Here is a 129,708-nt window from a genome sequence, read left to right as displayed (position 1 = left end):
CCGGAACATCGGCTGCCAAATGCCGTTCTCAAAACGCAATTTGTGTCAATAAATGTGGGGACCGTGTGAGCCAAGTGAGTGTGGGGTTTACATACAGCCAAGGTCGGAATAATAATACTCCTTATGGGGAAAATTAAATAAGAGAATTATTTACATTTTAATAAAAAAAAAAAATTAATTAATTATTAATATGTAAATTATGAAGTGTTATAACTTGTATAATAATAAATATTTTGTCTTAACTCATATAATTATTATAATTTGTCTTAGGTTACTATGAAATCAGATAAATGATGATAAACATTAAAATGACAGTTTCTAAAAATTTATTTTATCATTCCTCGGAGGAAGAAAACCCTTAGCATCGCTCCACTAATGCTGCACTTACTTTGCACTATAATTCTCAACTAAGATTTCTGCAAACTTTTGGTAATGCTTACATTGACTTAACTTAAAGATTAGTCAGTATGTCAAAGTGATGAAAAGGTGGTGACCTCATTCTTAAAAAAAAGTTATATTTTAAATAACAAGTTAATAGGTAAAGTTTATAATTTATCAAACATTTTTACTAATAATTTTGTTTTAATCGTGCAGAAGATTAGGAAAAATTAGATTAGTTCTTAATTTAATATTTATTATTCCAGCTCCTTTAATACTTTCAATTTTTGAATATTGTTTAAATAATCATTAAATAATAAAATAAAATTATATTTTTACTGCAAAAATATTTTATTACTTCAATTAAGTTTAAATGTTTATGAAAAATAGCAATCTTAAAAGCCTAAAAATTATGATAAAGCTTAAAAATGTAATAAAAAATTGGTTAAACAAATTAAATAAATTATTTGGCAGGAAAAATATATGAATTTTTGTTATCACTAAAACATATTTCTAATAGTGACGAAAAACACAATTCTTAAAATCAAAAAACTAGTAAATAAATAAATAAATACCTTTAATATATACAAGTTACAAATATTTATTTGCATTAAGTTACCCAAATGTACTTATAATAATGCTGAAAAGCACAATTCCTAAAAAAATCTCTAATACCCAAGTTAGGTTTCCCAGCAATCATTATTAGAAAATAGAAATAAAACAAGTGCGTAGAGCTTGTTAGAAAAATGTAGGAAACTGAAAGAATATACTATTGTACAATATGCCCGCAGCTGTAAGTGATGGCTGCTCATGTTTCTGTTCACATATAGCATCCCAGTATCCCAGCATCCCAGCATCCGAGCTCGTAGCATAATCGTCATAATCATTTTATGTGCATGTCGCATAGCATACTTCTGTGCGCATAAATTTTTATTCACGTCTTTGTCAACACACACAATGCTCCGAAAACGATTGAGTGGGTTATACCACGCCCCCTCGCCCACGCCCACGCCCACACCCAGCCACACATACAAACATACACTTCATATGCAAAATTAAAGTGCGATTTGAAATGCTGCTTGCCGCACAGAGCCAAATTGGCGGTTTTCGTGGCACCAAATGAGCTGCGGTGGTGCTCGCCTGTTTGTTATAAAATAAATTTCCTCTGCGGTCTCCGGCATGCCCCGGGATTGATGTCGATATGATGAACAATAAACGGCAGACGGCGAGAGCGAGACCCAAAATAGAATTATTGCATTTTCCAAAATCTTACCGTGGGGCGAAAAACAAAACGAGTTTAGGGATTGTCATTAACGAAGTGTAACGAATTGGAAAACCAAATAATTCGCATTGATTTCGATGGTTTTTTTGGGGACCGCAGGATGCATTGATTTGGCCATGGCCAACGGGCACCAACATGGCCAATTGATTGGCCAAAGCCAATCTTCAATGAATAAATGAACGGATGTGGACGAGGTGGTGGTCGGTCAGGTGCATTGTCGAATGCATTTAATTGTGGCCCAGCAGCAGGGTACGCATCTCTACGACAAAAGGATTTTCCTAGGGACGAAACGCAAAACCCTGGTAGCTGGAAAAACTTCTCAAAGAGAGAGGGAAACCGAGACAGAGTGAGAGAGGAAAATGATTTAGCCAAAATGGTTGGCAGTTTTTGTGCCAGCGCCTCCCCTTTTTCTCCATTTTTGCATCTCGTTGTGCTTCTCTCGGCCAGTTTCGATTTGGTTTGGCCATCGGTTTTTGTGGTTAATTGAAATTTTTCATTTGTCCCGTTTTTGGCGCGCCGCCTCGACGGCTTTAAATGCATTTTGAATTGTTAGTTCTAAGCCCCCGGGCAATTCCCGGGCGAGTTCACAGCCTGCGCCAAACAAATATGCAATAAATTTCAAAAAGCACAACGGCGAACGGCAACAAAACTCTTTTCTGTCACTGGATTATGTAATTGCCATATATATATATCTATATATACTCTTGCATATATTTAAATTCATATAGATAACACTGGACTCGGGCAGCTGGCAGCGGAATCGATTTGGAAAAACAATTATCAATATTTAATTCGTTGGCGGTTTTTGTGGTCGCCAAATGCTAATGAAATATGGAAATCTGTTTAGGCTTAAAGTAAATAAAACCACTCTCGTCCAAGTCCTCTCTTGGCCAAGCCAAGGCATTAGGGATGCAGTTTTGGTTGCCAAATTAAATTCGTTTAATTAAAGTTATAATTTTCACACAACAAAATGGGCACAAATAAACGCAAACGAAAATCCCATTTAGAACGTAAAAGAAACTTGCATTCGCCGAAACATTTCCTCAGCCTGTTTCCTTCGTTTCACCTTGTTTCACCTGGCAGGATGTGCCTCCTAGCCTTATCGTCCTGGCCCACCGGGTCCGACATTGGTAATTTAGAGAAAATTCTGGTTGCCAACAATACGGAGGGGCAGAGGTACAAGTATTTTGTACTCGTTACTTGTATTGCCTTTTCGATTTGCACTTTACACGCTTTCATTACACTTCGTTTCCGTTGCCGGGAAAACGGAGGCGGTGGAAAATAGAGAGGACGAGAAGGAGAAATGGAAATACTTGACCCGAAACCGTTGCATTGTTAGCATTTAAACTGTTTCTTTGCCGTTGCGCTTCACTTGAACTGCACACTCGAGAGATACGGATACAGCAGAGCGTCCTTGAGATGCATTATTTGCATTTGGAATAGAAAAAGCAAACGATTTGCTGAAATCCCTAAAGATTTATGCTAAACAATGTTTCTACGAAAGGAAATAAATCGATAACAAACTATGAAATTGATTAAATTTGATTTATATTATTCCCTTCATTTCTTAAATCTTGAAAATTTTGGAAAATCTCATAAAAAATATAGTTAAAAGCCGCAACCAATGTAACGATGTATCGCCTATTTATCGATTTATATATCGACCTTAGCGATATATCTAGATAAATTAACTTAACTACTTGAAAACCCAAGCATATAAAATATAAAAAATAACAATAAAAATTAAAAGTACGATTTATAAGCCAAAATCCCTATTTATAAATTATATTTTTTTATGTGGTAGGTTGGGGTCCAAGACATAGAAGTTCTACTGTAGTTGCCATTGGCAAGTGGCAAGTGAATGGGCGGTATTATCTAAATACCCAAGAGCTACATTTTGCAGCTGCAGCCTCATAATCATCGACAGTCGAATCATCGCAACGAGCACTCATCTTAACGCCAGTGGAAATGATTGCTACCCCAGGAAATGCCACCATCCCTACAGCCCCACCTCCCTTTTCCTCCTTCCTATAGCGCGCTGCAGCTTTTCTGGCAGCAAACCGACATGCTGCCTTGACACTTTAAGCAGCAATTTCGTTAAAATATTTCCAATCGATTTCGTTGGTTTATCGCCAAGTTTATTTCCACTTGCTTGTTGTTTGCCAGTCGCTGTGCACTCCTTACATCCATGCTTCCTACTCTCCTTTCGAGCAGTTTCCTTTTCCACTCTGCCAGATCTTACGGAAATGAAATGTGTTTCTATTTTAGTTTCACAAACTTGCATTTTTTTTTGTTTATGCGTGTGTGTGTGTGTGTGTGCATTTACGCGCTCTAGTGTTTGCCTCGGAACTCCAAGGAATGGTTCACGTAAGTACAGGAAAAAAAAAATCATGAAAGAAAACACGGGGCAGGAAAGCAGTCTCTTCAGTTTATTTACAAATCAGGGAAAAATTGCAATTTTCAATGCCCCCGAAAATGGGCAAACACAAATATGAGGAAAGCATGCATAACAGGGGACGGTGTGTGGCCTCGTCGACCAAATGGCAAATATTTGCACAAACTTTCGAGAGTCCCCGCCACTCGACTCGTCGTCGCATTTCTGCAGTAGTGGCAATCTGCATAATTGTGCCAGGCAACCAAATGTTGTTTCCACCTAGCCCAGGACCCACAAATGAGCACAATTTCAAGGACAACGACTAATACAGTTGTTGTTGCAAGGACTGTCCTTGCTAATTACCATGCAAATATTTACACATTTCCATGCATTGACAGAGGAATCTTGCTGAGCTTGTCAGAGATACCGTCAGATGTCACAAAGTGTTATCAAGCATACGCAATGTGTGCCGGGCAGTTGATGAGCTGTGCATAATTGTTTCTGACTCTTCCATTGACAGACAATCCTCCTACGCCTACGCCTCCTGCTCCTCGGCAGGTGACAGTTTGTGATTGTGATTGTATTACTTTCCAAGGGAATAATTTGGAATTAATCAAAGATGCTAAGGAATCAAATTAAATAAATTTATTCGTTACATTTAATATGCAAGTGTGTCTAAACAGTGTTTGAATACAGCTACATTGTTTATAAGTACTAAATAATTTATTTAAAAATTAAGAAAATTCACTTAAAGTTAGATAAATTATATTTCAAATGATAATATTGGTTTATTTTTGAGTTCTCAAAAGATAATTAACTTTACGAACCGAATTTACACAAAATAGTATTCGTTTTCTTGTATTTTTAAGTCAGATAAGCACAAAAGTAATATATTTAGGCCAAGAAAAAACAATAAATTGCATTATCTTGAGAATTTATCAAGTAATATTAAGTATACGCAATGTTGGCTTAAAACTAAATGAAAAAAGAGAAAGTAATGTGCATAAATGGCTAAATCTTAATCTTAAAGATAAATACATTATTGTTTGTACAATTTTGATTTAAATATTTTTATTTTTATTATATGCATAAAAACAAAATAAAAATGTTTCTTGTATGTCTTTTGTTTTTCTACAAATAAACCCACAATACTTTAATTGTAAAAAAACATCGACCAAATAAACAAGCTTTTATCCATTTTATCTTAACAATTTTTCAAAAATTAAAAATGTGGGAAAATTATGTGAGTGAATGTTTAATTTTTCAATTAATATTAAGTATACGCAACGTTAACTTTTAATTAAAAGAGAAGTGAAAAAGTTAATTTGCATAAATGCCTAAATCTTACTTCCTTTATATTTAAGTACACTTTTGATTGCCTAATTTTGTTGCAAAATTTTTGCCACTTTATTGATTTTAAGCTTTAGCCACTTAATGAATTTGTAGACATAAGCTTTAGCTTTGCTTTGGCCTATTAAATTCCCTTTAATTTGTTTCTGATTCAGCAGCAAATATTGATCACGACAATAACAACAATAAGTGCCATTGCCATCGCATTGTTAGGCATTTCTCGCAGAAAATGAAACAAGTGAAAGTCGTGAAAAGGGAAAACTCATTTGCATGGCTTATTCCCTTCACTGCTGCCACCGACGTCCCCAGCTGCCATCAGCCATAATGAAGTGGCACGATTTACGCCGAAGCCTTCGTGTTTCCATTGTTTAGTTGGCTGCCAAGGACTTCAAGGACATTGCTGCATACTGCGGGCACAGCGGAAAAAAATTGTTGATTTTCTTCGATTTAAAATCAATTTTGTTAGCAAAGAATATCGATATTTTTTACATTGTTTAAAACTTTTTGTGATTTATGAATTTTTCAGCTTTTGTTAGATTTTCTTTAAAAATCAAATTCTTAAAAAATATTTACGTTTTCTTAATTTACAAATTGATTTATAATCGATTTTTGTTTATTGTAAAAATTAATTAAATTAATTAATTCAACAAAAATCTTTAATATTTCTTTGTTTTTTTAATTTTATATATGTTATTTTTTTTAGAATTTATTATTATTAATTACATACATATATAAATAATTTATAAATCAAATTATTATCTATTTTTGCTTATTTAATTATTTATTTATATAATGCTAAACAATTCATTACATTACATTTAATTTATTTTTTAATTTTCCGTCCTTAATTTGTACATTTATTTGAATAAATCAAACAGAGGCCAAAAAAATTCATATACTTTTAAAAACGCATATATTTTTTCTATATTTACCATTTACTTTTCCAGTGTTATATATTTTTGCTATTCATTAATGCAGCTCCCAGCCTTGATTGCTCGCTGGTGTTATTATTATTATTTATATGTAAATGGATGGGCAAATATTTATGTTTGTGTGTGTTGGCTTTACAGACATATAATTTGGCTTTAACTTCGGAGGCAATTTAAAGTTCTTGCCGAGTTCTTTTATTTTCCGTCAGGGGAAACACTTTTCATTAGCATGCAAGTGCAATTCGGTCTAGGCAAATTGCCCGCCAGCAGGCACCAGATGAAAGCATAACACAAAACTCTAAGCCGCAGCCGGCAAAAAGGAAAAGAATTTCAAAAAAGAATTCAAAAAACAAAAAAACTTTAGCTAAAAATGCTCTACGCACTCACTCACACTCACACGGACTCGCACACGACCGTAAAGCTTCTCAGTTTTTGGCCATATGTTGCCACTGCCACTTGTGCCTGCTTGTGGGCCACATTGCGGTCGGTTTGCTGGTCAGTTTGCCTGCGGTTCTTGCCTCCCCACTCCCCGCAGGGTGTGCGTGGCATGGCGTGGCGTGTGTGAGGTGTGTAAATTCCATTTCTGTGGACAGACACGCAGGCAGACAAACACGTAATCGCACAAATCTGCATCAGAGCCCCTGATTAGTGTTGCTTACTTCAAGGCGCTGTGACATTGAAAATTCCATTTGCATTTGTTATTCTTTTACGCATAATTTTTTATAGTTTTTATTTACTGTAAAATTCTTAATTAAATACTTTAAAAATAAGCAGAAAATTAAGGGATTTGAATTTATGATGTATTCGTAGTAATATTTATTAAGCCAGAAAAAGTAGTCAAAAATTGAAACCTAGCGATTTACCTGTACAAGCACAAACCAAACCTCCGTTTTTTAGTTTCTTTAACAGTTTAAAAAAGTATCTAACATTTAAAGGAAAAACCATGACCATCGTTTTTATGGCTTTTGTGTAATATTAACCGAAAGTCAACCAATTTACCAATTTGTATTGTGTGATAGAAAAAGAACGACACAAAGTTCACTTTGAATACTCATATTTTCTAAATAGCCCCTACTCTAGGGTCTTTTGAAAAAAAGGAGAAATTATCAACCCCTCCCTCACAGAATCGTTATGCAACTTTTATGGAAGAAGAAGCTGTTAAAAACATGGGACCCTGAGGTGGTGGATGACTTCCAAATACCAAATTGTAGAGGAGGAGACTCCTCCCTAACAAGCCATCTTCACAAAAATACCCAAACCCAGGCCTATCACAGTACCTAACGTTAATAACGTGGGGAATATGGAATCCATGGTATTAAGTGAGATCCTAGAAGAAGGATTCGAATTTCGCACTTCCTTTTCTGGCGATTTACGAATCTATGCGAATGATTCAGACACTCATAGGGCCATTACGCAAAATTTGGGCAAACGGTGACTAACCTCTACAACTCAGGCTGAAAGTCCAGAGATCAGAAGGCAAAATATTTGTTTTATCGACTTGAAACAAGCCCTTAATAATGTGGAGGTGGTTGCCATGAAAAAATGGCAGACAAAGGATTTCTATTGAAATGAAGAGAGATATCAACAAAGTGAAGCAGGGCTACAGGTGCTTCGAAATTAATCATATAAAGAACTACGTGTGGAAGATGTAGAGATTCATATTGGCCAGAAACTACTAGAGATCTGATCTGCGCCAATTGTGGAGATAACCACGCTGCGTATGATAAAATACGTCGTATCTATGCCAAAAAAATAAAAAATTCGGCTCCTTAGATACCGCTAAACTCGGAAGGAAGGCGACAAAGCGACAATGGTAATTCCTTCGGCTGTGATGCACCACGGTGTTTCAAAGAGGTATTCATAGACCTCTAGCAGAGGAGGTTGGATTATGGAAAATTCAAATAAATTCAAAAAAATGCGGAAAGTTGCTGGCGCAGGCCCGGGAGAAAGTAGCTCTCAGCTCGACGTAATCCGAGGGGATTTATCAGCCTTCCTTGTCAGTTTGGCAACAGATATGTTAGCATTGCCACCAAGACTTCTTCTCCTTCAACTGAGATGACTATTAACTGCTTATCTGAATCGTATTTTGAAAAGAAAATGAGAGAAGCTTTAAACTGCCCAGTGATCAAATTTAACGTCCTCTATGTCTCGTCTCATTCTGAGCTAGAAACCCACGACTGATTCTCTAGCTGAGAAACCAACTACTAAAGTCAAATCCCATACCAATTAACAAATGCCGGATATCTATCTATTATATAAAACTAAGTCGGGTTTTCCATCGGGATCCTACTACTCCAGAACGCACGAACCGATTACCACGGTTTTGCATTCGTTGGAAAGGTCTCGGAATTTGTGATATTAGCAGTAAAGAAAACTCAGGAGAAATTGCAACAGAAAAGCGGGAAAGTCATTTTTGCATAAAGCGCCATCACTGATACATAGCATGCCATATTTACATCGAGGAGGCCCCTGTACCGCAAAGGAATGAAGCCAAGTATCTTGGAGTGATCTTAGATAGGAGGCTAACCTTTACGAAACATGTCTCAGCGATCAGAACCCGCATTCGTGCAGCAGTTTCGAAGCACTACTGGCTACTCTGTTCGCGTAGCAAATTGTCACTCGCCAACAAACTGACAATTTATAAGCAGATTAAGATTATAGCGCCAATCTGGAGATATGGTTGCCAGATCTGGGGGCTGACATGCGATAGCCAGATCCGGAGAATCCAGACTGCTCAGAACAGAGTAGCCAGAATCATCACTGGCTGCGAGTGGTACGTCCGCAACTCCACCTTGCGCAAGGACTTGAAGCTTCCCCTGGTGATGGAGGAAATCAGCATGCACTCAAGTCGCTACCATGACAGACTGGCGCGGCATCGAAACTGGCTGGCCAATAGGCTGACAAGAGGGATAAACCCCAGAAGGCTGAGGAGGAGGAACCCTGGAGACCTCATTTTTCGGTCGCCTGGGGCCAGAAGTAGACGACCTACAATGGCCAGAATGTGAAGGAAGACACTTAATGTAATCGTACTGTGATGTTACTGCTATTTTTGTAATTGTGAAAATGCTAACCGATAAGGTTAGCCGCCGCGCCCGATTTAGGGCAGAATGATTAGATATTAAGGTCACAAAGGGGTAAATAGCACTCCGTATGCCTTATTAAATATAGTGCAAAAGAAAAAAAAAAGTTTATTTTATGAGACAAACCGAAATTGTGTTCAATTTTGTGAAATTGTAAATAAAAGAGTCCAAAAATAAGTTATTCGTTTCCTAACATTTCAATTGGAAACCAGCATTTGTCTTTAAGGTGGTAAGTTAAATTATGTGGACTTGATGTGAAATTAACCACTCTGCCCATAGTCCTTGATCAAGACCAATCCAGAATTCCCCGGATAGTTCACCAACGCTTTGATCCAAGTATTTCTGAAGTAAGTCGACACTACCATCGAATCGCTGCAGAAGTACTATCCAATCGGGACCAGCAGTGGGAATATTCTCAGCTATTGCCGGCATGTCTTCGTTCCCGATTTTAATTAATTTAATATTGGCCACTTTCGAATGGTTTAGTAAAACAAATGGTGCATCCGAGCCTTGGGAATTTGTAACATTGACTTGACCTCATATATTTCAGCGGTTTTTTCAAGAATAATTGCAACAGAAAAGGTGGTAAGTTGAACTGTGTAAGTTATGCGGATTTGAGGTTAAATTAACCACTCTGCCTATAGATCCTGATCATATACATAACTCCAGAATGCACGAACCGATTTCCACGGTTTTGCAAAGAAAAAATAAAAATAAAAACTAAAAACCAATAAGTAAAATAAAATAAACAATAAATAAAATAAAAATAAAACACCTTTCAGGTAAAGAGCGTGGAATTGAATGAGCAATCCAAGGCAAGGGAGCTGCTTTTTATACGAAAGCTGACTGAAGAAAAGTGACAGAAATGCCAAGGCAAGCTGACCGAAAACAGCTTATACTAGGGATGGCAAAAAATATAAATTTATGTATATCGATACTGTATTGATATAATATTTAAATTATGATCATTATAATAATTACAATAAATTAAATCAATAATTCATGAATTCCAAAGCGTATTAGAGAAGTTAAAACTGATAGATATAAATATATGTAAGTATACCGTATAATAACCAAATCTAAAAAATTTTCTATTTTCATAACTTGACTTAGCTTCAATACACCCAGTAAAACTTTAATAACTTTGTCGAAACGATATAGCCTTGTTCAGTTTATGGCCAACCCGCAAAAGCATTTGAGAAGATAAATATCGTTTCATGGATTTTTAATGCCATTGACTTTCGAGTAACTCCGACAGAGGGAACCAACACCGCTAGAGTGTTTAATTGCCCTTTAGTGCCGAGCCATAGTTACCCATGTGTGTGTTCCTTTTTTTTTTTGTTTTGCTCCCCTCGTTTTGGGGAGTTCCCAGCAGGTTGTCGGAGCAATAAAATCGCCGCCTGCTGTGCACTGAAATGACCAGGACCCACAGCCTCCTCGTCCTCCATTGTGGGATGCCGTGCCTGTGTCTCCAGCTGGTTCTGCTTTGGCTCGCCAGGAGCAAATCCTTTAATCTGTCTTTCAATTTCAAATAACCCAATGGTTAAGCACTTGCAACACTCACACATTCACTCCGACGACAGCCTGGCTGGGTCTGGGCTGTCTCGCCTGTCCGCTTGTGTTCTCACATCGGCAGCGGCAACGGCGACAGCGATGTCCTGCGTCCTGCATCCTGCGTCCTTAACCCCTCTTACAGCCGCCGGAATCTGCTGGCAGACCAATTGAATTGTTTCAATTGACACTTGGCCCGGTCCCTGGCTTCATTTCTGTCGACTATCTCTGGACCTTTAGCTCCTCTCTTTTTGGGGGCTTTGTTCGCATTCATAATGAAAGTCAGTCGTTTGGCGGCATTGCCATTGTTGCCGCTAATTTGTGGTAACACTAATTGGCCCAGAGCCAGCGGTTAAGCCAGATCACTGGGCGAAAAATCAGAGTCTGCTGGAATTGGGATTAATTCTTAAGATACTAAAAGGTTTCAGTTGCTGTAGAATAAATAATACATAAGTTTTATTATATTTCTTGAGTATTATTTAGCAGCAATTAATCAGAATATCTCTAAATTTTACAGGCTTGATCCAGCCACTTTCTTCTCAATTCTCAGGGACTAAAACCACCCTGAGATTCTCTAAGAGACTTTAACTATATGACTGACTCGACGACAGAGGCTTTCCGCTTGACTTGACTAAACTTGGCCGTAGTAGTAGCAGCCTTTGTTACCGTTTTGTTTGTTTACCGAATTATGCAAATATCGTAATGGGCTGTGTGCGTTTCATTAGACTAATGTCTCTGGGCAAACAATGCGCATTTCCCAGTTCCAGGACGAACAGAGGTTTTCAATTACACTTCGAGTTAAAATCAATTTGCCAGCCAATCGAAGCAGAGTCATTAAATGTCTGTCCTATAAAAGCTATGCAATCCTTGGAAAATGAAGTCAAAAGGATATTGAGATGTTGCTGCAAACACTGGTGATGCCCTTAAGCCAATTACTTGAGCTTATAGGTAAGAAAATTCGGCCTTAAACTTTTTAGCCAAAACCAAACACTATTTCCCTTAGTTGGTCAACACTTTGCTGCATTTTCAACCATACTGATTGTGTACAATAATACCGGAACTACAACTTCATTGCAACTGGATTATTTGAGGGCTTTGGAACTAGCTCTTTGGGATTTGCCACAGCCAGTGGGGGTCCAATGGATAAATGTGGCAAAATTGAATGCTCTAGGCGAGCTGGAGGGGCAAGTTATGGCTGCCGTTAATAGTAGTGTCACAGAGGTGAGAACTATAAAATAAATATAAATTCTTGAATTTTAAACCTTTACTTTTTCCAGGGTTTTATCACCATCTTATCGGAAACGCATCAGTTTCTGCATGCTCGCTATTATGCCACTCGCAATGCCAATGTTAGGCTCAAGGATAAGCTCTATTTGTTCCTCTGCGAGGACGAAAGCCCTGAGGAATTGCTGGGTTTGGATATACTGCAGTGTGAGTAGCGGGGGGAATGAGGCTGTGCCTTAATGAAGACATTACGGATGGGCCATTTCAATTGAGTGTTCCATCCTGTCTAGTTCTATTGAGCTTCAACCGCCCCCATCAGCATCAATTTATTAGCTTAAGCGGTGACTTCTCGCCACTTCCCCGGGGTGTGTGTGTGCCTGTGTGTTAGTGTGGCAAAAACAAGTCAAACTCGAAAAGTTTGCCACACGAGAGGCGACTCACGCGTAAACATGGCAAGCCGGAAAAGCCGGGAAACTGGGAAACCGCCGCAGGACACTCGCGGCCAGTTGATCAAACTTTAGCACTTGCCAATAATTTCAACGCTCGACAGCGTCTTGTTCAATTGTAAACTTTTGGATTTTTTCTGGCCTCGGCTTTTTCTTGCCTCTGTCTTTTATTTTTCCTTGTATTTGTTTGTTTTTTTTGGGTTTTTGTTTGTAACTCGCTTTTGCTTTTGGGAGTTGAGCTTGGATACCCTGGGTTTTTGACTGAATAAGATGGCTTAGATTTTGAAATCTTTTGAAATGGTATCTAAAATTATGTTACACAATGTTGTTTTTATTATATTTTTAGCTGCCAGCTTATATTATTTTTATGATTTGTTTTATTCATTAAACAACAGTTCTGTTTTTTTTTTAAATTTAATATTTAGATTAAAACATTTTATTGCCTACTTTTGGGCTGTCTTTAAATTGATTTTAAATCTTTAAGGTTTTTATAAAGCTTTCTTCTTATTTAAGTTTTTTTTTTATGTATATAAAGTGATTTTGTAACCAAAACTCAGTGAGAAACCTGCATGTATCATGCAACACTTAATTTTTCGAGGGAAATATTCAAAATTATGTCTTCTTCCTATTAAATCCGAATTAGAACCTTTAAATGGGGTAATTTTTTAGTCCATATCTCTTCATTTTTAAGCCCAAACTTTATGCTTTGTTTTTTTGTTTGTTTTTTAATGTCCCCTGTTCTCTTGTTGTTTCTGCTTGTCCAACATCGGGAAATCGCTGTAATGCGCTTTAGTCTACCCCCACCATCTGATGGTGCGACCTGGAACCGAGACAGAAGCTGAAACAGGAGCAGAACCAAAAACAGGACCCCCACCAGACCTCTGGCGTACGGGAGGCGCATCGGTAAACACGAGAAACAAGGACCATGAGGGACTAGGACTGGGTCTGAGAGAAGGAGGAGCAGGGGCTAGGGCCACTTCATCCCGCCGCGACATCAATTTCGAGCTGTGGACACAAAAGTTTGTCGGTGCCTTTGGTAATTTGGATGCCGTGCGCCTGGACGCATTCTTGCCGAACGAAACTTTTCCCCAGCAGCGGGTCGAACTTTATCCCAACAAGCTGCTCAATCTGCAGGGCCGCAGCCTGCTCGTTGGCTCCATTACTTATGTCCCATATACGATTACTAATTATGTGGTAAGTAATTGCCGGTTAAGTTTATATTTATCGTTTGTTGTTGTTGGCACACTGGCCAAAAGTCCTAATCTCGTCTTTATGGTGACTATGAAACACGGAAATTTATATTATTATTATATTTTCAAAAACTTACAGGAATTGTGAGCTTAATTTTAAAATAAAATTAAATTAAAGAAGATATTATAGAATGTTCAGAAAATTACTACGGTTTTAAACCTTTCAAAAATGCGTCGAAAAGTATGCAAAAAAATTTTGAGGTACCGAATTCCGTGTCGGTTTTTTTTTTAAATAGAAAATTTGTTGCCCAATTGTTGCCTCTGTTTTTACGGGTGATTTTGTTAGTTACCTCAATATTATATTATGTTATTCCCCAAATAATTTTTTGAATTCAAATATTTTCAAACTACAAATTAAATAAACCAAGCTAAAAATAAGGATTTTTCTCAGTGATTTCTTTACTGGCCAGCCAGCTTTACCCCAAATGCCAGAGATTTGCACGCCAACATTAAGCAAAGCCAATTGGTCGTCCTTGTCCCCGTCCCCCGTCCCCCGTCCCTCATTCTCCTCCCCTCAAAATGCCGAGGACTCCTCATCTTCATCAGGCTCATTCACATCGTTGTCTTTGCATTAGTCGGGCTCAGTGTGCGAACTCATCATGAATAAATGTCCAGTGGTTGCTTCTTTGTGTGGTGTATTGTTTGGGTTTGTTGTGAGTGTGTTGTGGCTGTGTGTGGGTGCTTAGTTATGTTGGCTTTGCTGTCGTTGTGGGCAACGATTTTGGCAACTAAAATGTAAGCACATGTTGTGCCACTACTGCGGTGTCCAGTCCCAGTAAGGGAAGGCAGAACTTGTCTGAATGATTTGTCCAAAGTACAACGAGGCACCATGGTTGGGGAATCTTTTACGAAGTATTTAATGAATATTTGGGTATATTTTAATACGTGACTATAGATATTTTAAAAAAATATAAAATATATTTTTCTAATTAAAAAACTGCTTAATTGGGGTGCTACAAATAAAGTAGGGGTTTTTAAAAATTAATAAAAAATTGACCAAAATTATTATACAAAATTTTACGAAAAATTTGTTTTCTTTTAGACAAATATTTAAGGTTTTTAAAACTCCTAGTAATTTATTTACTTTAGAATATTATATTATATATTTAACTTTAGCATTGTTAGTCTGTTTCCACATATTTTTAGATACTTCTTATCCCTCTGATCCCATTGTAACACCCCCCAACACCACCAAGATAGGTCGCAAAAAAAAAAAAACGCCTTTGTTGTCATTTGGCAAAACTTTTGTTCGCACTCAATTGTTTGCCTTAAGGACATTTGCACATTTGTAAACACACACGCACACACCCAGCCACTCTGGCACCAACACACCGCATCGCACGGGCTTACACAGATAGGCAAACAGCCACAAGCATGTGCGTGTGGTTTTGTTTGGGGCTTGGCTTTGGCCCCAACACACACACACACACACACACACACATCTAGAACAGCCAACACCAACATTGATTTAAATTACGTGTTTCCATTTAATTGCCGCCCGACGAGCCAAGTGTCGATGTCCATTTGAATGTTACTTTGTGCCGGAGAGTGTGCTTGGTGTGGGCGTGGTTACAACTGAGTCATTAACGAAATTAGCCCAGACACTTGATTGGCCAAACCCGAGCTTAGTTAGCCATTAACATTAAACATCTTTATAGGCTGCAGGCGAGGGCGATGTGGATCCCATTCATCCGCAAAAGGCCGGCCGTTCGATTACCTTCGATGGTGCCGAAGCGAATGTGATGAAGACCTTCTGCCAGGTTCACAATTGCCATCTCAGAGTGCAGGCCTGTAAGTTAATAGTATGTATAATTATTTAGATTATATCCAAGTTACCTGTAGATGGCGCAGACAATTGGGGCGGCATCTATGAGAATGAGACTAGTGACGGAATGCTGGGCGATATCTACGAGCAGCGTGTGGAGTTGGCCATTGGCTGCATCTACAATTGGTACGATGGCATTACGGAGACCTCGGTAACCATAGCTCGTTCCTCGGTGACCATTTTGGGGCCTGCACCAGCGTAGGTTCTAACAATACCTTCATAGTTAAATAATTAATACTACTTTTTATTCAGACCCTTGCCCAGCTGGCGCACTAATATCTTGCCTTTTAATGATCAAACTTGGCTGATGTTGATCTTCACCATGATACTTTGTGGCACATTCCTGTACCTGATGCAGTTATTCAGCTATCGCTTGGGTCTAAGCACTAAGTCGGCTGCATTCAGGCATGGCAAGAAGCTAGAGAAGTCTATGCTGGATATATTTGCTCTTTTTATACAGCAGCCGTCGGCTTCCTTGGGGTAGCTTTAGAAAAAAAAATACAAGAATCTATTTCCAATTTATTTTTACCCTATAGTTTTGATCCCTTTGCACCTCGTTTCTTTCTGGCCACCCTGTTGTGTGCCACCATCACCCTGGAGAATATATACAGTGGCCAGTTAAAGTCCTTGCTGACCATACCCTTCTACAGTGCTCCTGTGGACACCATGGGAAAGTGGGCTCAGGCAGAGTGGAAGTGGGCAGCTCCCTCCATCATTTGGGTGCACACGGTGCAAAGCTCTGACTTGGTAACAGAGCAGATCCTGGCAAGGAACTTCGAGGTCCGTGACTACAGCTATTTGTCCAATGCTAGCTTCATGCCCAACTATGGACTTGGCATTGAGCGGCTGTCCTCGGGATCACTTTCCGTTGGTGACTATGTATCCACCGAGGCACTGGAAAATCGAATTGTAAGAGTTCTTTAATAGATACATATGTATATAATGCAAATTTTATATAATATTTACTTTTAGGTTCTTCACGACGATTTGTATTTTGATTATACGAGAGCAGTGTCTATAAGGGGTTGGCCTTTAATGCGGGAGTTAAACAAGCACATTCGAACTTGCCAGGAAACGGGTCTTTATGTCCACTGGGAGCTGCAGGTACAAAGGTTTCCCTGCCCATAAATAAGTACTAATAATTATATATTAATTCTCAAGTTCATTGTCAAATATATGGACAAAAAGAAACAGGAAGTTCTAATGGACCTGGCCAATGGACACAAGGTCAAGGGAGCTCCCCAGGTCCTCGATGTGCACAACATAGCCGGTGCCCTGTTCGTGCTGGCCTTTGGCTTCACATTTGCCGGCTTGGCTCTGGTGATGGAGTTGCTGATCCATAGTGTGGAAATAGGCAAATAATTTGGCCATTAAAATGATGCCCGTTTTATGCACAGAGCACAGAGTGACACTCGCAGGAGTGACCCACTTCATCTTTGGCGACCGTGTGCACGTGTCGCAGCAAACATCAAAATCGCATGCTGCACGACACACGCAAAAGCCACAAAAACGCCGTCTGACAGGGGGTCTACTACAGTAAGGGATGCACTGAGAGATAAATAACATAGAAAAATATGGTTTTAATTGAGTTTGCATATTAATAAACTTACCATGACTTTGATTCAACTAGTTTAGACGCAAGAAAATAAATATGTCTACCATACAGGACTTTTAAAACTACTAAAATTAGTTATTTAACCCAGTTTTCTTTCAGTGTGGTTGGACGTTACCCATCGCAAAAATATGACGGCAGTTTGCCAGCCTGAAATCGACCGCTGGCATTGTTGGCCTCTGGTTTGGGATGGATGAGCGACATGGCCGAGTGGCCAACTGAAGCGTGCCGAAAGAGAGAGTGGGACATAGTGGACCCCGGCGGGGACCAACCCACCCATCTTCTCGCTTTGCGGCACTATCTGCTCCTGCTGCACTTGCCACGGAAATGCGGGAGGAGGTTTTGAGGGTAGGATTGTGGATATGCAAGCGGAAAATGACTTCTGCCCTGTGTGCTGTGCGGTAATTGGAAAAGCGTTTAGTGCTAGACGAACGCAATTTCGTCGTAGTCGTCGTCGTCGTCATTCCGTTGCCGGCAAACGTTTTTAATGATGCCCTTAATTATAGGTATGGGAAATTATTCATTATCACTAATTTGCCGTAGCTTACATGAGCCGTCGCCTGCCCACTCGAAGTTTGCAGGCGGAGAGTCTCTCTAAACGGTTTCTCACGGTCTTCTTAGCCCTCATCCACGTTACCGTACCCCATATCTCACCTGCATCTGCAAATATAGCTTGTTCTGCTCGTTAACAGCTCGTTTCAAAACGACAAACAAACAAGCCAACCAAGAAACCAACAGTAACAACAGCAACTCCGATTGCACAGTCGGACAGACAGTGGTGGTAACAACAAGTTGGCCAACATGGCGGCTGTGTCATTTCCGTTGTCGTTACCCTTGTTCCTCTGTTTTTTACTACCCTTTCGAGGGGCTACTTTTCTAGTTAGCTTGAATGTTTTGAAATAGAATTTTTCTAGGTTTAAAAGAGTTTTTAAATAATTTAATTAAGGTGTAGAGAATATTTTTTTATTTGATAAAGTGTGGTCTGACCCATGTTGCGTATAAGTGATATTTTGGAACTACCAAGTACATTTTAATAAGAAAAACTATAGGTATATTTACAGAATATTAAATTACTTTTCGTGCAAATCATTGACTACTAAGAGGCCCATGTGGCGTATGAGTTATTTTTTGGAAACATAAGGTACAATTTTAATGAGAAAATTCTTAATTAAAGAGTAGTTTTTTTATTATCTAATTAAAAACATAAGAAAATGAGTATAAATAATTTTTAGCTTATATTCAATTTGGTTTTGTTTGATTTTATTGCCGAATGTGTGGCCCATGTGGCGTATGAGTGATTTTTTGGTATTCATAAATATGCATTTAGTGGAGTATTTTGATTATATTTTAATTAATAAATTAATATTTTTTTTGGTATATAATTAAGTTTATATAAAATGATTTCTTCTTGAATGAAATGCAGACAATAAAACAGAAAAATTTTATATTTTAGCCTGCCTATCGCTTAAGGAAGAGTACTTTACGCCTCGGCCACTGTTCTCGGTCCTTTAAGCCCTCTCTTTTTTTTTTTTTGTTTATTTGTAGTCCAAGCTTTTGCATATTTCCGCTTTTGTGTTTGGAATTTTTAAGTGAGTGCGCTCAACTTTGTTTGTTGATGTTGCCATAGCCGTTGCTGTGATTGCTGCTGATTTGTGGCTGCTAATGCAGCTGTTTGTTTCCGTTTGTTAGCACTCACAAGTTTTTCCTACGTACATATAGAGCCCCATGTCAGCCAGACGACAATTTCGTGCTGCCAAAAAGTTTTTGGAAAGGAATAATTTCGACTCAAAGGGTTCAATATGCGGAATTCAATAGATAACCAAGTTCCTATCCGCCAGTTCATAACTTTTGCATTTGCACTTAATTAAAAGAGCCGCGGAAAAGGGGAATATTTTTCACATGCAATCAGTGCAAGCTGCACCTGCAGCCGCTGCGCGTCTCGTCTCAGATTTTAAGTTAATTTATGGCCGGCTGCCAACAGGCGATAATTGAAATTATATGAAAGGGGAAGTCAGCCGGTAAACTCCTTTGGCCACGACGCTGTAAATAAAATAAATCTGTGCGAGGCAATGTCGCCGTACAGTGTTGAAATTTACGCGCTCCGATAAAAGTGCTATCCGGACGGATAGGATTGGGGGTATGGCGTCGGGTTGGGGCGCCAAGGAGTCCCCGAACTCGGCACTCCGGAGTAGATTGGCACGTGCAACTGCAGCCAGACGACAGCACCGATAAAATATGAGCTCGATCCGGCGGAGGCCAGAGGTTGGAGACGAGGCCGAGGCCTTTAAATTGAATTAGCCAAGGCGCAAAGCGAGATTCTTATGAATTTTTAATGGCCCGCCATTTGAATCGATCCAATTAGAAATTCGGCAAATTTTTTATTTTTGTTTTTTACCCAGCATAATTGCCTGTGTTTTCCGCCACTCCTTGGCATTTCGAAGAAGTTGCCTTAACAACGGTCCCCTATCTCATCACGGTTCATTATCGAGGCAGACGGTATCTCACCATCTCAGAGATGCTGCAGAAAAGTAGCTATAAATTTGATTAAAACTTTTAACTATACATTTTTGATGATGATTATTAAGTCTTCTAAACCATAAAATTGTCATAGTTAAGACTTTAATAGATATTGTAAAAAACCCAAGATTAGAATAAGTGTTTTTAAGCTTATTTTATTTGGGATAAAATTAAACACAAATTTATTTTTAATTTTTGTTTACATTCTGCGATCTTCTAAAACCAGAAAAAAACCCTTGGGTTAATATGGTTTATGCAGTCCAAAAATACATTTGAACCCAACAGGATTCTGATTCATTTAATTAATTTAAAAATTTTCATAATATTTAGCACTTAAAAGGCCATAAAGACACCACTGCACTCCATCTCCTCAATTTTAGCGACAATTTTTCCAAGACGCCGGCAAATTTATCGCTCATAATTATTTCATTTTACAGTCTGCTGAAGTTCCCAGGCAAACGACCTCGCCTCTTTGAGTCTTTGACGTGCTTTTAAATTCTGCGAGCCGCTTGTTTGTTTTCCATCCTTGCCGGCGTCCTTTTAATATTTTACGAGGTGTTTGCTATTGGCTTCCCATCAAACTTTTGGCTTAGTCTAAACCTGCGTAGAAGGCATTACACAAATGCACTCACTCGCTGGCACAGTTTCCAGTTGCTACGAGCCGGCATTGTTCTCCCTGAAACCTACAGCCCATCCCCTAAGCTGGCAAAGAGTAAGTGTGTGTGTGTGTGTGTACTAGGGGATGTGTGTTGGGGGTGTTTGGCGCCAATCAACACACAGGACTACGCGGCAGTTGGCTAGGAGTTACCTCTGTGCCGGCTGCATTAGCATAATAAAACAACTGGGGGGGAAAGTTGAAGCCAAATCTTAACTATACAATTGAAACTGAAGGTCACCCTGTAAAAATGTTAAAAAATATATTCCATACTTTTTATTTGTTTTATAAGGAATTCTAACTTATCTTAATAATTTTTAAAATTTTGCACTTATTAATATAACTTTTAAGTCCTTAAAAAACTTAAAAATGTATAAAAGAGATATCTTTTAGTTAAATGCTGGGATCTAACAGTTTTATCTTTGCCTTCTGGTAAATCGATATTTTGCGAACTGAGATCTTCTAAATTTCAATTAAAATTAAAACTCAACAGTATTTCTCAAATATATTTCTCAAATAAACACTTGTAATCGCCTTTGTTTCCCAACACACCCAATGCCAATTACAGGGTATTACAAGCACAAACAGCCAGATCCCGCAAAAGTGCATAGCTGCTTTGGCAGGCTTTTCAAGCATAACAACAACCATAATAGTTGCAACAAAAAAAGCGGCAACAACAACAAAAGAGTGGCAAAATAGTCGGGGGAACAATTATGCAAACATGTATGTACATTTGTGCACATGCTGTTGGGGTTAGTGCGTGAGTGTGTGTGTAGGTTTGTAGGTGCGTTTGCATGTTGTGGGAATTTAGGTAAATTGTTTTGCACTTAGCTAAAAAGTTGGCGTGCCAAATAAATACAGGGCACGAAATCGGCTTAAGCTGTTATCTCCCGCGCTGTTTCACTTAGCTGCGTTTTTGGTACAGATCCTGGGCTTCAGTTGGGGATCGAGAGCCATTAATCACGAACGAGAGGCTTATAGCGGAAGTAGAGGGAGAGTGCACTGGTGGCGTTAGCAGAGGGGGTGCCTTGTGAGATCAATAGTGATTGGGAGCCCCCTTTGGAATATCTTCGGTATACGCCACTGCACTAGTATAATTGAGGAATAAGGCCGCGCGCACACTACGAGCTGAAAGCGGAGCTGACGGCTGAGAGCTTATCCGCGGAAAGCTTATCAGCGATCGGAGCTTTTTGCAGCCGCGCACACTGCGAGCTGAAGCTGATGTTGATTTGTAATTGTTTTTCAAGCAATACGTTTAAAAAAAAACATATTTTAATTCTTTAATATTTTTAAAATATCGTTGTTAATGCGATGACATATTTATTTAGATCATCATGACATTTAAATTTTCGAAATCGGACCACCCAGTTCTCCAGAATATGGTTGACAAAGTACGTTTTTTTAGTGTACTTTGGCACCCTGTATCTCGGAAAGTTGACAATATTTTTATTTTAATAAATATTAAAAAAATTCTTCATACTTTTCTATATAACTGGACAGAAAATTAAATTTCTGTTACTTAAGCGCTAATTAGGGCAATTTTTTAAAGAATAGTCTAAAAAATCAGCTCGCGTCAGCTGCTAACAAAATCAAACATGTTTGGTTGATCAAACAGAGCGGAGCGGAGCTGACCTTATCAGCTTTCAGCTCCGCTCTCAGTGTGCGCGCTCTCATACAAGTAGTGTGTTTGTTTCAGAGAGCTGATAAGCCGTCAGCCGTCAGCCGTCAGCTCCGCTTTCAGCTCGTAGTGTGCGCGCGGCCTTACAATTTGAATGGCAGGTTCTCTCACTCTCGGCTTATAACGGTATCTTTCCCTATCCTCTCTGCTCTCTCCCCTCACTACTCTTCTGTTCTTCCTTCTAGTTGGAATGACGAGTGACAACAGCAAAGTCAAAGCAGGCAAGGCACCAACAACAGCAACAACAACAATGAGCCTGGAATAACAGAAATGTAAGTGGGCTCAAATCCATTGACTATCCTATCGGAATCTGGCTGAAACAAGACAAATTGCACTCTAGCCGGGATCTATGGCTACCGAATGAAACAGAGTCACCTCACAAAGTCTGGACCGTTTTTTTATGCCGTTTCTTTTCCGTAAAGAGTTTGCAATGGAAGAAGAAGATAAAGAAAGGGAAGAGTGAGTCAATGAGAAAGAGAGCGATTCCAGAGATAGGGGCATAAAGGCAAGCCGTGTCGAAATGCTGCTGACGTTTCACATTCAAATGCTGCAGAAATAGAAAAAAGAAATGATGGAGGATATTAACAACGAAGTTTAAGTGCTCTTACAAACAAAATATTGCCACGAAATATATTATCATATCAATGTTCTACAATGAACCGTAGTAATCCCATTGACATTACAGTTAAACTTTCAATTTCTTGTCTACGTCATATCGGAAAGAAGAAAATGCGCGTCAGATTGTGTAAGTGAAGTAATTGCCTGGTGCTTAATGTGTTTCTCAGTGTCTTACAGAAATATATAGTATTTTCCAGAAGCACTCGTCAAATTTGGGTAACAAATATGCATACCCCTTGGGAAGAGGCACTTCAACTGAATATGGATTGTAAGGACAAGCCCGGGATTGCAGAGTAGCTAGTCACACTGGGATGGCATATAAATTTTGCGGTCGGCGGCAATAAATCAGCGTTTGGCTGTCACCCATTTTGCCATTTTGCCAGTGTAAATCGCAGGCCTTTGCTTTCTGCTCCTCCTCCTCATTCTCCTTCTGCGTTCTGTACAGCTCTTTGGGCCCCCGTCTTCGGGTGCTCCGAAGGCTGCTCTCTTTAACTGGTCATTAATTACAAATTATATGCCACTCCTGGCGGCAGGAGCAAAATCCTTCTGGGCTGTCAGCTGTCTTGCGAGTGTCGCCCGGCACACAAATTAATGTTGACACCGTCGCAGGTCCTGCACACTGACAGAAAAACAAATCAAGAACAATTTCTATCAATGCAGAATATAAAAATTAATGGTTTACCAATATGATATTTACGTTTTTCTTTTCTTTTATTGGGTGATCTCATAAATGAATTTATATTTGTGTATTTGGAAGGGAAAACCACTAAGGGTTAGTAACTTAAAGTCTCATGTAAATTTCTAAATTCAATGCTACCCAGCTAGGACTTTATTCCCTGTGCAGGTCTTCAGATTCCGCAGCTGAGTGGCGGCTTCGTTAGCGATGATGAAGCCGCCGCTGCACTTCAAAGACGCATTAATAATTAATAAGATTGTAGCCAAGGCAAAAAAAAAAAAAAAAATGCCGGCCGGGCGAATTACTTGGCTCAGGTTGCTACTTGGCCACTTGGCAGGTGCCAAAGGTCCTCTTTTAAGCAGCCTTAGCTTCTCCTACCCGCCCCCCCCCCGCTTCAAGTGTTTGCGTATGCAAATATTTGGCCCCAACTCTTCGTTCCGCCCCACCCGCTGCCGCAACGCACTTACAAATTCCGTTTCAAATTCAGAAAAGTCATTAAATAATTTTCCACACTTGCACTTAACGCCTGCCTAGGCGGGCGGAAAAGAGGCGGCAGGACGAGGGTAAGCGGCGTCGCCGGTGGAGGAGATACTTGTCCTGGTCTCATGCATGTGGATAATGACTGCCAAGGCAATTTGATGTATAAACAAAATTCTACCGCTCCATTCTGCATTTCCCTCTGCATTCCTCTGATTCCAGGATTCGTACACCGCAGACGGCAACTAAAATATGAATTGTGTCTGTCTGAATGCATGAGTTTATTTGTAGTGCAATCCACTCAGCTGGATAAGTGGTCCAAAAAGGCGTGCCTTTTGGGTAATTTACATTGAGAAATTTAAATTAATGACACTAACTTTGAGGAATTGAAATCATTGAGACTATTTAAAAATTAGCCAGAGTTTGAGAAATAAATTCATAAAACAATGTACAAAACTAGTGAGTTTTATAATTTAAAATATTGTATTTGTATTTGTGTTATGTGAGGCTGTTCATTGCAGCTTTTAAAATACTTAAAAACATTTGCCATACATTATTTAATGACTTAATGCTTTTAAAATACTTAAAAATGTTTATAAAATAATGCCATACATTATTTAATGATTTAATGCAGTGTAATTTATTTACGATATAAAATAAATACTTGATTTATAATCGTAACAAAAATTTACAATATAAAAGACAGCTTAGACACCTTAAAATTGTTTTAAAACCCTTAGTAATTTCTGCAGCACCCCAGTTTATAACAAGTTTTATTATAATTAATAATTATAGAATGGAATCTGCAGAGGAATTGAAAATTTGGTTTCTGCAATGCAATATCCCTTCTGTAATTTTTATATACATATTTTTTTTTTAAAGGATTAAGAGATAAAAAATATGTGAACATGACGAACATGCCTCACTTATATTTGTATTTTTTTTGCGCATTTTAATCTAATTATTTATTATTTATAAATGTTTAATTTTGCATATATGTATGTGCTTTTATCAGTTCGAAGTCATTTTAATTGAATGGCATGTGAAGTGATGTGTTTGCCATTTGGTAATTTGCTGTCAATAAAGTCACAGCCATTTCGATGTCAAAGCCACTTGAACAAAAGGGCGTGAATAAGCTTTGAATGAAGTTAATGTAAAGTCGCACAACAGCCAAACAAGAAGTGGCAGGATCGATTCAAGGGGCGGCATCGGGGAAGAGCACGCAGGGCACAAGGACACGTCCTGCCGGCAAGGACTCAACTCAGCATTTCCGGCTCGATTGCGGCTTATTTGATTTTCATTAGGCATAACTCAATTTGAAGCAAATAAAATGCGCTCAGCCGCAGATGAGCTGCTTATATAATAACAGCAAAAGCAGCCGGATCCGGAGACTGAGAAATGGACCCCCGGACAAACCAGAAGAATAAAGCGAACGGAAACGGAGATGAGAGATGGCAGGCGGCAGACGGCAGACAGCAGACAAGTGGGCCCAGAGGGAAGAATCAGCCTGCTCAAGTCCCAGCCCGAAGTCCAAGTCAAAATCGGAGGCTGGCTAAGCAACTTCCCGACCACAACCAAGTGGAGATGATGATAAAGTTAAACTACAAGCCCCACGAACAATGGGGTTCGAGCAGCCTCTGAATTGGGAAAATCAACTAAGAGCCAACCTTTTGATTTCACTTCCTGTTAATATTGTCCGGGGGAAATGGCAGTGATGGCCAAAAGTGCTTTGGTAACCCATCTGTACATATTTCTTATTTTATTCTTAAAATTATTATTTTTAAATTAAATCCATAACCTATAAAAATGCTTCATTTTGTAGATATATAGCGGTTTGTAACTATATTATTTTTACTCTATGCTTAAAGTTCATATAATGTATATTTTATATGAGCTTGTACCTAACTCACATTAAACCTTTAAGGAGTACCTCTCCCAGCACTGCTTGGGAGTGGCCTTTGGGACCTCGGAGTGGGAAAAGCCGGGGCACAATCCACAGGCATAAGTAACTTTGGCAGCCGATTAAGGTGAGATGCCGAGCAATGCAGGTTGAATCTCAATTCAGGACCTAATCAGCTTTGTCTGCCCCACCCGTGTGTATAGAGAGTGTGTGTGTGCAGAGCTTGACACCCTGGGGAGATCATTATATCGTCGGTTTGGCCCTAGTGCAAAGTTTTCTTACCTTTCGACTTCTTAGTCCTGGGCGGCTGATAAAGTATTTATGAGCCGGCCACATGTTGGCGGTAAAGTCCCTCCAAGTTACAGGCGTCCAAAATAAACTAATTCAGATTCTTAAATTCAGAAACTAAAGTTTGAACTAGAAACTACTTCAGATTATCATACTGCTTGTCTAAAAATTAAGTTAACAATTTTGAAAGTGAAAAATAGCACATAAGAAGACTTTAATATAAGTTAATATAAAAGTAATTGAATAAAATTAAATTGAAATTATTAATAACAAACTGATAAATCTGTCTCTTTGTATTTTTTCATAAATTAAAACAAACATCACATTTATGTAAATATTTCAATACCTTACACTGTTAATTACTTTTAAAATTGAAATTTTTAGATGCTTTTTGTTAACAGATTATAAAAGAGCCTTTGGATCAGCAGCAAATAGTAGTTTTCGAGTGGCTTCCATAGAATAAACTACGCACATATCCCCATCAGTTTTAGTTATGCTGAAAAGTGCTTATAAACTCTGCACTCTAGTCTCTTCAAATCCTATGATTTTCCCAGCTATTTTCCTGGCACGCAGTTTCCCATTCGCCTCGCCCCTCCCCCTGACAGGACGTCCAATCCCAAGACCAGACCACTTTGGCCCCGACTTTTATTTGAGGTTCTACCGGTACCTTTGCAAGTTTCACGTTTTGGCGTAAGCTCAGTTTTCAATTTCATTATTTTTGCCCTCATGCTGGTCCCGATTGTTCTTATTGTTTTTGGCTCTGCTTCCCTTTTGTTTGAGGTAAACATTTATGTATTATTTTGTGATATCATCAGTAAATATTTTCTCATTTTATTAAACTCAAGCGTTGGCAGGGGGAGGGAAGTCAAATGCCAAAAGTGGTTGGCAAAGTTTTGGCCGACTTTTGTTGATGAAAGTAATAGAGTTTTGCATAAGCTTTAACTTGTTTGCCACAGCTTTGTTCTGTCGGTATGTCGGCGTATGTTGTGCACTAATTAAATATGGAAAAAAGAGAGCAAAGGCATCTCGAAGATAAATCTGTTAAGTGGTGGCAATTAAATCAAAACTAAATGCGGCCTTTCAGCATGCCAAAGCAATTTATAAAAACGAGCAGACAAAGGAGAGCTACCCCATCCGGGCCGAGCCACCCACGCAGTTGGGAAACCGCGGAAGAGCTCACTCCGCACCACTTGCACCCACAAAACCATAAAACAAAAGCCCGAACAAAAGCTAATTAAGTTTATGTCACCGGAAATTTGTTTCACCTCAAAAACCTCGAATTGTGCGGAGGAGGAGCCAGCGGCAGATAAAATGTACGTGGCCCCGTTTTAGGTTGTCACACGGAGCGCAACGGCGACGCAATGGAGCACAGAGCACGACGGAACGGGGTCCGGATGAAGGCTGAGGAGAGTTCTGAAAAACTTTCATCTCGAACTTGTACACACTCATTGGCAATTAATCTGCTCGCCAGCTAAGACAAATGTAATGTGGAGTGAACATTTGTTCCCCCAAAAAGTGTCTGCCAAAGGGAATTGCACCTCGTGCACTTGGAGCTGGATATTAGTTGGTTCTGGCAGGATGGGGATACTCTGTGAGTAGCCGAAATAGCAGTTGGAAAAATTAACTGATGAAATGTGTATTTAATTGGTGTTTTTTTTTTAGTGGATTTGTGGTATTCAGGTCTAAGGATACCAGTATGTGTTACATGAAAAGCAAAAAAAGGCAAATCCTTAATAGTTAATTGTTAAAACTAGGTTAAAAACAGATAATATATGTTATATATCGATGTATCGATACACAAATATAAACATATTCATAAATCTATATTCTGTTTAATATATGGGGCCGATATAAGACAGTCACTTAATAAAATCGTGCAGAATTTTTCGATAATATCGATTAAACCCGATATTTTCTAAATAATAAAATATCTAAACAATCGATATATCAAAGTATATGATATTTTCAGATAATATTGAGCGCTATATATATTTTTTAAGCTACTAACTAGGAGTTTAAATGTATTTAATTTCTGAATTTATTATTTAACTATTATTTTTTTTGTATTATATTGATTAGGCCAATATTCTCTATTTAATATATGCCGAATGGCTTTTCTCAGTGCAGTGGGCTGCAGGACTGGCCACGCTAATGAATTGATTATCTTAATCTTAATGGGGCGGGGGGTGATGGCAGCACGCCCAGTAGTCATTGTGCATAACTGGGAGATGTTGTTGGGTGTCAACAAGAATTATTAGGTTGTCTGGACTGTCGGCCCGGCGGCGTGTTAAGTTGATTTACGAGCCGTTTGTGGCCACCGAGCTTGAAGACCGACGATGCTCGAAGGAAGCCTGACGCTTTATGGCCGATTTTTATGGCCTTTGCAACTTTGCAAGTGCAGCGCGCCTGAAACTTATGCGCCATATAACCGAAAAACGAACGATTGCACTTTGAACTTTGCCCTGTTCTGCCTTTCTACATTCTACTGCTCTCGTAGTTTTCGCATTTTTCCGGGCTTCCTTCGGTGGCAACTTCTTGCACCTTGTGCACATTGTCATTTGGCCAATTACATGGCGGATTCTCGTTTCCTACACCATGAGAAAAATTTTGCAATATTTTTTGGCTACTTTTAAGTTATATTTGTAAAGGAATATTTAAAAAGAACCCATATGTATTTACTTGGCCGAAGGGATTGGTGTATTGCATATTGGGGTTCTGGGATTGTCAATGATTGTCGATTGTCTGACTGGCTTAAAACCCTGACTGGCAAACTGTCATGGCCTAGTTTGCCGTGCGTTAGCTGTCAAATTGGGATACTAGAATTTTGTAAAAATAGCAGCTCCCTTGCCGTGGATACATCATTCGTTAGTGAACTTTCAATTTGATTTTTAATAACTTTTTTTTTATAATTCTTTATTAACTAGTTAATCTGGGTTTTCTAACTAAACTTTTTTTTGTTTTCGAGATGGTATTTAGCTAGATATTTTCTTCGATAAACGGAATTTTTCTTTCTAAGATTTTTTTTTAAATTTATTTTTATTTGTTTTAATTATTGATTCTTTAATTAATTAATTTTGATTCTTTTTCCCCTTTTGATTTATTCAGTCTCTTCATTCCATCAACGGACTCGATTAATCGCATCGTCATCGATTAATAATCGATGTTTATAAAAAAGGAAATTTTTTTTCTGCCTAATTTTATTCGATATAATTCAGGAATTGTGTTGGCTGCTCATCGCTGAAGTGTTTGGACAAATAAATACTCAAAAAGCTTGAGCAATTGCTGCCTGATCGGCATTCCGGCTCGACAAAAACCCACTTTTTTGAACCTCGGATCTAGTATGCCACCAACTCTCCTTATTCTGCGGCCAACACAATCAATTAGAATCTAAAATGGAAGGAAATTCATACAAATACTTTTTTTTTAATTTATTTATTTTTGTATTTATTGGTTTTATAAACTTTGCTGCTTTAAGCTTAATGTCTACTATTCTATCATTGGTTCAATAACATGTAGCAGAGGAAACAATTGTTAATATAAAACACTTTTTAAAATAGAATTTTCCAATTCTGCCTTCTTGCTTGGTTTTACTTCCTATTATAAATCGATTTTGGAAGAACCTAAATATTTATTTTTGTAAATAGATGGGATCTATTTTTTCGAGTGTTTGGTTTCCGCCCTTGCCTTCCCTTTGGTGGCTGAGCTTTAAATGGGCGTGGACAAGCGCACACTTGACGCTCTATTGACGATGTAGCCGAGCTCCCCCTCAAGTGTGTACTTATGATGCCTCCCCACCGCCTTCGTCACGCCCCCAAATTCGTTTTTTATTTGAGTTTTTTTTTTTTATTAGAAATTTTCAGTTTGCGTTACTTTGGCAAGTTTTCTGGTGTCGCTTTTTGCACCTCGATGACTGTTGGCGGCTGTCGATGCCGATGCCGTTGTCGTTGTCGACGTTGTTGGCTGTCAACAACTCAAAATGCTTCCGTGCAATCGCTTTTTACAGCTTCCGAACAATTTGATTTGATTCCATTAAAAAAGTTTCTCTAGTGATTTCCGTCGGGGTCTCACCTCTCATCGTGCAGCATGTGAAGTTTGCAGCAGTTGCAACGGATACGGGTTACACTTCACTTAAAAAAAAAACAAGTTGCTTCCAGCTTTTATCATAAAAATAAACCTTCATATAAACAAAATGTTAGTTGTCGATTTATTTTAGAAATTTCTGAAATAAATCAAATTTCTAATAATTATTACTTATGATAATACTGTTTAGCTCTAATAAGTTATATTGTTGTTTAAGAATCGAAAGTTGAAGGCTTTATATGTATATTATCGAATGGTTGAGTAACAGTTACTAAAATTATCGATGAAATTTACGATATGTTATCGCTTCCAAATACGTACTTAAGCTGACTTAATTTCTTATTGTTATTATAATTATAATATTATTAATTTCATTCCGTTTATTCTTCTTATTATTTTACCTTTCTTTTTTTTCTTCCTCTCCTTAAAGTTTTGTAATAATTTCCTAATTGTACAAGTTTTTTATTTCGAGTGCAATATCCGCATCTCTCTCCCCTGGATTTACCCATCGAAGTGTGTTTCATAAGCCGTGCCATAAGGCTGAGGAGCTGAGGGTTAGTGGGGGGTTTGTCTAAATAATTGTGACATTGCACTATGGGGAATTTTGCCATTTCCGTGGTATTTAGTCATTTTATCAAACTTTAAATATTTGAGTTTTTTTTATGTAAACATATTAAAAATATATGGCTCTATAAAATGTAGTACCAGAAATGTTAATTAACAGTGCACTGTTAAGCCTATCCACTGTTAAAGTCGGCTGTTGAAGCCAAAATGCACGTGATGGAAAATAGCTATTTTTTATTCGGTTACTTTGAAATTGAAAAACTAAAAAGTAGAACCAATTTTTGATTAAAGTTTTGATGGAGACCAATAGTATTGGTAATTATTATGTGTTGTGTGTACTAATACATTGATCTGTGCGTGTCTTACTGATATATTGCGATTTTTCTAAGTGTTCCTCTAAAGAAATTTTTTTGAGAAAATATTTAACTTTAAAGAGACCTATAAAAAATATATGTCTTTGTATTGCTGTACGTCCGATATATGTTGTAGAGGCATTCATTCTAAATAAAAGACAATTTGTCTCAATGTGCACAAATCCGCACAATCTGCGTAATTTAATTTTTTTTTCAGGTCTTTTCGAGCAAATTTTACCAAGAAAAAACCATTTTTCAAGTTAATTACATATAAATATTAATGTGTCAAATCATTTTACCTGTTTAAAAGGCAAAAGCTAATTTTTTTGCATTAATGTAAGTGCCAAATGGAAGTTATTAGCGAATTTGGAGGCCTGGACCTCTTTTATGAAGAAATTGAATATGAAAATTACGTTTTTTATTTTATATCTGACGAAGAGCTTGAAAATTAAGACAATGTATTTTTTTTTTATTATGTTTATAAAATATATTATTAAAAAAAAAAAAAAATCCCCTTATACACTTAAAAAAATAAATATAAAAATAAAAAAATCGTCAAGCGAGGGCGGAACCACGCCCATTTTTCCAAAAATCATTTCTTATGGAGTCCATAATTATAATAAAAAAAACCGTTTCGAAATATATTACTTAGTTTAAAAGTTATTAATTAATACCATAAAAATGGCCAAATTCCCCATAGTGCATTGGCACGTCAGCATCCTGCAGTGCGCGTCAAGTGTTGCATACTTTTAAGCACCCCCTACCAAGCACCCCGAAAACCCCTCACAGTCCCCCCGCAAATTGTACACCAGCAGTTCAGCTCCTTCAAGGACTCGTCGCCGGCGTCGATGCATGTCATTTGCTGGCAGATTGACAAACTTTGGTGCGTTTATCGTTGAGTGTGTGTGTTTGTGTGCTGTGTGTGATGAATATGGGGAGCGGCAGGCAACTTGCACTGATGCCAAGCAATTTCAATTGACGACACGAACGACGGCAATTGCCGGCTTTAAAGGGATAAGGCGACATAATGATGGCACATAAGGGCAGCGGGAGCGGTCATAAAAACGCTTTACCAACGCGTCAGTCGTAAAATTTCCAACCCCAAGCGTAGATAGTTATAATTGCAGACTGAGAGTTGTTAAACTTGGGAGTCGATAAAAAATTACAGACCACAAAAGCTTACAAAAAAAAAAAAAAATAAATAAAAAATTTGTAAAAAATGCAGCAAGTGCTGTCAGAACAATGTTTGAAAATCGGAGGAAATTAAATCAAGGGAATCTTAATTTTTAATTTGTGAATGCATTTTTTTTTATACTAAGAAAGAAGAAAAGAAGAACACCAAATAATATTATATTATGTGTCAAATACAACTTATTTTAGATTAAAAAAAAAATTATAAATAAGAAGAGATGATGTTAAATATATATTAAGTACTCAAATACTGAAGATCCTCCTTTATTTTCATTATCTCGTATAAATATGAGGAAATAATTGAGTACATTTTGGATTTAATTAGGATTATTAGACATTGAAAAATTAACATTAAAATATTTCTATTAACAATGAATCCTTTATCTGGACATTTCCATAGCTTAAACTAGACTTATTCAAATAAAATTATTCTTACTTTTTCTACACTTATTAAATTGATTTTTAAACCTAACATCAATTTATTTGTTTAAAATACCAAAACGTGTCATCACTGCTTAGATGGGTTCTTCAACCTCCAACTGACATTTATGCAAATCGAAATTCGGTTTAACAAGGCCAACAGCCAAAAGGGTTGGTGTGTAATGTTAAATACAAAATTGACTATGCCAGATGCTGCCGATTGTCGTCGTCAGTCGGTCGCTTATGGAATTTAAACTCTGCAAATATGCATTTAACACACTTCGGCGTGTCGAGATGCTGCAACAGTCTGTCCATTCCGGCGTATGTATGTATGTATAAATAAAAATCGCCAGCAGCTGTTGGTGGGTTGGATCTGGACGGAATGGGTTGCGATGGATGGCTGCTGGGGACATGGGACGCGGGACGCGGGACTTTGGCAGTGCGGCATTTTGAAGAGCATATGAAAAGTTTGGCTCCCATGTTGTCGCATGGAATTTATGATGAATTTTCCAACTCGACGCATATTGCAGAACATTTTTGGGTCCGTTCGGCCTAGGCCTGATGCCATCCTTTCCACCATGAACTGCAACCACAGCAGCAGCCGCAACGCAGGCAGATCCAGAACCATAACCAGAACCAGAGAGCCGGGGAAGCATTTGGTCCATGGCTTGTTTCTGGCTTTTCATTTTTTTTTGTTCTCACTTCCCAACCCAATCCCAGTTCCAATCCCAGCCCGAATCCCCACTCGGCTAGCAGCTTTTCATGTTGCCCCTTTGCTCGGTTGTTCGGCCACATGACGTAGTCGCTGCTGTGGCAAAGTCCCGTCCCGGTTCCGAGTCCTGGAGCTGCCCCAGGGTGCTCTTCGTACTCCGAAATTGTTTTAGTGCTGTTAGAAATTTTCAAAATGCGATTTGACATGTATAAAGCACACTGAGTGCGGAAAAGGGCCAAGGGCGTGACTGGCGCTAACAAATTCTGATAGAATCAAATCGAGAAGCCATTGCTCACCAGAATTATGCAATTGAGTAAGTTTATTCAGTGAACTCTGGCACACAAGAACGGAAACTATTAACTAATTTTGGTTTTAATTTAGTTGCTTGAAAGTCAAGACAAGTTTAAGTTAACTTACATTAGCTGCTGGGCATTTATTTATTATTATAAATAGATTTTGTTTGTTAAACATGGATATCTGTTGATCGAAGCTCTTTGTTTAAAATGCGTATTTTTCCTTTCAAAACCATTTCTGTTTTTGGACTCATTTCTTACTGCAATCATACTCCTCTTTTGCCTTAATCCAAGCCTTCTTGGCTACTCCCTTCGTTTATCCCCTCGTTCAGGATTTCGACCTCAGCCCAACATGATTTTAATCTCCCCCCTTTTTTGTGGGGATTATGCTAATTGGTATCCTTTGACTGGCTGAGTATTCTCAGAGAGAAATGGCTTTAGACCACATGGATTGACTCTGGAGAGGGCTAACAACTATGGGGAAAAAAACCTAAACATAGTTGAAGATAAAATCCTACTGATGGTCGATGAATTTTCCATTTGAAAGACTCCAAATAAATCAGGCAAGAAAGAAAAACAAAATAATTCTGCATTGCCTGTAACATTTTTGTGTATTTCTTTTAAAGCTTGGAAATATTAAGAGAATTTCCAAAAAGAAACACCAGAACTAGTTTTACAATTGACACATAATTAAATGGCATACAAATGCTTTCATTCTCATCAACTTAATCCCTTTATTATCCACATTTTCATCATATTGCCGGCATAATCTGGCTGATTATTCCGCCGGCCCATATTATTATGCCATTGAACAGGCCATAATCATAATCATAGCATTTATCTAATATGCCAGCGAAAATATTTGCTCATTTAATAATAAGGGAACGGAGCGCGGCGTGGCCTGTGGCAAGCATTGATGGAGACCGAAATCCGGAATCCTCTTCCATACCCACACCCACACCGAAAACCCGAAAGCCAGAGCCAGACTCTGGGCAAAAATGAAGCGGCGAAATGCGAACGATGATGCTGGGCGCAAACAAGTCGCAAATTGAATTGATTGGCTGGTAAACAAGCGCCGACCCGGATGCCACGCCCCCACCAAAGGCCGGATAAACAGATCCAGAAGCTTTGGCCATAGCCAGAATCTCTAACCAGAATCGCGGCAGCAGCAGGCAGCCACAGGCCCTAATTGAGCGTGAACATAGAGAGCATAATGCGCCACCAAAAAAAAGCGGACTTCAATTTTGATAAGAAGGCTCCAAGCTGGGCCAGGAAAATTTGCAATTAGCCCCTCGAAATAAAATGGCCAGCCAAAAATTGTCAAAGAGCCGGTGAAATTGTTTACAAACCAATTACAAAACTACCAAAGCAGAGCCAGAGACAATGGCAACTGATTTGGCCCACCAGCTTGCTGACCTTTGAACCCCATACTTGCCTTCAGGCGCAGCTGCTCGAAAGTAAAATCCAACGGAGCGCCAAAAATTGCGTTATCTTAATGAGTTTAAACGTTAATCAGGCAAGGCAAGGCAAAGTCACCGAAAAGGGAGCCGCGCAGGATGCGGAAATGGTGGCCATTTTGCTGGCCAACCAACAACACTGGGCCAGTGGGCAAAAAAAACACCAAATTTCTGGCTGCGGCAAACGGAAGTCGAAGAGTCAAGAGGCCAAGTCCAGAGAGTCCAAGGCAGCACGGATGCATATTAAATTAATAATTTGACCTCATCCTGTGACTGCTGCTCGGAGAGTGGTCTAATTTTTGCATCCGCCCGCCGCCGAGATTTTTGCTAGCTGATTGCGACAAGGACAACATCGGTGCGGCGGGGGCCATGTGGCGCTAATGTTTCACCCGACACCCGAGACCCAAAACCCGGGGCCCAGAACTCAGACCCAGACCGAGACCAAGAGATAAACAATTAAAAACTTTTGCAATTTGCGGTAATTCCACTCTTAACCCCTTGGACGACGCCAAGTGCGCATAACAAGTAGCTAGTAACGCAAGTATTTTTTTTGTTTGCAACTCTTGACTTGGCGTTTAAGTACGATTGGGTTCGGAGCACAGGAAATAATTGGAATGGCATTCAAAATTACATTGCTTATTTGAGTTAAGTTTGATTAGGCGTTTATGCGGGAGACTTTCTTTCTTTTTTAATTCAAGGGCGAATTGTACTTGTTATACTGGTAACTTTTCATAAAAAACAGGACTAATTCGCCCCAAAATGTGTGCGCATATAATTCCCAACCGGTTTTAACATCCCTGGAATTACATATTTATTTTATTCTACTATATTTGTAATATTATGTAATATTCCATGAATATTAAAAGTATTATTTTTTTTCAAATCCTTAAATATTTTCCTAATGAAATAAAAGTTTTTAAACTAATAATTATCAATAAGTTAAACCTTAATTAACAAAATGTTTGTTGTTGTTTGCAAATTCAAGCATTTTCTATTTTTTATGTATTTTTTTAAATAATTATTTTCGCAGTGTAACTGATTAGTAGGTCTTTACTGCTATCTTATCATTTATTCTCAGATTGTCACACTGACTGATAAAAATATAAAGGCAGGTCTTAGCTCGATTTGTGCTGGGTGCACTCATGTAATTATTGTTGATTTTGCGCACGTTTTTTCTTCTTATCAATCAAAACAGAACGCAAAAGTGTTCACCCGGCACTGCTTTGGAGGTAAAACCTATAAATACCCAAGAAACGAAGACCACTGACCATTCACACATTACAAAGTATTTAGTCAGAGTTACAATTTAAAGAAATACAATACAATAAACCTTCAAGATGGTTTGCAAAGGATGCGGAACTAGTAAGTTAACGAATATTATTTAGAAAATATAACAAAACCAATCTGGGTCATAAAATGCTTAGTTTTATTGATTATTAACTTGTTATATTTATTTTCTAGACTGTAAGTGCACGGACACCAAGTGTGGCGATAATTGTGCCTGCAGCCAGGACTGCAAGTGTGTCTGCAAAAATGGACCCAAGGATCAGTGCTGCAAAACCAAGTAGATATAGATTTGCCGATCAAAGGACACCGAATAAATGAAACCAGTGGCCAAACCTCAAGCCAAACCCACACATTTCCCTAGAAATGTCTGTCAAAAATGATATTTCGCTTAATTACAGTTTTCGCGGGCGACAGACACACTACTAAAAATGCATAAACACACAAAAATGTCGAGGACAAATATATTTAGTCTGATGGCAGCATGACCATGATGTTAGTTTTTGTTTTTGTTATTTGTGTCTGTGGCCCAGAGGCTAAGTCCTCTTCTGGCCAAGTGTCACACACGCACATTTTTGGCCAGGGTCGTCGTCGTCGTCGCATTGCAAAATGCGCAATTATTGCATTTGTGGCGCGTGGCAGGATGTGGCATCCGTATGGCAGGCAGGATGTGGCAGGATGGCTGCAAAATTTATGCGGTCTCATTTGGAGGACACAACTCGAAATTGTGACACTTGTAAGTGAGCGTGAAATAATTTCGCGCATTAAGTATACGCAACGGGGGCCCGCTGCCATTCGGAGTGCAATTGTTTAAGCAATTAATTAGCACAGTTCCGCGACAATGAAGTGCCGAACAAAAATACCCAGAAAACAAAAAGGAAATATAAAGCTGAAGCGACGGCGGCCACTTAAGGACTTTTGCTTCTTCGCCTACAGTGCAACCTCCTCCACTCGGATTGCCTTCATAATAACCACGCCAAAAGTGGGAGGGGTGTGGAAAACTCGTGTTTCACTCCAACAATGAACTCGGTGGTGGGCGCTGCGGGGCTGGGAAAAATTCTAACCGCAAATTGCGGAAATGCCTGTCTGGGCCGTCTGCTCGTCTGCCTTTCTGCTCTAATTGTCTGTACATAATTTAGGCAAACATTTTTAATTAAGTGCAATGCCCGGCTCACACACAAGTACATGGCTTGGTTTTTAATTCCGTCATTAATCTTTCAGAGAGCCATTGCGAGGTGTACTCGAGCAGTTGATCGTAGCAATTAGTGCCGAGTTTTAGACTTTGGTGTCTGTTTGTTTGTTGTTTCGCCTGAAACACAACAATCAGCAAACAGTTGCCAACACTTTTTGTTTGCTGTTGCTGCAACTTTATTTACTCAGCTGCGGTGTGTCTGGATTTGCCCTTTTTGTTAATGGTTATATTAGCTAAGTCCTGAATTTTGAGTTTAAAATATTAACTGGTGCCTAAAAATGATCCTTAATTAAACAACTTAATAGTAATAACCTTTCTTGAATATAAACCTCTTAACTTGTTCCCAAGAAAAACTCTTACACAAATTGGGTTAATTATAAAATTAGCCATATCTGAAAATAAAACTTGTTGAGCTACTTTTACCAAGAGAATGAAATCTTGTACACTTTTGTCGACCATCCTGGCTTTCTTATCGCCACGTTTTTGGTGTTTTTCTTGTCTGTGGCACTCGTAACTTTGCCGCAAAATTGCTTGTTTCCGCTTCCGGCCCCTTAACCCTCAACAGCCCTCGGCCGTCGCCCACTGATAGATGCCATTATGACCTACACTTGGCCATAAGTTTTCCCTCTGGGCCGACAAACACAACCACCACGATGACTACGACGACGACGACGATGAAGACTACGTTGTTGAGGCTGAAGCTGCTGGCGGCAATTAAAGCCAATTATTCTGAAATAATTGTTTTAAGCTGATTTCTTGGGTCGGGCCTCCTTCTTGAGTTTATTTTGGTTGTTATTTTATATATATTGTTTGTTTTTCTTTTTTTGTCGCCGCTTTGTGGTGTTTTTTATTATGGATTGTGACCCATGATGTGGGGTTTTAAGAGCTTGTGGGCTTTACGCGGCTTTGGGCTTGACATTACGCTTTTTGTGTGTCTTTAAAGCGATTCTCATTTTCAATTTGCAATCCGAAAAGCTCGTTAAAATAATTTGTCACAGTATTCTGTTTAATTAAAAAGTTTCAAATGAATGTGCAATGCCATTAAATGATTCTTTCCAGCTTCTCTCACTCCCTTCTGTGTGTGTTTCGGGGATGCCTAAAAAACAATTAACCCAACTGCAATGCAATGCCAAGCATTGTCTGTGTGCATGTGTCTGAATTTGTATAGGCAACTCGAGTTTTCCATAGTGGGAAAAACTTGACAAAAAGTGGCATATTACGTGGGGAAAAAAAAAAGGAATGAAATTTATTTTAATATATCATATACCCTGATAAGCCTATTAGCCGCAAAATTAAAAGTATTTAAGATATTTGCTCAATTTGGCTTAATTTGTTTACATATTAAAATCATTAAATAGCCCTAATTATGCTTGAAATGTGCAAGCTACTTTTTTCTTTATTGGATTGGAAATAAATATTTTACTGATTTTGCAACACAGATGTTAATTTTTATGTTTCAAAGACATATGTACATTACACTATCTGATATTTAAGCTTATTAACACTGAATAAAAATGGATTGAAATCGTTTAATTTGATTTGATTAATGTTCATATTTTATTCATTAGTAAATGCCTGCAGATTTTGAGATATGTACATTCTCATACAGTGTCATAAATCTGTCTTTTGGCATAGTGTGCCCGTATCTACATATTTTTAAACTCTATTTTGTATGGTTAAGCAACCAAATATAACATTTTTTAATCATATTTCATTTATATATTGTTCATTAGTGATAAGTATTGATATTTATAGCTTAAATTCCTAATATTTTTGGTTTTACTTTTTAATTTTAGATAAAGTGTCATAAAGCTTTAGGTGCTTGGCATAGTATCTAAGGGTAAGTATTATAATTACAGCTTATTCACATTTTGTTCATAACTAAGTGCCTTATAAATTAGTGATAAATAGTCCCATTTAACGCTTTAATTCTAAATATCCAGGGTTTATTTCTTAGTTTTAAATTAAGTGTCATAAAGCTTGAACTCTTCGTCTTTTATAGATTTTTCTTTAAAGAAGAATAAATTTTCTTTTAAATACTTATCCCAACTGCCATACATTTATTTCAGTGGTCTTAAAAATACTAAACCTTCTTGTTCTATTTACCTTAATCAACAGTTACATAATACAGCGTTCTTTCCTCTCTGGACTGGTTACGAATAACGATTCAATGTGTATATCCTAATGTTTCCGAGTGCCTTTTTTTGCATGTGCAATTCTACAATTTCATTTGCTGGCCCAGAAATAAAAGAACTGGAACAAAAAATATTCTATACAAAATTCGCAACGGAAATGAATGTTGAATGGGTCTATGTGTGGGTGAGTGTGTAGGGGGGGAAACTCGCACAATAAAATTTATTGTTGGAGTAACAATTGTTGTAAGCCCTTGCTGCTGTGTGCGTTTGTCACCCACAATGTCCGTCAGGGGCTTCATTGTTTCGCCACATAATTAATTGTCGTAGTTTTCGGGTGTTAAATAATTAGAAAACAAGTTTTTCAGCTATTAATCAACGTGTGAGTGAGCAGGAGGAGTGAGCGGGTATTCTTCGGGTTTTATACTGCGAATGTGGTTCAATTTAATGGCCACAAAGTCTTTACACCCACATAATGCCACGAATTAACCTCAACACCTTATCAATGCATAAGGGGAAATGGCCTCTAATGTGCTCCTTAAGCCCCAATCGTAACCCATTCTAAATCACAACATAATCCCATAATTTACATAAAATGGAGCCAAATCGCTGGGACACGAATACAAAGGAGGTTGTGACCCACAAATACAGCACCCACAAGCCAGAGAGAAAAAAAACGAAATAAAGAAAAAAGCCAAGAAAAAAAAAACACCCTTAGGTTCCCCCAAGCACACAAACATTGGGCTAACGCAATTTGCCCCACTCAAATATCATTATGTCATAAATTGATGTTGAATCCTTGTTCATTTATGAAATTTCCCCATTCCGCTCTGTGTGTGTGCGCTTATAAAGTTCACAAGTTCGATTTGCCCCCAAGCAAGGACCCCCGAGTGTGTGGGTGTGTGCCACGAATTTAAGTTTTTATGAGTGCCATCAGCATCACCGGCATCATTGCCATCATCATCATTGTTCGATTGACCTTTCTAATTGCCAAGGTATCTAGTTTAAAGTGCGTTCGATGAGGGCGCTAGAGCTGGAAATTTGCATGTCCCTTAAGAGAGATGATGCTAATGAAACGTCAATTATGTGCGACCGTTTACAAGGACTCTTGGCAGAATAATACTTAAAAGCAGACCAAGATGTCTTTGCTCGACTATGAAATACCTGGTATGAAGTGAGGTAGGGAGTGTTATTTATAAAGGAAAAAGTGCAGTTGATTTTCCACATTTTATTTAAACTTACAACTAAATCCAAATATGAAATTATAGAAAATAATCTTGATAAACTTCAGATTGAAAATGTAAATTCTTTATATAAATATTTTTTTTTTAGGATTTTTACAACTAACATAATATAATTTTATAATGTAATTTTATATCTTTCCCGAATGCTTTGCTATATACCTTATTCCGTCTCCGAATACCGTGTATAAAAATGAGCACGTGACCAACTTTGTCAACGCCTGTGGCATATCCAATTTAACCCTCAAATGGCTGCCATTATGACAGCATCATGGAGCATCAGGAGCAGCAGAGGAGCCACATCAGTAGACCCGCTGAGTTATTAGCGAATCGTGATTGGCATAAATCAATGCAACAACGACTCGGCCGGCGGTGGTTGCAGAAGGTAGAATGCACCTGCCGTAGACACACTCTTACTTGGCCAACTAACTGCTACTGGACAGGTCAGAAGGACTCTTTGGCCCTAATGGCCTGCCCGGGCCCATTGAGGAATTTATGACTGTCATTCGTCTGGCACTCAAAAGGGACGACATCCTTGACGATGACATTGTCCCCCCGCCGATGCGCTGGGCTGCTCTGCCGTAATCCCACTTACAACATCAAGATGGATGCCATCGCTGATGCGCCATTTATGCTGAAACCGAAATCGAAAGCATATCGATCACATTAACGTGGCATAAAGACTAAAGCGGATTCGTGGCGCATTGCAGATTTGATTTGCATTGAGTGCGCGCGGCATTGTTACAAAATGCAAATGTCGGTCGTGGAATAACTCTGCTAAATAGTTGCCCCAACGATCTGTTTATGCACTCGACATCCGCTTCCGCATTCGGACTCCTTTCCGTCCTTTGTATGACAAAATGCTGGACAAAGGATTTAATTAGTTTTTCTTTCATTTGCGATGCTAGCTGGTAGCCGGTGTAATTGCTTTCGAACAGATATCACGACACGCGAGAACATTTCGCGCACGAAGCTCGGGCAAAAGCCAAATTGAAAATTAGAGAAAACGCTGCTGAGCTGGGCTCCCGTTAGCAGGACGAGAGCAGGGTGACGACAGGATGCAAGGGAGAGGGTGAGGGCCAGCGGGAGATAGCACCGGACTGCAGGGCCATCAGGATGCCGTTTCTCTAATGAAATACTTGTGTCGTGCGCCTGTCGACATTATTAACAGCTTCCGAACTTTTGAATTTACGAAGCGTGGGTCAAAAAAAAAAAAAAAGAGAGACCGAAAATGGATTAAAAACTGCAATCGCCAGAGCGCCAGACACTCAAAGGGAAAATGTGAAAAGTGTGCTAATTTCCATTGAGAGCTGCACTGGTGCAGCAGCAGCAGCAACATCAGTAGCAGCAACATCAGTAGCAGTAGCAGTAGCAGTAAAAGCAGTATAACAAAGGCCAGCGCACATGAAGAGTGTTTAATTCAAATGGTGCACGGAGCAAAAAAAGAGGAATCCTGCAGCCAATTTGGTTTCCTTTAATGCCGTTTTTCATTAGGTTTTCGTAATAATACATTCCACCAGCAAATTATTATATTATATTAAGAATTAAGTTTTTTGATTTTTTAAAATTATCTTTAATATATGAATAAACAATGTTTAAATTAACAATGTAGCTTTAATACCATAGTACCTTATGACACTATGGTATCGATTTAAAATATTTTGGTTAATAGGAACACGGTCACGGTTTTCTATTATTTTACGTGATTTTTTTTGTTTAAATTTTATAAATTAATGAGTAATACATTTTGATATGAGTATTGTTTAATTTTATGCTCGTTTAAAGTATTTTTTCCCCTTAATCGTCTGCTATAAATTAAACCAATTAATGACACCAAAATAAGTAATAAACAAAACAAATAAGTCTTGCTTATACCTTGATCTAATTTTCTTCTTAAATATATTGTTCTGTTTTTTCAAAGTGCTCTTTATTCTGACCATGGCCGGAAAAGTAGCTGCTGTTTGGCTCTTTCCCGTTTGGCTGAGTCAAGTGCAGCGCAGCAGACGCAATCGCAGTCGGCGGAGCGGGTTTATTTATTCCCGCAGCCAGTGGGTTTCCGCATGTTGCAAGGGAGATGGGCTGTAGATCGGGATCGGGAATCCGGGACTCCCATCGAATAAAGTCGCTGCTGCCTTGGCAACAGAAAGCCAATTTATGTGCTTTGTGTGTGCATGCATTTTTGTTTGAGTTTGCTATATTTTTTATTGGCAGCAGAATTTATTCACAAATATGGCTACTGTTGCGCCACTCCAAACCTTTTGCGGAACGAGTGTAGGTGATGTTTATTATATAAAGGATATATGGGAGCACTAGAGTCACAAAGAAGAGGATTTTTTATGTATATATTTATACCAGACAGCCGCCGAAACCGACCCAGACTCCGTCTAGTTTGGTTTTAGAGATTTATTTGATTTTATTTTAAAACAAATTTGAAATAGGAAACACTTGTAGATATAAGTCTTAAGTCCATAAATATTTATAAAAATTATTAATAAAATAAATACAAATAAATAATAATAAGTTTATGGAATTGAAAGTGAAACATTTAATTTAAATTGGCTTAAAAATAAGACATTTACTTTATTTTTATACCCTTGCAGGGTATTATAATTTCAGTCAGAAGTTTGCAACGCAGTGAAGGAGACGTTTCCGACCTTATAAAGTATATATATTCTTGATCAGCATCAACAGCCGAGTCGATCTAGCCATGTCCGTCTGTCCGTCTGCCCGTCTGTCTGTCTGTCCGTCTGTCTGTTTCTACGCAAACTAGTCCCTCAGTTTTAAAGCTATCTGAATGAAACTTTGCATATAGTCTTCTATATACTCTCACTGCTATATATGTCGGAACGGGCCGGATCGGGCGACTATATCATATAGCTGCCATACAAATGTTCGATAAATTTTTAGAAAAAAAATTATTACTTGGCTGTTTTTCAACATATTTGCACTATTTTTTACATATGACCATCTTATATTATTTCTGAACTTTGGTACAAATTTTATGAAAATCGGACGACTATATGATATAGCTGCCATAGGAACGATCGGGAAATTAATAGGAATAAAATTATAGCTTCGTTGTTTTTCAACGTATTTTTATCTACTTTGAGATATAAGCTTTTTTTATTATTCTAGAATTTTGGTATAAATTTCATAAGAATCGGACAACTATATCTTATAGCTGCCATAGAAGCGATCGGTAAATTTATAAAATATATAAAGCTGGGAATGTAAAACTGTAATTGTCAAACTGTAAACATAATAAGTATAGGTAAAATGTAATGAAACTCTGTTTTGTGTCTGTTTTCGGCATTATAATTTATAATATAAATCTAAAAACCAATCTGCAAGGGTATACAAACTTCGGCGTGCCGAAGTTAGCTTCCTTTCTTGTTAAATATATATTTCTTTGCTATAGTTGACACTACTTCCTGTGAGACCTGCCATTTTATCTACTTCATATATCCTGTTGACGTCTCAGGGGAAGTCTTTGGCCTGGCAACGGAGAAAACGATCAGTTGCTCATTTTTCCTTCTACTATTTGGCTTTTTTGGTTCACTCTGCGTATGAGCAATTTCCGATTGAGCGACAAAAGGCCGTGAAGCCGCCGCATAAATCCACCATATCGTATTAAAGGGACCAACGACGTCGTGGCTGCCACAGTGCTGACATTCCGATACCATGGAGGAGTACCTTTGGCATTTTCCGAAGTCAACATACAATATTTGTCGTTGCTGCTGGTCCTTTTGCCATTGTTGTGTGCTGCGAAGCTTTTAAAAGTTAATAAATCCTTTTAACTTATTCCATATTTCAATACGGCTGCTGCCGGAGTTGTTCTTTTTTTTTTTTTTGCGTTTTTTCCGTCCGTGTGTGGCATTCGTTTAAATCGAGAAAAATGCCATCGCCATAGCCATGGCGAACAATGTGAGTTGAGTTTTCTAGGTGGAATGATGATGAAATCAATGGGGATGCCAATGCTGAATGAAGGCAATTCTGTTTATTGAACAACATTATTCAAATGGAGAGGAGTTGTTGCCAGGATTATGAAGCCGCATTTGTTCATTTCAACATCATTCATATTGGTTTATTTGCAATGATGCAGAGGAGACTCGTCACTAAACTTTCTATCTGTTTCAATTTCTATTTCTATTTTCATTTCAATTTCAATCTGCCGAGGCCTATGGATACTTGGGGGTAGGGGAACAGAGTTAGAGTGGCTCATCATATATCATGGGCCATTGTCAAGCATTGTCTTCCATTTCCGACTTACATTTCTTGAATATTGCGTTATTTTTCCGTTTCTGGCCTTACGGTATTCTTCTTTTCCATTTTTTTTTTGATTTGTTGTGGCAACGAACATTTATATTCCTTTTCGGCCTTTTAACGATTCATTTTTTATAAGAGAGAGCGCGCGCTCCGACTTACAGTAAGCTCGGATTCCTTTCAGGACTCTCGGCAGTATCCGCCCCCGCTGCGGCCTCCTCTATCGCCATGTATTTTTATTATTTATTATCCGTTTTAAATCCCGGCTAAAGATCATTATACACATCAGTGCGTCTGATTGTGAGAATCGCAGCTACTTCTGATTTTCTGATTTCTTGTTTTCGACGTTTTGCCAGCCTCCTTAGCAGGATTCAATGCCCACTTCATCCTCCATCCTCCTCCTGCTCCCACGCAGTTCGCAAGTTTTCACCAGGATATTCGGTGGGCCGAAAAAGGGGGAAGGACGCACAAGCGCAAGAGCGAGGCTGGCAAGGAAAACGATTTAACTGAAAATTGAGGTTGAACTTAATCATAAATCAATGCTAATGATGCCAAAATGCTAGAAAATTTCCTACTCAGCCGGGGAGCGCCATTTGGAGTGGATATCACTGTTCGTTTGCAGGACGGCGGACAGGGATTTGCAGAGCTGGCATTTGCCAGGACACGACTTCTCCTACCCCTGCCTTGGCCACTTGGCAGATGTCTGACTGTCATTTATTACAATTGCTTTGACTTTTGTTAGTTTGTTGTCGTTGGCAGTTTTTATTATGCATCTCATTGCCGGGATATCCAGTATCTCTGGGGTGTGGCTGCCTAGGAAAGTGGGCCCTGTGGGATCTGTAATCAGTTTTGCGATACCATAGCCCCATTTATTCTAGAATAGGCAATATTAATAGGAAGATCCCAAGCATAATCAAGAGGAGGGATTGGAAATTAAAGCTATCAAGAGGGAAATTGATCAGAAACTGTGTCAAGGACAGTTTCTGCAGAATGTGGACATTCTGAGAATGTAAGGACCTAAGGCGCTAAGCCAAAGGGGATCCTTTCAGCAAGATCTTTAAGAAGCTGCTTTGGAGATCTTTCGTAGAGTGTTTTGGTATCAGGCCGTGGTCTTTAAAATGATCTATAACATTGAAGGTTAAACAGGAAGGGTAAATGTACCTTTCCATCAATATTTTTAGGGAATTACATTTGATATTCTGTCACTGAACTTTAAGATTCTAAAACAAGAAAGTCTTTTTTTTAATAATATAGTTGTAAGATTTCTTAATACATTTTTAAGATTTTAAAAAATCTCAGCAAGTTTTTTGAACAAAGAAAATTGTAAGAAATAAATTTGTAATATATTATTACTTAATTATTGTTCACAAAATTCCTCTGAGTTTTTGCATAAAGATTTAAAAACTTTTACCTGGAGTTATTCACCTTTCAAGTCATTCTTTCAACTACTTGGGCAGAGCTCCCTTTCCAAAAGTCTAGCCAATATCCGTCGACCAATATCCATATCCTTTTTAATACACCTCTGGCCAAACAAAGCTCGGGACTGATAGCTCGTTAAAGTGACGCCATAAAAGCAGCACGTAATGTGACGCCCGAGAATTGCAAAATTCATGAAGGCAATGCGAAGGAAATTCAGCTTGAGGAATGGCCCAACTTAAAACCACGAATAATAGTTACACTACAAGCTTAGTTTACTAACTTATATTAAAATGACCCACACACCTTATAATTTTTTCTGAATTTAATATTATGATTTTATTTGAGAAAACTTATATTTTCAACTTTGTTTCTCTGAATTGAAATTTTTAGCTTTCACGTATATTTTTCAGTTAGCTCACATATATGCCTCTAAGTAGGGCATTTACTACATGCATGCTTATATATTCAAAGCACTTTAAGTCATTTATATTTCGATAAAAGTGTTTATGCAAATCTTGTAAAAACGTAATCGTAAAGCGGACGCAGAACCGCCAACGATACGAAAGCCAATGTCGATGCCTTAAAGCGCATTACGAGGCGCCGCTCTCCGGGAAAGCGGGGGCGGAAAACGCGTGGGAGTAAGGGGGGTGGTGCGAGAGGAATGGCATCCGAGTTGTAAAAATTGAAATAAATGTATGCTGGGACCCACACCGACATATTGTATGCAAAACGCGCCCGTGTGCGTGTGTATCTGCGGCATAAGTTATGCCTCGCTGGTGGCCAAATGGACAGGGCTCGGCACCTGACTGCCTGCCTTCCACATCCAGTTTCCCATCCAACGCCCAGGGCGCCACCCTCTTCTGACCTCAGGCCCAACCAACAATGGAACCAGAAATTTTTGCAAATAGAAAATTGAGTTAGCGGCCGCTCTCGTCCTCCAACAAAAAAAAAAAAAACAAATAATAAAAAAACAAATGCGTAAGGTGGCTGAGGTGCGTTGAATTTGTGGAAATTGCCTTTTTACGAGCGTATTAGCATGCGCATGTGAGTCGCGGTTACACTGAAAGTGTTTTTGTTTTTATTTGAAATTAATTTTGCTATTTGTTGTTTAAGTTTTTATATATTTAAACATATTTTTTGAGGGGCCAGCTTCTTATTTAGCCCAGGTCTAGGTCGCTGATTTGATCGGCTTAAATGATAACACTTACATTAGGCCAAATTCTGTATTTTGACAAAAAATTCGGACCAATTTGAGGCTTTACAATGAACATATCTTTCAATTTCCAGCCAATAGGAACCTCTTCAGTTTTATTTTTTGCGTCTTTTCCAACACTCACTCGGTGTGGTTTTTAAACAGTTTGTCTCTGAATTCTGAGTTGGGAATTTTAGTGGAAATGTCTGCTTAAAATTACTGATTCTTGCAGAAAAAATCAATCAAAAACTTGACTTTAGACCAAAATCAAAAAATCTTGTTTTGGTTAAGCAAAAATGTTAAAATATAAAAAGTTGTTAGTACCAGTTTGTCTCTAAACTTGGACTTGGTAATTTTAGGCTGATTTGTTAAAAAAAAATTATTTAAAGTTTAATTTATACCAAATCCCAGAGAAATTTTTTTGTTTATAAAAAAATGTAAAGTGATTTAATTTTAAAATTAAAAAAATTTAAAGTTATTTAATTTTAAAACTAAAATAAAAAAATTTTAAAAATTCTTTTCTTAAAACTAGGGCTTCTATTTCTTGCTGTGTAGCTATTTGCATTCCTGTGCGAGTGTGTGAGACTCACGGCTAATGTGTCCCCAGTGAATGAAGGTGGACCCTTCAGGGCACTGGCCTCCCTCTTCTTCCCTCCCCTCGCCTCCCCCCGCAGGAAGACTCCTTTCGCCGCAGATAAATCAATTTACTCTCATTTTATTTGTGTGCATAAATTTGGGTAAAACCAGGAAATTTAGAATGATTTTATAAATCTTCGCCTTTGGCCCCTTATTTTTTATCCACCTTCTGTCCAATTCCATTTGAATTGAAATTTTAAATTAAAGCCACCCTCAAGCTAATATTTTACATTGCCTTGAATATATATATTTGTAGATAATTATTCAATTTGTGTAAAAACACACTCGTTCGTTCAATTTAATTTCGCCAATTGGGCTACGTTTTTGTGCTCACCTGGCGCTGTTTTTTTTTTTTTTTTTTGCGAGTGTTGATGGAAAAGCTAACAAAACATTTTCCAATTCATTGAGTTTTACAGTTGCCATCCATTGGCGTCATCAGTGATTTAGAATCCTTCTGCCAGTTTGCGAGATATCAATGGGGAAACAGGATTGTGCTCTTTGTCACGTTCCCATTTTGTTCTCCCTTTTGGCTGGAATGTATGTGAGAGATGTCAACAAATGTCAACATGCGATTTGTCAAATTGTTGAGAAATCTATATGTACATATATATATATATAGAAAGTGCGAGGTAGCAGCGGCTTTCTAGGGATCTGGTCGAGCGTAAAAATGAAATTAGATTGACATTTGATACATTTCCTTCTTTTTGAGTGGGGTTTTTTTTTTTGGAGAGATTTGCCTACAGCCCCAGCCCAGCCCAGCCCAGCCCAGATCACTGTCACTTTAAATCCCCGGCAGTCTGTCAGCGAGAGAGCCACCTGGGGGAATATACATACTTATACTCGCGCAGAAGGCTCCGCCGACACACATGCCTCAATATACGGCAAGTGCTTGACATGTTTTCGATTTCTCCGGATAAACAAAGAGCACAACAAATCACTAAAGTGAAAATGTTAAAAAAAAAGACGATAACATGGAAAACAATTTACAATTGACATGTAAATAAGCGTCGGGCCTTGGGTGGGTTTTTAAAGGAAGATGAGGGGACACGGTCTCCCGGCAACGCATCAGCGTAGTTCCTTAGGTTTCTTACTCCCAACTAATTGGACGTTGAAAAGTTTCTTCAAGTGCAGCTTATCTAACTCACCATTTGAAATAAGACAAACAAATAAATTGTTATTCCCAAGATACTTTAATTCGGTTTTAAAATTCAGGAAAGTCTATTGAATTCGCTCAACAAACTTCTTTTCAGGTTTAGTCTATTTAAAACATATATTAAATATTTGTAAAGTAATAAAAATAAAGGCTTTGTCATCAACTAAGTGAAGTAAAAACCATAAATCTTGAACAATAAAACCAGTAAAGTTACAAGCATTTGTTTAAGGCTTTGGATGTGAACGATATTTGTTGCCCTTCTGAATTTTCCAAATAAATATAAAATAAAATAAAATTCAATTTACCATATGTATGATAAATGTGTGCCAGATTTTATTGAATTTTTATTGTATTTTATTATCTTACAGATGCATAAACAATAGAATTCACCTGAAGCTCTTGTCACTTGACACTTTGTATACTTGATAGAATCTCGGCTTCTATAGTTAGTTGGCTAATGAGACCCTCTGGGAGACCGAAACACGTCTTGGCACTCAAATATTTATGCGCATCTTTGGAGACATAAAATATTTAAACACATCATCACCATGCACTCTGTGTCAACACTTTCGCCGCGCATAAATTTTGACCTTTGCACGCTTTTGGTTTTTGGCCTCGACTTTCCCTTTGGCGGCGGCATCAATCGGGGGAGGAGCTGTGGCAAAGAGGCAAATCCATCAGCAAAGTGCACACATTCACCGCCGCCACTCTTGCTCCTCCACCTCCTTAGCCGCATCAGGATCCTCATCCACTAGATATCCTGCTGGCAGTTTGACAGTTTCTTGCCTAAAACCTGCTGCAACACGGCGAGCTTCATTTTTCTTCATTTAGTGCTAGTGGCTGGCACAACAGCTTGAGTGCAGGCGCCTCTGATTTATCTGCCAGTCAGCTTATAAATATTTCAAGTGCTTGCATTTTAGTGCACGTGTGCCGCATTATCATCATTGCCTCCCAAAGACTTGGCCAAAAGACTCTGGCCGCGTCGAGCATGCTTTTAATATGCAACGCAATTTCACAGAGCCCGATGAAGGCGATGAGGAGAGCTGGTCTCAGATTTTTCGCCCTCTAAGACACATGCCAGCCATTAAAGAATGCTGCCGGGGGGGAGGGTTGGTTAAGAGCTGCATTTTATACAGTTTTCAGTTGGGATACACGGAGAGAATCTTATGGGTTATTGAAAAATAATATTAAAAATATTAAGCTACGGAAAGGTAAAGCTGGATTGTTACTTTAATTCTTAGAATTTCTTTATTTTTCTTTACATAATTTAATTTATGAATTCTAAACTTTAATATATATTCAAATTATTTTCCTTCGTACCCAAGAAACCCTTTTAAATTAGCAGTAGTTGCATTTAAAAGTTAAATATATACATTTTCCTCTGTGCAAATGGCTAAATTTTGACCTGAATCCTTGCCCAACTTTGATTGTTTTGTGATTGCTTCATTATTTGCAGTTATATCGGTGTGTGTTTGTCTTTATTGCCATTGCCTAGGTGATTTAAACTAATTAAAATATGCTACAAAGGCAGCATCATCTTTAAAATGCCATCAACAACATATTGCCAGTGTGTTTGTGCTGCTGCTTGGAGCAAGTTTACTTTATGGTTGAGGTAATTTAAAGGCCCACAGACACAGGCACACGCGTAACGTACAACGTGGCCAATATTAACTAACGCACACACGTGCGGACTAAATGAAATTCATGGCATATGTGCGTGCGTTCCATACGTGTGTGTGTGTGGAGTATCTGTGTGTGTGTGTGTGTGCTCTGGTGGTGGTGTGAAGCGACATGCATGGCATGGTGATAGTATCTCTGGCCAGCTTCCTCTTCTAACAGCCAACAGCTACTTTTGCCCGGCAGTAACCAAGTCAGCGTGCCAGAAAGTGGTCTCTCTCCTTCCCTCTTTTGCCTCGTTTTAGTTGAACATTTTTTACGAATTCCTCTGCCGCTGCGGGCCAAATGAGATTTAAAGATGGGATAGGAGAGGGGCAGACACACACCACACAGTTATGGCACTTCCTGCAGTAAGTTGCGGCCACACACACACTTGGCCCGGTTTTTGGGCTTTTTTCTACGTCATTTTTTTTTTCTACTAGTCCGACTCTTTAGCATATTTCTTTTAGCATATTTTTATTTGTAGCATTTATAAGTGAATAAATGCGCGCATTTAAATGCCACTTCCCGGCCAGGCCCAGTCCAGCTTGGGCCTGGGAATCATCGTATCCGCTCGGAGGCTCATTACGTATGCAGTGGAAATGTTTTTTTTTCCTTGTACGGCTCCTCCCGTTGCTGCTCAGCATTTTATGCACGTCTTGCCAATTTATAAATCATTTTTGTTTGTCTGTTTGCATTTAGCCTGTTTGCTGGCGTGTGTAGAGCTCGCTTGGACGTGGCCGGCTACGTGGCGTATACGTAATGCCGGCACTTGCATATGTTCGTTTAGTTTTATTCCCGGCCTCTTTACGCTCCTCAGTCTCTCTCTCGTAGAAATTTCAGCCTATACATTATGATTTATTTTAATCGTGATGCTAAATGATTTTTTTTGGAGGCTCATCTTTCACATTTATGACCTCTGACAAAATTATTTCTGTGTATATTCCCCAGGTTTTTTGGGTAATATCAATAAAACTCACGCACTAATAAATCAAATGTGGAGCTTCCTCATTACCATGGCAAACTTTTGTGGAGGAAACAAAGCAAAGGTGAATCTTGTAGAGACTCACTCAAATTCACAGATACAACACGAATTGCAGAGGTACAGAGGTACTTAATGGAAGGGGGCTGAACGTTGCCCGGTTTGTATTTTGACGAATTTTCGTCCAGACTAAAAGCATTTCCGTGTCTCAGTATTAGATTTTCGTGTTATTTTATTGAATTGTTTCGTTTCTTTTTGAACACAACAAAACGATACAGCGACAAAACGGAGAAGCGCAGAGAGCAGAACATCCTTCAAATATGATTCTGCCTCATCTTGGTTCATTCGCCCGGCAAATGACCCGCATATGTCTCACCGGAGTCCGCAACGCTGGACTTTTGGGATAACGTCCGTCTTGAAGGACATCGCACAACACGCAACACTTGAGCGGACACATCCGACTGGATTTCCATCTTCTTGTAGGACGAGCAGAATCCCGAACAGCTGTCGGCGAGGGGCAGGCAATGGGGGTTGGGTTGGGTCAGTGGTGGTGTTTCAATGGTCTTTCAATGGTGTACCAGTGGTGTTTCGATGGTGATGGTGCCACAAGTGCGCTTGTTGTCCGCTTGTTGCGCACTGAATTATTTATTAGGCATGTGTTCTTCTGTTTTTGCACTAAGTGTCATTTTGTTGGCCGACAAAATTTGCCTTGTTCCGTTCGGGTCCTGTGTTGTGTGTGTATCCTGCCCGTGGAAATCTGCTCTCCGCCAGACAAAGTGTGTCAAAGTGTTTGAATATTTTATGGAGCACAAATAAAATAAGGAAAGGCACAGAGCAGCACAGCAAAAAGAATTGATTTAAAATTGAGCTGTGCTCTGTGCTGTCCGTAATTAAACTCGAGATTTGCATAATTTGATTGGCGCCGAAGCAGCATATCCAGCACATCTAGCATATCCTGTAAAGAATGTAATACTATTGCATCCACTGGCTTAGGTATTTGACTTTTGTTTTGCCAATTCTGTTTCTCCTTCGATTCTTTTGCAAGCCAAAAATCAAGCCAAGAATACATTCCCACAGCTGCTCTGAAAAAATGTGCGAAATTTGCACTCCTCCAAAGATTTCATATTTGAGCTCAAGCCCAAAACCCAACTGGAGCGCAGGCACAGGAATGCAATCAATTTGCAAATTTTCACTACTTTGCCGCGTTTGCAAATGTTCAAGTATTTGGCTCCTTAGCAGTTTTTCCAACGTAAGAAGAATGCATACATATATATTTCTATTTTTTTTTTGTTCCCATTCCGCTCCTATTATTTTCCCCATAGCATCGCCATCTATTTTGTGTTATTTCTGCACTTGGCTGCTTGTCTGGCGCGCATCGAACGCTGAGCCTCAGACTGTCTATCTGTCTTTGATAATGCACTGGAAGGAATGGTAGGAGCCGAAATGGTTCAAAATAAAATCGGGTTCTTTAAAAGAAGTCAAATGAAGACGTCCTTTTATTAGATAGTTATTTTAGTTTGGTCCTTCGAGCCGGATGGACAATGTGTAATAAGGCCTGAGTAAATACTATTAATTTTATTATATGTATAAATTTATATTTTTTTAAATTTTGAACAATGAAAATGGTTAGTTCGTTCTTCAGTTCAGTCCTTTGGGACAGATTTGTAATGTTTAATAAGGCCCGAGTAAATAACCCAAACCTTGCCGAAGTAAATTCAATATTTTCTTTACGATTTATCGATTTATATTAGTTGTATTAATACTATTATTATTTTGTTTAGTGCATCAGCTTTCCCCATTTCCAGCAGCCCTGCTTTTTGTTCCTTGGGGAAGCGAGTTATGCAAATGCAGCTCCTCGGAGTCCTGGCCATGTTTTGTTGCATTCGCTAGAGCCAAAGGTGCTGGTTCTCCGGCTTTTTGGCAAATGGCGCAAAAATAGTTCACAGTCCGCCGGAGCAATCGAAGCCATCAAAAAGGGCTCTCTGATCATTGGGCCAGGTCCTGGGAGTGGGTGAAAATGTACTAATGAAAACTAGAACTGGGATTTCGCACTTCCCTCGAATACCTCTATACATGCATGGCTTTCTTTTTATTCGTTTTTTGAGCAGGTCGTACATTTTTTCCTTACATTTGCCATGTGCCATGTGTAAAATCGACAAATAATGGATGCCTCTCTGTGTGAGAGCGCCGGCAAAGCGCATTTGAATATCAATTCAATTGAATTCTTTGTGGTGTGGCTTCTGCTGATTCTGAAGTTGAGGCGGAGCCCCGGCGTCTCCAGCTGAGGATGCATATCTCCTTGTGGCCATGGCTTCTTCCTTCGGCATCCTGGCAATATACATTCCCCACAGCGTTATGCAAAGGAATTCGCAATGTGTAAATGGCAGGGTGTGTGTATGTGGGTGTGAGAGTGTGTGTTCGCCACCTTTTGCGCAATAAATTGCAGCGAAAAATGTTGCATACTTTCAGGCTACAACGAGAGGAATTTCTTTTCAACTTTAAGTAGGTTTTTTTTGTCTCGTCCTTGGACATCATTGTCAGGCAATTAACAAAATTGTTTTTTCTTGATTTCAATTAAAGTTCACTTCAAGAAAAAATCGTTAAATGGACTGCAATTTTATTTATTTACAGCGTAGTTCACATTCCCGAATGAATAAATATTTTCTGTGCCACGATAATCTTTTACCCTGAGAGGATAATTTGGTAAATGGTTTTACATACTAAAGCCTATACAGAAAATTGTCATTAATTAGCGCCATTTCAAATGAACCAACACCGTGTACTTACTATTAGCCTTTATATTAGCCTGGCATTCTATATGCCTTCCATATGTGTGTATATATATTTGAAATAAATTATTCTGCTCACTCATCAGCATTTTGCGCTGTTATAAACACGTTTTTAATTAAAATTGCAAAAACAGGCAAAACATAGATGCGGCGGCAATAAAAGCAAACCCAGCCGACATGTGTGTGTGAGGTTGGCAGTGTGGGTGAAAAAAAAAAATGTATGATAGCAGCAACTTCAATTAGCACAAAATAAAAGGCAATTCCAAGTAGAACAAAGCCAGCAGCGGCAACAAAGTCACAAACAGACAGAGACCCACTTACCCCAGGCAGAAGGGGGGCAGGAAGGTGATGGGAGACGGGGAACAGGGGCAAAGGAGGGCTGACTACTGGAGCAGACAAAGAGGCGCAACAGTTTTAGCAATAAAATGGCAAACACGTAATCATTGCCGCCTGATAAATGTGCGTGCAACAAGGGCCAGGCCCAGTTCTGTACAGAGGAAAAAATAATTAGGAATTACTCCATAATATGTATATATAACCGATAGAAATGTATGGAAAATTTATATTTACAAATATTTAGAAATGTTCAGAATTAAATAATATTCATAATCAAACGCATATATGTACATATCTCCAAATAAAATCAGTTTCCTACAACAATTTAACCAAGGAAGACGTCCTTTCATTTGAATCCTTCTTGCATTTTGGTCCTTCGAGCCGGACATTTCAAGCCATTTCTCTACCTTACTGAATGTATTTTAAATATTAAATCTTTTTATACCCTTGCAGGGTATTATAATTTCAGTCAGAAGTTTGCAACGCAGTGAAGGAGACGTTTCCGACCCTATAAAGTATATATATTCTTGATCAGCATCAACAGCCGAGTCGATCTAGCCATGTCCGTCTGTCCGTCTGTCCGTCTGTCCGTCCGTCTGTCCGTCTGTCCGTCCGTCCGTCTGTCCGTTTCTACGCGAACTAGTCCCTCAGTTTTAAAGCTATCTGAATGAAACTTTGCATATAGTCTTCTATATACTCTCACTGCTATATATGTCGGAACGGGCCGGATCGGACGACTATATCATTTAGCTCCCAAACAAATGTTCGATAAATTTTTAGAAAAAAATTATAACTTTGCTGTTTTTCAATATTTTTGCATCATTTTTGAGATATAGCCATTCTATATTATTTCAGAATTTTGGTAAAAATTTTATGAAAATCGGACGACTATATCTTATAGCTGCCATAGGAACAATCGGCAAATGAATAGGAAAAAAATTATAACTTCGTTGTTTTCCAACATATTCTTATCTACTTTTAGATATAAGCTTTTTTTATTATTTCAGAATTTTGGTAAAAATTTTATGAAAATCGAACAACTATATCATATAGCTGCCATATAAACGATCGGTAAATGTAGAGAAAATGTAAAGCTGGGAATGTAAAACTGTAACTGTCAAACTGTAAACATAATAAGTATAGGTAAAATGTAATGAAACTCTGTTTTGTGTGTGTTTTCAGCATTTATATCTATAATATAAACATCAAAACCAATCTGCAAGGGTATACAAACTTCGGCGTGCCGAAGTTAGCTTCCTTTCTTGTTATACCCTTGCAGGGTATTATAATTTCAGTCAGAAGTTTGCAACGCAGTGAAGGAGACGTTTCCGACCCTATAAAGTATATATATTCTTGATCAGCATCAACAGCCGAGTCGATCTAGCCATGTCCGTCTGTCCGTCTGTCCATCTGTCCGTCTGTCCGTCTGTCCGTCTGTCTGTTTCTACGCAAACTAGTCCCTCAGTTTTAAAGCTATCTGAATGAAACTTTGCATATAGTCTTCTATATACTCTCACTGCTATATATGTCGGAACGGGCCGGATCGGACGACTATATCATATAGCTGTCATACAAATGTTCGATAAATTTTTAGAAAAAAAATTATAACTTGGCTGTTTTTCAATATTTTTGCATCATTTTTGAGATATAGCCATTTTATATTATTACAGAATTTTGGTAAAAATTTTATGAAAATCGGACAACTATATCATATAGCTGTCATATAAACGATCTGTAAATGTGGAGAAAATGTAAAGCTGGGAATGTAAAACCTTAACTGTCAAACTGTAAACATAATAAGTAAAAGTAAAATGTAATGAAACTCTGTTTTGTGAGTGTTTTCAGCATTTAAATTTATAATATAAACATCAAAACCAATCTGCAAGGGTATACAAACTTCGGTGTGCCGAAGTTAGCTTCCCTTCTTGTTTTATTATACCATATAGCATATATTTTTCTTTCTGTACCTAAATGTGTACACAGTGTACATGTACATGCCTCATATCATCGACCTTCAGCATATTTGCACCATATTAATGAACTGGCAAAGCCCGCATCGCGTATCCGCCCCATTTGCCCCCGCATTCATTATGATTCACTCTCGGTTTTGCTATTCAGGCATCGTTTCTCTCCTGAATGCGATATAAAATGCGAAATAAATACATATTCCCTACACAAGCGTCTCGTATAAAAGCATTGCCACTTAGCGGCAGCAGGTTATACAAATTGAATCAAAAAGAAATTGTTTACAATTTATGCCTGCTTTCAAATCACGGGCAGCACGGAGAGAATGAAATACAAATTCTATTCAAATGGATGTCATGTGTATGTGGGTGTGTGACCCAGTGTGTGATTGTGTGGAAATTCGCAACATTTTAACCCCTCACGTGCCAGGAATGAATTCACACACAGTATGTGTAGTATGTGTTTGTGCGACCAAGGCATCGGAATTGTCCTCACGTCTAGACATAATTTCTTCAATCATTTATTACCTAATTAAGTGGAAGTATAAATGCCGAACTCAGCATGCCACTGGGCGTGGCAGGTCAAAGGGGAGGCAGGCAGGCAGCAGGCAGAACGGAGCTCGTGTTATTTTCATTCTCTTCTGGGCCACCGCCTTTTGTATGCGAATTAACTGGCAAAATTCCAATGATTGACCTTAGTCTTTGTTGTTCGAGCCGGGGTGTGCTTCTGCTGCCGGTGGCTGTGGGTGTGTGGCTGGGTGGAGTGCATTCGAGTGGTTCCCAGGGAACTTGAGTTTAAGCCATGAAACGGCGTTGCCTTGAGCAAGTGTCTTTGTCTTCGGCTCATCTTTTGTTCCATGTGCCTCCCCCTCTGCCACATATAAAGGCATTGTGTGGTTGGCTTTTCTTTTCAGCCAGTTCATTTTGCTTTTCTGCTGCCGCCTTTTTGCCCTTGTTTGTTGTTTTGTGTGTGTGTGTGTTTGTTTGCTTGCCGCTCAAGAAGGACTTCTCCTTATGGCACTGTCTTTGTAGTTTGCGCCCCTATAGTATCAACCAGGACACTCCCTGGCATTGTATTGTATTGTATCCGCGGCTTTGTTCCCTTCGATAGTGTCACATACTTAGTTGCCGATCGCTCGAAGGCGTTTTGGGGGTCAATAATAAAGTGCGCATCGCGAGTCATGTGACCCAGAAAGAATCGAACTGAACAGTTGAAGAAAAAGGTAAAATTATAGGATATTTCATTCATTTCAAAAGTAAAATAAAGGGACATCAAATGGTAATGTAAATCACTTGGGTTTTGAAATCTCCTAAAAGAGTGTATAAAAGTATGCAATGCAATTTTAAAAATACAAAAGCAAAAGTTTTTTTTACCTTTTAGTATTATAAAGTCAAAGATAATTAAAAGAACAAGTAAGACTAATTAACTAAAATCCCAAAGATTTGGAAATATCCTAAAACGATAAATCAGTTTGCTTAATCACTTTAAAATATACAACTTTTAGGCTTAATTTAAATCATTCTGTCTGTGAAATTACTTAGTTTTAAGTTCTTATAAGACCTCAGACTCAGTAGAGATTTAAAAACTTTTTCTCTATTTATTTAAAATTTTTACTTACCCATTTAATATTACCAACTTCCCAAATGAAGAATCACAATCTTTACTGTCTTTGTTGTTATTTCGTTTTTCTTTATTTTTAGCTGTTTTTCTTTTTGTTTGTTTCACTTACATTGTTCTTGTTTGTTGTTTTCATTACAAATATGCCATTCGCTTTAATTCATAGTGTTTTTTTATATTTAATTTTAACGTTATCCATGTACCTCAATTCGGTTGTTTTTGTATACGCTAACATAAAGCCCACATACTTACATACACACCCTCGTATGCACCCTAACATATCGTATATTTATTTATATATATTTACCGTTTACTGCTTAGGTTCCAACTTACAGCTTTAAACTTGAAGTGCGGCGCCTCTCTTGAATTCCCCATGCATAATTTTCATAGTTTTCCCCTCCGCCTTATGTTTATTTGCTATTATGCCTTTGTGATTTTGCTATCCTGGAATTTATACGTATCCTTGCTACAGATTGCTATTTGAGTATGCTGGTTTTCCTTTTTGCCCTTTTTGCCTGCTTTTTACATTAATGCGACGACTATTTTGTAATTTTCTTTCATTTCCCTTTCGGTTTTCATCATTCTTTAACGGTACTTTACATTGTAGCTACGCTTTGTCCGCACCCAGTGCGTGCGAGTGATGGATGGAGAGGGGATGTGGGTCGGGATAAGGATGGGATGAAACAATACACTCGCCTTGTCCTGTCACTGATATGGTCCGAAACTATATAACGACTTAGTTGCTGCTTCAGTTGGCCATAAAACGATGCGGATTGGATAGCAAATGAACTGAATTTCAATAGCCCGAACAATTTCCACTAATTTCCCCTACATTCTAAGGACACACGAGCTGCTCGATAGGTTAGTTTTGCCTTAAATTCGTCTAATATTTAGCTAGATGATTTATTCTCAAGCAGGTTTTCCCAATAGAAATAGACTTTACATACTTTCTGCTCTTGTTGTTTAGGTTTAAGTTAAAGCGTTGCTTTCTCTAGACACTATTAAAGTAGTTTTCAATGCTCTCTAACGTTTATAACTTTATGCATACGTATATTTAATAATTAATATATATTTCTATTTATTTTGGGTATATTTTTTTGACTTAGATATGCTGCGGTTAGTTCGTAATTCGTGTCAACAGTGTTATAATTTGCAAGGATATTCGATAGAGTGATATTAGGTTTAGTCCTCGGTGTGTATATTACATAACCTTTTTGTCTAACAGAAGCGCAGGCTTGGGGTTTTGCCAGATATCGTATAGGTATAGGTAATTCGTATATATATATATTCTTTTTTTTTTTCTGTGTGTATAAACATAATACATATCGCCGAGTATATGCATTAAGGAAGACATTTTTTCATGATTGTGACCATTCTCAATACGTGCACATTTTACACTGCTACAAAGTTCCTTTTTCTTTTGTTCAAAATGGTCAAGCTTAGGCTTAATGTGTGTGTGTGTGTGTGTGTGTGTGTGTGTCTGTATGCATCAAACACTCTATCAATATTCATAGATATTCCATTCACTCAGGTGTTGTTTTTTCCTTCTCCTACTATTTACAATAGTTTCTAGTTTACTCCTTTGCTTTTTACATATTTTCTTTAAGGCTCAACTGAAGTCTCGTTCCATATACATTTAAACTTAGCTTTTTTGTTACTAACTTGAATTGAGATCTCGTACCATATTCCATAGGGTTGTTGTTGTATATCGTTGTAAATATTATGTATAGTCATTGTTTTTTTAATTGGTATAAAGAATTATGTACAAAAGATTCGAGAAGAAACTTCGTGTAAAACTCGTTTAGGTGTTCATATTGATATGTACTGTTAGTATTTAATTACGTCAATTGAGGAGTCCAAAGTGGTAGTTGGTAGGAGTATGTACAGCGAACTGAACAGATAGTATATAGTATATAGCAATGAAACCTGTTGAAACGAGGCGAGGTGGCTGCCCGGCGAACAATCGAAATGCTGAACGCATAATTGATAATGAAACCGTAATTGTTTTCGCGCCTTCGAAACGAAAAACTATGAAATAATTTAACAATAACGATTTGCATAAGAGTGTTAAGCGAGTGACTGACCCGGCATAAGGCCAGGCCGTATTAAAATGTAATTAAAAATCAAGAGAGAAAGCCGGGATGCACGTTAAGGCATTTATTATTTTCCTTTATTAATGCAGGCAGCCAAGGACTCGATAGAGCTCAAACAGCAAACAATAAGTGGGTCTTAATTCTTGTGTGTCAAGGGTGTGTGTGTGTACAATGTATTGTTTTTTGTATAAAACTCTAGCTACGGATAGTACTTAATGCTGATACCTGCTCTATATACATACACCTCAAATCCAACTATCGAGTTTGCCTTCCGCTATTTGCTAACAGTATTATTATGTAGACAGCAGTTTCCGTTTTCACATTAAATGATAGATTAATGTAGTTGAGTTCTATATATGCATATGTCCTATATAAGTTTCTGTATATCCCATACGTTCGTATCAAAAGGGACAGCAACATCATCGTCAAGGGTCAACAACAAAGCTTTACAATAATCGCAGCTAAAGCACAGAACTAGCTCCTAAATGTATACAACACAGTATTACGATTATGCGCCTAAGTAAGAGTATCCACCATATCATTATAGTTTATAGTTATAGCTATCGTTCTCCATCCGCTTCCGATGATGAGTATGAGTATGAGTATGTTTTTCCCCCCACGAGTATCTACTACGTACAGTTATGCAATTGTCCTGGCCCTTAATCCTTCAGCTATGCGGCTGTCATGTCCAAGCCACATCGCTCACACACAGCGCTGTCCAGCTGGAGAAGTAAGCGGCCACCGCCAGCATCATCACATAGAGCAGCCGGTGGCAGCCACCGACGGTACCGTGTCCACTACGGGCCGCCGCACTCGTGCTCTCCGGCCAAATGACCTCGACTTCGGACATTTTGAAAATGCTCAGCAGTCGGTGGGATTGGAGCTCGCTGTGCTCGCTATTGATTTGATGACTGATGGTCTTCAGTATCGCGGTGCACTCGTCCTGCAAGCAGACAGATAAGCAGCCATAGTCGTCGATTGGATTATTTGGGGAAATTGATTTTAGTAAATCGGTGTATGCACAGAGAGAAAATCAGGCAAAGCTAAATTTGGAAAGCTTTCCAAGCTAATTTAATTTTAAATGTAAACTGGTTCTAAAAAGACAACCAATTAGTTTAGTTTTTTGAATATTAATGCTTCTTTAATAAGTTTACTGATTAATTATTTGATTCTTTGTAATGAAATTTCTCTCTCTGCATTTGTATAAGGTGCCTTGAGGCATCTCAACGAACCTTCTCCTTGCGCAGCAGCTCAATATCCTTCAGTTTGCCATCATGCGGCAGACGCGCAGCAATGATTATGTTCTCCTCGGTCATATTGAACAGCGTGAGGGTGCACTGCGTCTGGATGGATAGAGAGTAAGAGAGAGAGAGGTGATGGAATGCAATTAATATATATTGCCCGGACATACTTTACTATGCGTTCGCTCGACCGTAGCGAACCGGCGGCAATGGCGGCTTACCTGATTATCGATGTATGTGGTTACGTACTGCTGCAAGGCACGCACGGCATCCTGCACCCCGAGGTTCGTGTGAGGACGCAGCAGCGCCTCGTCGGCGGCACTGTAGCCCAAAAGCAGGAACACCCCACCTGCAAACAGAGAGAGAGAAAGAGAGGACGAAAAATGTAGCGAATGCCACATCAATTGCAGCAAACGTAATTTACTGCGGAATCCGCGCACAAAAACGCACGCAAGTGCCAGTGCCATGTGGTGGCAAGTGGCAAGTGGACAAGAGCCACGCAACCTTGCTGCTGCCACAATGGTTCCTTTTTCTGTGTCAAATATGCTCTCTCTCAAGTGGCTCCTCAGTGCCCGAGGAGGTGTCCTGACAAAAGGCCTTAAAGCCACAGCCACGAGATGTCCTTGCAGTATTTTCTATTTTAAATTTTTGCAGTTTAAGGAGAACACGGGGTTTTAAATCCTTTTAAAATGTGTCTAATAGTATGCAATAGATATTTTTGTTATTTTTCAATAGATGTATAATTTTGAAGCATACTTTTTGACACAATTTTAAGAGTTTTGAAACCCCTTAATTATTTTATTTGTATTTTTTTATAATTATTAAAAAATACAAAGTAAAATCTAACTTTACTTCCATCTCACATAATATTTTCTCAACCTAAAAACTTGGCTTAAATTCTTCAAGTGCGAATTCTCTTCGGGCTTCCTTAACTTGCGCCACACACACAAAAATGCAGCTGCATTCCACCTGACAACCCCGCCTCGTCATTGCCTGTCGCCGGCGATAATCGCTAAGTGCTTAACGCACAGCGAACCCGACACGCCAACGTAATACCGCAGGAGGGCAGCCAAGTAAGAGGCAGGAGGATGGACAGCAAGGATGGCAAGGATATGTAGCCCAACTTACCTGGCAGAATGTACTCCCCAAGCGGCGGCTTCATGCAGATGAAGCGGCCCGAGTAGCAGAGGCAGCGACCGCGGAACGCCTGGTAGGCGGGCGAGGCGTGGCTGTAGAAGGCGAGGGCGGTGCGGCAGGGGGCGAAGGGCACGCAGAGGGCGTGGCAGGTGAGGGTGAGGGAGTCGCCGCAGCTGCACAGCTCGCTGCACTCCACATCGTCCAAGGAGTAGATCTGAAAAGGCAGAAAAAAGTAAGAATAGAGAAAGGCATTAAATTGCATTGTGCGGCTACATTACGTATACGCCCGGTGTGGCCATAATTAAATGATGGCACAAACAAAAACCTTTAACTTTTCCACATATATATGTATGTGTGTATTTTATGATTTCCCTTTTTTCCCCAGCACGTGCCGACACGTGCAGGCTGCCGTATATATTTTCGTATTTTTCACTTTTAGCCAAGTAGCCATTTTTCTCCGGCTAAACTTTTAGTTATGTAAATGCGCTAAAAAGCACTTTCTGAACAAATCCCGGCCGAAATATGAATGAAATATTAATTTGCACTTAAATTTGGACTTCATCTAAGTTTTTCTGATAAGTAAAAACCATTTTCGGCAGCTTATATTAAAATTATCTCGACTTGAGGCTTTTGATTTGGTCTAATATTTACTCACCCGCTTGCTGCTGCCCTCACGAATTAGTTGATCCGATTGGCGAGGTCGTTGCACCACACAGTTTCCTGCAAATAAAATTGTTTTCAATTTCCAGAGCCACTTCATAATTGATGGAAAAATTCATTAAACCAATTTGTCGACACTGAAAGTTCTGCCGTAAACCAGTTTAACACCTTTGATTAAACTTAATTTCCAACCGACGCGTCGGACAATGTTGACTATTCCACTCATGTTTTTGTGGCTTTAAGTGCTTTGCCGCCTATGTGGAGACGGACACAAACACAAACCCTTTCACCCAACCCTACCCACTCGTGCCCCAAAATAACGGATGTCCGCCACTCATGTGGGGCATTCATCATGTCATCAACGCCATTACGACTTTTTCCTGGGCCCCTGAAAAGTTTCTCCCGGGCTTTGCGCGTGTGTTTATGTAGCACAAATTTGCACACTCGAGACCGTGACCTGACTTTTGCACTTAATTACCAGCAATGGGAACTTTAAGCTGCCAAGATGTGACTTAACTGGCACCTGGGGCCTGTCCCCCTAATCAAAATCCCTATTTTAGCGAAAACTTTACCAATAAAGCGGCTATAAAATGCATATGAATAATTGAAGCCTACACACGGGCAGAACGGCAGGTTACAATAGTTAAATATAGTTTTAAAATATCCACCTCCCTCTGGCAGAAGCAAAATCAATTATAGATGAGACACAAACAGGTTCATCTGCGGGCCAGCAACATTTCATGCAAAATTCAGAGCCAAATGTCCCAAGTGTCTAAATAATTACACCGGACGAGCTGACCACACGGGATGGCAGCCGGACTGACTGCCTGGCTGACTAACAAGCTGACAAACTGACGGACTGGACAAACAAACAAACTCATTTACATTTTTAATGATGTTTGTAAACACAAGCCTCGTGCCCCGGAGCCCCTTGTGATAAATGAATGGACAATAAACGATGTCCTCGGCAGGAGCTTTTAAACAACGGAAGTATTATCACAATGCAGTCGAGTGATATGTTATGTGTGCGCTTGGCATTCAAAGCATAATCGGATTTGCCATGTCCTAGGATCCCAAGAATCTACGGCATTTCAGCGGACTTTACATGGCGAGCATACAAATTTCTCCCGTATAATTGCCACATCAGCCGAAAACAAACTCATTTCCGGTTGTGTCCCACAGTGTGTGTGTGTGTGCGTGTGAGTTTGGGCGTGGGATGACCAATGCGGATACTGAATTTTAAATGATTTGCGCACAAAATATTAAAATAATAATCACGGTCGGCGCTGAGTTATGCTTTCAATTAGCCAAACAACCGCAGTCACCGCATCAATTATGTTGAAAACTTCAAAACGGAAACGATACCCAAATGTATAAAAATGTGGGGAGTAATGAGTGTGTGTGTGCACAGTGAAAAAATGTGGAATTATTAATGAAGAAATTTTGATTATATCTGTCTTTACTTGAGAGAGTTAAGGGTATTTTTTAATTAAAAATTTCAATTTAATATTGATAATCAATAAATTATACGGTTATGACACTGGTTCATTAAGTAGGCTACATGAGAAGCTTGACACCTTCCCTAGGGTTTTACTAAAGTGCGAGAAAGATGACTATAAAGCACTTCTTATGAAAATGGTAAGGCATTACGTCAGAAAATCGAAAGAATTAAAATAAAAATACTAGAAAAAATTAAGTGCTCTGAAAAAATTACACTAATGGATTAAAGAATATCTAAAATAAAACAATTTAATTAATTTATTATTAGTGTTTGACACATGGTCTCTCAATATGTATTGCTTTTTGCTACCGTCTTGCCACTATTTGCTAAAACTAAACTTAAACAAGAGCTTGTAAATATTTGTCCTTTGTAAATAGGTGTGACCGTAGTCGGTTACAAATAAAATATCCTAGCAACATAAAGCTCTAATAAATCTTTTAATTATTGAAGCAGTGTCATAACCACAAAAGCAGTTGCACATAAGATATTGATTAAGATACAAAGAATTTATTTTCAATGATACTATTTTTAATATGATCTGGTTTTGTATTTAATTCTTAGTTTTAAAATTTCCTTTTCAGTTTAAAGTAATTAAAATTACTTTCTCGAATTTCTCCTCACTTGATTTTTTGTCAAGTGTAACTACCTGCTAATTGTTATTAAGCTGACGGCAACTTTAGATGAGGCACCAGAGACCTTGCCACACATCATTGCCCTCAAGCTCTCATAATCGAGAGAGTCAGACGAATATATAGTACAATTTTTCGGACAGATCCAACCGCAATTGGACGTGCAGCGATTCCAACTCAGTGGAAGGACCAATTTGTTACCCACTTGCATTTACTTACTTGGCGGCTGTGTTGTTGTCGTGGTCGCCATTGTTGTGGTTGTTGTGGTTACCGGCTCCGTGATGCTGATGCCCACAAATTCCGTTGTTTCCCTTGGGTCGACGAAAATTACTGGATCATCGAAATCTATACTGCTGCCGCCGCCACGTCCCTTTCCGTTATTTTTACGTCTGCCGTTGTTGCCGTTACCGTTACCGTTGCCATTTCCATTTCCATTTCCGTGTCCATTGCCGTTGCCGCTGTGATAATCGTCATTTCCGCCGCTCTCGACATTTACGCTGGGCAGCGGGATTGAATCGGGCAGATCGAGATAATTGTGTTCCACCGATGCTGGCTCTGATTTCTCTTTTGGCTGCCGTTTCACCCAACATTTTCACATGCCATGGTTTTATTTTTGTATATTTTTTTTTTATGGTTTGGTTTTGCGTTTCGTGGTTTTTCAATTTTGTTGCAGGTTTTTTTATATATATTTTTTGTTTCATATTTGTTTTTCCACATTTTTATTTATTTATTTGCATTTTTTGTGGTTTTTGCGGTTCATTGTTGCAATTGTTCGTCGTTATTATTGTTGTTGTTTTCCGTTGTCGGGAGAAAGAGAAAAGGATGTTAAAGAGTTTGAAAACGAATACAGATATATGTATGTATATTTTTTTATGGGGAGGGGGTGGCTTAATCTTTTTGCTGCCGCCGCTGCAAAAGGCAATAGCAGCAGCAGCAGTAGCAGTAGCAGTAGCTGCTGCAGGTCACAGAAATTGATTGCTTTGTCGGTTTGCCCAACCCGAGGAACTGGGCCACAAGCAGAAACAGAATTTTACCAGGATGCGGATCCTGATCCACACTCGAAAAAGGTTTTTACATTTTTAAACAATAAATATATTTAATAAGATAAGAAGGAAATCTGGCTTTAAATTTATTTCTTAATTTCATTTAATTTCATTTTATTTTAAATGTGTATTTTGGCAATTGAATAACTATTTTAACAACTAAAATATAAATAATAGTATATTACTTTTTAATTTTTTAATTATCAACTAATCCTTGTAGCAACTAGTGGATAAATATTTTCCTTTTTAACTCCCTTGTATTTAATATTTGTGTTTATATCTTGATAAACATTTTTTAAAATAATTATAATTAAATAAAAATACAACGAATTTCAAATTGAATTTTTGTTAATGTTTTTTAAACTCTTTCCTCTTTTAAATGCTTAATAAATGTATTAAAATATAGATTTTTTAACATCTCAATTAAGTTCAGTATTTTTTTTTTCGAGTGACACATCCTTTGACCAGGACCAGAACAGAATCCGGGATGTGGACTTTGGTTTGACCTGGCATGTTGTGTGGCATATTGTCCGCTTTGCCGTTTCTCCGCCCAGAACCGCCACGCCTCCTTGCCGCCCCCTTTTTGAGCCACTGATTGAGTGCTGATTGGGAAACACAGAAAGCGAACCGACGGACAGAAGACCGGACCAAGGATTAATAAAGAGAACGTTGCAATGGGAGAATTTCCCACAGGTAACTGTTGTTGATGCTTGTTAAAGGTGGACACAACGCCAAATGGTAAGGATCGGATCAAATCGGCCACTAGTTGACCGCATTGGGCAATTAGGACTCGAATGGGGAGTAACCAAAGACGCCTAAGCCTAAGGCATACTCACCGCATACACGTCCTTGAAGATGTGCGTTGCCGGCTTCCTTGGCGTTTGCTTGGGCTGGAAACTGGTCGTCGTTGTCGTCGGCGTTGTGGTGGGCGGCGGTGGAGGCGGAGGCGGTGGCGCCCGCGTTGTCGTCGTCGTTGTTGTGGTCGTCGTGGTGGTCGTTGTCGTTGTTGTGGTGGTAAGGAAACCGAGCTCAGCCAATCGCTTCATATGGAAATCCTTTTGAGCCTCAACTGTGGGGGGTAAAGAAATTAATTGGAAATTAAATTTGAGAATTAAAGTGTTACTTGCTTAATATTTAAAGTCTAAAATATTAAATTATATGTATATATATATAATAATATATTTTTCTGACTTACCCACACACGGATTCATCCACAGCAGGCGCCGCCATCCCACACACTGGTACAAGTGCTGGGGATCTGTTCCTTGGCAGGCACAGGTCGTCCTCAGCATGGTGCCCAGTATGCCAATCATTGCTGTTCGACAGCCGCTCGGTCTGCCGGCGCACTTTTTGGTCACGCTATCCACCGCACAGGCCTGCTCGTAATACTCCAACTTGAGTCTGAAAATAGATATGGTTTTCAGTTGAAATACACTCAAAAATAAAAGAATTTACATTTACAAATTGAAATTTTCATTTAATAATAGTTTTTCTTTAGCTAATCAAGGCCTTGTATTACCCTTAAGTGCTTCTCTAATTGTTTTTAAGTTATTTTTAATATATTACTAATTTCTCTGAAATATTTAATTCAAATCCATGGCATTTTACAGTGTACTGATAAGCAGACTCGTAAAACCCAAGTAAGCTTCTCTGAGAAGCTGCCATCTCCAAAACCCATTTCCATTTCCATGACACAGGCTGAAGTCTTCGTGTCCGTCATGCGCCAGTTAGCTGCAGATGCAGATGCATATGCAGCTCCTCTGCTCCTCGAGGTCCTCCGGTGATGGTGATAAGTGTTCCGTTGCCGACACTGCACTGCAGCAGCTTCTCCCTCACCTGAGATTGATGTCGGCCAATTTGTGCTGGCATTACTCTTCTCCCCTCTGTCTCGGCATTCTACTGCATTTCATCGTCTTGGGGCGGCGGTAAAGGTCGGTTTTGCGTTGTCGCATCATCAGAGCAAGTCAAATTTATGGAGCCCAGGTCCTGAGGCTTGCGAGATTCAAGTGGGGATTTTTGGTCAAAAGCCATGCGACGTATGCGTAATATTTCAATAGCTGATTATCGGCACAAGGCGATGACTTGGGCATTTCAAGGCGATATTGCATGCTTGCTAACTTGCTTGGCGAGAGGTAAACTCTCATTGTGTGGTAATTTATGAATGATATCTTTGGAATTTGGCAAGTAATATCTTTAAGCAAACATGTTCTAGTATGGATATTAGGTTTTTATTTCAACAAAAATTGTTGTGAGCTTTTAGAGCTTACAACAAATTTTTAAAGAATTTTTTGCAGGAATCTTTTGGGTTGGCTGCAATTCATCTTAATCGACGTAATCATTAAGCTTTTCTTGCGCTTTATGGGTTGCATAAAGCCTGCAAATGGTTTGCTGTAACTGAAAATTGCGGCACGCGGCCAACAAAGTGCAGTTTAAGACGTCAGAGTGTTGCACCTTCGATGGCAGCCAAACAAATGAGCATTCACCCCTATACAGGCTCAGGCTCAGGCTCTGCCACAGGCACAGGCACGTGTTGGCGCACAACGCGTCGTATACGTAATAAGTCAACATAAGCACTCCACACGTTGCCCCGGCAAAGGGCCTGACTTTGCACCCTCCTCGCAGGCAGCAGGCAGGAGGCAGCTGCTGCAGCATACAAAATGAGCGTCATTAGTCCAATTTAGTTGTTTACCAAAGCAAGTGCGATTCACTTAAAAGGCAATTAATTTCCACAGCCACAGCAACGACCACGTACTTTGCGGTCGTTCAGCCGTAACATGACAACAAACAAACAAACAAACACGCCGAAACAGCCCAAACTCCCTCACCTCAGCCCGTTTCAAGCATGTGCATCCGAGACGGCAGCTCAAGGGTGTGGAGGTGAGGGTGCTGCATCGTATTTATAACTTAACTTTGTGTTTGACACATTCACGCGGTCTGGCCTGCAAGTTTTAGCTGCTGCTGCTGCTGCTGTCTGGCTTAATGAAGAGCTGCTCCGGCCACGGCCGGAGATTGAGCAGGGTATATGGAGAGATGAAGTTGCCTTTGGCAAAGTGGTAATTTTATGCCCCGCTTGCTGGCAACTACAAAATTCCGGAGCACCAAGCTCGTGTCAATTTAACGAGTTCGGCTGAGTGCCATCAAAGTTGCGGCTTTCGCAGACTTTGCCGTGGCTAAACGTCTCTAATTCAATATCAACGCGAGCGTGAGACTAAGTCTGGCAAATCCAATTTCGTCTAATTGAATTGGTGGCAAGTTGAAAAATAATACGGTGCAGTACGAGTATGTGGCAATTACGGTGATTGGGAATAGTTTTCATAAGATTACCGTTAAAGATAAAAACATAATACTTAATTGTGTTTAAAGTTATTAAATAGATATTAGAAATCAAGAAACTTAAACTCTAGAGCTTTGTAGGGTTTTAAAAACTCTTTAAAATATGTCTTAAAGTAAGCGAGACAATTCTATAGGTTCTAAAATTCCATTGTGCTTAAAGTTATTAAATTAATATTACAAATCAGTAAACTAGGGAGCTAAAGATCTCACTATAGTTTCAAAACCCTTTTAAATATAGCAACAAAATTCAGTGTTTATTTTTTTTTGTTAAAATTTTGAAGCATAAGTTTAGAAAATATTTAAAAGCTTTTTTTATTTCTAAAGAACTAAAGAATATATATTTTTTAAAATGTCTAAAAGCATTTTTCTTTCATATTTTCATATTCATATTTCATATTTTAATTTTTATATTTAAAATTTATGTTTTTGTTTTTATATTTTTATTCTTATATGTGTTTTTAATATATGTTATCCTTTAAGTAAAATTACCAGCTTATTCAATCTACTTTTAGAATATCCATTTTTACATTTTCCATAAAAGCGTCCACTCATGGGCCGGAAAGTATACATTGCATTGCGTACATTTCCGGTTCCGCTGAACGCTCCCTTTTACGCTCAATTTTTGAATTATGACCCACCTGCACTCGCGATCCTCCTTGCAGCTGTCGGCGACCACGTGACAGGCGGGCGGCGGATGGTAGTAAATGCCATTGGAGCTGGCCGGATTACTGTTATCGGGCGGCCGCTGTGCGCACACTGGATGCAGTTTTTCCTGTGCAATCATGCACATGTCGTGCCGATTGGCGTTCTGCTGGCTGCTGCCTGTTTTCCTGCGGCGGAACAATGGAGTTTCGGTTCGATTTTGGGTTGGTTCAGTTTGGTTTGGTTTGTTTGCTGCTGGCTGCTGGCCAGCCACTTACTTGCATAGACAAAAGGCAATGTCCAGATTGAGGTCCTCGTGGGGACCCTTGTAGAAGGCCTGCAGCGAGGACATGCACGCATTGCGATTGCACCGGTGCATCTCGCAATGCATCAGCATCGGTTGCAGGGACGAGGAGCAGGACGGATCCTCCCGGCAAGTGTCCAATGCCGTGTGACAGGTACTCTAAGGGGGATACAAGCAGAGAGAGAAAAGAATCGTAACAATTGCTTATGAAATAATTTTGTATAATATAAAAAGAAGACACTAGGGATTGGAAGCTGCTTTAAAAAATATGTCTAAGGGTAGGTAAACTTGTTGTTTTTTTATATTTCAATTTAACATTTTGTATTGTGAATTCTAAAAATATTTTTATTATAATTTAGAGTCACTGCATTTTTTCTCAGTGCCCTAATAAACACTACAAATTGTGTGAGCTGCTTTTTGCATTGTCCATGTCTCGTTTCGGGGACTTTTCTTTGCACTCACCTGAAAGTGTTGCTTGATTATTTCCGTTGAGAGGTCAACTTCGACATCCTGACCACCTGCAGCCGGCCAAAAACGTGCCCAAGTGTGCCAGTCGCATTTGCATTTGCATTTTGCATCGAGCAAATGTTGCCCGGGGGAGTTGATGTTGGTTGATTGGGGATTTAATGTTGGATGGTGACCGCAGCGGAGGTGCGTAGAGAAAATGTTTGAAATAGTTCATTAGTTTTCAATTTGCGCAACCCTTTCTCTATGCTATAGCATATTCGATTCGCACACAAAAAAATAAAATATATACTATATATATCGGTGGTGTCGCCTGTCCCCAACCTAACTGGCGGATTGCATTAGCTGTTTTAACCCAATTTGGGTATGGTTAGAGCTCTCAATCACCCAGATGCTCGTCGAAATGGATTGTAAAATCATTGATTACACCTATCGAGAGTGGATGGCATTTAGAACTAATTAAAATGTTAAATTTATGGACGGCCAGTGGATGGTCTTAATTAATTTCATTTATTTATACAGGTTTTTAGTCGTTTATTTGCTTATTCACTCTCAATTGGCGGGGATTCACAGGCAGAATATACCCGCGGAGCTGTATTTAACGTTTAACTGAAGGCCTAATCACAACTCAATTACTTTTTATGCTCGTGAATATATAGAGAGAGGGTTGTGAGTATCACTCTGAATATCAATCACGGCCGCCGGTTGGTTCGGGTGACAGCCCCCGCTATCGATTGCATTTTAATTAACCAACTTTCAGTTCGCTCTTCAGTTTCAATTGGTAATCACAAAGCGTTGCCTCAAAAATCCCAACACTTCCCCGCAGATAGTCCCTCCTCGTAACGATTGAAATTATTAAATCAAAATAACAAAAATGCACATAAATAACGTAAATTAAATGCAAATATTCCACAAATTTGTTTATTGCCTATTACTAGAATCCGGGGTAGAGAGGCGCAAAGAGAGAGATTTGAGAGTGAGAGTCAATTATGGGAATTGGGGGGGTAATACTTTCAACATTTTCGGGGCGTGGTCACGGGGTCGCAGGGCTGGCAAAACACAACTAGGTCTATATATATAAATATATGCATATGAAAGGTATAGATTTATTTGTTATTTTATTTATTGGTTTCGACTTTAAAAACTACCAAACCTACTGATAAAAATATATTCTGTTTTTAGGGGGGGATCGGCAACGATACTATAGCTCCTGTGTGGCTGTGTGTGTGTATTTATATGTGAGTTGGAGGTATCTTTCGGATGTATCTTTCGGGTTTTCTGAAGTCCCAACATGGGGGACTCATGGCTCCATGACTCATGATATAGTATAGCTCTCTGACGACTGTGAGAAAATGTGTATTTTTACTGGGTTTTCTGTACTATGCTGTGTGTGTGTGGTCTTTGGGGGGGAGTTAAACTGAATTTATGCTTCAAATAAGGCTAGGTAACGAATGTAGGTAAGGCAAATAATTCGATTTTCAAACGGAACACGGAATAAGCCAAACAGAAAAGTCGGGCAGCGAACAAAAAGTGTCTTGACAAAATCAATTTGTTTTCTCTTTGAGGGGAGTTGGTTTTTTTTTCTTGGCTTTTCAAGCTATATGTATTATATATTCAATAAAAAGTCCAGCTTTTATGCGCCGTCTCTCACGGAAGAAGTTTTTAATGTTTATTCGGTGGCTTTGTTGTATGAAACAATGAACTCGATGGCTGGTGAGTAATGTATAATTTGTATGACACAAATGTTGTTTGCACTTGAAAAGGGGAATGACTTGGAGGATCTCAAAAAACTTGATTTGAAAACGCTTTTGACGTTGGGTTAGTTGTTGTTATGTTTTTGGGGTTGTTTGGATTCAAAAAACGGGGTGCGTTGGAAAAAATTTGAAAAAGTGTGCTTGAATTGAATGTAACAAAATTTGATTGGTTTTTCTTTTTGGTTTAACTTTATGTATATTTTTAAGGAAAGAAATTAAATGAATTTTGTTTAGTTTTTGGTTTTGTTTAGGGTTTTCATTTTGCTCACATAACGTAGGAAAAAGTTAGTATCGAAAATATTCACAACTTGTACACAATTCTATATTCTTTTTGTAATCTCTAGAGTTTTCTGTTAGATAAACAAAATGACAAACAAAATTCATAGTAAGGAATTAATTGTTTTAAACGCATTGGAAGCAAATTGTTTGTTTAGATTTTTTTGTTTGGTTTTTCTTTGGTTTTTTTTTTGTAAGAAAATTTCAAAAAACTCTCAAAACAAATGGCAAGCTACGTAAAAGGAATTGAATTGAAACACAAAAGCATTTAAAATAGTTAGAGATATATGTAAATATTTATATATGTATAGAAATTGTAATGTATAAATTGTTTGTAGTTGTAACTATACTTAGATTTCGTTTGTTTTTCGTTTTTTTTTTATATAAAGGTTGAAAGAGCGATTGCCAAAAATTATGCACAAAGCCAAGAGGCGCACGGATTGCGCCAAGTTGTTTGTATTTATATTATATATATGTATATATTCACCTTTAACACAAAAGCAAAAATTTGAATGAATTTGATTTTGTATTTTGAAAAATAATTTACCTGCAACACGGTGTGTTTTTTTCGGTTACAGGGGGACGACACAAAACGGAAATCATAAATAAATCCACAAAAATCTATCTAAACGGTGAACGAACGAACGAAATGAACAAACGAACTTTTTTTGCCTGTTAATTAGTTCTAGGAGCTTGAACACACACAAATCTGGATTTTCAGATATTTTTTCCTGCATGTAATTGCTGCATTTTAAAATTGATTTATTTTGCAATTTTTTTGTTTTTTTTGCTTGGTTGGTTTGGACTCGTGGACTTGTTTTATTTATGGATTTACGTTCATGCTAATACGTGTACACATACTTTGGTAGTAAACACCGGTATTTCCGTTTCCGCCATAGCCGAAGCCCGTATCAATGATATCGAATGGTTCATTATCGGCAGCCGCCGCTGCCATGTGCCGCTGATGGAAGCCGCTTATATTGAACGGATAGCTGGGCACGCCGTGCATCGAGCCCGGATAGTTAAAGCTGCCGGATAAGCCTAGGCCCATGCCGGATCCGAGGCCGGAACCGGAACCGGAAGTGGTGACCGTGCCGGACCCTGAGCCGGTGCCCATGGCTATTAGGGGCGTATCAATTAGGGCCAAATTATCATTGAAGATTCTCTGATGCAGTTTCTCGTCCATGCCCAATATTCTTACTGCAATTTGAGGTTAGCAAGAAGAGAGAGGGGGTAGAGTATGGTTGTAGTTGTTGTAGGTTGTTGGTTGTTGTGATTGGTTGTAGTTGTTATTTGTTGTAGTTCTTGTTCAGTGCCATCTATATAGTTGTTGTTATTGGATTGTTATTATTGTTAATTGTTGTGACTGTTGCAGCTACGCAGCATTTGAGTTTATCCAATCACATTCGCATAAATTTCAGTATATATCTGGTTGTAGCATTTGGCTTTCTTACAATCAATTTTATAGCTATTAATATACTTTTATATTAGGTATGTTTAAAAAAAGAAGTAAAACATAAAAAATGATATACTTATATTGTTTAAATGCCAAAGAGTGGATTGGCATTAAACGAAAGACCTTTCCATTCGGAAGGAACAAACGAACATATAGATAGTGTCAACGAAAGAAGAGTAAAAATCGAACAAACATACAGAGGAGAATGTGAAAGAGACGGTGCCAACAATTATCGTTTAAAATTAGTGCAGGGCAGAGGGAGGAGCCAAATGCTTTGCATTGAAACAAAAACGGAATCGAAATTGTTTTCTTTTTCGATTTTCACAGCAGCTACTGGTCCCAGCCACGCTTCGAATCCCATTTGCTATCAATGGCAAAACATAAACAGAAGGCAAGCAGAGGCATCTGTCTGTCTGACAGTCGGTCGTCGTCGTCGTCGTCGTCAAATGTCATGCACTGATAGAGCGGGCAAATAGCAAGCGGCGAGGTCTCAAAACGCTTTGCAACCGCAGCAGCAGCATCAATATCAGCAATGACACACAGAGAAAAAAGTATAGAGACTAGAAGAGAGTGAAATTTAGTTGTACTAAATTTACATTTATAATAGAAAGTCGTTAAGAATTAAAGTTATATTAAATTAATGAAGCTAAATTGCTAAAAACTTTCACTTGACAAATTGTACATTGGAAAACTAAGTACAAAGCGTTTGAAGGGCTTTATTAATTATTTAAAAGTTTAAATTCGAATTAAATTGTTTTTTTTTTTGAATTAGTTTTAAAAATGTTTTAAAAATTAATTAATTTATTTTAATAACTTTAGACAAATCTTTGAAGAAAAAACGAAATTGTCTTAGAGGCTTGCCTTATTAGATATTTATTACAGCTAATTTACTTTTAAAAATATTTCCAACTCTCTAGGGCTTTTGAGGACATCCCAACATATGTTATAATATTTTAAAGAAATTATTACAAGCTTGCAATAAATTTTTCTCAGTGTGCTTATTGCTTATCTCGCAGAAAGCACGCCAAAGTGCGCTTCATTTGCGGCGTCTGGTAAAGCTCAAAAGGATGCCAATCCCAGTGCCATTTCCACCCGCTATGTGAGGAGGATTCACAAGAGACTGCTGCTGGATGGTGGAGGGTCAACTGCTGGCGCTAAATGGCCAAGGATTTGCCAGGAGACGTGCGATGTATTTATGTTTGTCGCTCGCATTGCCATCGCAAATATTTGCGCAACAAACAGAAGCGACGCGCCGCGGCACGATGCTAACTGTCCTCGTGTGCGGGTGTCCTGAAGTCCCGTAGACCCTTAGTCTCTTAGTCCCGAAGTCTTGGGAGGGTGGCTTGAATGGGATTAGCTCTGTTCTGTTAACTGTTATCGCGCTTGTAAGCTCCTGTCGTTGAGTGGATCTGTGTCATCTAATTGTTGCGCATACGCAGCGTTGCCGCCGCAGTATCCACTAAATTGCTTCAATACAAAACGTTTTCAGCTGCACTCGGGTCATTGCATGCCATTTAACATTTAACCGAAAAGCGAAGGGTTCATATTGGGTTGAATGTGCAGAGAGAGGGACACACACAGGCGCACTCACATATAAACATGAGTGTAAACATGGCGATATGCGGCTGCAGATACGGTGCGCGAAATTTAAACAAACTCATAAACAACGGAAATAAATTCTGAGAATGTGCAATAATTTCAAAATTACATTCTGGCCAGTGCGTGTGATGGCAGCGAGTGTGGAATGTGTGTGTGTCAGCTGGGTGTTTTGTGTTGTGCGGGGGGTCTTGCCATATCAAATATAGCCAAAACAGGGCCCATCCGTGGTTTTCATGCCCTAATTGGGAGCCTGACTGTGAGCAGCTGCATCGCCTAGATACACACACTCACTCACTCAGTCTGCAGGCATTGGTCCTCACGGATATACAGATACTCGTACATAGATACAGATGCACAGCGGTGTTTGGCGGTGCTTGGGTATGGCGACGGGGTTGTGGCATCAACATATCGCCCTCTGCTACTTCTAAGTGGATTGTGCGATATTATGAAAATATTTATTACACGCAAACATGGTGCGGATGTGTCCTATATATACACTATATACATATATCTATATATATGTCTGTGGATATAAATATATCTATGTGACTGTGCAGGGTGCTTAGGAGCTGGGTTTGTGTGTGTGTGCTTAAGGGTGCTGGGACAAGCGTGTTTCACTTCGTTTTGTTGTTGGCGCAACGCTGACAAATCGCTTTATTTGCTTTTTAGTTGTGCTTAATTAAATTTTCAAATTGAACGCTCAGCTTAATTTTTATACACGAGATACCTATTAGTTGGTCGAGCATGTGAGAGTTATGTCAGGCTTTAAAAAAACATTCATCTAGTGATTTAAATTTTAAAGGAATTTAAAGTAATTCTGTTAATTAAATAGCTCTTTGAAATGTAGTATTCTAAATATATAGTGATTAGTTTTTGTTTGTTATTTAAGCTTAGTAACTAAAAACTTCTTGTATATTCTTATTTTTGGTCCTACGAGCCGGATATGAACTACTTGCTTGTATATTAGGTACAGTCAAAGACGACATTCGAAAATTGACAACAAACTATGTTTATTTATTTTTATTGAATATTCTTGTTTTGAATAGTGATATTGTTAATGGTCTGACTGGAAAATTCGTAGCCCTTCGGGTTATTGAAAATGTTTATGCTTTGCATTCCAGAATCCAATCAGCAACAATAACAATTCAATTTAAATTTTCCAGTTAAAACACAAAACGAAAAAATATAGTGGCTTCTGCTTGAATATTTATGCACATCTCTTGCCTGAAATGTGCCCTCGAAAATCAGATAACCCTCCAATATCGGGGGGTTATTGTTGTGGCTGCTGCTTGTGCTGTTAATTTACTGGTCGCCATAAACGTAAATAAGGCGACTGTCGGTGAAAATCGGCAAAGTCTGCTGTGTGCTAGTCCCAGTGTGTGTGTGTGTGCGCTTGACGTGCATAAATAGTTTGCTAATATTTACAGCAATCCCATAGCTCGGCAGCTGCAACAATAGACAAAGCTGTGTGCAGAAATGCATAATGCACAATGCACAATGCAGGCTGGAAATTTATAACTTTGTCGAACAGATTGCCGAGTGCAGCAGCGGGTTCAGGAGCAAAAACAAAACGCCAGCCGTCGATGATGGACGGCCGGTGTCAAATGGCAAGTGAAATTCGTGGCCATAAATAAAAAATAGAGGGGACAGCCAAAGAAGCAAAGGGGGAGAATGGATGCATTGATTAGGCCATTAACAATTGCAGGCTCTGTCGTCTGCTGAAAATAGCGCGTCTGTAAATAAGCAGCATTTTGTGAGCGGAAAACAACAATACATTTTTAGGAAAAATTATTTTTAGTTACTGGTTGTTTCATCCTTGATTTAAAATTAAAAAAAATTTAAGTTTCTATATGCCTATACATTTGTAGAGAGCTTAATGTACTAAGAAAATGATGTATTTATATCTTTGTCTCAAGAGTTTTAGCTAAATTAGAGGAACTTTCCCTTAACTAATATTGTTTAAAAAGTTTCTTTATAAAATATTTATATAAAATTATTAGCACACGACATATTGATTGGCATTTCCTTGTGCTTAACAGAAGATTTTCGTCTAAGAAGTGGTATAAAACTAAAAATATTTTGAAAGACAATTTTAATAGGTAATAAATGTATAATAAAAGTACTACATTTAGGTTTCGATATACACTAACCATTATGTTTAAATACCTATTATTATTTCTATAAAAGAGCACATATTAACTTCAACTTCATCACTTGTTTAATGCAGTTTTAATAATAAAATTAAATAGTTTGATTATTATATAAATTTCTAAACAGTTCAAGCACATTTTGATTTTGTTTTAAATTTTTAAATTGTTTTAAATTATTTTCTCAGTGTATATTGTATTAATTAGAATAATGTAAAGCCACAGTGGAGTGCCGGGTTGCAGTTCTTGGACATTGCTTTTTGATGACGCGTTAAGGGTTCGAAATCCTTATGTATGACACCAGTGTGCATTGAATCAGGCTGTATATATTCACATATATACTTATATATATATATATGAATCTGTGCTGCATTCATGTAACTGCAAGTGATTGCCCCTGCAGATAGCTAAAGCCATTGGAGCTAATGGCAAACAACAAAGGACCGAGCCTGGCCACCTTTGTTCTAATAAGCATTTACAGGGAGTCTTTATTGAGTGAGTGAGAGAGCTGGGGAAAGTGGTGCAAGAGTGAGTTAGATAGAGAGAAAGGAGTGCTTCTTGGTGCTCTTGGGGGAATACTTACTTACAGGCCAATTGTCTAATTTACGGCCAGACCCCTTGCTTCAGTTCCCATTCGAAGTACATAAATATTTAATTCAAATTAAATACCACCCAATGAGAGAAGTCATCCGAACTTTGTGCTAAGTCCAAACAATAATTAACTTTTTGCCCCATGCGTGCAGCTATGATTACTAGACAAAATTTAAAAAAGAAAAAAGCTTTTACAGGAAATTAAAAATTCAAAAAGTAAACAATGAGAAACAATATTCTCAAGAAGTACACAGATAGCCTTTTAACTGGCCTAATTAAAAACCAGAAGCCTATGTATTTTAAATTAATGGATATTTACATTAAAAACCCATCCTTTAACCACAGTTAAGAATATATAAATACCAAATTAAAAATGTATTTGCCTCACTTAAATATTATCCCCCCCTGTCACTTGTAACCCACTTAATATGAGAGTCCCCAAACCATAATTAAGCCTGGAATCGTTTCCATATTTATTCGATGTGAAAACAGACAACTGTGATGCCTCCGGGGCCGAGCAGATAAAAGTACAGTGCAACCAGGCTAAGTGCAATTAGGGGCAGGGGGACTCAGACTCACCTCGTTCTTCCATCGTGGGGCCAGTGTAGGTGCGGTGGGTTATATCGCTGCCGGCAACTAAATCGCCGAGTGGTGGTGCTGTTTTGTGCATTTTGGTGCCGGTGCTGAATAAATTGCAGAGTTGTACAGATAATTAAGTGCAAATTGCAAAACAGAGTGCGAGATACAAGGGGGATTGTGTGTGTAAGTAGCAGATACATTAAATGAAGCAAATATAAGCAAACAAACAGAGTGGCGGTGCATAAGTAGATTTAGCAAATTACATAAATCTCGTTGGTTTGGGCTAAGAAAATGACTCGATTTGGACATTAATCGGCTTTTGGCACTGCAACTATAACTGGCCAATTAAATCATCATCATCATCACCCCCAAAGGCTAGGGCCTTTATCCGATGGAGCAGCTTAAGTCTGGCGGTCTGAATTATAAAACACAGCCCCACTCATTTGAATATTTATTACAATGAAATGCATTAAAATCAGATTACATAAATGCCGGACAAGTGCCCCGGGAGCCGAGATCAAGGATTGCTTGCCCTGCCGCCAGCCGGACTTATTCATTAGTTGGCTTTTTAACCGGAAATTGTGGCATACCCAAGTGAGTCAATTATTTTAAAAGCTTTTTGCATAAAGTTTGCAGCTCCTCGGTGGCTTAGAAAGGAGAGTTAATGAAAGGCTATCCAAAGCAATCACACACATTCAGGCATGTGTGTATGGTGGACTCTAAACTTTGTGGAAAAGTTGCAGTTGCTGCCGCCGCCGTTAGCCAAAGATGCCAAACCAAGTCGGGGTACAAGGGGATAACCAAGAAGCTCGCCGCGTAGCGTACTTAGGTGGGCTGGGTATCGTGGGTGACGGCAGTCCTGGTAGTCCAGATCCCGTGGTCGAGTTCTGATCGCCGTGCGTGTAGTACGTGTGCGAGTGCGGATGGCCATGGGAGTGGGGGCCGGGACCCGCATCCACCACCACCACGACGTCATGCTCTAGCGCAATGGCAGCATTCTTGTGTTGTTGCTGCGTTGTTGTCGGTGGCGCCGGTGGTTTCTTGTGGGCCACCACTTCTACCACCACATCGTCGTCGTCGTCCAAAGTATGGGGACTGTGCGAGGCCAGGACCAAGGGATTGTTAATGCCCCACGACGGCGGATGGAGGTAGTGCGGGTAATTGGAATAAATCTCGGCTCGTATGCGGTCATCATAATCATCGTCCTCCTCCTCCTCGTCATCGTCGTCGTTGCCGTTTCCCTCCGAATCCTCCTCCTCCTCATCCTCCGCCCCTGCCGGATCGTTTAAGCCATTGGGCTCGTCGTGGTACTCGATATTGTTGGACATCAGCTCGGTGCCATTGCGGCCGTGCGGCCTCTGTCTCGGCCTGGACTTGGGTCTCGCCTTCTGCTTCGATCTGGACTTGGTCTTGGGGCGCGGCTGCTTCGATTTGGGCAGACCGTTGGGGAAGAATATTAGTCTATCTGGAAGGTGGAGCAGGTGCATATCGGGTGCCATGCGTGCGGGAAGAAGAGAAAATCATTTAGTGCCGAGGAGGTGCAAAGTGCGCGAGAGTGTGTGTAGAATAATTAGTGCAATTAGTGTGTACTGTATAGTATAATAAAATTCAGCAGGAGGGATCACTCTGCTCTGGGGTGCTGTTAATTCATTAGTGCAGGTGGTTGGCAGGTGGAGGGTGGAAGGTGAAAGGGTGGTGGGTGGCGAAGTGGAAAATGAAATTATGCTTTAAAGAGTTTTCGTGGTCTCTGGCGTGGGGGAAACCAAATCAAAGCTTTCCACGGACTGAGAGAAATCTGGCCCTAAACCGAAAATGAAAAGGGTAGAGAAACCATAAAGCACAGAGACAGTGTAGGTGTTTTTCTTTCCAGTGTATACTTAGTTGTGATGGAGTTAGTATGGTCTAGAGTTGGTCTTAAATATCTACGGTTAGCGAGTTAGTTCTAGAAGTTGGTGCAATCAATCTAAAGCACAGACTCAGTTCGCTGGGTGGCAGGTAACTTTAGCAAGTGACTGTATGTAATTATGGGCTGATAGCTATAGCTTATTGCTACGACAAACTTTTTATAGTGACAGATAGAGAGATAGAGAGAGAGAGAGAGGCGATACAGAGAGAGAGATAGAGAGAGATAGCACGGCAGCTTTGGTTTACATTGATATACATTCGTATACGTGATATTTACGATTACTTGGGCATAGCTAATATTCGTATATAGTATGATATATATTGGATATAGGCATAGTTTGGTTACTGATCGCAGAACATGGGTTTCATTTTGGATTCTCTAGATTGGTTTTGGTTTGTTTTTACTTTTTGTAGTTGTTGATGCAGAAGCGTGCGATAGTTTAGTTTCTGGTTTTTGTTTAGGTTACTTAAATGGTTAGGCTAGTTTCGGTTTTTGAGCGTTTCACACAAAATTACGATAACCAAAGGATAAGGAAATCGATAACAGAAACCGTAAATAATAAGAGAAACCAACGTAAGAGTCAGTTAAGAACGAATCAAATTGGTTATTTTTTTGCTTTCCGGCAGGTTCACCGCTCTTAAGAAGGAACACAAGAACTTGCGATACCAGAGGTTGACAGAGAAAGAGAGACACATAATAATAGGAAACGTGGACAATTAAAATAAAAACTATATATATATTTTTCGGTTTTTCAACAATATTTCAAAAGCTGTTGCCTTTGCGGCTCTTTCTCTTTCAGCTGTTTGTGTTGTTTGTTGCTTGTTGTTGTTGTCTTGATATTTATTTAGTTGTTACAGTTGTTATAAGTTGTTACTGCTGTTACTGTAGTCACGGTCAACGGTTCAGCATCGCCAGACGAAACTTACCCACACACGGATTGTGATTAACAATATTAAAGATACGATCACAGCGCTTTTTCATATGGTTGTTCGGGCAAATGCATCCGAACATCGGCGACAGTCGAAGATTGGTCCACGAATCGTGGCAGGCGTCCCTGTAAAGAGCGGACAAAGCGATGATAGCCGGTTAAGAACATGGTTAAATCCGGGTGCAAGTCGTCTTGGATGGGGAACGTGGTCCCTCAGCTAATTGAATACATTTCGAGTCCCTAACCGCCGCAACCGAAGCCGCATTGCCAGCGACTTCCGTTCTGGGGCCATGCAAAGTTTAAAATTGCCAATTACATCAAAAATGCATGTGCACTGGGCATAAATATGGGTATGATTTGGGTTTATAAATCTGTAAAATTTGTATTACTTTTAGAAGAATTTTTTGAGGGTCTAAATAAGATTTTAAGACAGCTTTGAATAGTCCTATTGATTAATTTAAATTTAATAAAACAATTTTTGTTTAGTCAGAGTTTTATAGCAAGAGTTTGGTTCAGTTACTCAGCAACAGCACCCTAAAATCACGATTTCTCTCTGAGCTGCGGGTCTGATATAGAAGGAATCATCTACAAAGTTTCTCACTTAAATATCCTTAAGATCTGGTAGACATAAACCTGACCTGGTTATAAATTAAATTTTAATTTTTAATTTAAATATATAAAAAAAAAAATTTTATATAATTAATTTCTCTAAGTGCACCCACACGGCGTTGCAATTAATATTTTATCGCATAGGTGGATCTCAGCCAGAACCGAAACCCGCAGCCCGAATGCCTGGCATGCGTGCGGAAAGTTTTAGGCCAGGTTGAAGGAAGGAGGAGACCCGGGTAGCTGTGTCTGTGGGTTGTGGATATGGAGAACTTTAAGCCCAAGTTTCAAAACTCCAAACTCAACTGAAGTCAACTCCGCCGGGCTCTTTTCAGACCCTCCTCGTCCTCAGCCGCCGCAAAAAGTCATTTCGAGTTATTAAAACATTCAGAACGTTTGTATTCAAGTGTATCGAGGCAACGAGCCAGACGGCAGGTCCTGGCTGGCAGTAGGAAATCGCGTCAGTAAGGATATGTGATGGCTAAAGGAAGCGGCAAGAAGCGGCAAGATGCCGGCAAGCAGGAAGTTTCATTTCGCCTTCTGTTCGCTCAACTTGACTCCTGTTTACGCTGCTGTCTGCCGCTCTGTGTGTATGTGCGTTGTGTTTTTTGCCAATAAAATCGAATATCGAAATTGAATGTTGCCAAGCGTCTCTCTCTTTTTTAAGCTCGGAAAAGGAGTGAGGTGGGTTGCAGGTGGCTCTGACGGGCTTTTTGCCGACTACCAATGCAATTTGCATTTGCCGTTAACCATTAAGTGGCTTGGCAGCACTGCGGCAAGGGGCAAATCAATTTTCTTATTAAGTCAAACACGCTTTAATTTCATTTTCATTATCGGTATTGGCATTTGGTAGTGGACTTCGATTGCCCATTTTTTGTAATTTACTTGACACTTTAATCGTGGAGCTACCGTTCTCATTATAGTTACTGATACTGCCTATCAGAATAACGGCAGGTATTTTTCAATGGTTTTTGAGAGTTTCTTTGCCTTTTGCGTTTCCAAAGACCGCCTTTGGGGACTTGCAAAAATTTGAAACGTTATATCTTAATCAGAGTAGCCCCAAGTAAATTTAAAAAAATATTAAAATTTTACTGAAATCGTGATTAAAAAATATATCCCCATTCAAAGCAAACACTCCTGTTAAATGAATTATTTTCGTAAATGCTGATGGTTACTGATATGGTCATTAAGAATGATGATAGCTATATTCCAATGGACTGCTTTTAACAAGCTTAAATTCATTTTTTTCAGCCAAAATTGGCTCACTAACTAATTATCGTCTCTTAATCGATGGAAAGTCTAAAAAAGCCGGGCATTTGCAACCTTAATTTAAGCATCAATATGGATTCCGATGCATTTTTTATTTGTTAATTAAGTTCATAGTGTGAGCTGCATGTCTATTTCAATTTAAATATAATATGAATTGAAAGGTTTTGGTTACGAATATGTCTTCCTTGTTCTTTAAACGTATATTCTTGTTTTCTTATTAAAAAGTTCATACATTTATATACAAATTCTTGAAATTTTGACGACTTGGTTAATACCTTTAAGGCCTTTTAAGATATATAAAAAATTTCCATTAATTAATAGCCCCCTCTTTCTTACCTGTTTTCCATTTTACACTTGTTGTCGCGCACCTTGCAATGCGTTTTAAAGTCCTCGAAGAGCTTCAGGCATTTGCGTTCCTGTTGGCAGACGGACAGAGCGTGATTGCAGGTGGGCAGGGCATCAATGGGATAGGGATCCTTTTCGGCTGTGGAGAAATTATTTAAAATAGTAAATAAATATATCTTAGATCCGCTATGATGACACTCACCTTTCTTTAAAACAAATCCGCAAGGATGATCGAAGAGAAAGTCTCGAAAGTGGTTGCAATCGGGATCCATGCCGGGCTCCTTGCACAGGCAGGTTGGCCGAAAGAACTGAAAGGCCTGAAGGGTACGCAGAGCGGCCTGGCACTTGGTCACCGTCACCGTGCTGCAGGACACTGCAAAGGGGAAGAAGAGGAAGACTTCGTTGAACAACATGTTGTGGCAAGTGAGTGACAGTTGGATCCATTTGGGGGATTGGAGCGGTTATGCTTAATGATCTTTAAATGGCAGCAGTGCTTAAACTTTGACACACAGCGTTGTGCTGGTTCATTTTGGTAACTGCACATCGATTACCAACTATAAGAGTGAGTACACTGAGAGAAAAAGTAATCATTTCAATAGGATTAAATATATCAAAATACTCAGACACCAACTTTCTTCTTGTGATGGTAATTAAATCGATGCTTGAACTTTATATTTTCAGCTTCTGCTTATAAAATTTCTTCCAGTGCATCTGTGGGCCATGACAGTTGTTATAAATGGCAGCCAGACACACAGACAGACAACTACAAACCAGACACATGTCATAATAAGAACCCTGAGAGCCAGAGCGAGAGAAGTTACAACAAATACAATATGAATAATTGAGTCTCCAAACAAAACGGTCGATTTAAGCGGCCAATGAAGCGATGCGTAGGGACAAACGTGGTCCGGATAATATTTTATAACATAATAAATTATGTTACACACATGCACACGCTACCACTACCACCACTACTACTGCTATGAGTGTGTGACAGCTTATTCGAGCATATGACAACTAGCACGGCCAACAAAAGGCACACATCTGTTGGCCATCTATTGTCCTTTTGGCCATAAAACATAAGCCCTACTAATAAACCCGGCTACGCCAACACTTCACAGGCACAGCTAGGAGGAGGGAGGTGGAGGATGAGTGGACTGGGACTGGCACTGGGACTCCGACTCGTTTGGCTCGTCATAAGCCGTAAAATCGCCAAAAAGCAAAACAAGCAAACTGCCGGACAATGGGAGCCGGGGCAGCAGCAGCATAATAGGAAGCGAGTGGTGGTGGTGGCCAGTGGCCAGTGGGCCCTTACCACGCCATGTGGTTCACGTCACTCAACTGACCCGGGCCCCCATCTCGCAGCTGCCTTTCGGTAACCCCTGTGATTGCCCCTCGACCTCCCCAATAACGCCCTTGTCCATACCAGACCGGACATGATTATTTGCTAGTTGAACATAAAGTTGCTTCCGCCAGGATTGGAACTGGAAGGACACACACACACACTTATCTGAACAGTGGCATCGGCTACGCAACAAGTGACATTTTTCACAGGCATCCATCATTTTTATGCCTTCCCCCCCGGAGTGGTGGCCCTTTTTCCTCAGATTCTCTTTTTCCCACCTCTTTTTTCCCACCTCTTTTTGGCTCCCTTTTTCCTTCTTTTTGTTTTCAATGTAAGCTGGTTATATGAATTCGGATTTTTGGATTTCAGGATTTTTTCGGGGTTCCTTTGGGGTGTCAATTAAAGCTCGTTGGCTGAGGATCAACAGCGAAACGCTGGGTATTTATGTTAGGCCTTTTAGGGATTGTTAATATAGGAAATAATTGCAACCAATTGTATTCAGAATAGAGAAACTAATAGCGGCTTTTAAATATATGCAAATGTATCTTGAAACCAAGTATGTATAAGTACAAATCTTCTGAACAGAATTATTAAGAACATAGTTAGGCTATCATAATTCGTCAGCTTGCCATATCATTAAATTATCTGAAATATATTTTAATATTTTTTTATTTATTAATTATTAAGTACGACAGTATTAAGTCTTTGGTAAGTAAATCCCTTCGCTTCTAATTATTTATTTTTTGAGGAATAATCCTCCCTTTAATTGATATTCTTCCCCCTACTATACATATATTTTAAAATATTTCATTTTATTTTTTATTTGATTTTAAATTTATATACTATTTTACATTAAAAGTAACTATTTTCCAGCTTTTCTGTAAGTAATACCAAAACGTATGGCTCCTTTCTCCCTGTGTGCTGAGTGCATTTGATGGCTGGCTGGCCAACTAGTTACTGGTTCTTGGCCCTGGCTGGCAAATCCTATTGGCCAGAGGCACCTGGCTCTGGTTTCGTCATTGCATGCTGGGCAGTCATAAAAAATAAAGCCAAGGCGAGTGGTTTTTATGCTTCGTCGCCATCAACTGACGCCATTTGCTCTGTTTGTGTGTGTTTGAGTTTTTTTTTCACTGCCGTCGCCGTCGCCATTGCCCTTGCCTTTTACTGTTATTGTTACGTCCTCAATTCGTTTTTATTCGAAACGCGTTTCCGGTTGTTGAGTTGGTCGCTGAATTGGTTCAATGATTTCTTTGTTTGTTTGCTGCTGCCGCCCGTCTGTGTATGTTCGAGTTGAGTTTTTTTTTTTTGCCCTGCTTTATTTGATTTTAGTTTGATATTTGTTTTCCTTTGCCTGGTCATTGTTTTTATTTATTTTTTTCCTTTGGCTTTTTATAGCCGTCTGTTGGTGAAATTTATGAGTCATTTATTAAGTTTAGCCATTCAGGGGCATATAAATTATTATCGAGGATATTAATTAGAAGTTCGTTAGGGTTTAGCACAGGGAAAATATTATTTAGAAGTAAACACACAGATTAAATACTTTAATTAAGAGTTTAATGATAGTTCAGGTTGCTTGAGGCAATTTTTAACATATTTTCTACCCGGCTTCCGGTGCAGTGTCAGTGCTTCATCCTGTTCTTTGTGCCATGCCCTTATTATGTATGTGTGTGTCCTGTTGATTTTATTGAACCTTCGACAAGTGCCCCGGTGGCTCAAAGTGAGTGCAGCGTTTTAAAACGGAAGTGGAATGCCGAAAAGTATGCCATGCAAAGGCACGACTGCTGCTGCTGCGCTGCAACTTCCGGCAAAGGAAAAGCGAACAAAAATATGTTTATCGCCCAGCTGGGGCATCATCGAAGCTGCTTTTAAAGGCTTTTGCCGGTCGTGCCGTCGCATATGAGAAAGAGAGACAGCTGGGAGGGGGGAAAAGCTGGGAGAAAAACCTGCATGAAATGCAATTATCATAAATATTCAGACACTGCCTCGCCTCTCCATGTCACACCACCGCAGTGCCTCTTTAAGGCACATCCATATTTGGAGGACATTTAAAGGACGACAGCGAGACACCGCGACAGCCATTAACCTGCACGGCTAACAAAAAGTAATTTCACTTTTAAATGAAAAAGTTCAAAGTGCGTTTGTTTATGCCGCACAGACACACACATGACATCCTGGCCATAAAAACAAATGCCAAATGATATTTTGTACGTGTATATATGCGGCATCCCCTCTCCCTTCCGTGACAAAAATTAGACGCTGGCCAGCAATTGTAATCGTAACTTTTTATTATGATGCGTTGGCATTTGCAATCGAAATTGAATTGGAGAAGGGCTCTCGGTCCGGGCGGGCAATCAGGGATCAAGATGAAAGAGACGAGGTGCTCGGTTTTATTCGATTATTCCCAGCACACGAGCCTTGCTCAGGAAGTCCGTGCGCTGCACATAGGAGCCGGACATGGTGCGACTTCCGGTGTAAGCCTGACGCCCATGAAGCACCCGCCAGTTATCGAAGAGCACAATGCTGCCTGGAACTAACTTTAGATTCCACTGAACCTGCTCCTGCCTTACGAGCTGCAACAGCTGTCGCAGACTCTTGTAGAACCCAGCCATCTCCGACTGAGGCAGGGTATCGAACACAGCACGATCGTAGACATTGAGCCTGAGCTGTACGAATTCCTGGGTCAGGGGATCCAACTGTATGACAGGCGCCGTGTAACGGTGATGCTCGCCCTTTTCTATATACTCCCCGGGAACCTGAACCCTACACAGGGTCTCAAAGGCATCGGGAAAGCGTCTCTTCAGTTCCTCCACCACATACAGACCATCCACGAAGAAGTTTTCACCTCCAGAACCCGAGTGCTCGATGCAGTGCAGAGCCTGCAGTCCGGCAGCATCGCAGAAGTATGTATTATCGGTGTGAGAGCCCAGATATAGCTTGGTGTAGGCTGTATCAGCATGATCGGGCTTATCGCTGAACGTCCACATCTCACCGAAGAAGGTCTTCATCAGGGGAAAGACGCGGCGCAGAGCCAGCTCAGTCATAGTGGGGTTGGGTGGCACCTCATCGATGAAGATAATGCCATAGCGTACAAGGGACTCCACCAGAGACTTGACCACCGCATCGCTGGACACCAGTTGGGGCAGCGAGAAGCGTAGGTTTCGCTCGTTCTGCGTGATAATGCTGCGGCTCCAGGCCGTCGGGGAAGTGTACTTTGACCGCCGGCCTATCAACTGATCCAGCTGAGAATCAAAGATAAAGTCCAGGTCGTAACTGGACCGATGGCCATCGCTCCCTGAGAGTTTATGAGATGAAATGAGTGAATTTTACATATCTAGCTGTCATCGTCTTACACTGAACTAGTAATTGATTTCCCTCATACTTCGTACTCAGAGATGTGATATCATCTGGCAGATCTAGGAGATCGTAGCGCCGTTGATTTGTGTCCAAATTCAAGCAATCTCCACATCTGCAATGATCACGCAGCCAAAACTCATTGATCTGCAGACTCTTGCCGGTTTTGGGATGCTTTAAATTCATGTTTTTCCACTCAGCGAACAACTCACTTATTGAACAAGTGAAAGCGAACTAATAATCTGAATAAAGATTAGTTATAGTCGTGGATTTGAAATTCCATTAGCATCTTATCAGCAAGAGAGGGAGCGTCTTTTGCTCTCAGTTTTACATGAGATAAGAAATTATTTACTCTTCGAATTAAATCAAAACTTATTATAAGACAAATAAATATTACATTTTCTTCCACTAATTTGTGGTTTTATTATTTATTTCTTAATTTATTTATTTATTTTGTACTTCCCAAATACAGTTAGTCATTTCCAAAACCTATCCCATCGCCGTAGGCGTCTTTCTAAAATTCAAATCGCCTCTCAATAGTCTCTAGAGATTTTTCAACCATTTCGGAGCTGGATAACCCTTTAAAAATCCAGCTAAAATGAAAGCCTTCAAGACTTCTTGGGCCGACGAGGTCGAGGCGGACTATGTGGACGGACTGCCGCCTTCTAGTGAGTACATTGAGGGCGACTACAAGTACGTGACCGAGTACAAGTTCAACGATGACGGCAAAAAGGTCAAGGTAGTGCGCACCTTCAAGATAGAAAAGCAGGTGGTGCCCAAGGCAGTGGCCCGTCGTCGCAGCTGGGTAAAGTTCGGGGACTCGCGCCTGGACAAGCCAGGACCCAACTCACAGACGACCATGGCCTCCGAGGAGATCTTCATGCTTTTTACGGGCTCCAAGGAGTTCGAGCAGACGCACGAGACCCAGATCGAGGCTGGCAAGAATATAGCCAAGTGCCGTATTTGCAATGGCGAGCACTGGAGCGTCAACTGTCCCTACAAGGGCACCGCCATGGACAGGAAGACCCAGATGGAGAACAAGGCCAATGCAGCGGCCGCTGCTGCTGTGAGTGATCCCAACAAGTCGGGCAAGTATGTGCCGCCCTTTATGAAGGAGGGTGGCGGCGGCGGCAAGTCCTGGGCTCGCGAACGTGATGAATCCTCGGCCGTGCGCATCTCCAATCTGTCCGAGTCCATGACCGAGGCCGATCTTGAGGAGCTGGTGAAGAAAATCGGGCCGCACACCAAGATGTACCTGGCCCGCGAGAAGAACTCGGGCCTGTGCAAGGGCTTTGCCTACGTGCACTTTAAGTTCCGCCAGGATGCAGCCGCAGCCATTGAAATCCTCAACGGTCATGGCTACGACCACTTGATCCTCTGCGTCGAGTGGTCCAAGCCGCAGGCATCCTAAAGGATTTTCCCCTTTATACCCTTTATATTCTTAACTTGAATTCGAGAACGGAAATGAGCTGCGGTCGCAAAAGAAATCGAAATAAAATACAACATACAGTCTGGGAAAAATATGTCTTAAATCGGTTTAAAATAAATTACTTAAAATCACTAAATACAAATAAAACATCTATATAGCTAAAAGTAAAAATCCTTTCAAAATTATAGTACCCTTTTCAGTTCCAGATTGAACCCTATTTTTTCTTCATGTGCCGAAACGAAGGAGAGAGCTTGCTTTGGGCAAAACTAAATCCGTTAATGCTTCGTTTTAAATGCGATTTTTTCGCCGTGTTCCTTCACAACCGCGCAAAGGTGAAAGCCACTTAAATGGAAGCCAACGCAGTGCCGGATGATGATGACGGGCTGGCGGTACGGAGCTGAGAAATGCCACAGGACGCTGGCTGGACTGAATGAACATTAATAATTAAATATAAGAGCGGACTTATGCGCACGATACAGGACAGGAAACTACGAGACCATGACCAAGGTCCTGGAGTGAGTGAGTGGAGCGGATGGAATAGTGGTCGCGGAATAGAGCCGACTCCCGGAGTCCCGGCTTAGATACACACTCACAATTTGAATGAGGGGCGGATCAAAGTCGAGGCACAAAAGAAATTTATTCCCATTGTTGTTGCTGTCGCGGTGGGCGGAGGAGCAGTGAAGCACCCGGCACCGGCTAAAGCCGAGTCTAAAACAAATTACTGAATAATTTATAAATTAACTTTTTCTGCGGCCCGCTCTTTGTTTGGGAATGAATTGGTAGGTGAATCAAGTGGGTGGCTTTGGCCAGGCCAGTCTGGATTCCCGCCCGGATAAGGTGTACGCCGCTAGGCACGCGTTTCTTTTTCATTTTGCACCTTCGGGTCATGTGCGCTCTCAACACACACACAAACAATCAAGAAAGTTCAAGTTGAACGTTAAGAATACAGATTACCTGCGATTCTTAGTAACCTTTTAGCCTAGTTTTGAACGAAAACTTGTTGGGTATACTTTTGATTTCACTTGCTTATAAAAAAAAATATGTTTTAGGGTTACTTTATTTTAATTATTTTAAAAATGTGACTAAAGGGAAAGTCATTTTAGAAAAATACAGTAAACTAGCTCTATAGAAGACTCAGACTAGAATCAGCATTTATATCTAAATACGTGATGTATATTGTCACACTTTCTTTTACTAGGTTTATGCAAGGACAAATTCATGAATTTATGACAAGAATTCAATACATAAATTCTGCAAATAAAGTAAGCAGAGTAGTAAAGTATTCAGCTTTTAATAAGCTAAAATCACTTATACGCACAGTATGCCGGAATGTAGCGTCATCATCCCATAAACAAATATCACTCATACGCACAGTTGGCCGGTGTAAAGCATATCCCCGGCATTCTCTATACCCTTACAGGGTATTGCAAAAAACAGGCCATCGACTTGCCCGGCATCGCAGTTCTCTGGGGCATTTGAATATTCAAATGCCTTTTGCTTGCGATCCCGCCCTCTGGCTGCCTTGCCGCCACGCCGCCTCGCTCTCTGTTGCGCTTTAAGTGTACACTGTTATTTACCGTTTTATTGCACGCGCAGCCCGCTCACGGAACACACACAAAAATTGTTGAAATAATTACACAGTTGTCGAAGCAACCCACACAGAGTAAATAAAGGCAAAGGGAAAATATAAAAACAGCGGAAATTAATTCTCAAATGACCAAAACTTGCGCATAATCAGCGCTCAGCGCCGCAAGTCCTTGAGAGCTCTGCAAACACTTGATACACAAAAACCATAGATAGATTGTGTAAACATTCCATCAGGGCGCTCGGAAAAAGTATCGATTTGATTTGAATGGTCTTCTTTTTTTGTTTATATACTTATTTATTTATTTACCTGGTATGGGCCCGCAGACGCGCGGTATAATTTCCAATATGGCCGAACATGACGGATCCTCGAAGCAGAGCTGTCGTGCCAGAATGCAATTCAATATGGCCACGACGCCCTTTATGGTGGAACCTAAAATGACAAACAAGTTTTAGAAAATTAAATAGGATTAAATATGTTGCTTAAAAATTAACTGAAAAAGTGGTTTTTAGAGTATATTTTGAACCCTTGGACATTTCGAAACCTTCACTTCTGAAGTACATATACAAGGCTTAAAATGTTCAATAAAAATACTGTACCACTTTGAAGGGTATTCTTATTTTAGTCAGAAGCTTGCAAACGAGCAAGTGAGCCATATTCTACTTTAAATCATATATATTCTTAATCAGCATCAACAACATTTCAGAATTACAAAATTTTTTACATAAGATCCAGCAGATTCGACGAATGGAGGCCAGGGAATAGAGATTTAGAAACAGACCAATAATCAGCTTGACCTCTAAGAACTGAAGGACCATTGGAGAAGCACTTTACAGGAAGCTGAATGTGCGACATCGATCTGTTGAATGAATCAGAGAACGAGGAGAGACTGGAGATTGTTTAATCATCTTTAACCATACGATCTAGGGAAAATGATAGCCCGCTTTGGGACTGGACAAGGATCACAATGGCTTTGCTGAGCAAGACGGAGATGTATGCTTATGACTCTGGCCTCCTGATAACCCTCTTCCTAGATTCCCTGATTTCAAGGATCAGATTATCGACCTGGGCAAGACAAGGGATCCGCTGCAAATAACCTCTAAGAAAATTAGATCAGATATACTCTTGAGCAAACACTTCCTTTAGTCGCGGATATCCCAAGCTCATTCTCTCTCTATTGACCACAGTCGGCAAGGCGACACTGTGGTCTCCTTGCTAATTGAATTTCATAAATTCGTGGCCAACAAGAACCCTGAGAGTGCGACGTATATTAAATATCCGAATTCCAACGGGCAACTACAGGCAGCGGCGAGACACTCGTGCGGTGACAACATTAAGCCAAATTTAATTAAAACCCCGGTCCTGGCTCCCTTCGAACTGTATATATATTTTTTAATGACCCTGCCGCTGTCTGCCAGCGTATAAAGTTGCTCAAATATTTCGGATAATTTGTAATTGTCCTTATATGTTCGTAATCGCAAATTGCTCATAAATATTAATGGTGGTGTTTTAATTATGTTAATTCACGGCGAACAGTTTAAAGCATTTACAATCATCATTTGTATCGAAAATCCAACACGAAAGCACACACAGTTTTACAGCTGTGTTTATATCTAGCTGTTAGTTTTTATCATAATTTTATGTTCTACAAGGGGGCCACGGGACGAAGCATAGCTGATGGTTTATAAAACATTCATTTCAATTTCATTTCATTACGTAAAATAAACCAAGTCATCCGGGCTGCTGCTGTCTATCTAAGCTACTGGCCACTGGTCGTGGCCCATCCGTCCTCCTCCGCGAACCCTCCTTCATCCGCCGGATGCCCTGTAAAAGTTGTAGTTACCCGCCATCCACTGCCCTCCCTTGCTCATTAACGAAATGACCGTTTGCATATTGCAAGTGGGGGGTGGGTGGCGATTCCGGAGCCGGAATAACAAAAGAAGTGCCTTCAAAAATTCACGAATTGCATGCGGACGCAGCTGAACTTACTCCAGGAAGTGGCCTACTGCCAGGACTGCCGTCAGGAGGAAAAGTAAGTGGAGGGCAGTGGCAACAATTGCATGGCCTGGCCAAAGTTTCGTGGCTCTGACGGTCGAATTGTTTGCGGAAATACAAATAAACAAAAGTCCGTCGGGGGGGACCTGCAACCCAGACTGGACTTTAAAGTGTTTTATGGTTATTGGGTGCTTAGAATTGCATTGAGATATGCGGCGCGCGTCTGGCCCCGATGACAGCCAAGAAATTATCAGCGACTGGGAATGGATTCGGGAATGGGAATAGCCGCAAATTGCCAACAGAGCGACAAGGCCCCCCGCGACCCATTTGGAATCACTTAAAACACACAAATCAAGCAAAAGTTGAAAACACAATAACAATTGTTTTGGGACACACCATAAATTTGCATGCCAAGAAGAGTAATGCTCCCGGCCACATAGCAAAAACAAAAAAAAAAAAAGAGAGCGAAATAGGCACATAAATATGCGACCGACCGGCTTCTCTGTTACTACTCCGCCTCCGCCAAGTCCTCGTCCAAATACGAATCCTCCGAAAACTCCACACCGACGACAACCAGAACAATTCGTTTGTGTCACAATCAGATTCGGCACAGGCACAAAAATGTTCGCTTTTCGCGTTTCGCGCTCGCCATGTTTCATGAATTATTTCCCCCGAAAACCCCCAAAAAGTTTTCGACCAAAAACTTTGACTGCAAAAAGGAGGCCAGAAAAAAAAGAGGCAAGACATTGACTGGGAACTGGCCAGTGTTGCAGGCCAACTCCCACAGCTCCTCAGCGATGCACTTTCACAAAAATATCACTCAAATTTAGTTTGAGAAACTTGTAAATATTTTCCTAAAAGTGTGTGAAATTTATGTTGATGCTAACAACCTTTGAATTTTTTATAATTAGAACTTAAAAAAACTATATTTTGGTAACTTTAAACTTGAATAAATATATTTTTCTTTGTGTGCCTTGTTTGCGTTGATTCGTGCGGCGAACATTTCGATTACCATTTTCCCTGGTGGCATTGCAGGAGGGCGAGGGATTGAGCTGGCGGTGGAGGTGCAGGGGATTCCTTTAGTGTTTCGCATTTTCTGCAACTTCGCTGAAGCGCCTGCCCTTTGCTCTCCAGCACCAGCTACTCCTCCTGCTCCTGCTCCTACCCCCCAGCTCCTGCTCCTGCCTTCTGCTGGGCCTGCCCCTGCTGCTGTTGCTGCTTAAATTTCAATTGTGTGCCAGGGGCGCTGGCCCGACGCTGGAGCACTCTGGTGCAGGCTTTAATAAATTATGGCCCACGTTGGGGGTGGCGCGCTCTCGTCGAGGAGAGTTTGCTGGCTGGCCCCTGTATGCCACTTGGAAAAAGTTAATACAACAAATGCGCTACAGCCAACAGCAGTAGCAACGGCAGTAGCACTGGCAGTAGCAGTAGCGGCAACAACAATTGCAATAACAATGACCGCATTACGAGGCCGCGAATCGTTGCCTGAAACGCCAAGTCGGTGGCAGTGGCAACATCAACAACATGGCCGAGAAATGGCAGCTTTACAACTTCCGGCAAGCAAGGACTACCAGCGACTATGGTCCGGGTCCCTCGTTCTTCCCTGCCGCATTTTTACTTTTTTTTCTCGTATTTTTCGCAGCCCTACTGTTGCTCCATCGTCGGCCATCCTTATGTCATTCGGGATTATTTTGTGGGTTAAAAACTAATTTTCGGTCATGAAGTGGATTTCGCAGTGTGTGCATGTTGCCGACATTCGGCGGCCCATAAATATGCAGCAGTGGCAACGGCATACAATTTGCATGGGAAAGCGTGTAAAACATTGATTTCCCAACTCCAACTGGATCAGTGTGAGCCGGGGATTATCCGGAATAACGCGCTTCCAGGGCGGAGCTGTTAAGGCAAATGTCAACGGTCGAAAGTGCGTGACCAAATTATTTCATTTCATTTTATTTAATTTATGGTCCTGCCCCGAGTGCAAGTCCTTGTCGCCTCGCCTGGCATTTAAATTTAACTACAGTCCAGACAATGCCAACAGAGCTCCGCAACAGTAGCGGCAACATCACCAACATCACCAGCAGCAGCGGCAGCAACATAAAATGTCGCCTGCGGCCATTTTCATGGGCAACCAACCGAATTGGGTGTTGAAGCTGGTGTTGGCCTTAACCAAAACAACGAAAACAACAGCAGAAAAAGAAAACAAGCAGAAACAGGTTGGTTAGAGTAACGACTTAAGGATACCCAGTTATCGTTTCTAAAATATAAATTGGATATTAAGGGTTTCAAAAAAGGAAAGGAAATAGAACTTCCTCTGAATCTTTAAATAAATAATCAAAAAAAGCTACAATAGAATAGAAATAGAATGGGGGGCTCATTTGATTGCAATCCCATGGACCCACGACCTCTACAGGGTACCAAAAATCTGTCATTCGAGGGGAGAGAGAGACGGAGTAACGACAGTGCTGCTGGGGATTATGGTCAATTATGTGTAAATACAATTATTGTTATTGTTGTCAACGTTTCACGGCGGTATTGGCGCCGTAGTTGTTATTGCCATTGTCAATGTTGTTTCCCATTTTTTTTTTCATAATTGTAGTTACCGCTGTGCAATGCATAAAATTTGTTATTTTCATGATCGATTCATTAAAATGGCCCCAGTTTAAAACAGATGCTATGGAGTGAGTTTTCCTTCCACAAGGACACCTCTCTTAACTGTCGCTCCTTCTGTCTGCCTGACATTGTTTAGTTGCTCTGCACGTTTCCCGTGATTTAAGGAGGAAGGAAAAAGGGAAAAGAAATCAGGAAACAATAAAAGAAGTGTAAGTACAAGTAAAGCAGCATTTGCAGAGACGCTGCAGTAAATGCCGTGATATCCCTTGGTGGTCCTTTCAATTCTGGCTTAGTCACGTCACCAGCGGAGGAGCACTTACCCCAGGTTGGGGGACTTGAATTGGTTAGAAGGGATTCTCCTTCAACCTCGAAGATTTCCATTTTTTATTTATTTATAAAATAAGCAATAAGCTTAGAGGAGTGACTTACAAGAAAATACTCAGCGTAATTAGGAAAATTTCAAATACAACACCTGAAGTAGGGTAAATATTCGTAAGTCAATCCTTAACCAGACTTTAATCTCAAATTTACTCAAGATACTTCCTTACAGCAACTGAATTATTCACAACCCCCCTCAATACAATACCGATGAAAGCTATTAGTAAACATCATAAGCTTGTTAACTTCAGGACTCAAGGGACTTCGGTCTCCAAATTTATTCCACTTGCTAAGTGTTATTCAGCTGCCTCTGCTGGCGGCATTATCAGGAAAAACCAAAACAAAATAAACACATCAATAAACAGAGTTGACAAAGATTTGATTGCATTATTATAAAACAATTTGCATTCGATAAAAGTCAAAAGCAGCAGGCGGCCAAAGTCATAAAAGTCGCGCAATGAAAATTGAAGCACTGTCGCTCCCTCCCACTCCCCTTTGGGGGAAAAGCTGCTGATTCAGTGGCAGAGCCAAAGTCACTTTTGTTGCTTTTGAAATGAGGAGGAAAGAAAATATGCAAAATGCGCATAAATCTAAAGGCTCGACACGGGACGGAAATCACTGCGGAGCCAGGCTCCGGATGAGTTCCCATCTGCAGGGGAATTGTACTGAAAAAAAAGGAAACGAATAAAAATCCTTGAGGAAAATCACTTGAAGCACAAAGTTGAATGCTTATTTTAAGTTGGTTGGAATATTTCAATAATATGACATGCCTAAATGTGACCATTGAAATAGTTTTTAAAGCTATTTTTGAGGCCAGGTTCTTACAAACCGGTATGACCATTTCCGGCTTAACTTAAAAATTACTAGGAAATTGGATTAAAAATTACCTTTTCCTGTGCTTCAATGATTCAATGTACACTACATAACAATCGTATTGTAAATTTTATTAATTTTAAGGTATTTACAAACAAAAGTCTTATGAAACATAATACAAATTTGTGATGATTGATTGGTTTTACTACTGCACAAATTGTTGGCTTTTAAAACGTTCTTGAATGGATATTTTTTATGACACCAGGTGCTTGGAAAAATACATAAACTAAACTTTAAAAATCTCTTCAAAACTAAATTAAAAGATAAATATTTCTGTGTAATAATACTATTTTTATATATTTTTAGATTTTATCAAATATAAATTATTGAAGATAATCATTTGAAGAACAATGCCTAATGCTAATATTTAATTTAATTTAAAATATATCTATCTTAAATGAGTAAAATTCTTGAAATCTAAATTTTATCAAACAGCCCTAATTTTTATTAAAGCAGTGTGCTCGCTTAACAATTTCTAGGAAACTTCAATAATATATTTATTTATATATTTGTATATGATTATATATTTTTAAATATTTTTATATTATATTTTATGTATTTTTATATATTTTTATACATTTTTAAATATTTTTATATATTTCTATATATATTTTAATACATTTTTCAAATTTTTATTTCTCAAAGTGCACTCTTTGTCTATGTGGGAAATCGAATCCTGGCCTGGCAGCCGGTCCACGTTCGCGCATGCAGAATAAATGATTTTCTATTTGTTAAGTCAAAGTGAAATTGTCTAAGGGCGGGCGACTGTGCGTGAGCCCTGTGTGTGTTGACATTTCTTTGAGCCGCCATCACTCACTGGCTTAGAGGAATCGAGGAACGGAGAATGGAGAATGGAGGACGTACGGCTCATACAAGGCAGAAACAACATTTTCAGCATTTACATTTCATTTTTTGTCGTTCGTCAAATGTTTTTGGCCGCCTTCTCATTTACAAGGCATTCCGGAGCACCGTTCGTTCGGGGAAAGAGGTCAAAGGGCGGCACACATATGTCAAGTGTTGCGCTCGGGTCGAGAATGGGCGGGCAGGGGCAGGTCTTACGGCCGGCATCTCTGGGCCATGTTAAAAAACAGCAGAAGAGAGAGAGAAAAAAATATATATAAATTTTTATTCTTATCTTCCTGTTCTTTTTCACCGCTTTTTTTTTTCCTTTCGCTCTTCCGCTCTCACTTTTGTCCCGTTTGTGTGCTTTTTCCCGAGCTCGCCTGCTGCTGCTGCTGCTGCATTATCCTTTTTTCCTTTTTACGTGTGTTCCATTGTTTTAAATTATTTATGCCTGCGTAAAATATTCAAAGCTTTTCCAAATGCAGAAGGAGACCGGGCCAGGGCGGGACCGGGACCGGGACAGGGCGAGAGTGACGTGAAATTCGAACGCACAATAACAAAAAGGGGGTCCTTCGGAGGGGCGTTGGACGGTAGTCAGTCAGGCCGGGCCAAGTTATTATTCATAACACAGCAGCATCAAAGTGTAAAGGAGTCTGCGACAAATCCCTCTGCCATTTTCCGCCGCCCACCCACCGCCTCCTGCTGCTGCTGCCGCTGCTGCTGCTGCAAACCTTCAAGTTTACATAAATTATTTACGACCTTCAGCAGGCGCCGGAAAAAATCAGCAAAAGCAACGGGCAAAGCGAGGGAAAATGTTATTTTGACAATAATACCGGAGAACCATCTAATTTCGTGCTTTGTTTGCCATTTCGATTTCACTTTGCCAGCCAGCGACAGCACAAAAAGTACAAAAAGGAAGCAAGGATTCTTTGAGGCGGTGATTTCACTGTGTTTACTTTCGTCCGAAAGTTCCGAAATGATATTTTAATTAATTTAAGTGCTTCGCTTGGTTTATTTTCGCCTGGCAATTAGGAATTACGTCAGCGAATTTATTGAATTCGCGCTCGGCCCTTATCAGGGCTGTCAGAGTCCCACTTGACCTTGTCGTGGCCTTAAAGTGATCAAAAAGTCTTAAATGAGTTGGAGCCCCAACAGGAGGCCACTTAATATAAGTTTGCTAACTGGTGGGTCGGTGGGTCATTAGAGAAAAAAGAGAAACCAGAAACTGTAAATTGAAAAATCCAACACCAGCGGAAAGCCAGCCGAGTTCAAGAGTTGAAAAGTCAGAGGTAACTGAATTAACTTAACAGTTTGACATCTAACACCTTGCAACTGTTGCAGGCACCAAAGAGTTCAAGTGTGCATGCACGGCGAGAAAAGGTTTTAAGTGATATTTATACATGATTTCAAGCTGATTTTAATGTTGGTTTTTTAAAGTAATTACTTAGATTTGAGGTGTGATTTCCTTTCAACTTAATTTTGATTAGAAATGGTTTTTTAAAAGAATTCTTTTCCTATTCTAAGACTCATCATATTAGTTAAGGAAGTTTAATATTTGAATAAGCTTTTAAATCATTAGAAAGCTATACCATCTACATATATAGTTATCTATCTCTCTGCCTATCTATCTATCTATCAAGTTATATATTTATCTATCTCTATATCTTTCCATAAAACTATCCATCTATATATTTAGATAACAATCGATCTTTCTATCTATCTTCCTATCTCTCGATGTAACTATCTTCTATTTATCTATCTATCTATCAGTTTATCTATCTATAAATATTTTCAGAACTACTTCTCACTCCTTTATTCTTTCCGTGTGCCCAGCCCTTTGCCTTTTGGTCTTAAGTGGCACTCGGTTTTGGGTTATCAACCCAGGCGAAGCCGCCAAAGGCAACTGGAAAATGGCAAGTGTGGCTCCTGGCATTTCTGGTTTTTGGTTGCAGCCGTTGAAACGGAAAAGAGTAAGCTGCCGCCCCCCCTCTCGAAGGTAAAGGTGTGCAAAGGCAACTTTAAGCAAAGATTTGCCACACACAGATGAAAATATTGTCGCGCATTTGTTCGCAGCTTACGAAAACATTTTTCTTAACACGCTCAGCAATTTTTTGCACGCTCCTTTGGCAACTTTTGTTTCGCCTTGTTTTGCCCTGGTCTCTTCGCGGCTTCACTTTTTCCAGCTCAACTTCAATTTGGAGCCAGCCGGAGTGCACAATTTAAAGCATTTACGAGCGCAATTTGTCTGCCGTCTGCTCAGACCGCAGTCAACTACACTTTCAGTTGGATTCCAAACTTTGCTTTCTTTTCCTCTATATAGACTTTTTTTGTTGAGGAAAAAAATTTTAAACTGGCTGAAAGTGTGGGTGCAATGCAGGTCGGCTGCCCGCAGCTGCCGGTCTGACATTTTTCTTGGCGTAAATCTGGCAGCAGCAGCGACTTTAGCTGCTTTTTGCAGCTCATTGAATTTCGTACGCTTTTGTGTCTGGCCGTAAAAACGAATGCACTTTCCCTCCTCGGACTGCACATGAAGATATTGTACTTGTCGAATTTTAAAGTTGATTTTATAAGGTTAGATTATTAAAGAAAGGGGGGTAAAATTTTAAGTAGAAATTATATATTATTAGGAAATTTATATTGTTAAGAAATAGGGACCTAAGATTCACCATCTAAAAAATTACTTTTCAAAAATATTCATTTATTTTTATCACCCGTTCCTTTACCTTATAAATATACCTATCCTTTTGATTGACTTAATTGGCAACAAACTAAAAACTTATTTAAAAGCTTGAACGCGGCCTGCGGGTCTTATCTTCGGCAATATGCCAAGACTACATATATGTGAATAAGCACTTACATCTTTACTTATCCCTTACTTTTCCCGAGTTTTCCATATTGGAAAGTCTTCTGTCGGCGTTTATTGTCAATACGAAAGTTTTATGCATTTGCAGAAAGTTGATTCTTATTTTTTCACCCCCTTCGAACTTGTGCGTTAAATTGTGTGAACGGATTTTTACAACAGATCCTTGGGGCTAAGGATGCGGGATCACTGGGAGAATGGAGATTTCTTGGCTGGGACTTTGCCAAACACACACGACCGACACTTGTGAACAAGTTAACAAAACGTTTTCGCTGTTGGAAAACTTTTATTGTGTGAAAAGCAGGCAGACAGACAGTCTGCCACGCCCACAATGGGGGCATACATACATACATATGTTTTATTCATGAGGCGGCACACACACGCAATAAGTCCCCCTTTGGAGTTTCTGTTTCCGTTTCCGCTGCAGCGATAATCGCAGGTCAATTTCATAAACAAATAAGTCGGCATTATCTGGATGCCATCGCGAGTGCGATTCAGCCCATTCGGAGTGGCCATAATGAAGCCATTTCATGCAGACAGGCAGGCAGGCCAGGCATGTACTCGTACATGGTGTACATGGTGTACTGGAGTTATCTTAATTATAGATCGATACACTTGAAGGACAGGCCGAGGGTCAAAGATATTCCCAGATATATATGGTTTGTGATTCGTAAACTTCTTCGCATTCAAGGTATTATTTTCACATATATTGTTTGTAAACCAATAGGAAACTTAAGTACCAGCTCTATAATTTTGACCACAACTGTGTACATATATGTGGGCGTCACTGGGCCTTTGTGTGCGTGTCAAGACTAATTCAGGCCTGAGTTGACACCATAATTTATAACGATTTGCACGCCTGTCCAGCCCAGTCACTTGTGCTAAGAGCTGCATGGATGGCACTTCAGCCACCTGCAAAAGGAGTGAAAAATACCAGGACTATTAATTGTAATTTTCATTGAGAACTCCTGGCCCCTGTTAATTGGTGCAAACACGCCGCAGGACCAAGTGGCGTGTAAGTGAATGGCAAATTAAATTTTCTGACAAACGACATCAGGAACTCGGACTGAGACTGCATTCATCCATATTATTGACGCTCTAATTAAAGTGTCGGGTTCATCAATATGCCCAAGGTGAAGCTGCCATGGCATCCACGTTTTGTGGTCCTTGTGCCGGCTTGCAAGGGCAACGGAGTCGACTGGGGCTTTGGCAGCAGTTTTGTAGCCAACTTTGCTGTTATGGCAAGCGGAGACAGACAACACACACGACACCGATACAAGGTGGGGCCAAGGGATAAGCTGGAAACGAACACGGAACCGAAGGACACTGGGAAAAAGTATACACATTTTTAAAAGAAATTAAGCAAGAAAATGGGAGGGATATTGTGAGAAATTAATTAGGAAAGTTAGAGAAAAATCAAGTTATCCTTGAATAAAAATTGTAAGGTGGCTAACAAAGTATTTTTTGCATTTTCTAAACACAAATTAAACCTATTCGATTCCGATTCTGCGGCATACTTAGCTTAATACTTTAATCAATCCTAAATGAGTTGTTATAATACCAATTTTCTGCTCAGTGGAGTAACAGCAAGACCCAAAGGCGGTAACGACATCAGTAGTTTGTGGCAGTAGCTGTACGAGTAGCAGTAACAGTTTTATCGCCAGCGACAACGCAACGGCTAGGCCAACGGCAACTTTGGAGTCGCAATAACAACGGCGCAGAGTAAGTGACTGAAATTGCCTAGAAACAAAGAATGCTTTAGCAACTTCCCCTGCCTCCCTCCTATTTTTTTCCCCTAAGGCTCTTGTTGCCAACCGCAGCTACAATGCGGTGCAACGCAAAAGGACAAAAGAGCAGGCCAGAATATGGTAGCTGAAAAAAAAAAATGTGGCAAGAGTCAGGGAAAGGGAATATGAAACTCTCACAATGAACCAACAAAGTTGACGACATGCCGTGACGAGCGCGTTACTCATACGCAGCGTGGGCCCCGATGAGTTTCCAGCCAGGTTAGTCCACTTGACATATTCCCAATGAGCTACTCTCGCCGGGGGCTTATCCTGAATTTTTTTTCGAGTTTGCCTGCTCTCTTTGAGATCACAAACGGAGGGCTGACTAATCAATAAGGGCAATTTTTTGTGCCAATAGTTAGGACAAGCCTTCAGGATATTCGTAATGAAATGTGTCTGTTTTTGTTTTTCATTACTTTCGTTTGTACATTTTTATATCCTTGCAGGGTATTATAATTTCAGTCAGAAGTTTGCAACGCAGTGAAGGAGACCTTTCCGACCCTATAAAGTATATATATTCTTGATCAGCATCAATAGGGGAATCTTTCTAGATATGTCAGGAAGAACTCGATTTTTTGGCCATTTTTGGAAAATTTTATAAGGGGTTACATCATTAAAATTTTTGATTTTGATAAAAAATTGAATTTTCAAAATTTTTAAATGAATTATGCAGATTTCTTAACTGTAGAAAATCTTGCACAGAACAGTTTTCCGATTAAAAATTAATGCTCTTTTGGCCAAGTTATGATATTTTTAATTTAAAAAAAAATCAAGAAGTTTTTTTTATATAAAAAATCCGATTTTATAATACAAAATAATATTTTTCTAAGTCAAGGAATCATTTCCGACCCCATAAACCATATATATTATTGATCAGCATCAACTTGCGAATCTTTCTAGACATGTCCGGAAGAAATCGATTTTTTGGCCATTTTTGCGAAATTTGATAAGGGGTTACATCATTAAAATTAGCAAAAATGGCCAAAAATCTTGATTTCTTAAAATTTTAAATTTGGTATGCAGTTGTTTTAAATTTATGAAAACTAACACAAAACTGCTTTCCGAATCGAAATTAATGCATTTTTGGCTTAGTTATGATATATTTTAATTGTTACCTGCAAGGGTATACAAACTTTGGCTGGCCAAAGTTAGCTTTCTTTCTTGTTTTAGAAGGAATTTAATTCAATGAAAAATCGTTAAATCGGTTTTACGCAAAATTATTATTAAATTATTATTAAAATAAAAAGTTTTTGAGCAAGGTAGAATGACGATTATAGACTACTAAGTTAAGAACAAAACGATGAGTTAAGACAAGGAACTTGGGATGAAAACGACGAGTTTAGACAGCGAGTTTACCAAGTAAACGACGAGCTATGCTTACTAAGAATTCTTAAAGTTAAAACGACTAAGTTAATAGTAAAAAGAAAATGTAATATCCTAACTAAGAAGGAACGCAACCACTTAATACGACAAGATTGACAAAAAAAGGACGAGTTAAGTCAAATAAATAAATCCTGAAAACCTTTAAAAAAGGCTCGAAAAGAATGACGAGTAAAAGCGACGAGATACAAAGAGAAGCTTAAGAGGAAACCTTCGAGTTAAGAAAACGAGTTTGATTAAAAAAACGACGAATCAAGTTGGCGGATGACGAGAATCAAATCAATCAAATCAACTAAAATATATTATACATACAAATTATATTAAACAAAACCAAATTTAATACAGATTTTTGGCTCCGCCCAAAAAGCCAACAAAAAAGGAATAATCTTTCCCCTACTGCTTTTTGAAATCAAAACAATTGTCTGCCTTATCGATTCTAGAATTTTCCCCACAAATGACCATTGGAATTTCATAATTCCCTAATAGCCGAGGCGAAATGTGATATCTGGCATTCAATCACCGCACTGCCGCAAAAGGCCAATTGCCGCAAAGTAAACAATTAAACGGGGGGGCTGTTTAAGGTGGACCTCAACCGCAGGCTAGTCAATGTCGGACCGAGTGCCTTTGACAATTCTCCAATGAGGCTGTTTGCTCGCTGGCACGCGCCCTTGGGCCCAGGCGATGAATTTTTGTCGTACTCAATAAAGGAAGCCAGCGGGGCGGCGGCTAAAATGGCAATAAAAACGGCAATTGATAAGCGAACCAGCAGCAGTCCCGCCAAATAAGCAAACAAACAGACAAACACACACCAAGCTGGCAAAATGAAGGGCGAGGCAGACAAACAATCAAACGATAAACGGATGCCAAAAAAAAGGAGAAAGCACTTGGCGAAAATAAGGGTAACTTGTATAAATTAAGGTCAACGGTTTATATGGCTAAAAAGAGGAAATTTTGAAGTTAAAGCAGGATATAAATGAAAGATAAAGAAGAAATTAAGAAGAAAATTCAGCTTAAATATTTAGAGTAAACTTTACAGTCAATAGTTTTGAAATCCCTGCTCATATTTCTAGTTTTCTTTCATAAATTTGCAAAAATCCTCTCGAATTTTTCTCTGTGTTCCTGGCGGAAAACCAAGCCATGGTATTTCAACCTCAATTTGGCAAATTCTATTACGATAATAAGAGTGCGGCGAGGGGGCAACCAGCAACCAGCAGCTTGGCAGGGGTTCACTGGGGGGTTTGGGGAAAATAGCCGGAAAATGCTTGATGTGCCAGCAAAGCTAACAACACCAGAGCAGCGGGCAGGCAGAGGCAGTTAAAAGCAAAACAAAGCCAAAACTGTGCGAGGAGGCTGTGTGCCAAGTGTATCGACAATGAGCGAGATCCAATTTCACTTCGATTCTTATCCAATTTCTGGGCAAATAAGTGAAAATGTTTTCATTTTCATGCCTTTGAGCAATGGCTTTTCCCTCGCTCTGTGCCCGTCCGTCTGTGTGCTTTGAGCGTGTCAATAATTTGTCTGGAGCTCTTTGGCTCGACTGAAGTGTGAATAAGAGCCAAGAGGAAATGGAATTAGAAATGAGCAAATAAGTGAAGGATTTCCTTTCCGAAAAAGGGTTTAGCACTTAAGTAGCTTTTCAGCCAGACCGCAAAGTTTTCCCATGTCACTGCTGCGATTGATGTGACAAAAAGTTTTCTTTTAAATTATTTGAATTTTTTTTTTTTAGCTGTTTTCTTTGGTTTTTCTCCCCTGCCAACACCCTTGATTTTAAGCCCGATTAGAAGCATTAAAGCCGAGCTTATCCAAGCATGAAAGAAAGCTTCTGGGGGGAAAGGGAAGGCGAAAGCATAAAATGCAAATCTCAGATTTGGTTTGTTAAACATTTGCTTAACCACGAAAACGAAAGAGAAAGCCCTAAGTGTGGCCTTGTTTTTCCCCCGCTGTAAAGATTTTTTAACACAGAAAAATAAAATTTTGATCTGTATAATACTTTACTTTTCACAGAAAAATATATTTTTATATATATTAATATATTTTTTAAATATAAAAAAATATTTTGCATACTTAAATGAAGGAAACTAGAAGAAACAGAAATGTTCTTAGACATTAATATTTTCCCTAAGCATATTTCTCAAGAAAACCCCCACTAAACCTTCGAATTTTTCCTTGGATGCTTGTTTTCTCAGTGAAGAAAATGATGAGAAGGAAAAAAGAAAAGCCAGAGCGGAAGGAAGGACTCGAAATGAAGACAACAGCACATGGCACGAGACTCAATCGTGGCTGTCGAGCTGCCAAATATGCCACATTATGAGGCAAGGGCAACATATGCTCGACAACAATCCGGAAAATCTGCGTGGGGAAATGAGCTAGCCAAGGGAGCAGGGCGCTGGCGCTGGCTCTGTGGCAGACGCGGCAAATAAGGGAAAATTACGTTAAATAGAAAAGAACAAAAAATAAAGCGGGAAAAACTTTTCCACTTTTTAACTTTGCCGCTGTCGGTTGGCGGTTGTTGAACATTTTACAAACAATTTAAGAGCCGCATTAAATTATTGTTACGCTCGCAGCTTAAACTTTAAGACAGCCAGTCCAACTGCTGGGGCTGCTTTTGGCCTTATTTTTATGGCCACCTTCGTTCTCGAGGGGCGATAAGAGTGAAAAATGGTAAATTAAGCAAAGCAAAAGCCAAGGCGGCTTGTTATTATTGTTGTTTCTGCCGCTCTTGTTGTTTTTCTTGTTGTTTTGCCAACGCGCGTCAGACTAAATTTGAGCAAAAAACTTAATTTGCCTTTTCTGGGGTTTTTTATTTTGTTTTTTTTTTTTGGGTTGAGCCAAAAAGTCGGCACGCGGCAACTGGCAACTGGCAAAAAGGAAAATCAAAAGAGGAAAAGGCACAAAATAACAATTATGTTTTAAGGCAATTGTTTTGGTTTTCCTTTTCGGTTTCGTTTGGAATTTTCTTGTTGTTCCGCTTGTTACAATTAGTGTTGTTTTTTGCTTCTTCTGCTGTTTGTTCTTGCCGCTTATAATTGAGAATGAAATAAGGTTAATTAGAGTAATGGCCACTTTGCCGCCTTGGCTCAGAATCTGACTCTAGAGGCCGACAAAAAAAGAAGATGTTTCCATTGTGGTCAAGGCTGATTGACACGACTTGGTCGAAATACGCATGTAAAGTGACCCAAGGCACTGAGAAAAAATCTGGTAACTGGTCTTATTTCTCTGTATTTCATATCAGTCTCAATGAATCATGTTTTTAAATAATTTATTCATTTAAATATCTTCTTTCTGAATAACTCAAATTCTCTATTTCCTGGTGACCTTTTGTTTCTGTTTGCGAAATTACTCTATGCTCAAGCGCAATTACCCCGCACTGATTGCACCGCAAGCAAATTTAAGTAGTTAATTTATTTATGACCACCAGACCACCAGACCAGACCAAAAACCGGGAAGGGCAAAGTTTTGTGTGCCCAACTGTGATAATAAACTTGTCGACAACTAAACCGACACGTGCTCCGGTTCCAGCTCCAGCTCCGGTCATTTCCAATAGCATTTCGCACCACCATCCACACTTACACCATGATGGGGCACAGCATCTCGCACCACATCACACCACGTAGTTTGGCGAAAACACTTTTGAAATATTAAACACTTGAACCCATTTACTTTGTATGACCAGAAGCTGTCAGAGGCAGTCTAAGACCGCTGTCGGTTATCGGTCCCCGCCCACAATTTAGCTGCACACAATGGCGGGCAAGAAAATAGAGCATAGTGATCTTTTATAATATATACTTTTTATTATAAAGATTATAACTTTGATAATTCTTAAGTAAGAATCTTTGAAAGTCTAAAATAAATAAATACTTTATCAACTTCACCAGAAAATTAGGTTTAGTTATATATATTATGTATATATGTATATATAATATGTCCGTTTTGCATCTTGTTATTAAAGGGTCTTAGCCAGTGCAGTCTATCCCTAAGTGCAAATTATTTAAGTAATTAGTAAAGAAATGGGATGTTTACCTTTACATGAAACTTAAACCTTCAAGTTTAAATTTTATAATCAATAAATTCTTTTTAAAATACAAACAACCTTCTAAGCACTCAGTTAGTCCTATTATTTCATCCTCCACTGTACAGAAGTGTGCTCTATACGAGGGTAGATGTTAAATGACTTTTAATTGGTGTTAGTCCACGTTGTCTTCAGCGCTGTCGGTTTGTTGTTGCTCGTGTCATGCGATATTCCTTTACAGGGCATATGAAAATTGTACCAAAAACTTTGAGCACATAAGTTTTACCTAGTTTCTTGTCTCTTTTTTTTTTTGTTGTTGGAGGTTTTACATATGTAACTACAACGGGGAGGACGAACTAGAACTAGACAGACTTTTCGACCAGGCCGCACAAAGTTTCCATACAATAATAATCACTTTGTAAAAGTTGTGCCTTGGCCAAAAACCATTGCAGTTAACGAATTTGCTGTGACGCCACTAACTGAAAGTCGCACAAACGTTCAAATCTGGGTAAAAGCCAAACTGCGGGCCAGAAAAACTTGTTCCTTATGCGTCGGTGGTGGTGGTTATCTCTTACGGGCCAAACAAATTTCCTGTTATATCTATAGGGTTTAGTGGGTGCGAATGGCCAGGCGGAGTTGGTGCCTTGGCCAATTAATATGTCGCAAAAGAAATGGCTGTCAAATGATGACGTTTATTATGTCATAGAGCCCAGCGATATCCTGACACATAAATGGCCATATGAATGATTAAATCGTGCACTTTTTTCGCCTACTTTTTAATAAATTAAATTTTTTACTACGCCACACACAAACACACACCTCTCGTTCGCGTTCGCTTTAACACGAATTTATGTACGAATTTGATGTGCAAATTCAAATTAAATTTTTCGCTGGTGTTGTTGCGTGCACCAAAAAACAACACACACACAAGTGTGTACATGTGTAATTTTTACTGCATGACTTTGCGACACACAAACACACACAAAGGGAGGACGCGTCGTATATTTCATGCCAGACGGAAATTCACAAAAAGCGAGCTACAAAAAGCGACTCCGAAAGGGTTGCCAACAAAAACAACCACACGTTGATGATGATGTGTAGGCCTATACAACGGGAAATATAACGAAACGAAATGAAATAAGAAGTAAAAAAAAACATACACGCAATTTTGTTGTTGTTCCTGACGTTTCATTTTGAACATTCTGCGTTTTTTGACCCTTTTTTTGGTGTTGTTGTACGGCGTGTGTGTGCGAGCGGGCTCATTACCCATACACACTGGCAGCCACTCACACTCACCCCCTGAAAGCGCACTCAATCATAAATGAATGCACGCACACACATGTGCAGGCACCGTGTGAGTGGCATGTGACCGAACGGGTTAACATTCGTACAAAAGGAAGTTGTTACTTTGGCTTCCGGTTTAGCCAAATCGTTATTATTTATAAGCGCTCATAAATACAGCGAGAAAAGTTTACTTTCTTTTAGGAAATTTAATTTAAATATTATTTATGTATAATTTATAGTTTAAGTCAGATAAGCGGGCTGATATGATGGAATAAATCATGATACAATTATTTAAAATTGGTATAAATCGCTTATATTTTTCTCAGCATCAACAGTCAAGTCGATCTAGACATATTGGGCAGGTAAAAAAGTATTACTAGCGATAAATTGGGTATTGCAATTAACAAAAAGTAAAATTTTGCAAATTTTGTACAGAATTTTCAACATTTTAATGAGGGATACAAGAACCTCTAATGAATATGCATATAACATTTTAATTATAAAAATATAAACTATGTTTTTTATATTTATTAAATAATTAATTATAAAGTAAAGATATTTAATTCGATTTTCCGGAATTTCTAAATATATTTTAGAGTTTAAATTCCTAACTCAAGTAAATAACAAAATATTATAATATTATTCTATTATAATATTTTTTCTCTGTGTAACTGTCAGCCTATGGTACATTGAATTTCCATCAGAATCGTTGCCACACCCCCATCAACCCCTACTAGCTTCGTTGCCCTTTCAAGTTTTGGCTTTAACTCGGGTCAGCGGATTAAAGGTCAGCAGTGGGTTCGTGCAAATCGCTGACTCATCTCGAGGGGCGATCGGTGGGGGATCATTAATCAATTAGGCCAACTCCACTGAGCTGCAAATAATCTGTGGGGCTGCCTGACCCTCCTGTGAGTGTGCTCTCCAACTTTGCAACAACTTGATCTGGCCAAAAAGCCGGCAAACAGACCACTCTGGTCGACGTCCTTTGGCCGGTTGCCCAAAATGCAATTGGCTTCATGCAAAATGCAGGAGCTTAATTTGTTTGTCCTTGCCGGCCATTTGTTGGCTTTGCATTTCGGGCATCGCTGGAGTTCGAGTTTTGAGTTTCGAGTTGCAAGTTGCGAGTTTCAGTTAGCAGTTAGCAGTTTCGGTCTGCAGTTTGCCGTTCTGGCCGTTTGCAGTTTTCCTGCTGACATTTATTAGCTTGTAAACATAATGCGGAAGCTTTTATGGAGCTTACCGAAAGATTTGCCAGACTTTGCAGTCGCATAATTGTCGCAACGGCAAACAGCCTCAATTATTTATATATATTTATATTTCAATTTGGCCAATTGACAGAGCGATGGACAGTTTTAATGCTTAAATTGTTTAACTTGTGCCTAGCAGTGCCATTAATTTATGCATATTTATAATGTGGCCGCTTTTGATTTGTTTGTGTGGAGCCCGAGCCTGAGCCCTCGTGTCTGTTTGTATACTTTTTATGGCATTTTAATTAAATCATATAAATGTCAATAAATTCAGTCGGCTCTCGAAAGTATGCTTCAATTAACAGCGCGCATGAAAGTGACCGCAGAAATTATAAATTATGCATATTATATCCGCAATTGTTGTTACAACTCGTCGTTATGTTATTTGGTCGCTGTTTTTGTGCCTCTACCATTCCTATTGTCCTATGGCCGCCTCTAATTGGGCCAGGGGCTAAGGTGAGGGTGCATGCCATGCCATGGATGAGTGTGTGCGAATGCACAAACGTACAATTACAAATTAGCATATGTCAGTTGAACAGTAACCCGATACAATTGGTTGGGGCAATAAACGAGGCAATTTCGGAACACTGAACCTGGTCAATGGGCATTGCCTTAATTAGCCTTCGAAGAGGGAATCGATATCGTCTTAAAGATGTTTTGTAGTTACTTTAAGGTGAATATGCTTGAGACTTAATTAATTTAAAATGTTTATTTGATAAATCCATCAGAAACCACAATGAAAATAATCCCCGAAATCCCATCAATATTTGCTTAAAAACCTATTTTAAACTAGCTCAATCAAAAAATACACAACCCCACCAAAGTATAAGCTTCAGCCGTCACGTAGTCAAGCCATTTGAATGCCACCGTGAATAGAGATCCTGCATGGAATAGAAATAAATGCATGGGAGCCACCTAGATTATTTTCGGCCTGTCAACAAAATACATGCAAAATGTGAAAATGCCAAGAGAATAACAGGAAAAACTACAAAAGCAGCAGCAGCAGCAGTAGTAACAGCAACAGCGGACAACAAAAAATCACGGAAAAATGTTTTTCAATCTACAAAGACACGCGACAGTCGCCCAGGTCGCCCTAGGGACTGGAGGGGAAAAAAGCCAAAAGGAAAGGGAAGGAAAAGCCATTGGAAAATGCAAAGCAGCTGCGGTGATTGTGCAGCGCTTACGAGCGACAACAAATGCGGCAAATACTACAACACGGCCAGCTAAGCCAAACGGAAGCGGCGAACAAGATGTCGACTGGAATCATCGACTGCCACTGCCACGGAAATGGAGCTAGAAATGAGGCAAAATGAGAAGCAATCGCCGGGTGCAGTGGAGCAACGAAAAACGGGAGCAGTCAATAATACACAGAGCTACAAAAACCAGTTATAAGTTCATTTTGTAGACTCTTAAAAAATGAGTAAGGATATTTTGTGAATTATTTCTATCATGACTCAATCAATGCCAAGAGGTTTAAATACAAAAAACTGTATACATTATAAGGATAAATACAAGCTTAGACAAGGAGGAAATTCTTGTAAACCTTTGCTGGTTTTATAAATATTTTCTCTTTGTGCATTGTAGTGTTTGGGGCAAATCACAGTGTGTGATTCGCAATTACCCCAAGCTGGATAACTGAAAACCAACAGCAGCAGCAGCAGCACTCCGGCTGCCAGTGAAAGTGTTTTCCCAGCCGCGAGGCGGGAAAGGCGTGAACTCCCGTTCTGTCGTCGGTTCGTTAGTGTCTCGGGTGAGCAGCAGCAACAATACGCAACAGCAACAGCAGCAGTGGGAAAACACCTCTAGAAACAACACGGCGAACAACAGCGGTCGCTCTTGTAAGTGCTGGCTGTTTGAGCGCATTGTGCGGGGCTGCTTTTATCATTACCCTCCACAGAAGGACCCGTATAAGCAGCTGCAGCACAATACATAGACAGATCACACACTTGGCACACACACACACATGCTACAACGTATCGCCATCGCTTATATAAACTTGGCGCGCACGAAACACTTCCGCAGGCGAAAAGCTTTCCGCTTCCGGTTCGCTGTTGGGGCTGCTGCTGCTGCTGCTGCTGCGATTGCTAATGCACTTAGGGAAAACACAGATGTTGGGTTAAGATTTGTATAGATTTAACTTTTATAAACCCCATACGAAAGTTCTTACTTTCCCTCAATTTTATAAATAATTTTGCAGGAATTTTCTAATATAATTTATAGATTTTTTTCTCTTGCCTTGTAGCCTATTGCTTATTTTTATATTTATTTTTTTCTATACATAATCCACTTGTCAAGTATTTTTCTCTCAGTGCCGCCGCCTTCTCGTTGCAACTTTAAATATTAACAGTTAAGTAGCGTGTGTCGCGGGCATGTGAGCGAGCGGGCTGCCTCGATTTTTCTTCCCCTTATCGCCCATCGCTGCCATCGACTGCGTGCAACTGAAACTGAACTCCGGGTAACCGAACAGGTAACCGGGCAGGTAACCTGGGAGGGCCCCACACCCCGTACCGAACTCCGTGCCAGGTCCGTGCTCCTGTCAAAGTGTCATTTAGATCGTAATGCTTTGATATGGGCCCGCGCTCGAACACATTACCAGCTGCCGCCGTGGAAATGGGGTTTGGGGGTTTTGGAGAGCGTTTCCCAACATCGATATTCCGGCTAAGTCGATGCCGAGGCGTAAGCGTAAGCCACTTACGGACCTGATTGCCCGCCATTTGTTGGTTGGCTTGTTTCGTTCGACGCTTTTCCAATTCATTTATGAGCCGTTTTCCTAAATGCCAGCGCCACCCGAAACCCCTTGGCAATTAATTGAAATCAATAAAGACGAGTTCGGACATATTACGTATATGACACGTGCCACATAATGAATCAGCTAGTTTTTTAAGGGAACTTGTAGAGAGTTTAGCATTTTCTATAGCATTTATGATGTTTTTTATAGCTTAATAACTTAACAGTTTATAACTTAATTAAATATATAATTATTCCTGCCTGAAAACAACTTTTAAGATTAATTTATTAGTTTTTTTTTTAAGAAAACATCACTTTTGATTTATGTTTACTCCATAAACCTGATATATTTCCTCTTCCCGACATATTCTTAATAAAAAAACTTCCTGTGCATTAATTAAGATCAATAAACTCAAGTTAAGGCATATTACGTATACGTCGTGTGGCTCCTAATGATCAGCAATTATTGGGGGAAATATAACATACCTGAAAGTAAACAGAAACGAGGAAATAATTAGTTCAATTGCAGTGCCTGAGGAGGTAATTGGGTTATGATTAGGCATTTCTGTATTAACATTCATAAGATTCACACGAAACGAAATCACATTTTGGTCGGTTTTAATTTTATGCTCAACGACTTTCGACCTGTGGGAGCGGTGAAACGGCTTCTAAAGTGACTTTCTAATTAGTTTGGCTTGTCAGGCGAGGTGGGATGTGCTCCCCAGGTCCCATATCCTCTACATTTTTCCCCATTTTCCCATCGAGGAAGACGACGCACTTGACTCAATTTGTGTGTGTTTTCTGTTTCTTTTTTTTTTTTTGCAGAGGTGGCATACCAAAAGGGAAGTCAGAGAGGGAAGCCGGGGAGGCTGCAACCACTTCGACGGTATCAAAACTCATATCTGCTTTTGGAATGCCGAGAATGTGGCAGAGAAGGGAAAGCCAGCTGAAGAAACCGACACGAGACTGTATGAAATCTGAAAAATGTGAGGCCATAAAAATATGTTACAATGCTTGGTTGCGTTATGAAAGAAATTATAAAGGCAGGCGCTTTCTCAAGAATCTTCGTGTGCGGTATCTGTGCAAGAGTGGGTGAGTGTGTGTGTGGCGGGTGTGTGTGAGTCAGGGCGAAGCCACAATTTCCGCAATTAAATAAAAACGCAAACTTAAGCCGCTGGGGTCGGAACGAATGTTGAGTGTCGCTTTGGTTTGCCTGAAATATTTGCATATGCCGTTGGTCCTGCCGCGGTGATGAAGTGGCTCACCCACTCGTCCTGCCCCACACACCCATATACCTATATTCCCAGTACACACACACACACACGCACGCACCGAGCTGCAGACACGCAACGCGTTAATGTTTTTTGATTTCAGGCCCGAAAGCACCAAACATTAGGTTTGCCTTCGCATTTTTCATGCACTTGTAAAACTGGCAATTTAATATATAAATAACAGCTCTTTTGTTTCTTAATGTTCTTTGTTTTTTTAATTAAATATAATTAGTATTTAAGGTCATTAAAAATCAATTCAAAACAACATTAGTTCCTAATAATTCTTTATTTAAAATCAATATTACCTTTTTTATTTATTTTTTCTTATTTAATATATTCCAAAGCCTTCAACTTACTCCCCCAATTTTCCCCAGTGTGCCTGTGAGTTCATTTTTAATTTCACAGACATGCGAGTGGCAAACAGACACGCGTGTTAATATTTCCACCATTTGCTCAGCAAATTTGTATGACTTTTCCTTGTTTTCTCTGATTTGAACTTAACTTTTTGCCGTTTGTTTTTGGGCCAACAAAAATATATAAAAAAAAAATAAATCGGAAACAGCCAAGAGAAAGGCAAAGGCAAACAGCCGAAATTTTTTGTATATTCCCTTTTGGGTCTCTCGTGCAAATCAAATAAAAGTAAAACTTTGCTCATTTGTAGGCCGATGATTTTCTCGGGGCGTATGCGTATCCGTATCTCCCTCGCTTTGGCGCTCTGTTTATCTGTGTATCTTTGAAGTTTTCGAGTTGAGCAAGAGTTACAAATTACGAGTATTTGCCATAAAAATATCAACACACCGACTGAAGAGTGACGACAAGAGTGTGTGTGGCGAGCGCCTAAAAATATGCTTTTAATTTTATATGCATAACAAATTTATGCAAAGTGCGCGGTCGCGTCGCCAGGTGTCCTCCGCACATCTATGGTATGTATGTGTGGGTGTGCGTGAAGCCAGTACCAGTACCGTGTGCCCCGTGACGATGACAGCCTCATGAAATTGTATAAAGATGCTTACTAGGTCGTTGATATGCCTTCAACTCGACTCGTCTTCGCTTCAGCCCGCCATTATATTAAAATTGCGACTACGTGCGGGTTAAATGTGTGCCATCCAGTCAGCCAAACGGACCGACATTCAGACACACGACACACAGACAGTGGGACAGACCATGCAGCCCTGCCTACCTATAGGGCTCCATGTGAAAAGTGAATTTTGATAGATGACGAAGGGGCGAGGGCGGATGCCAGTGATGATATATGCGAGTGTGCCGAGGTTCTATTTCAAAATGCTGCGAATGGGGAGGAGGGGCGAAAAAAAGTGATTTATTTTTCCAGCTGTGTCAGTTGATTTTGTAGCACATTAAAGTGTCATTAACGAAATGCCACACGCAAGATGAATACAGGCCCGGGTGCCGCATCCTAATTAGATGGGTTCCAGTTTAATAATGAGAAAATCCGCCAGATCCTGCGCGGCAACACTGCAACAATATAAGTTCGCTTCGCCTGACTATGTCCTTAACACACACTGCCACACACTTTCACACAAAGAGTAAGCTCTCAAAAATTGATGTTAAGCTCTGCAGCTTAAAACATGATCCTGTCAGCACACACATACACACATATACAGAAAAAGAAAGACTCTTAATAGCTGCGCCGCAGCACAGTCGGCATCATCGGTATAAATCCCAGCTTTGGCCCGAGCTGTAACTGTAGCGAAGCTCCTTATACATATGTATTTAACCTCAAAAAAGCACTTAATTAGCAGCCTTGACTTTCAGCAGAGAGTCAAACGAACCAAAGGCGCAGGCTGGATTTATTTCGGGGGATTTTGGTTATATAAAAAAATGCTTTTATAGTTATGGTATTGAATTAAGTAACAAAGGAGAGGCTTGTATTTTTTAATATAAGAAAGATACGTGGTTTACTATATTGAAAATATAACTATTACTACATTTTCTTTAAATTTGTAACTTTGTGGTAGTTTTCCTGCTTCTTTAAACCCCTTGAACCCGCCTCTGGCCCACCTCCCAAACACACCCACAACTGACTTTAAAGGACTGCCGCCAAGTCAGCATATTTGGCTCTTTGCTGTGCCAGAATTTTATACAAATAAACAGACAATTTTAATTTACCTTTTTTTCTGTGTGCTGTATGCTTTGCCTTTCGCTGCTGCCTTTGCCCTTGGAGTCCTTCCCACAGTGCGACTACGAATTTTTTTCCATTTCAAGTGAAATCGAGACAGGTCGAGACCGACCAGCAGCCGCGAACAACCTTTGGCATAGCACTGAGGTCGTCGTCGCCGCCCTCGGTCTTCTGCTGAATTTTTAATTTGGCTGGCAAACAGTAGAAGCAGCAAAAGCAGAAGCAGAAGCAGAAGCAGAAGCAGAAGCAGAAAGCAAAAGCAGCTACCTTTCGTTGATTTGATGAAGGTCGCACTCAGGGCAGCGGGATGCCATCACCATCGCCAACTCAAGTCGGTCTGCTTCGAGCAGAAGGTTAAGTGCCGAGAGCTTGTTCCTCTGTTCTGTTTTTTTTTTTCTGGTCGAGTGTCCTACAAATTGAAATGTATGTTCACTGCTGCTGCTGCTGCTGCTGCTTCTGCTGCAGTTGTTTCCTCTTCTCGTGTTGCATTTTATTGTGGCACGCCGGCTGTGACACGCATACATAATTTGCATTACACATGTGCGGGCGTTGAATTTAATTACAATTTTAACTGCTGTAAATGCACAATGGTGCACAGCACTGAGAGAATATAAAAGCTTGGCAATTGATCGTCGGAATTGGTATATATATATAAGGAAATGTTAAAATTAAAGTCTTTTCCTGTTTCTCGTAATAATCTCATAGAATGGTTACTTAATTAAAAGAATCTGAAAAAGAAAGAGCATTTGAAGAGGGTTTTAAATTTATAATTAAGGTTCAAACTTGTTTAGTGACCATCCTTAAATAATATCTAAAACTTGGTTAAAAACCCCTTGCGTTCTCTCTTTTCTCTTTTAGATATCAGAAATATTACTTTGATTTGTATCCAACTTAAATTTATATGCAAATCATAAGGAGAATAGATATTGTTATGCTTTTTCTCTGTGCACACAGGACTATTGATAATGCCGGCCAACGGCACGTATACGCAATAACATTAAATTGGCATTGCCGAAGCTCTAAAAATATGGCCGCACTCGACTCGAACTCAAGCTCGAACTCGAACTCAAACTGAAAATGAAACTGGAGGCGGAATCGCATTGCTGGCCGCTGCAGCGGGAAAAGAAGGACTGCTGCTGACCCACTTTGACTTTGGCTTCATAACTAATTCACGCACATACGCGAGCGGGGAAAGACACACACTCGCACACACACACACGACGGGCAGTACATAAAACATTGTGTTACATGGACCTTCAGGCACCTGGCCACCTGCGTTGTGTGCCTCGAATTGGGTCGGAATGGGTCGAGCATCGCATCGGGTGAGTTCGGACCGGGAAGGGGCGTGAGGAAGAGTTTCGAGTCGGGGTGTTGCAATATAATTAAGGTGGAATAACTTACGAGTGTTTGTACCCATGCATGGGTGTGTGTGTGTATTGGTGTCCGTGTCGGTGTGCGAAGTGAAGTGTCTGTTGCGTTTAAAATTGATGCGATTTAAGGGTAAGCGTGTTAGCGAGGAAATGCGGTTGCAACAATATTTCAGGCAACACAAGGCTTTAGAACTTTAAAACCAAGACTTAGTCAGCTTTAAACACACCTAAATTTAGGTGAATTAAAAGAGACTTTAATACTTTAGAGGGTTACTAACATCAACACTACTTAGAGTTATTTACAAGCAACTAAAGTCACAGGCAGTCGATATCCTCCTCTTCTTAGTCACTAATATATATTCCTTAAATTCCAATTTCAATGAAAATAAATCAACTTTTACTTAACTGGGAAAAAATCGAAAGCAAACAGGCAAAGACCAAAGCGAATTTTAAATATGAAATTACATTTTCCATTGACCAACTCTCTTTTTTTTTCTCCCGGTCTCTCTATCAAAAGGGGAAAGGCAATCGAAGGAAAAACGAAAATTTTATGCTGATTAAAATCTTATGTCATGGCTAAGCCCAACGACAGGCAGGCAGACAGGCAGACAGATGGACACTCAGCCGCTCAGACGGAGACGGAGATCCCGGGGATCCACAACTCAAGGAGGCACATCCGTCCTCGTGTTGGCCACTAAAAGAAATTCTCCATTCCCCATTCAAATGCGAATTCGAACAACTTGTGTACATTCGTGCAAACTCAATCTAAATGCTATATACATAAACTGCAAGATGTTCTCGACGTTCCACACGTTTCACCTACATAGCCACACAGCCAACCCCCCTCGCAGGTCCATATGTCCAAGGAACATTGTTAGGAGCAAAAAAAAAAAAAAAAGGCAAGCAGCTAACATAGAACGGAAATTTTTATGTCCCTCAACGTCAAACCCATTGCAGTAAGGACTATGTCCTTTTCTGTAATTTTCCTCGTCCTTCGTCCTGTGAAATGCACAGGAAGAAGTTTTTTTGAAAGTAACTTTAATTGAAAGAAGAGGGAACTCTTGATGAACTTGGCGAGAAACCTTGAGTTCTTTTTCGTTATATTAATAATTCCAAAATTTAAATATTATATCTTCAATTTAGACTCAAACAAATATCCCTAATTTTGTTGTGTGTTCCCTGAGCTTGCCTCCTGGCCTGCGTTTCAATCACTGCGTCTGGCATATTGAGAGCATATCCTTTAATGACTAATTTGTCCTGCCAACCTGTGCACATATGTATGTGTGTCTCTGCCTGACAGTCCGTCAGTCAATCAAGTTTGTTGCATAATCAACCTTTTTTTCTTGCATTCTGCATTTGTGCCGGGCAATTGGCCCTGTTTCCACAGAGCCGCCGCAACCCTTTGAAGTGGCTAGCCAAGCAGTTTGAATCGAAGCCAATCGATATTTGTGATTATTTAATAAACTCAATTACGGGGACAGGAACTGCCACTAAGTGCGTGTATTGAACTCAGTCCCCCCCGGCTGCATTTGTGGGGTTAATGCACTCCATAACCAGTTCCTCGAACCAATTGAATGGCTGCCGTCAAAGTTGGAGAGAGGCGGAGAAGTTTCTGTGAAGTGGAGCCTTCAACTTTTCCAACTGACATTTTTAATTTGTGCCTAATTTGACATTTAAAGATGCATACACAATGAGGAAACCTTGTATTTGTATTTGGCCCGCAAAAAAGTTGTTTGTATGCACTCAATCCTGGAAAAAACTTGTTCGGAAGTGCAGAAAAAAAAAATTCAAATTTAATGGCTGGCCTGTGATATTATTTAATCAATTCGGTGTTTTTGTACGTATTTCAATCAGACTTTGACAATTTTCCATGTAACATTTAAGGCAGCAGGCGAAAACTCTGCAGTTGCAGATGCAGTTCTATTTCCGGATGCAGCTCATAGCACGAGAAATATTCTATAAGTTGTTCTATAAAATCGAGTGCTATATTCACTTAGTATTCTGGAGAGCCAATTGTTGTTGCCCCTGTTTACGGCACGTAGCGATGCTCGGCAAACATTTAATACGAGTCAAGTTTCGCAGCAAGAAACCGAGACACCAGCACATATACTATACTTTATCCCCTCTGTCTGTCTGTCTGTCTGTCTGTCTGGTCGCACAATAAAATGCGAAACAAAACCTCAATTCAAAGTGAATATAAATTGTTTTACAGCTGACGTTTGCTTTGAATTTCAAATGGCCCCCATTCCAGGACAACTGGCAAATAGTTAACCCCATCGTGGCGCCCCCAGGGGAGCTACATCGATGGCTGGCGAAAGGTCATCGTGTTAATTGGAGCGGAAGTGATGATGATGTCGTCCTCCGTAGCCCTCGGGTGGCGGGCGTCCTTCTGCTCATTGAGCCATTAAATATCGCTTGGCAATTAGACATGGCCATTTTTAGTGGCACTATGAATAGGCAATCGGCCACTAACCACACTGACCCATGTCCACTTACTATACACAGGCAGAAATCGAAGTTATGATTTTAGCTTACAAAATCTCTAGACTAAACAATAAATGTATTATTATTTTTAGAATATTTCTTGGACATAATAAATCTAAAAATAATTATAGGAATAACCAACTTATGTTCCTAGTAATAAAGTCCTCTCTATTCTTTAAACATCACCTAATACTCTTCGGATTATATGTACATTCCCCGTGATCACTATTGACTAGAAAATAATATTTACACCGACCTGAGTTATCTATCGAAATCGAAATGAACGCAATAACGCAGCCTGGTGTAAATAGGCCCTAACATTTCACTCAAACGACAATGCTAGACATGGCTAGCTGTCTCTCTCTCTCTTTCCTATTATTGCAACAGACGAACAGACCCCACTCGGTAACAGACTGTCTTCTGTCCTTGTCCTGCTCAACTGACATTGCGCCAGCGCGGCGGCTACACCTGTCAAGCAACAGTGTTGTTGCCATGGCAACAAGCATTCCTGGGCACATTCCTTAGCATGACTAAGAAATTTGCACTTGGCAACCAACTCGCCGATATTTATGTACCATATATAATATAAAACTGTCTTCCACAAACAATACCCAATTTTCTTTTTGATTTTCTATATTTTCCTTGCAATTATATTTTTTTTTATTATCCATAAAATGTAATTGCTCTTTGAAGAAATCTTCTACTCGCTGTCTTCGGTGTTAAAGGCGTCCTCCAGATCCACCAGTTCTTGGATCACGCCTCCGTTGAGTTCTCCATTCAGCTCATCATTCACCTCGTCGTTCACATCTCCCTCTACATTTTGCAGATCCTGGAGGATACTTTCGCGAAGCATTGCGACAGTGGCCAAAATCGTATTAAATAAGTTCTGTATGTTTTCACGGTGGCACTCTCTCATTAGCCTCCTCCTTTTCGCAGCGTTATTATTATTCGGATTATTCATTTCGTCAAATTATAAAGTAAATTAACCTTAGAGCGTAAAATTACTTGTGAACTCGTCAAATCGCCTTAAAAAATGATTTAAATGGTAAAGAGATTTGACGTTAGGGTTTCACAACACTTAATTTTACTCGCCGATTCTCCTAGAGATGCGCTTACAGGCTAATGTTATTTTAAATAGCCTTAACAGAGTAAGTATCAGTGTTGTACAAGTATCGGTATATCCTATTACAATACAACTTACCAGATCGTCCGATGGCCAGATCCGTTTCCAAGGCCGTAGTGGCCGAGGAGAGCGACTTGTCGGTGGGCAGCGCGGCGGGCGGCATGGGCAGCGGGCCCACCGTGGAGGTGGTGGTCAGGTCGCAGCATTCGCGCTCGGGAAACTCGCTGCCTTGGGCCAGATGCAGGGCTCCGCCAAAGAGCGCCACCCAGAGGCTGAGGCAGCAGGAGAGGATTTTCAAATTTTTTATGCGAAAGCGGGTCATGTCGCGGCCGTATCCTGGTCGGGCGCCACTTCAAACGTAGCTTAATGTCGATTTGCTCTATTCACTGTCGCTTAAAATACGTTTTGAGCACTCGGTTGCATTACTTTGTTTTCCTGTTCCGCAGTTCACACTTTCTTTGAGCTGAGTGCATTACCATATTTTATTGTTTGCTTTATTCTTTATTCCCTTTGCCTTGAAATGAATGCAGGAATTTAAGCTATATACTATACACCCAGTTCCATAATATTGACTTTAAAACAAGTCCTTGGGGAAAGCTGGGCAATGGAAAACTCTCGAATTGAGTGCGGGGAGCGGGAAGTGGGATAGGACAGCACGTCGACAGTCAAACTATGAACAGCATTTACAATTACTTTCGACAGAAATGTATATAGACAACAATAGACATAATGCAGCAATAACGACAGCGCCAACAACAACATGGACAGCTGACGAGGGAGGAGGGGGGAGGGAGGAGGAGAGTGAGCTAGACAGTGGTTCCGCCCACTGAAAACACTGAATAACATAAAAACTTTTTCATTTACAATTTGCTCAGTGGGTCTATGGCCATGTAGCAAAGCGAAGAGGGAACAAGAAAATGCTGAAAAGTTTTTTGGTAAATGCGAAAAGTTGTTGCTACCGCCGTTCTTGACTTGTTGTTGTTTGTCCTTTGCGGTTTCTCTGCGCTCTACCGCTATCTAAATCCGGCATGTCGGTGGCGTATGCGCAATATGCAGTATATGCACAAGCAAAGGCAAAGTCCCAAGCGGGAAAATTAATTCACTTTGCCACTCTCGCAGCGCCTTTATCGCGCAAATCTCGCTCAAATGTTTGCCGAATCAATAAAAATATAATTTGCTGCGATTTGGCTCAAAGGAAATGCAAACACTCGAGTGCTAATGCAGCCAGCCTGGTGCTGGCAATGTGGAAAAGGCAAACACACAGGCAAAGGCACGGGCACAGGCACCGGAGGAGTGCGCAATCATGTAAACAAATCCCGGGGAAAGAAGACACACTGAAGACTTAACAAAATTGCAACACGCATCTCTTCGCGCTGGAAAACCAACTCGGAAAAATTATTGCCAGAGAGAAGTTACAAGATAAAAATACAGGGGAAAAACTTGATGAAACCTATATATGTAGGTACATACTCAAAAACTCATAAACCTTACAAGAATCTGAAATTGTTATTAAGAAAATCTCAAGGAATTTGTAAATATTCGAGGATATGTTCCCTCTCTGAATACGACAATATTTTAAAAAAGAATGAAATGCATTTCATGGTATATGAATCAGTGGCTGGGAATCTTATCTTGAGATAAAGAAGATATATCCCTCTGAAGAAGGTAGCAACTATTCTCTAACTTGAGTTCTCTTTTATTTTTCTATCCAAACTAAAATATATAACAATAAAGACTTTCTTAAGTTAAAATCAGAGTATAAATAATATATTTCAAGACAGACTCAAACACATTTCAAGGTGTACTTTGGATCAAGAATATGAATCAGTGGCTTAGATCATATTTTGTCCCCTCCAAAAGAGACACGTCGCACTGCAGTCAATCATGTGGGAGGTGTTGCCTAGAGGGAGACAGGTCGAAGGCGGCCGAAGGAGGACCAAGGACGAAGGCCGAGGCGACGAAAGTTGCCAGTCAACGAAGCGAATGCAGGCAAACACAGACGACAAACGGCAAGGCAAGGGAAATGGGTAGGGCGCGAAGGCGTTTTCCGCATTTCCCTTGTTGTTTCTGCTTGAAATGATTTTTTGCAGCCAGCCCGCAGGAGGAGATGCTCCTCCATGCCCTTTTTCCCCTGTGCAAACGCGGCCGCCGCGCCGTTTGAGTTTGAGATGTGTTCGCCATCGTCAGGCGTTTGCTTTTGAGCCAAAGTGTTGCCATAACGAGCGTAAAATGGCGGCAAAAAGACGACGACAACGACGACGACGGCGGCAAAGACAACATGCAACGCGCTGCAGCAATCTAAAAACAAACAGCCGCCCTTTGTGTGTAGCTCGGTGTGTGTGTGCGCAAAAATAACGAAGCGAAAATTGAAACTAAAATAAAGCCATGTTTACCTCGCAAATTGTTACGTGTGTGCCGGGCCAGCCTCCGCCTCAAAGTTTATTTATTTAAAGTTTCCAACTTTTTGCATAAGATATCTTTGCGGGGCCAAGACCTGACCGGGCCGGGTCGGGCCTGGCCAGCTGTGCCTAGCAATTGGGCTTGTAATGTGTAATAAATAAGGCAAATTAAAGCACACACTGGGAAATTAGGAACTGCCAACTAAGAAGATTTGACTTTACATCTTTAACATCATTCGATTTACCCCTTTAAAGCCCGGCTTCAGTCCCTGAATTTCCTCTCTGTGCAGAGTTTCGACCGCAGGACTTGGATCCAGAGGCGGAACCAAAAGTCCGGTCTCAGCTCACCAGCTGTGCAAATATCTGTGTCAATGGCCCCGACTTTGAGCCAGCTTAACATTTAAATATAACTTGCCCTTCTGTGTGTGTGTGTGTGTGGACCGGGCTGACCAAACAAGCCAATAAATGTACCACAAATTTGTATGTCAAGCTCTGTGAGTCACTGCATTGACACACTTGGCCAGGCTTTGGCCCGGAAAATAGAGAGAATGCCACATGCCCTTCACATGCCAAGCCGAAAATTCGATTTAAATTGGAATTCTTTAGGTCTCTCTTTCTCTCTGCACGCAACAGAGAGAGTTGGGCAAAGAATGCCAAGAATGCAGGGCCACGACAAGTGCATTAAATGGGACGATAGAATATCTAATTAGCCGCCTGTCGGTGTCAGCATCTCATGAAAGTTACTCTGGCTCCTCCTCCTCATCCTTGGACTGACTGACTGGCAGTCAACGAAATTGCCAAGGAAACTTTCGCGGCTCTGATATAATTATGTGCAACATAACAACTTGATACCGCTACGCATTCTCCCTGAGATCCTTTAAGAGCCCGTCCTCCTTATGCGGCTGCACCGTACCACCCAGGTTGCACTTAGCAGTGTCGAGTGACAGTTGTTGTCTTCGGGGGCGTTTTCTGTGCATGACAAATGCAATTGGAGTCGGCAAAGTTAATTGCGCTGAAGCAGCCCACCTACAGGTTTTGGGTATTCTATAAGCTAAAATATATAATTAAAGTATAAACCCAGGCAGGCTTTGGCCTAAAAATTTACCTCTCGCCCAGCTTACATCAGCTTAAAATCAATTGTTTTCCTACATTTTTAATAATTTAATGAAATGGACAAAGAACAGGCCAGACTCCTTATGATGGTGTCCTGCCTCATGGAAAATATTGAAAACGCAGGCAATGAGTACAAAAATATGATGCAACGGAACGGTTCTGTTTTGGATTCTTATAAAGAGGCCCAGGATAGGATCGATGAACTCCTCGATCGGAACAATATTTCGGAATATCAAAAGGCATTCCACCAGCTGGATAAGGCTGTGAAGGAAGTCCACTCATGCCTCAGCCGGATGCCAGGTTTCAACAAACAACTGGAGGAAATCGGGAAAAGACTTTAAACCAAAGACGAAGGATTAAAGAAGATGGGACTTTAAGAACGAAATCGGAATTCTAATAAATATATAATCTTATAAATAGATAATATATTCCATACAATGTGTAATTCCCTTCATTCTTTCTGCCTTACTAAAATAGTTTATAACTTTATTTTTGGTCCACTAAATTCCTAACTCGAACTCTATTCATAATTACGGGCCAGAGCGAATCTGTAATGAATTTTTAATGGGACGCAAGTTCAGGCAGTCGGTGGTAAACAATCTGATTCGTAATGAGTCCGCAAATGTTTGCCGCTTCAAATGCAAAACTTGTTTTTCCCCCTTTTGAAAATCAGCCACAAGTCACCGGCAACTTATTTCGCCTGCCTGTCTGACTGACTGACTGTCTGTCTGTCTTTCACGGGGTCGTAACACCACCTCATGTATTATGTAGGGCGATTTTTATTGTTTGTGAAAGTTTAAATGGGCTTGGAGGTCGTCGCATCTACTGCGGATGCTGTCAAGTGCCCTGCCATCGCAGGCCTGTCCGACCTGTCCTGCTCCTGATTTCCCCAACTCCTAAACTCACAGACACACTCGCTAATTACAGGGCAGACATTGAACTCTCGGTTTCTCTCTCATCTGCTGGCCAACTTGTGATTACCTATTTGGGCTTTAAACTTTGTCCTTTCCGGCCATATCCTTTTCCAAAGTTCAGCCGTAAAATGCCAGCCAGGCGGTAATCGATTGATTTTACCTTGCAGCTCTTGAAAATTCGTGTCTGGCTTCTATTTATATTTACTGTCTGTTGCCATTTTATGACTTTAATTTATGAGTATTGATTTCAGGACCTCCTCTGTGTGTGTGTTTTAGTCTGTCTGAGAATCACAGCAGATGTCGCCGCAGGTACACGAATATTTCTAGGAAATTTAATCAAACATTCAAATTACACGTGATGACGCACAAAAGGGGACTTGAAGGGTCCTCTGCCCTTTTTACGATTTTACAGTTTTTCCACTATCGATTGCTGCTTGCTCCTTGACTAGCCCAATTAAAACGATTGCGGCCAGCGATTACCCAAATCGTTTTGGGCCAAAATTAAATACCAGGCCGCATCATTAATAAATGTCGCTGCCAAGGCCACTAAAAGTCGAGCAGTGTACGCAGACTAAAGGCATAATCCAATCGACCAGTGCTACATACACATGGTCCGGCGACTCGGGGGACTTTTGGGCCAGGACCTGGCATTAGGATAATGGATGATTACGGGGAAACGTGTGGCATGGGTCTCGCTTTGGCGTGGCCTGGGTTTGGGTTTTGGGTTGCGATTGGCGTGCGGCATGATGCCATTTACATGCAGCTGCAACGTTAGTCAAAGTCATGTCTCGCACTAGGGTTTCATAGGACGCAAAACCAACATACACACTGGCCAGCTTGCACCTTTGCATTTCTAAGGTGAACCTCTAGAAAAAGCAATTTTAACATTTTTTTTTTTTTTTTTTTGGCAGAACAAGCTGCCTTCAAAAGCTGATCCAGTTTTCCTTGAAAGCATAATTATGAAAAATTATATAATTAATAACATAAGATTTTATATTAATTTCTCACTTAGTTGGCTTTATATTTTTCAAAGTTTATAAGAAAATCTATAAAAATGTCTTGGGTTTTATTAGGATTATTTAATTATTTTCCAGGAAACTTAAGACAATATTTGCTTTACATTTTAATGGTAATTGATTCAAGGTGTCCTTTGGAATTTCACACAAAAGAATGGCTCACCCTTATGTACACACACACACACAAATACGGGCCCCTGCATAAAGTCAATTTCATGTACAATTTTATTTGCATACAAGAAGGAGCAGAAGCAGAGACCCAGAGACCAGGAGGGCAGCCAGACAAGCCAGAGACACACTTAGACACACATTTGGCTTGTCCTCGTCTTATTGCATGTCTTGCAATTTATTTGTCTGCCCTTCCAGGACCTGCCACGCCCCCAGCCCACGAGCAGGGTATAAAAAATAGCTGCAAAAGTCATTGAATGAATTTTATGCATTGACATTCGTCCCCATTCCGAACGCCGCTCCACATGCTTTTGCCAAATAATATTGCAGAAGGGAGCGGGAGAGAGATGGCAAACCAAAGGGAAAGAGATGGCAAAGAAGGGAGAAAGAAGGAGAAAGAGCTATCTAGAGAGAGAGAAGGGCTATTGCCGTCAGGGCTTGCTGCGACAACGACATGTCAAACTGACCC

General features: G+C 39.8%; 5 protein-coding genes and 1 long non-coding RNA gene across 6 annotated transcripts; 4 read left to right on the top strand and 2 right to left on the bottom strand.

Moving 5' to 3' along the window:
- Positions 1 to 11,773: 11,773 nt before the first annotated feature.
- On the top strand, positions 11,774 to 17,210 carry Ir92a (Ionotropic receptor 92a). The gene is made up of 10 exons (XM_017180032.2): positions 11,774 to 11,892; positions 11,948 to 12,165; positions 12,222 to 12,375; positions 13,408 to 13,808; positions 15,523 to 15,655; positions 15,707 to 15,887; positions 15,942 to 16,169; positions 16,226 to 16,598; positions 16,662 to 16,793; positions 16,851 to 17,210. Exons 1-10 carry the CDS (start codon positions 11,841 to 11,843, stop codon positions 17,049 to 17,051), a joined length of 2,073 nt encoding a protein of 690 aa, XP_017035521.1. The 5' UTR covers positions 11,774 to 11,840; the 3' UTR covers positions 17,052 to 17,210.
- Positions 17,211 to 36,433: 19,223 nt separating this feature from the next.
- Positions 36,434 to 36,952, top strand: MtnC (Metallothionein C). The gene is made up of 2 exons (XM_017180187.3): positions 36,434 to 36,542; positions 36,642 to 36,952. The coding sequence occupies exons 1-2, from the start codon at positions 36,518 to 36,520 to the stop codon at positions 36,746 to 36,748; spliced, it is 132 nt and encodes a 43-aa protein (XP_017035676.1). The 5' UTR covers positions 36,434 to 36,517; the 3' UTR covers positions 36,749 to 36,952.
- A 22,154-nt stretch (positions 36,953 to 59,106) lies between these two features.
- Gfrl (Glial cell line-derived neurotrophic family receptor-like) lies at positions 59,107 to 124,136 on the bottom strand. Its single transcript, XM_041776991.2, has 18 exons — positions 123,708 to 124,136; positions 93,561 to 93,683; positions 85,744 to 85,914; positions 85,533 to 85,680; positions 83,320 to 83,447; positions 81,313 to 81,952; positions 80,488 to 80,591; positions 72,083 to 72,138; positions 71,595 to 71,779; positions 71,313 to 71,504; positions 68,537 to 68,742; positions 68,178 to 68,410; positions 66,518 to 66,869; positions 64,164 to 64,228; positions 63,500 to 63,722; positions 62,593 to 62,720; positions 62,363 to 62,473; positions 59,107 to 62,073 (listed from the first exon to the last, which is right to left on the bottom strand). The coding sequence occupies exons 1-18, from the start codon at positions 123,949 to 123,951 to the stop codon at positions 61,813 to 61,815; spliced, it is 3,570 nt and encodes a 1,189-aa protein (XP_041632925.1). The 5' UTR covers positions 123,952 to 124,136; the 3' UTR covers positions 59,107 to 61,812.
- On the bottom strand, positions 89,181 to 90,455 carry Tmlh (Trimethyllysine hydroxylase). The gene is made up of 2 exons (XM_017180181.3): positions 90,237 to 90,455; positions 89,181 to 90,178 (listed from the first exon to the last, which is right to left on the bottom strand). The coding sequence occupies exons 1-2, from the start codon at positions 90,421 to 90,423 to the stop codon at positions 89,274 to 89,276; spliced, it is 1,092 nt and encodes a 363-aa protein (XP_017035670.1). The 5' UTR covers positions 90,424 to 90,455; the 3' UTR covers positions 89,181 to 89,273.
- Positions 90,732 to 92,407, top strand: eIF3g2 (eukaryotic translation initiation factor 3 subunit g2). The gene has a single exon (XM_017180184.3). It carries the CDS (start codon positions 90,836 to 90,838, stop codon positions 91,646 to 91,648), a length of 813 nt encoding a protein of 270 aa, XP_017035673.1. The 5' UTR covers positions 90,732 to 90,835; the 3' UTR covers positions 91,649 to 92,407.
- Positions 104,285 to 116,181, top strand: LOC138928796 (uncharacterized). Its single transcript, XR_011445172.1, has 3 exons — positions 104,285 to 104,532; positions 104,611 to 104,816; positions 116,070 to 116,181. It is a non-coding gene; the product is annotated as an uncharacterized lncRNA (long non-coding RNA).
- Positions 124,137 to 129,708: the final 5,572 nt, after the last annotated feature.

The sequence above is a fragment of the Drosophila kikkawai genome, chromosome 3R (assembly GCF_030179895.1).
Source record: "Drosophila kikkawai strain 14028-0561.14 chromosome 3R, DkikHiC1v2, whole genome shotgun sequence".
NCBI lineage: Eukaryota > Metazoa > Arthropoda > Insecta > Diptera > Drosophilidae > Drosophila > Drosophila kikkawai.
The sequence above is the reverse complement of the archived record's forward strand: the minus strand, read 5'-3'. Positions and strand labels throughout refer to the sequence as shown.

Coding starts and splice junctions, on each gene's coding strand:
- Tmlh (XM_017180181.3), bottom strand. CDS start 90,423: ATGAATTTAAAGCATCCCAAAACCGGCAAGAGTCTGCAGATCAATGAG. Junction 90,179..90,236: donor AAATCAATTACTAGTTCAGT/GTAAGACGATGA, acceptor ATAAACTCTCAG/GGAGCGATGGCCATCGGTCC.
- Gfrl (XM_041776991.2), bottom strand. CDS start 123,951: ATGACCCGCTTTCGCATAAAAAATTTGAAAATCCTCTCCTGCTGCCTC. Junction 81,953..83,319: donor TAATCACAATCCGTGTGTGG/GTAAGTTTCGTC, acceptor TCCACCTTCCAG/ATAGACTAATATTCTTCCCC. Junction 62,721..63,499: donor TGGGGAGTACATTCTGCCAG/GTAAGTTGGGCT, acceptor CTCTGTTTGCAG/GTGGGGTGTTCCTGCTTTTG.
- MtnC (XM_017180187.3), top strand. CDS start 36,518: ATGGTTTGCAAAGGATGCGGAACTA. Junction 36,543..36,641: donor TTGCAAAGGATGCGGAACTA/GTAAGTTAACGA, acceptor TTTATTTTCTAG/ACTGTAAGTGCACGGACACC.
- Ir92a (XM_017180032.2), top strand. CDS start 11,841: ATGTTGCTGCAAACACTGGTGATGCCCTTAAGCCAATTACTTGAGCTT. Junction 16,170..16,225: donor CAGCCGTCGGCTTCCTTGGG/GTAGCTTTAGAA, acceptor TTTACCCTATAG/TTTTGATCCCTTTGCACCTC. Junction 16,599..16,661: donor AGGCACTGGAAAATCGAATT/GTAAGAGTTCTT, acceptor ATTTACTTTTAG/GTTCTTCACGACGATTTGTA.
- eIF3g2 (XM_017180184.3), top strand. CDS start 90,836: ATGAAAGCCTTCAAGACTTCTTGGGCCGACGAGGTCGAGGCGGACTAT.